The sequence below is a fragment of the Anabrus simplex genome, chromosome 3, assembly GCF_040414725.1.
Source record: "Anabrus simplex isolate iqAnaSimp1 chromosome 3, ASM4041472v1, whole genome shotgun sequence".
Taxonomy (NCBI): domain Eukaryota; kingdom Metazoa; phylum Arthropoda; class Insecta; order Orthoptera; family Tettigoniidae; genus Anabrus; species Anabrus simplex.
In genome coordinates, this window is record NC_090267.1 from 458,746,587 (window position 1) to 458,890,765 (window position 144,179).

The window sequence follows — 144,179 nt, forward strand, 5'->3', positions numbered from 1 at the left end:
CACGTGTATAGCTAAGAATGCCAGGCCGCCGTCAACGGAGGCATTTCCAGCAGACAGACGACTTTACGAGGGGTATGGTGATCGGGCTGAGAAGGGCAGTTTGGTCGCTTCGTCAAATCGCAGCCGATACCCATAGGGATGTGTCCACGGTGCAGCGCCTGTGGCGAAGATGGTTGGCGCAGGGACATGTGGCACGTGCGAGGGGTCCAGGCGCAGCCCGAGTGACGTCAGCACGCGAGGATCGGCGCATCCGCCGCCAAGCGGTGGCAGCCCCGCACGCCACGTCAACCGCCATTCTTCAGCATGTGCAAGACACCCTGGCTGTTCCAATATCGACCAGAACAATTTCCCGTCGATTGGTTGAAGGAGGCCTGCACTCCCGGCGTCCGCTCAGAAGACTACCATTGACTCCATAGCATAGACGTGCACGCCTGGCATGGTGCCGGGCTAGAGCGACTTGGATGAGGGAATGGCGGAACGTCGTGTTCTCCGATGAGTCACGCTTCTGATCTGTCAGTGATAGTCACCGCAGACGAGTGTGGCGTCGGCGTGGAGAAAGGTCAAATCCGGCGGTAACTATGGAGCGCCCTACCGCTAGACAACGCGGCATCATGGTTCGGGGCGCTATTGCGTATGATTCCACGTCACCTCTAGTGCGTATTCAAGGCACGTTAAATGCCCACCGCTACGTGCAGCATGTGCTGCGGCCGGTGGCACTCCCGTACCTTCAGGGGCTGCCCAATGCTCTGTTTCAGCAGGATAATGCCCGCCCACACACTGCTCGCATCTCCCAACAGGCTCTACGAGGTGTACAGATGCTTCCGTGGCCAGCGTACTCTCCAGATCTCTCACCAATCGAACACGTGTGGGATCTCATTTGGACGCCGTTTGCAAACTCTGCCCCAGCCTCGTACGGACGACCAACTGTGGCAAATGGTTGACAGAGAATGGAGAACCATCCCTCAGGACACCATCCGCACTCTTATTGACTCTGTACCTCGACGTGTTTCAGCGTGCATCGCCGCTCGCGGTGGTCCTACATCCTACTGAGTCGATGCCGTGCGCATTGTGTAACCTGCATATCGGTTTGAAATAAACATCAATTATTCGTCCGTGCCGTCTCTGTTTTTCCCCCAACTTTCATCCCTTTCGAACCACTCCTTCTTGGTGTTGCATTTGCTCTGTCAGTCAGTGTATATCAAGTTGCCTATTATGTTTAGAAATGAGCCTTACCCCTAGAATTTCATGTGTCTCATCTTTAACTTACAAATTCTTCTTTCACCAGAATGAACACTCCCCCTCCCACCATTCCTATCCTATCTCTACGATACACACTCCAGTGCATTGAGAAAATTTCTGCATCCATTATATCATTTCTCAGCCATGATTCAACTCCTATTACAATATCTGGTAAATATATATATATATATATATTAAATTACTTAATTCTATTCCTCTCTTTACAATACTTCTACAGTTCAACACTAACAATTTTATGTCATCCCTACTTGATTTCCAGTTCCCTGTTCCCTTATCACCGCTCCCTAGGCCATCCCGTTTCCCTGAATGTACCTCCTCATTACCCTTCCAAACATATTTCCTAACTTATACGTACCACTGCGGTTTAAATGAAGGCCATCCGAGCGCAGATCCCTATCTCCTACCCACCCATTAGGATCTAGAAATGTCACTCCCAGTTTCCCACATACCCACTCCATAGTCTCATTTAAATCCCCAATCACCCTCCAGTCAGTATCCCTCCTACACAGTATTCCACTAATAACAATCTCCGCTTTCTTAAACTTCACTCGTGCTGCATTTATCAGATCCCACACATCTCCAACAATGTTGGTACTTATATCAGCTTGCCTTACGTTGTTGGTACCAACGTGAAACACTACCACCTTCTTCTTCCCCTCCTCCCTCTTTTCTACTTTCCTCAACATCTGCCTCAACCTAATTCCTGGATAACATTCTACCCTGGTTCCCTTTCCTCCACACACTTTCCCCACGTGTCTAACGATGGAATCCCCGATGACCAGAGCCTCAACCCTACCCACCTCATTTGATCCCCTCCCCTCCTGGTCAGCCCTATCTTCTCTCACTGCTGCAGAAGCTACTTCCTCCTCCCTTTCCTCCTTATTTAAACACACGCAATTGTAACCAATTATGAGTGGCCACACTTACTAATTACAAGTCTATTCACAAGTCCCTCTTCCTTATGGCACCGCAGGTGGTCCGGCTCGTTGTTACTTGGGGACGGCTAATCCTTACTTTCACTTCCCCAAATCCAGTCAACTCATACAGCAGCTGTGTGTAGACCGCTGGATTTGAACACAGTGCCATTGGCTAATCAATGACTTACCTGAACGAATAAAATTCCCGGGCTCTCTCTTATACGCTGATGACTTTAAGGTATTGAAATCCATTGTCACCATTAACGACTGCGAAATTATCCAGGCTGACTTAAGTAATTTACTACAATGGATGACTGAAAATCAACTATATATTAATGTAGAGAAATGTGTATCGATATCGTTCACTCGAAATAAAACACGTATTTCCTTTACCTATAAACTAGGTTACGATGATCTGAAACCAGTAAATGAGGTTAAAGACATCGGGATATTATTAGACCGAGAACTCACCTTCACCCCACATTTACAGAAGGTAGTTGCTGAGTCATACAGGACATTAGGATTTGTGATGAGGTCAAACGCTTTAAACTCCTAAAAACCTAGATACACCTCTACAGCTCTCCCGTCAGGCTCAAAGTAGAATACGCAAGCGTTGTATGGAATCCAGTAAACAGAATATATATTGCAGAGATCGAAAAAATCCAAAAGAGATATATAAAATACATTTCAAAAACTGGTAATTATCCCCACATTTACAGAAAGTTGTTTCTGAGTCATACAGGACATTAGGATTTGTGATGAAGTCAAACCCTTTAAACTCCTAAAAACCTAGATACACCTCTACAGCTCTCTCGTCAGGCTCAAAGTAGAATACGCAAACGTTGTATGGAATCCAGTAAACAGAATATATATTGCAGAGATCGAAAAAATGCAAAAGAGATATATAAAATACTTACATTTCAAAAACTGGTAATTATCCACACATAGCATACAGCTAACTTATCCCAAATTTTGAAATAGAAAGCTTGGAACTGAGGAGGCAAAAGGATGATATGAACTTTCTGTACAAAACTGTGAATTCTATTATTGACAACCCTGACTTTTTATGCCTCTTGAGCTTCCACGTGCCCCGCTTCAATGCGAGGACAAATGTAAATTTTCATAATAAAAAAAGTCAGAACAACCGTTCACAAAAATTCCCCATTCTACAGGCTATGCAATGTCTACAACAGTACAGTTCAGAAAAATAGTTCTTTAGTCTTCTGTGTACCTCTAGACCTGTTTTTACAACAATCTACCATCTTCGTGAAAACTCTCTCATTTGTAATGCCATAAATGTAATTATAAGTGTTAGAACTGGAAGAAAATAACAGTTTAGATTTTTATTTTTTATTTTACTCTTTCTTGTAAAGATTAAATTAGATTAGATGTGAAATACTGTTCCTTTCTCATTGTAAATATAATATTAGAATAGATCAGATATTACGTTATTAGAGTAGTTTAGATACGAACTTATGTTTTATCTACTTGTTTCTTGTAAGGATTAGATATGTAATATTATTTATTTCTCAACGTAAATATAATATTAGAATAGTTTAGATATTAGGTTATTAGGCTGATTGAAACACTTAAAAAACACGCGTAAACTTTTGCCACTGTAATTGGGATTAGAAATCCTGTAGTGCGCAGTAAATCAATAAATAAATAAATAAATAAATAAATAAATAAATAAATAAATAAATAAATAAAAACACACGATAACTGTTCGTTGGTTCGACTCCACAGATAGTCCAGTAATTCACAGAGTCACATGCAGTGAACAACTAAACAGCTCAACAGTATTCAACAGCAGGACGATACTCACAACAGCGAACATTAACACAGGTCCATTTACCTTCACACTCACGATAGCGGCTTCCCTCGCTGAGCCTCACTTCACAGAAATACACGAACACACCATACAGTCTTCCGTTCTTTCGTCTCCACCTACTCACTGGTCTCTCCGACACCACAAGAACCGCTCGCTCGCAGAGGCTTTGTATTTATACCTCGATGTTGGGCAACTAGAATTTTCAGCTTTCTGCTGGAGATCGAACTCTCCCGTCGTATCTTCCAGAAATGGGAAATCGCATGGAGAAACTAGATGAAGGGAACAATGGAGGAAGGGCCGTGGCATATCCTCGGGCGGGCTCCGAAAGGGCTGCGACAAGGCTGACGGTCGCTTGAGTACGTAACAATAGTTTTGAACCTGTTCAGACTGTCATGTAATGGCTGTCCAATGTCCAGAGTTGAGGGGTGTCCAATGTACAGAGGATGTTTAACATGTAAATGTACAGGGAATTAAACTGTGCTTTCAATAAATGTCCAACCAAAAGGGGTGTCCAGGATATAGATGTGTCCAAAGTGAGGGGTTTCACTCTATATGTCTCTCATAAACGATTCTTTAGATGCAAATAAATGAATTGTTATCTATTTGTATTTCATTTGTTGAAAGATATATTTATGATCATTTGACTTCCCAAAGGAAAATTTGATACCATTTTATTACGACACACCGACACAAACAGAATTTCCATGCACAGTGGAAACAACTTCATTCAACAGATACAACATAAACTAAACAAACGATGTTCTAATAATCAAGCAGAACAGCTATCTTTTGTTAAGGCATTGCAATATTTAGAATCCATGGATACGAAGAAGAGAACTGTGTTGAAAATGAAATGGCGTATGGCTTTTAGTGCCAAGGACAAGTTCGGCAGCACGCAAACCATTTAGCCATTGAGCCAAACAGAGCTGCGTTAATTTGGACAGACAGCCGAATTGCAATTGACCGTCTTAAGGACTACATTCTATATAGGAAATTAGAAGGAAAGCCATTGCAATGAAGAAACAAAACTGGACAATTGTCTTCAATTGGGTTAATGCGCATGATGGAAATGAGGGGAATGTATTAGCGGACCAGCTGGCTAAGAAAAGAGCAACACAGAGTGGTTTAAGTGAGTGTTACGATAGAATTCTAAAAATTCTTTCTTTCTTAACCTGTTTACCCTCCAGGGTTGGTTTTTCCCTCGGACTCAGGGCCGGCTCTACCATCTGCTGGTAAAGTGGCTGGCAGCTGCCCAGGAGGTAAACTACCTGGGGGTGTAAATCAGCTGGTACTTTGCCTTGCGTGCAACCACCTCCGCGCAAGCGCTGGGTAGCTACCCGGAGCTAAACAGCGATAGACGGAGTTGGTTAGACTGATTTTCAGCTACTTCTCGCTTTCGAGTGTGGTGCTATCTATAGTCAGATGTATGAAGCTCATTTCGATTGTCTTATTTTCCTGTGCTTGCATCTGTTGATTATCAATAAAAAGCCTAATAAGGGGAGTCTTAAGAGTTATGGACAACGATTTATGTCAAGCTTTCGTGATTTTAATCTATGAGCTTCAAAATCGATACCTAATTGGATTGAAATCTCGAGATTACTTTTTTTTTACGCCAGTTATAACCTGTCATGCAAAGCAGTGGTTTTGGAAAGTATTCTCGTAGTAGATTGGTCAAGTCGCTCGCTCCGTAATAGAAGGCACGCAGGTTTTCATCGTCTTTCTAATTTACATTTAAAAATTTATTTTCGTTCCCTGCCGTTGTTCTTAACTCTTTTTTACGCGCTTCCATATACTTATATACACCCACATCTTCTTTACCGACTTATTGTCTTTGAGCATTCTATCTGCAGGCTTCTGTGAATTGATTATCTTCACGATGCTCTATTTGCAACTAGCTCTGTGACCTCGTTTAGTTCCACATGCTTCCATTTATATAAAATGCATTTCATTCTAATGTTTAACTTTTAGAAGATAAATTTGGAAGGTACTGTTAAAGAACTAATCGGGGTAAATATACATTCATAGGAAGAGGAATTCGGGAATGGAATAGTTTCCACTTTCTTCAAAATCATTTACAAGAAGACTATGTAAACAACTGATAGGGAATCTGCTACCTGGGCCACAGTCCTATATGCTATATTAATCATAACATCACTTCTATAAGTAGCACACATATAAAGTAATATTATGTCTATTTTTCCTAGTAGACATAACATTGTGATTAAACATTTCAATGAAATATATTATTAACAAAAGAACGTATGAAAAGAGGCATACGGATTAATACAACGCTAGTAATGAAAATAAAGAAGATTTGTCATAATGAAGACTCGAACCTGCAAACCTCGTGTAAGTTGTACCTGGCGTCAGTGGCGAAGCGTGAACTAAGTAAGGGGGTAGACAGATGTATTTTTTTATTTAAACTATTTTAATGATAAGTTATATATTGAATTTTTATTTCGACGCATACTGATCTGTATTCAGTAATGTATACATGACTCTGAAACTATGACAAACCGTATAACAACTTATAACCCTACGTGCACTCGTTTTATTTTTAAATATAGACTATACAGACAGCGGGGTGTTGTCAAGTAACAACGTACTTTTAGAATAAAAAGTAAATATGTAGATTTAATAAGAGAAATAGTAAATAGATTTTCGTACGTCACCTTAAACAATATTATTGTAAATGGGTTCAATTCGCATGTCTTTAATTTCAGCAAATGTTTCTATTACTCCAATCTTGAATTCAGGCGTCTTGCTAGAGTTCCCACGTTGGCCAGTTTCTAGTTGGTCATCCTTCGCACGTCTCATGTCCACACATTTTTTTCGGCTGGGTGGCGCTCTACTCTACTGCAGCTCAGTCGGCCCAAGAATAATCTAACGGGCAGATGCCTCGTTGGCTGTCGCCTTCCCTCACCATGCCATCTTACTCATGTCTCCTCAAGAATGTGGACACCTTCTTTTCTCCAACTGAAATTCGTGAGGACTTTCATATACGTGGACTCAAAGCTCAAACGGTTCTTCGCCTCCAAGATGCTTCATCTGGTCAACCCTCCACAGACATTGTGGTCTTCTTTCCTGATCCAGAGACACCGGAGCTGATCATCAAGTGGGGTTATTCCCTCTTTGGTAACGACTATATAGCGGTCCCTACTCCGGACCATATCTTGCACCAACTGGCCCCCGATCCTGACTTCCCTATTGCAGTCACGACCCCATCCATAGCTCCAATTACTACTACCATCCCTACTTCCGTCCATCATTCCTCGCCTATTATTACTACTACTGAAACCACCGTCACCACATCTGTCCATCTTTCTTCGTCTTCTTCTACCTCAACTCTTACGTATAGTCATCCCTCCCCATCATGTCTACACCCTCCACCACTATAACCAGTCCCCAGCTGCCCTCTGCCAACCTCATGGATACCACCGCTGCAGCTCTGCCAGTCTCCCATGGCAATGAAGACGCCTCTACTCCAGCTCGTCAACTGCTTCAACCTCCGAGCTGCGTCATTCGTGGAATTGACCCTACCATCGCCGAACGGGATCTACTTCATGAATTGCAACTGGCAGGAGTTCCAGCTCGTCGGGCGTTTCGCATCTTTAACAACGACGGTCCGACTTTTATGATTCGCCTCCAACTTACATCCGCTGCCGATGTAGACCATCTCATCGCTACCGGTGTCCGTTTCCGTAGGCGAACATATCGAGTGGAACCTTCTCGCTCCCCACCTCGTATCGACAACCCTCCCCATCGTAACCCTTCTCCAAGCTCTTCATCCGCCCCACCACCCACCCCACCGGCACACACCGTCAACCTACCCGCTCCACAACCAAATTTCCTATTACCCCCTCTCCAGATCTTGGACCTTCTTCGTCTATTTGCCACTTCCGTCGCCAATATAACCACCACCCTATACTACCTTCTCTTGCAACACTACCCTACTTCTTACTCCAACTTCCTTCCGGACCCCCACATTTTCCCACCTCAATAAATGTAATACGTCCATGTTATACTATGTAGTACTTGTCAGAATGCGCGCCCGAGATACGTGAATACAAATAAACGTGCCGCTCTCTCTCCTTCTGGTACTTGTAGGGGTTTACTTGTGCGGGATGCTTTGCGGTCCCTCCCTGGGTCTCGGCTTGTTGTGATGGTGCCCTTACGCCAATTTCAATAATTGTTTCCCCCCTCCGGTATGTACGATACATGCCTTCCCCAGTTTTATTTTTCACGTGTCTTGCTCTTTTTCTATGGCTGGAGAGCTCCTTAGTTGAGCTGATGGCCCCCTTTCTCCCATTTAGGTAAAGAATTGAAAACAACTACTTTCACTTCACTTTCACTAGTTGGTCATCGAATTTCTTAAATAGGTTTTGATTCGTTTCAAGGCACTCATAGCGCGTTCACTAGAAACTGATGTTTAACGGTATAGACAGCATCAAGTTAAGCGCTTTTGTCGTTTCCGTATGCACCTATCCTCTTTGGTATGTACACTCTGGAGTTCATTATTAAGAACGTAAACCAATGGTTGTTGGAGTTATAATACTGTAACTAATATTGGCGGGCAAGAAACTGCATGTACTTAAAGGGTTTTCATGCTATCATTCATTTATTAAGTGTAAGTTTGCTATACTTCGTATTTGAAAATTATTTTATTTTTAAACGTATCTTACAATAAAGTAAATTCAAATTAATTACATTAAAAGTATGCCTGAGATGGTAGCGAATAAGAGCACGTTTATAACCGAGATCCAAATACTAGCTAATGAGAGCAAGGAGAGACGCTGGTAAGTCTGTCTACTGGGCGGAGAAATCTCGCTATAGGAAAGTCATAGTTTCACAGTCAGCACCTACAGATAGCGTTAGGCCCCTTTCATACGAGGCAACTAGTGGCGGCGATCGGTGGTGGCAGCCGATCGCCTGAACGGAAAACAAGGTCTACTCCCCATTTTGAAAATGGTATCTATGAGTGAGGAACTACTTCTGCTTGCTTTGCTAATCCAAAAGAAGAAGATAAATAAAACGCAGGGCAAGAGCAATGAAGGTGCATCCTCCACCACAGAGGTCGTACACAGGATTTGATGAGTCAATGCCCTTTGTATTTGTAGCTGATGAGGGATTTGGTCTTTCCCGGCATATACAGCGACCATATGCGGCCACTTTTCTGAGTGTAAAGAAACGCGTCTTTTAATTACAGACTTTCAACGGCACGCAGGTACATTGAATGTACCTTTGGAATACTTGCAAACAAATGGCGTATTTTCCATAGACCAGTGAATGTTGACACCACACTAGCAGAGGACATAGTGAAAGTGTGTTGTGTTTTGCATAATTTTGTACGAGAGAGGGATGGTGTTCAAATCGAAGATACTTTGACAGTAGATGGATTGTTTGAAATGGGCCCTGCTTCAGGACCTACATCAAGGCTTGCCAGAAAATTATGAGACAAGTTTGCCAACTACTTTATCAGTGAGGAAGGTGCAGTTTCATGGCAAATGGATCGTATTTAGAGACATAAGTATTGTGTATAAGAGTACTATACAGATCGTAGATGGACACCATAAACACAATTGTACTTTACATTCGTTTAGTAATTTTTAATTTGCCAATGGGCTCTTTTTTTAATAACATTAGTGTCCGACTCGTTGGCTGAATGGTCAGCGTACTGGCCTTCAGTTCAGAGGGCCCCGGGTTCGATTCCCGGCCGGGTCGGGGATTATAATCTTCATTGGTTAATTCCATCGGCTCGGGGGCTGGATGTTTGTGCTGTCCCCAACATCCCTGCAACTCACTCACTGCACATAACACCATCTTCCACCACAATAACACGCAGTTACCTACAAATGGCAGAAGCCGCCCACCCTCATCGAAGGGTCTGCCTTACAAGGGCTGCACTCGGCTACAAATAGCCTCATGAAATTATTATTAATAACATTAGTTAAGTAGTGATGATCGTTTATCTTTCATTCTATTGCTATTTTGCTTACCATGTAAATCTCCTGCATGACTGAAACTTTTCACCACAATAAAAATAATTGAAGCAAATAATGAATGAAATACATTTTTCTGAATATACTCGGTAATTTACAGAATTTTTTGCTAAATTCAGCTTTCTTGTAACAAAGTAACAAAATGTGGTGTAAAATATAAGGAAAATGCTTACTTATCTCGTTTCTCTCTGCTGGTGTTTTGTCATCAAACTCGGGAAGAACCTTAATATAATGCTATGCCATGCGTTTCTTCGTTCACTTTTCCATACACATCGACTGAAGCGTTCCAAATCGTGGGATATTTTTCAACTCCATATATCAGGTCGTCCGTTTCACTTGTTCATCTGTTAATCTAATAAGGCTACTTCTTTCCACGTTTGCACTCATATCTGACGATGAACGCAGTACGCTTGTTATTCAGGATTTCCTAAATTACACGAACTGGATCAAACTGGAGTGGACAGTGAGAAGTAGCGGCTACTAGTGGCACCGTGTGAAAGCTCTCATTTAAAATAATGCTTTGCCTCGAGTGGCGGCGACTGCAAGTGTCGGCCGCTAGCTGCGCGAGTGAGCGTAGCGACTATGCTCTATCTGAAAGCCTTGAAAATCACAGGGAACATACACAGAATGGACAGCGTCTACTTTCACCTACGGTACGTGCTTCTTGCAACTGACCCGTACCCTAGCATTGCCGAAGTGAGACGAAAATAAGTAAAGCGGGAAATACAATAATGTCATGTACGTGGAAATAATTAATGTTCTAGAAGTAATTGAATTAACTAGACAATATTTCGTTCACAAAATGTTAAGGGTACACGCTGTCTACCCTGTCTCCCCTGACGCTTCGCCCCTGCCTGGCGTCTGAAAACTGAAAAAGTAGAAAATTAAAGCCCATTTGAAATGATTTCCAAATAGGTTTTGATTTTATATCCTTTTAGAGTTTCTTTGCGAAAGCTTGACGTATAAAATGTGTTTCCTACGTTACCAATGCGAGAGGCTGGTGTGACCGTTGCAACTCAAGGGAAGCATTAATGTTCAAAATCCTGCAATACAATATCGATCACTGTTACAGTATCATGCTTTTTTCAGTATACTAAGCTAACTTAGGTTGTATGCCACCAGAAATACAGCTAATAATGTTCAGCTCTCAGAACATGCCCGGCAGGTAAAGTCTTATCGGGCCCCCGAAGTGGCCGATAAATTACGCGCCGGGTAACTACGATTTATGCTGCCGATAGCGCTACCTGGGAGTGGTCGAACTGAAACATCCTTACGCGGAGGACAAGAGGACCTCTGCCGCCTCAAGGGTAGTGTCCTGGAGCGTGATACATTGGGTCGGGGGATACAAATGGGGAGGATAACCAATACCTCGCCCAGGCGGCCTCACTGCTATGTTGAACAGGGGCCTTGGTTGGGGATGGGAAGATTGGAAGGGATAGACAAGGAAGAGGGAAGGAAGCGGCCGTGGCCTTAAGTTAGGTACCATGACGGCATTTGCCTGGAGGACAAGTGGGAAACCACGGAAAACTACTTCCACGTTGGCTGAGGTGGGAATCGAACCCAACTCTATTCACTTTACCTCCTGAGGCTGAGTGGACCCGTTCCAGCCCTCGTACCACTTTTCAAATTTCGTGGCAGAGCCGGGAATCGAACCCAGGCCTCCGGGGGTGGCAGCTAATCACACTAACCACTGGTACTGTTCATCCTCCCCAGTTGTATCCCCCGACCCAGAGTATGAAGCTCCAGGACACTGCCCTTGAGGCGGTAGAGGTGGGGTCCCTCGCCGAATCCCAGGGAAAGGCCAACCCTGGAGATTAAGAAGAAGAAGAAGAAGAAGAAGAAGATAACTATCGTTAAGATTTTATTAATTGCAACTGTTGAAATGTACTATGACTGTGAATAAAAGAGTGGCATCGTAGTCCAGACTCTCGCAGGAGATCGGGCATGTGACCGAGCTCGATAGCTGTAGTCGCTTAAATGCGGTCAGTATCTAGTATTCGGGAAATAGTGGGCTCGAACCCCACTGTCGGCAGCCCACAAGATGTTTTTCCGTGGTTTCTCATTTTCACATCAGGAAAATGCTGAGCCTGTATCTTATTTAAGGCCACTGTCACTTCCTTCCCAGTCCTAGTCCTTTCCTGTCTCATCGTTGCCATAAAACCTATCTGTGTCGGTGTGACGAAAATAAACTTGTAAAAAATGTGATCGAGCATTCTCAAATAGGATATGGGAGTGGTCAGGTGAGGCTGTTGTAGATGTGTAGTGTGCATTTGATGGGCATCCAGTTGGGAGTTTTGTTACTGTGTGACGTTGAAGTAAAGAGTGCCGATTTCAAATCTCTAAAACATGTTTTCAAAACGTAATCTGCTTTCGTGGATTAAAATCGAGGTAGCCCGTGCAAATATGCATCGGAATGTTATCGAGGGTTACGTAAAGCCTGTGGCGAGAATGCATTACCGTATAGGACGGTTGCACGATGCGTCAAGGCGTTTCGTGCGGGTCGGAATAAGACTGCGGATTTCCATTGCGCAGGTCAGCCGTCCATTCCTCAAGATCAGACTGACATCGTGAGTGGTCTCGTTTCCGTAGACCATCGATGGACTGTCCAGGAATTATCCGTAGAGGTTGGTCTCAGGCATCAACTGGTGTGGCACATACGGACGAGATGCCGTAACATGAAGGAAACTGTGACCCGTTGGGGTCCACATCAACTCACCGACGTACAGAGATGACACCGGTATGCAGTGGCTGACACCGCAACGAAGGAGACGCATTTCTGCAGCGTATTGTAGCCATTGTTGAGCCGTGGGCACGATCCTACGAGCCTGAATTAAAGCGTCAATCGATTGAATGGCGTAACCAAGGTTCGCCACGTCCAGGCAGTCGGGTGAAGCTTATGCTGATTGTGGCATACGACTACGAACGTGTTATTGTTATGCATGCTGTGCGTGATAGACAAACCGTCAGCAGTGACTACTATTGCCGATTCCTGGAGGGACACCTGCGTCCGGCTATGCGGCGCAAACCTCCATGTTTATTGCGAGACAATCGCCCTATCGTGTTGCAAACCCTATCAAGCTCTTATTGCAACGGTGGCAATGAGAAGTCTTGAAAACGAAATGGAGTATGGCTTTTAGTGCTGGGAGTGTCCGAGGACATGTGACTCCCGTAGGTGACCTGCGCGTCGTGATGAGGATGAAATTATGATGAAGACGACACATACACCCAGTCCTACGGCCAGCGAAATTAACCAATGATTTTTAAAATTCCCGACCCTCTCGGGAATCGAAAGGCCAGCACGCTAACCATTTAGCCATGGAGCCAGACAGAGGTCTTGGAACACCCTCCGTACTCACCAGGCATGAGTCCTTGTGACTTCGACCTGTTTCTGAAGTTGAAGGAACACCACCGAGGTCGCCGTAGAGCGCTCCGTCGCTGTCATCAACAGAGAACGCCTTGCCAACGGTCCCCAACGGCTTTCCGACATTTGGCAAAAGGTATTACACTTTTCGGGTGCCTACAAGAAGGAATGTAATGCTGTTGTACTTTTCAGTTCATTAATTTTTGCGTTCTATCAATATTGCCACTACTGTATTTACAGCCTTCGTATTATTGTAAATGAAAATCCACAGCCTGTTTCCAGTCAGTAGACCGGATCAGGAATGGAATGAATGAAGCCCCATCTAGCGGCGAGGATAGGAAATGTTCCGGCTGCTGAAGCCTGTTGCACTCCTCTGGGGCAATGATTAATGAATGATTAATGAAATGAAATGCTATTGGAGAGTGTTGTTGGAATGAAAGATGACAGGGAAAACCGGAGTACCCGGAGAAAAACCTGTCCTGCCTCCGCTTTGTCCAGCACAAATCAAACATAGAGTGACCGGGATTTGAACCACGGTATCCAGCGGTAAGAGGCCGGTGCGCTGCCGCCTGAGCCACGGAGGCTTCTCGTATTATTCTAGTGATATGTGTGTATGTTGGGTATTCAGCCCGAAGGCTGGTTTGATCCTCTGCAGCTCCGTCAACATCTGTCATAAATAGCCTAGGAGTCACAGAAGAGTAGTACTAGGGAAATGAGGAGTGAGGTAGTTTCCCGTTGCTTTCCTCACCGAGCCAGCCGTTGCTATTACATAGTAGTCTGCCAAGCCCACTGAAATGCATGCACCAACCGACCCTATGAGCGATATTTTCACACCATTCATAACAGGGACTGGCTGCATAAGGAATGGCATTACTAGCATCACTCATACCTCAGTCACTTCCATATTGTCAAAGCCAAGGATGAGACTGAGACAGGTCAGTGAAAGTAACAAATTTGATATAGCCCATACCAGAAGACATAGTGCACTGTAAACATTACATCTCGCGAGCAAAGGCATTCTAGCGATATAAATTTTGTTTATTTGGCTGTTGATATAAAATATCTATATTGCCTATATAGTTTTAGTCTAAAATTAGTAAGTGATAACTGACTGAGCATGTAGTGTTACTATACTGTAATGAGACATGTTGTAAATAAATAAAGAGATAAAAAGAGAATGAATAGATTCGTACATAAATACAAAGTCGTCGGCATAAGCTCAGCTACTTACTACACCTTCTCTCAAATTAATCCCTTCCTGCCCTTTCATACCTTTCAATAAATGATCATTTATACCACGAACAACACCAGTAACTACTTTGAACCAATAGTTCTTGTTTTCTTAGTAATGAGTGTGATAAGAAAAGATTATACTGTAAACCTTGGTGTAGTGCACAGACAAGTATTAATGACAGACCACCTCCGACTCCTATGGTTCATTATTCAACTGATGGTGATATAACTACAACAGTACAAAAGTGACCTTACTCCATGTCCAAGTAGTGCCCTAAGATACAAGACTCAAATGTAAATCTAATCAGCTGCTTATCTGACAATTCTCCATTAACACTCTACTTAACTTATAGCCAAAACAGAACGGAAATTGTTTTCAAGAACAACAACTAGCGATAAGATTGACTTCAGGACTTCCCGAGTTCTTATCGCAAGGTTATGCTACTTGAGAAATATGAGTACGTCTTCCTTGAGTGGTGCGGTTCCTAAACAGATATATACTGGTGTTCCTCCTAATTATCAACAGTCTTGACAACAGGCTGTCCTAATTCGTTGAAGACCACAGGAATATCTGTAAGTATGAAGCCTATATTGGAGAGGATTGTGAAACATTTACATCCACTGGGAGTCTTTCTCTTCCCGTGACAAACACAACCGAAAATGGAGCAGAGGTACGCAACGCAGGTAGCTTAATGCAGTCATCGCTGATATCTAGTGCATTTTCTCTGACAGAGCCTTGTTTGTTAGTGTATTCGATAAAAGTTTGAATTTCGCTCTGTGAGAATACTGTAGCATTCTAGTGTTACGGCGGCGAGGCGTTTCTCTCACTATGACCAGAATGAGACACCCACCAATTTCTCCAGGTGCATTCTAAAATAATCTTAAGCAGCTTTTACAGTATAGTCTCCTTTCACAAGAAGATGCAGAAGTACCTTCGATTGCCATATTAAATAAATTTCATAATAAATCCGTATTGTCAGCCTCAACAAGAAATACGGTCTTCATGATTGAGTGGCTCCACCTTTACAATTATTTTTACTTTATTTTAAGAAAAGGGACATGTTTCGTCTCTTCTATTGTGAGACATCTTTATCCTAAGCTATTATGGTAAAAACACATGATAATATTATTACTAAAAAACAATGACATATAACAAAATGTTGAAGAGTCAAGGTGACTCAATCTGTCACATGTAAACACAGATTTTTTTTAACACAGTTCGTGTATGTCTTAAGACCAATTATTAATGAATGATACAAGTCCCATTGAGTTTTTCTGCTAGGGGCTTTACGTCGCACCGACACAGATAGGTCTTATGGCGACGATGGGATAGGAAAGGCCTAGGAGTTGGAAGGAAGCGGCCGTGGCATTGAGTTTTTAATGTACAAAATGAAATTAAAAAGATGATCATAGCGTGCTAAAATCGGAGTTCAAACTTGAAATACATCGATGTGGTCTCATGTTGGAAGCCTTGAATACGTGAATATCTGATCAATCAGGGCTTGTTTTTAAGTGGAATAACTCAATGTTGAATTATGTGGCCGGACAATTCGTGCAATTCACATATTATTTGGAAGATTTCTCTGCCCTGTTTCTCTCTTTCTCTCTTGTCCGGCCGGCTCGTGTGTAGCTCCGTGTGCGACTGTCCCTTTTCTTAAAATAAAGTAAAAAAAAATAATTTTGTACTATATTGTACTCAGTCATTAAGACCTTATTTCTTACCTAGGATTGATCAACTGTTACATGAAAACAAATCGCCTCGTGATATGAAGAATAGTGTTGTGTCTGGATAGGGTGACCAGGCGTCGTCTTCTATGCGGATATGTCCTCCTTTTTAGAACACTGCCCGGGGTCCGGGTGGATTATTAAAAAAAACCCGAAATGTTCTCCTTTTTAGTGAATCTGCTTATTTTTCGTTTTTACAAGTATTCTTCATTACGCGACGGCATCGTATCGATATATAGAAATGTGATAATGGATGCAGTTATTCTATGCATGACTTGTATTGTGATAACAGACGCTATTTACCACTCTGTATACTGCATGCTTCTCTCTCAGAAATACCCCGTCAGAGGACTGCTATGTTAATGTGACAAGCGACAGGAGATAACCGAGATTTGAAGAAAGTCTGTTCTAAATGGATAGCTCTGAAAAGTGATATTGATTATTCATATTGTGATGTTGAAAAATATATTCTGTATTTGAAAGCTAAGTCTAAATACTTCCACACTGATGATGTGAAATCTTATGATCAGTTGTGTAATTTCAAACAGTTCCTGAATGAGAGTAGTAATGGAATCATCCTGAATTTAACAAGTTACCTTGTAGTCAGAAATGGTCAAAGTATTTCAATTCACACTTGACTTTAGTTGACAGGTATTAAACCTTGCAGACTACATTTTTTCTTATACCTGGGACAACGCAAATCTAGAAAGACTATTTTCAGCACAATGGATTGGTAATAGGAACCGTTACAAAGGAGAATCTGTGAAAATCTTCTTAATGGTTCAATATAATCTAAAGGAATTTACATGTGTATGTTTTTATAAGTGTATATATTAGACATGCAAAAACTCGTGAAGGACACTGAATCTTCAGAAAGTACCAGAAAGGCGTGGAAATTTGTTTCAATTTGATAATAATTTACTGTATAATATGTAAATGGATACATTTTTTATGTACGTGAAAATCAGGATATAGGCTATGTCTAAATTCAGCCTCTCAGTAGAGGATTTTCGTGTCCCCTTTTTTCCGGCATTGTCCTCCTTTTTAAATCGTTTTGTTCTCTTTTTCATCTACTTTCATCTGGCCACCCTATGTTTGGAGAGGACCATTTTGGCTACCTACCCAAACGTTTTTTTTAGAGAGAATTATTGCAGTTTCCAGAAGAGTTGCTTGAAAGATAAGATGTGTACAGCTCATCATGAGCGACTGTAAACATGGACCAAACCAAACCAAACCCCATGGCGCAACAGCCCCGAAGTACCATGTCCTACCGCTGTTCAGCGCGAAGGCCTGCAGATTATGAGGTGTCGTGTGGTCAACACGACGAATCCTCTCGGCCGGTATTCATGGTCCCTAGACCGGGGCCCCCATCTAACCTTCAGATAGTTTCTCAAATTGTAATCATGTAGGCTGAGTGGACCTCGAACCAGCCCTCAGATCGAGGTAAAACTCTCTGACTTGGCCGGGAATCCAACCCGGGGCATCCGGGTAAGAGGCAGGCACGCTACCCCCAAACCTCTGGGCCGGCCTGCAGACATGGACAGCATGCAGCAGTATGAGGGTTAACGGGACAAAAAGTCAGGTAGTAAGTTTCAAAAAGAGGAGAAATCCTCTTAGTTTATATTACTGTGTTGATGGGATAACAGTAACTCATGGGAATCACTATAAGGACAACCTAAATCGGTTATAACGATTCCGAAGGGACCGCCAATCAACACTCGTTATAGTCGATAGTCTCACAAATCGGTTATAACGACACCGAAGGGACCGCCCATCAACACTCGTTATAGCCGATAATCAAACAAAACCGGTTTTATTTTTTGTTGCTAAAAATGTCATATATGTAACTTTTAAGCTGCACACTTAAATGGTTAATTAACATAATACTAGTGGACCTGTGCTGCTGCGCAGGATTTGCTATAAACAGGTCAGATAACTCGTCCTGATACGCCTGTTGTAGTCATATTGTTTTGCCTGCCATTTCCAATAGTTCTATGAACATTTAATACCGGTGTGTAATAATTGTTAAATGTAGTTTATAACACCTCTTTCCATACAATATTCATGTGCTTCGACCAATTCGAGCGTATCTGAATCTTAATCTTTCCAAACGATCTTGCCCGAGATAGTGCAACATATAATTGGCCGTAACTGAATTCTGGTTCGGGCTAGTAGACATCCACATATTCAAGCGTTCGTCCCTGAACTTTATTCATCGTCATGCAGAAGGCGCAACTTGATACCTTCCCGTCTGTGTGTACGTCGATGTTTTGTCCAGTCCATTTGACCTCCCGAATCCAAGATATCTGCTATATCTTGATGGAATCCTTCAAGTTGAGCTTCAGTGGAATAACCTTTCCTAAAACCGAACTGCCTTCTATCGAACCAGTTATTAATTTCATAAACATGTCTAATATAATCAGAAAGAATGCTTTCCCAAAGCTTACATACAATGCATGTCAAACTTACTGGCCTGTAATTTTCAGCTTTATGTCTATCACCCTTTCCTTTATACACAGGGGCTACTATAGCAACTCTCCATTCATCTGGTATAGCTCCTCCGACCAAACAATAATCAAATAAGTACTTCAGATATGGTACTCTATCCCAACCCATTGTCTTTAGTATATCCCCAGAAATCTTATCAATTCCAGCCGCTTTTCTAGTTTTCAACTTTTGTATCTTTTTGTAGATGTCATTGTTATCATATGTAAATTTTAATACTTCTTTAGCCTTAGTCTCCTCCTCTGGACATTATCCTTGTAACCAACAATCTTTACATACTGCTGACTGAATACTTGTGTTAGTAGCATGTAAGTTATTAGGAAAGTGCTTCCATCTGTTGAGTATATTTAAAAGCCGGGGAAGGTCAGAGAATCCAAGAGTATATAGCACAAAATAATATTCTTCCATGATCAGAGAAAGTGTATACTCTTTGGCTTGACAGGTAGTAATCAAACATGGCTGCACGCAATGACATTAAGTATGAAAATCTCATAGGCTATATCAGAATATTAATGAAAGTGTTAGTCGCTTAGCAACGTGCTAAGTACAGAATGTATTACGGGTTAGGTTAATCCTTCGCCTGTAGTTACTGGAGTGATCATTTAATGATTTGATTTTAAGATTACTCAAAGTTGGCTGAACTTCGAGACGTATAAATGTATCATGATTCACTGGCAGGTAACTCCTAAAAGAATAAAACAAAATGAAGCAAATCGGTCCGGTAGAACGGACGGACAGATTTGCCAAAGCTGTTTTTAGTAGGTAAGGGTTATTCTGCCCGAAGGCAGATCCGAACCTCCGCAGAGGTGTTCCTGAGCGCGCTAGGGTGGCCAGTTCCTTTCCGCTCCTCCATTCCTTCAAATGATAGAAATCGTTCAGTATGATACACCCAATTCCAACAGCGCGTGGCAACCCATCCAACTTCTGACCACGCCGAATGTTGCTTAACTTCGGAGATCCCACGGGATCCGGTGTTTCAACACGGCTACGGCCGTTGGCCTGTTTTTAGTAAACTCCTTTAATATATAAAGTTAAAACTATACAAAACGTAACTGAAATAAGTACTGTATTTACAGTAAAGTATTTATGGAGTGGGACTGAGAAGAATTTCATTGGCTTTCACTTGAAGAACAGGCCCATTGATCGGCAAATTATTTGTTCTTTGCTGCTTTAAACGATCTAAGTAAAGATCCTTCACTACCTTGGCCCACTTGATCTTTTAAAATTTTAGAAAAGAGACTGTATTTTCTCTCTGTTCCTTCAAATGATAGAAATCGTTCAGTATGATACACCCAATTCCCTCGCAATGTTGACGTTTGTTTCTCCATTTTCAAATTGCCAAATTAGGTGTGACTTTTCTCCAATATTAAAAACTTTCTTTTCTTTTGTGACATATTCACAGCGACGCTTGCCTTGACTATTTAACAGACTAAATTGAATTCTCCACTAATAAGCGTTACATTGTTTTTAGCAAACCACAAATACGTAATAAAAAATAACAAAATAATTGGACGTTATAGCCCAGGGGTTTCCAATTTGTAGGGATTCGAGGGCCATTTTGGAAACCTTAGTCATGTTCAAGGGCCGCACTTGAACAGGCAAATTTTCGTAAATTTCTGCAAATAGTACAGAAACACCATTATAAAATAATATGCATAGTTCAATTGAAATGAGGGTTTGATAATTGTAATTGCTTAAATCATTATTTTAAAATTGCGTAAAAGAGTAAAGTTCGGAGCCGGGCTGAGTGGCCGAGACGGTTGAGGGGCTGGGATTCTGGCTCAGTCCGGTGGTATTTGAAGGTGCTCAAATACGTCCGCCTCGTCTAGGTAGATTTACTGGAACGCAAAAAACTCCTGCGGGACAAAATTTCGACACCTCTATGTTTCCGGAAACCATCAAACGTAGTCAGTGGGACGCAAAAATAATAACATTATTACTTGAAATTTGGATTTTAAATTTTAAAAAATCAAAAATAATCTATTGAGAACAAGTGAACACTTGAAAAGAGGAACTAGAAGGCCTATTAAAGAATAATTAGTTCTGACTTGGGTCTATAAGATGTATACAAATTAATAGGTTTTTGAACGAATTATTTTTGTGACTTTTCTTCACATTACTTCTTACAATGCTCTCACGGGCCGCAAAAAAGGCTTCGCGGGCCGCCATTTGGAAACCCCTGTTATAAGTAAACTCTTTCAAGATTAAAAACATCGTGTCCACCTATTCAATACAAATATATATTTTTAGTAGTTAAATTCTACATGAATTAAGCACACCAGTTAGGGACATGTTTCGCCCTAGTTATGGGCATCTTCAGCCTACATTAAACTTAAGGTCAAGGATTAAAACTATAACATTGGAACTTATAGTAAACTAACTTAATCTAAAAACAATTGTCTTATGCTATTTATATAGTTTACAATAGTTTACATTATGTACAATATGTACAATATGTGCATTCACTTTGCCAGAATTTATGAACAATGAATTAACTTATTTTATTATGACTAGGCTTCCAATTGTGGATTGGATTGATCAAGGTGTGAATTGGAGTTTCTCAAATTGTATTGACTAGAATTGGGGTTTCTTCAACTGTTCGTAAGAACTTTTACAAAACCGGAATCTTGGTTAAAATCGTTAATATTCAATTTATAGTCCACATGTAGTTGCAATGAATTCATTTCCAACGGAGACAACATTTGGGCCAAAAATAAATGAACCTTATAAAATTGTAAATTTAGGAGGGTTTTTTTTTTTTTTTTTTTTTTTTTTTTTTGTACGTTGCTTTCATTTCATTTCTTGACTAGACTTCCAATTGTGGATTGGATTGGTCACAGCGTGAATTAGGGTTTCTCAAATTGTATTAGTTACTTGTAAAGCCCTGTTATAGCCGATACATTTCTCCGATATGTCTTTTTATACGATATCTCGTAATAAGCGATGTCGAACTAAGCTATTTTTTAAATACAGTGTTTATGTAGAATTCAGACTGGACCGTTAGATTTCGGCGTTATATCCAATACGTCGTTAAAAGCGATGTCGCTATAAACGGTTTGAACTGTACCTAGATGATAATATAAGGAAAGATCTTCATTGGGGTAGTCACATACACGGGATTATAAATAAGGGTTACAGATCTCTTCATATGGTAAGGATGTAAGGGGGAGGGTGTATTAAGCACTGGTAAGACCCCAGTTAGAGTACGGTTTTAGTGCACGGGGCCCTCATCAGGACTACTTGATACGAGAACTGGAAAAGAACTTAAAGAAAGAAGCACGATTTGTTCTGATTGATTTCCGACAAAAGAGCAGTGTTATGAAAATGATGCAAACATTGGATTGGGAAGACTTGGAATTAAGGAGACGTGCTCGACTAAACAGAATGTAGTGGTTAGTGTGATTAGCGGCCACCTACAGAGGCCCGAGTTCGATTCACGGCTCTGCCACGAAATTTGAAGAGAGTTTCGAGGGCTAGAACACGGTGCACTCAGCCTCAGGAGGTCAACTGAGTAGAGGGGGTTTCGATTACTCACTCAGCCATCCTCGAAGTGGTTTTCCGTTATTTCTCACTTCTCCTCCAGGCAAATGCCGGAATGCCACCTAACTTACGGCCACAGACGCTATCTTCCTTCTTCCTTGTCTATTCCTTCCAATCTTCCCATCCCCCACAAGGCCCCTGTTCACCATAGCAGCTGAGGCCGCCTGGATGAGGTACTGGTCGTCCTCCCCGGTTATCTCCCCGACCCAAAGTCCCAGGTTCCAGGACACTGCCCTTGAGGCTGTAGAGGTAGGATCCCTCGCTGAGTCCGAGGGAAAATCCAACCCTGCATGGTAAACGGATTAAGAAAATAAAGAAAGAACTGTAATTCAGCCCAACTAATTTATTCTTGTGCTCTTCCCATCGCTGGTTAATTCCAAGTTGATTGAAGCAGTCGTTTCTGAGATAATGTACCTTACTCCTTTGAAAATGAAAGTAGAGAGGGAAAGGTAGAAAAATAATAATATATCTTCAGCAATTTTCTTTAATATCTATTATGGATTTACAAGTAAATTGTATTGCTTAAAAGAAATCAGCCTTGGTGTGAATCTGTGGCATACAATGAATTGTGATTTTTCCACTTAATTATCAGTTAGTCCATGGTAACAGCGCCAACCTTTGTGCAAACTGGAACAAAATTCGATCCATTTCAACAAGTAAACCGTAAGCAATTACAAATTAGTTCAATTGCGGCTCATTAACAAACCGATATGCTCGAATACCTCGTTGATATAACCAATACTAGGAACATTACACAATGCAGCCAGGCTGAGTGGCTCAGAATGTAGAAGCGCTGGCCTTCTGAATCCTAGTTTGTGGGTTCGATCCAAGTTCAGTCCGATAGTATTTGAAGGTGTTCAAATACGCCAGCCAATTGTCGGTAGATTTACTCCTGAAATCCGCCTCTGTATTGTGGTGGTTAGTGTGATTTTCTGCCTCTCCCGGCTCTGCCACAAAATTTCAAAAATGGTACGAGGGCTGGAACAGGGTCTACTAAGTATCGGGAGGTCAATTCAGTAGAAGGCGTTCGATTCCTATCTCAGCCCTCCTCGAACTGGGTTTTTGTGGTATTCCAATTCTCCTCCAAGAAAAATGCCGGGATGGTACCTAACTTAAGGCCACCGCCACTTCCTTCCCTCTCCTTTGCCTATCCCTTCCAATCTTACCATTCCCTACAAGGTAGTGGCAGGTGAGGCCTCCTGGGTGATATATTGGTCCTCCTTCTCAGTTGTATTCCGACCAAATATCTCACACTCCAGGACACTGCCCTTGAGGCGGCTGAGGAGGGATCCCTCGCCGAGTCCCAGGGAAAAACCAATCCTGGACGGTAAACGGACTAAGGAAGAAAGAAAGAAAGAAAGAAAGAAAGAAAGAAAGAAAGAAAGAAAGAAAGAAAGAAAGAAAGAAAGTAAGAAGGAAGAAAAGAACTCCTGCGGGACAAATTCCAGACCCATCGGCGTTTCTATAAGTGGCAAAAGTGGTTTGTAGAACGTAAAACCAATAACATTATTTTTATCATTACACAATACACGATGAAAACAGATTTGAAACGAGTCACTTCATTCGGATGGCGTAGACCTACGACTCCATGGCTAAATGGTTAGCGTGCTGGCCTTTGGTCACAAGGGTCCCGGGTTCGATTCCCGGTAGGGTCGCGAAATTTAACCTTCATTGATTAATTTCGCTGGCACGGGGGCTGGGTTTATGTGTAGTCTTCATCATCATTTCATCCTCATCACAACGCGCAGGTCGCCTACGTGCGTCAAATCAGAAGACCTGCACCTGGCGAGCCGAACTTGTCCTCGGACACTCCCGGCACTAAAAGCCATACACCATTTCAGTTCATTCGGATGGAAAATTGTCATTTTCATTAACTATATTACTCTGATTCGTTGTCGAAACCAAATAAAATACTTTTAATATTGATTTAATATGGGGTCACGTAATCTGCAAGTACTCCCATTCTGCATTCTTTCGTAATATTAATATAAGATGCTATTTTTTAATTACTTCTGAATGACAATCAGTTTCTGTGTGTGTTATTATTATTACTATCGTGTTTCAGGAAATGACAGGAAAAGGCTTCCTATTATTTGTTCTGGGATTGTTGGCAGCTATTCTTGACCTTACAGGTAAGTCTGATACATCAGTAGATTGTGTTAACGTTATCAATAAAGACTGAGAAAAATGAGGGTTTGCTATATCGGAAATGTTGTTATTATTCGATTTTCAATTTGTAATTGTAACTTAATCCGCCTCTGCGATGTAATGGTTAGTGTGATTAGCTGCCACCCCCGGAGGTCCGGGTTCGATTTCCACCTCAACCATCTTCGAAGTGGTTTACCATGGTTTCCCACTTCTCCTCCAGGCAAATGCCGGGATGGTACCTAACTAAAGGCCACGGCCGCTTCCTTCCCTCTTCCTAGCGTATCGCTTCCAATCTTCCCATCCCTCCACAAGGTCCCTGTTCAGTATAGCAGGTGGGGTCCCCTGGACGAGGTACTGTTTCTCCTCTCCAGTTGTATCCCCTCAAGCTCCAGGACACTGACCTTGAGGCGGTAGAGGTGGGATCCTTCGCTGAGTCCAGGGGAAAATACTACCTTGGACGGTAAATAAATAAATAAATAAATAAATAAATAAATAAATAAATAAATAAATAAATAAATAAATATATTAACATCTCTTCAACACGTACTACATGTACGGAACAAATCCTAATAGGTTGAATGTTTATTTCGATTACAATGGGGTCGTGAAAATTCAATATTCGTTCATGCACCTAGTTTTCCTTTCTCCAAAGGTTTCCTTGATTTTCCTGTATGCAGCATCTAAACCTTTTATCGTTCACCCTTCCAGTGTCCTACGTGGCCTGTACAAAGGTGATGTATAAAATAGATCTAACTTGCATTGTAAGGATGAAAATATACGCACAGGCGAGCCTTCCAAATAATATTACCTGTTCTCTTTCAAAAATTAACTTTGCATCATATTTTGCCTTGCCATGTTTCCAGAGTGTCATGCGGGAGAGCGAGGTCGTGTGGTGTGCTACTACAACCCAGGAGGCCAGTACAGACCTGATGGCTTTGGGTATTCTATTGACAACATCCCTGGAAATTTGTGTACACACGCTGTCTACACGTTCATTGGCATAGATGTGAATAAATGGGAAGTGAAAGTCGTCCAGTCAGATGTGAGTATGTTTTGTGGGTTAATCCTACACCCTACTGGCCGATATTTCTACAGTATAATATTATTTCCTGTTATTCTCAGGCTCAATTCCACTTATCTGTTTATGTGTATGTGTCATAAGCTGACATGACCTTCACTATCTGAAGTTACCTTACGACCCAGGCGGTTTTTCTTCCTAGGGGTATTCCGGACGTATTACTTGTCACAAGACATGTGGAATCTATACAGGGTGAAGCGAGATTCGCGCACTCGGGCGTCGCAGCACGACTCCTCACATGCCAGCAATAAAAAAATGTATCTCACAAAAGTTCGTCCTGCGAGTATTTCCAGCAGATAAAGAACGTTGAAAAGTGGCAATCTGGCAACACTGTAACCACATGTAGGGTAACTATCTCTGCCAGCACGTACTAGTCGTGCTGTACAGTTGGTGCAGTGGATTAAATTTTGGGTTAGCATGCAGGAGGTCGAGGGTTCGATCCTGGATTGAGGCGCACTTTTTTACTTGCTAATTTACATCGGACATTACATACTGTTGTTCTTTTCAGACCCCGACGGTATTACGTATAGAGGCCTAGGGATTCTTTCATTTTCATGCCCTTCGTGGCCCTTGTCTTTCTTTGGCCGATACCTTCATTTTTCGAAGTGTCGGACCCCTTCCATGATTTCTCTCTGATTAGTGTTATATAGAGGATGGTTGCCTAGTTATACTTCCTTTTTAAACAATAATCACCACCACCACCATCACCTGTCATTACATTATGAGCTGATATAATGTTTTTAACTGTTAAAATTAACAATGGTCCGCCTCTGTGGTGTAGTGGTTAGCGTGATTAGCTGCCACCCCCGGAGGCCCGGGTTCGATTCCCGGCTCTGCCACAAAATTTGAAAAGTGGTATGAGGGCTGGAACGGGGTCCACTCAGCCTCGGGAGGTCAACTGAGTAGAGGTGAGTTCGATTCCCACCTCAGCCATCCTGGAAGTGGTTTTCCGTTGTTTCCCACTTCTCCTCCAGGCGAATGCCGGGATGGTACCTAACATAAGGCCTCTTCCTTGCCTATCCCTTCCACTCTTCCCATCCCTCCACAAGGCCCCTGTTCCGCATAGCAGGTGAGGCCGTCTGGGCGAGGTACTGGTCATTCACCCCAGCTGTATCCCCGACCAAGAGTCTGAAGCTCCGGGACACTGCGGTAGAGGTGGGATCCCTCGCTGAGTCCGAGGGAAAAGCCGACCCTGGAGGGTAAACAGATGATGATGATGATGATGATGATGATGATAAATGCTACTCTCTCAGTCTCATTATCTGTCGTCATTTGCTCACTAAGAGATAAGTAACCTTTCCCCACGCATTACACATTTATGATACCATGACCTCATAACATCAAATCCAAATAACATGTTTTCCTCATGTGACTGCTAGCTCCTGACAAGTTGGCAACACTGCTCTAAAGTTTCTGGCAAACCTGTAGAAGAAAATAGGCTACGTTATATGGACATGCTTTATTTCCATGTCGGATCTCATTTTCTACAACTCTATAAACTATGGTCGTTTGACGATAAGTCGCTCGGGTGAGAGGTAAACATGGCTGCCGCGCATGCGCGTCTCAAGTCTCAATGCCTGACAATAAACAATAACTGTCCGTCCACAGATACTCTTGCGAAATAAAATGCTATTCTGAAGCTTCAAAGTGGAAGTGCAATTATGCTTTACAGTAGTTGCACATTTAGCCTACTACAATTATAAGCAGGTACGGCATATGAACAAGTTAATAGTGAACATGCATCTGTTTCAGAGAGTTCGCATTGACTGTCACGACAAATGTTTGAGCTTAGAGGAGAGCCCCTCAGGGTGCATGCACCGGCGCATTGCGCGGCGCAAGGTGCAAAAGACTACTTCGCCAAGTTGACCAGAGTGCAGACCCCCCACTCCTCGAGTTTGAGCAATAGTGCTCTCTCTCTCTCTTTCCCTACGCCTGTCTCGCTCGCTCGGCCTGTCTCTCCCCTCCCCTTGCTCCTCAGCGTTCCACAATCCGAGCCGAATTGAGCCGAGCTTAGCCAAGTCCCCTCGAGTCAAAACGCTGGTCTGAACCGAGCCGAGTCGGACCGATGCACGGTGCACAGAATCTCTGCGCATGTCTGAGGTTTTGGGCGTTTGAGAGGCCCTGGTTTAGAGTGTAGTACCTGTTACTTGTGCCGTACATACAAGCTGCCGCGACTTCTCGTGAGACGCAGATAGTAGTCATGGGAAACACACGGGAACAGAACGTACCAGCATACCACACGAAACACTTTCTTCCGTGAAATGTTCAAATGCATCAATGCTAACGGAAGACATTATGCAGGCTACCACGCCACCGTGGAAGGAAACGAAATACCGCGCGCAAAAAAAAAGAACCATGCGAGAAGTAACTTTATACGCATATGACCTAGTGATTGTGATACGAGATAAGGTGATGAGTAGGGCTCGGATGTTTAGGAAAAGTCATATTTTTTCTTTGCCTCTATTTTCTTGCCTGATTGGATGTTGGTGCAAATCAGATGGTTATCGTCACAATTAAGTGATTTTTATTTGTCATTTAAGTGCATATTTTGGTTATTTTCGTCATTAGGTCATATTTTGAGCTATTTTCGTAGAAGCGTCATATTTCGGTCATATTTTGGCGGCTTGATGACAGCTGTAGCTGTGCAAAATCATCTTTAACTTACCGAATGCGAACTAGTGCTCACAAAACTGCTTCTTGGTATCACATCTGCAGTTAATACGAGTGGAATACTCTGCCTCTTCTATCAAGATTGGACAGGAATTGTTTTCCAACAGTTTGTTAGAAAGTCTGGCATATATACGGTATATAGTCGAACTTTGGAATTATATCCAGCGCAATTACTCGTTTAGAAATTGCTAGCTTAGAAATTCATGCAAGTATTGAAATCCAGTACAACAATCATATGGAATAGTTGCCGAGAATGTAAAACGTAATCTTCAAAACACTCTCGCCAACTATTTTCGAGTCATATTTTGTAATTTTTACGTCATATTTCATCACTTTTGAGGTCATATTAGGTCACTTTTGAGGTCATATTTGCTTGCTTATTTGGGCTATTTATAGGTCTTAATCATCCGAGCCCTAGTGATGAGTGTTAATGAGTGTTATCCAGGACCTCATGAAAAGATCACTCAACCTTGTGGAGAACTGGTGTCGGGAAGAACAACTATCAGTGAAACCGAACAAGATAACTCTGGTCCCTTTTACAAGAAGGAGAAAATTAGAGGAAAACGGATCACTGAAGCTCTTTGGGCAAGATATATTTATGGAAGAACAGGCACTGCACCTAGATGTAGTGTTAGATAAAAATCTAACGTGGAATCCACGTATAGAACGGAACATAACATGGGCCAAGAACTTGCTGTATACATGTAAAAGAGTCGTCGGGAAGACACGGGGCCTAAGAACCATCAATGGTAATGTGGACATACGCAATGATCATTAGATCGTTGATGGCCTATGCTGCAATCATCTGGTGGCAGAATGTAAGCCAAGGGAAAGTTGGCAGTAGATTGGATAGCCTACAGAGAATGGCATGCATATGAGGGGCTATGAGAACTACGCCGACAGAAGCCTTGAATACTTTACTAGACCTCCCATCACTATGCATTTTCATAAAAAGAACAGGCTAGAATGAGTTCATATAGATTGGCATAATCAGAGTGGTGGAATGCACAAAGACCCAATCTAGGACACTGTAAAATTAACAGAGTAATAACAGAGGAAGTTCTACACATTCCTTCTGATCATATGATACCAAAGTACAACTTTGAAAAACCGTTTGAGACCCAGATAATAAAAAAAAAGAAGACTGGGATATCAACAAATGGAATACTGAAAAAGAAGATATAATGTGGTGGACTGATGGCTCAAAGACTGTGGGTGGCACAGGAGGAGGGATCAACGGGGGAAGACCTGAGAGATCAATCCAGATGAGTCTGGGCAGACACACTAAAGTTTTTCAAGCTGAAGTGATAGCAATCACAACATGTCTTGAAGAAAATCTGAAAATGAACTATAAGAATAAGAACATTTTCATTTTCACAGACAGCCAAGCGGCCATTAAGGCAGTAGAAACAGTCCGAATAATATCCAGAATTGTCTGGTACTGCCACTCACTTCTCCTGAATCTCTCAAAAGTACAACATTGTCAAAATCATATGGGTACCAGGGCATGCAGGTATAGAAGGAAATGAAAAGGCAGATATACTGGCCAGGAAAGGGGCAGAAACACATCTTGTAGGCCCAGAACCTGTATACGAGATTTCCTATGGACAAGCCTGATACTACATAGGAAAATGGGTACAAAAGAAACAAATGGAATACTGGAAAATTACTCCAGGATGCAGGCTTGCAAAGGAACTGATAAAAAGACCAAACAAGAAGCATACTAAAGAACTGTTGAAACTCAGCAGAGAAAATATAAGATGGGTAGCAGGATTGTTGATAGGACACTGCCATCTGAAAAAACACCTACATAGAATTGGAGTAATAAGAGACAATATATGTAGGAAATGCAATGAAGCAGAGGAATCAGCTGAACACATACTTTTCGAATGCGAGGCGCTGGGTAGAATCAGACTCTCCACTCTAGGACTACCAAGTGAAGAGAGAGAGAGAGAAAAAATCCAGAAAGGACCCAATAAGAACAACCAGCAGCTTTGTGAAGGGAGCAGGTATATCTACTATCTGCGCTCTTTTTAGCGATAGATTTACACCCTAGTGCTGAAGCGGTCGACCTCGGCAATCTTCGAGATTCGTACTGGCAATCTTCGAAACACAAATTATGAATCGCTTATGCATCGCTGTACGACGTCTGGCGTACACTTTACGTACTAGTACTGTTGTTATTTACACAGTAAAGCCAAACTATAGAATTCACTCTAGGAATAAAATTCGCATCGAGAAATGTTATATAGTGTTATATAATATGTGTGTGGCACAGTTGTTGGCTTAAAATAACAAAGGTTTAGAAAATTCATATCGATCGATCGTATTATCGATTCAATTCAGATTTCATTTCCATTCAGTTGGCAGTACTAACGGAATCGGAAGGGCTCCCTCCTTACTTCTCAAACCCGTACACAAATCTATCGCTAAAAAGTGCGCAGATAGTAGGTGGGAATGAAGGAAAAACATGGTAGCAAAAGATCTTAGAGGTCGACGGTAATTAGAAACTAATATTTAGAGACCCCATGAAAAAAAGAAGAAGAAGAAGAAGAAGAAGAAGAAGAAGAAGAAGAAGAAGAAGAAGAAGAACTTCATAACCCCTAATTTTCAATCGCAGCTTTCTTGATTGGTATTAGGTAGCTGTTTCCGGCGAGGTTTAATACGGTGTTAGTTAACCCTCTACCGAAATAGTTCGGTGATTTGCAAGAACTAGTTAAACTATTAACTAATCCAGGGTGGGAGTATATTGAACCCTTGTTGATGAAACCGTGTTTAAGTCATTTGCAGTGTTGCCAGCTCTTTATTTCAACTGAACGTTCCCGTTGCACGGCTTGACACCAGCTCATCTGGGCTTCGTTGTCCTCGAATGTCTCTTTTTACTCTAATCAGGCGAATCCCCATGAAATTGACTATCCAAGGCCAGTAAAGAAAGCCTTCCTAACAATGCTGTGTATTGTTTCAGGATCCTCCTAAATTCAGACAATTTGTCAGCCTCAAGGAGAGATATCCGGATCTGAGAACACAAATTGCAATCGGAGGTTGGAGCGAAGGCGGGAAGTCATTCTCAGATATGGTTAGCAATCCAAATAGAAGAGCCAGTATGATCCGCAGTATAGTCGGTAAGTACAGCACCTCTTTATTGCCCTGAAGTGAACATAACCAACCCAGTAATGCCCAGACAAATCATATTGTGTTACACAAGTTTTGATATAATTTAAACTACTTCCTATAGCCTTAGTTTATTTTTATTTTTCAAATTATACACAATCAGTTCATTCGACCTTCTATCCGCCTCCTTGGGTGAATGGTCAGAAAAGAGTTCTTCCGTTCAGAGGGCCCCGGGTTTGTTACCCGACTGGACCAGGGATTTTAACCGCGTCAGGTTAATTCTTCTAGCTCGGGGACTTGACATTTGGTTAGTGGATACATGTTAAAACCGAACACAAACGTGGCAGTTGTCTGGACCATTCCAGGCAGATTCTTAGACGGTACCTGATGCAGACACTGTACCGAGAACAAATCACTTGAACATGTCTTAGTATTCTGTGATAGAGGAACATTACTACGTGATTCGCGCTATCACACGGTGAGGTCTAAAATCGCTAATGCTTTGCGACAGATAGGGTTGCACGTGCACGAATAAATCTAAAATGTTTCCTCAGATGGGTCTTCTGTACTAGGTACTCCGACCGGCCAAATGAGCAGAGAAGCGGTGGCCACGACGGCTCTACCGAGCCTTTACGCCTCTGTATTCGGGAGACGGAAAGGGGCTAGTCTCCACCGTCGGCTGTCCTGAGAATGGTTTTCCGTGGTTTTCCATTCTCCTGCACTAAGGCGAATGCCGGGACAGTTCCTAGTATAGGCCACGCCCGCCAACCCTCTCACCTTCTCCGCACATCTCCCCCTCCGAAACAAATCCCCTGGCCTGAGAGACGACGTCAGCGTCTAGGAGGCCCGCCTCCCCCTTCAGGGGATGAATGAAAACTTTTAGTAGCAGTAGTATGTAATAGATCTACTGATAGGAGCACGAGGTGCTATACCTTGTTCTTTTTTTTAGGAATTTCGAGAAAAGTATCACATTCAAACTTCCATACGAGATGAGATACGCTAGTCACCATAGTCTTAAAGAAGAAAAGACAAATTTCGAATCAACCCCTTAATGCACACAGGGGAAACCAGAGTACCCGGAGAAAAACCTCTGTCCCGCACAAATCTCACATGGAGATGCCGGGATTTTAACCACGGAACCCATCGGTGAGAGGCCGGCGCGCTGCTCCCTGAGCCACGGAGGTTCTCCAATTTTGTATTTTTAAAAATATTATATTCATATAATATTGTTATATTTGAAGTGTCCACCTCCATAGCGTAACGGTGTTAATAGCTGCCGTCCTTGGGGCCACGGGTTCGATTCCCGGTACTGTCAGAAATTCAAGAAAGGCAAGAGGGCTGGTATGTGGTTGGAATGGTACATGCAGCTCACCTCCATTGGGGGTGTGCCTGAAAAGAGCTGCACCACCTCGTGATGAGGACACGAGTTCACTTTGTCCGACTCGTTTGCTGAATGGTCAGCGTACTGGCCTTCGGCTCAGAGGGTCCCCAACATCCCTGCAACTCACACACCACACATAACACTATCTTCCACCCCAATAACATGCAGTTACCTACACATGGCAGATGCCTCCCACCTTCATCGAAGGGTCTGCCTTACAAGGGCTGCACTCACCTAGAAATAGCCACATTAAATTATTATTATTATTATCCCCCATGGTAAATTGTGTGAAGGCGTTGTTCACAGGATAATTCTGTACATTTATTTCAATGGACTCGGTAGACTGATATGTAACAGCCTGTTCTGACTCGGCGAGAAAAGCAACGGGGAACAATACTATTTTTTCCTTATTTCACTTCCTCAGTGACAGTTAGGTTATCTATAACAGTTGATGGTGGATTTGTTGAGGATCCAACCAGCTTTCAGTCTAAAACTTAACATGCACCTATATACAGTATTTTATGGGGCCAATATTATTGGCTCTTCACTACATTAAGAATTGTTCAGCTTCTTCTTCGTCTTCTTTTTCTACCGCTTTTCCCACATCTGTGGGGTTACGGGTGGTAACTGTGTCAAACATGTGGATTTAGCCCTGTTTTACGGCCGGATGCCCTTCCTGACGCCAAACCTATATGGAGGTATATAATCACTATTGCGTGTTTCTGTGGTGGTTGGTAGTGTAGTGTGTTGTGTGAATATGAAGAGGTAAGTGTTGGGACAAACACAAACAGTCAGTCCCCGAGCCAGAAGAATTAATCAGAGGTGATTAAAATCCTCGACCCGGCCGGGAACCGAACGCCTCAACGCTGGCCATTCAGCCAATGAGTCGGACATTATCTCAGCTATGATGAATAATTTATATATTTACATAAACTGCAACGCCGTAGGACTTTCGCAGGATCGAATTTAAAAAGCATTCAAATAGTTATTAACAATGTTGGAGGAACGCGGGGATCGGGGGTCCTCCACCTGTTGGAAAGTTTGATGACGAACACAAATAGTAAGGAGCGCCGGAGAGACAGATACACCCATCCGAACCGTGTATAAGCTTGTGGAAGCTTATGTACATTTGTGTAAGTTTTGCTTGTTGTTGTACATCTACAGAAAAATGAGAAAAGGTCTTATTTTGCAGTCTATTGTTACAAAATATAGAAACAAATTCATTTCAAAAGAATATAATATATAAGTTTAAATTAATCGAATATAAAAGGACTAGTTTATCAAGGAAAATCTGGTAAATGTAAAAATGCAGGTCATCATCATCATCATCTGTTTACCCTCCAGGTTCGGTTTTTCCCTCGGACTTAGCGAGGGATCCCACCTCTACCGCCTCAAGGGCAGTGTCCTGGAGCTTCAGACTCTTGGTCGGGGGATACAACTGGGGAGTATGACCAGTACCTCGCCCAGGCGGCCTCACCTGCTATGCTGAACAGGGGCCTTGTGGAGGGAGGGGAAGATTGGAAGGGATAGGCAAGGAAGAGGGAAGGAAGCGGCCGTGGCCTTAAGTTAGGTACCATCCCGGCATTCGCCTGGAGGGGAAGTGGGAAACCACGGAAAACCACTTCCAGGATGGCTGAGGTGGGAATCGAACCCACCTCTACTCAGTTGACCTCCCGAGGCTTAGTGGACCCCGTTCCAGCCCTCGTACCACTTTTCAAATTTCGTGGCAGAGCTGGAAATCGAACCCGGGCCTCCGGGGGTGGCAGCTAATCACGCTAACCACTACACCACAGAGGCGGACAAAAATGCAGGTACGGTACTAAATTAAATAGAATGCATTTGTCTATATCCATCTGCCTGTCTTGCAAGCTCTTTATTAAGGTTGGCTGCAGATGGGCATATTTGTCATTGTTATATTTTCTCGGGATGAGTTCCCCCGTCTTCTTGGCTACAAATTAACGGCTGGTTGTTTATGCAACTTGTTTTCAAAGCGGCCCTTCTTTTACACGGCTGGAAAGATGTAAGCTGGAGGCGTTAGTCAAGTGATTAAATTACACTAGTGTAAAAAGTTCACGGGTGATATTATCTATTGAAATGGAAATCTACAGCCTATTTACAGTCATTCCACCGGGTCAGGAATGGAATTAATGAAGCCCCCATCAAGCAGCGAGGATAGGAATTGTGCCGACTGCCGAAGCCTGTCACACTCCTCTAGGAACAATGATTAATGACTGACAGATGACATGAAATGATATTGGAGAGAGTTGCTGGAATGAAAGATGACAGGGGAAACCAGAGTACCCGGAGAAAAACCTCTGTCCGGCACAAATCTCACATGGAGATGCCGGGATTTTAACCACGGAACCCATCGGTGAGAGACCGGCGCGCTGCCCCCTGAGCCACGGAGATTCTCCAATTTTGTATTTTTAAAATCTATATTTATAAAACACATTTGAATGACTGAGATTTGTTTGTTTACATTGTTATCGTAAGTATATACTCTTTGAAATTATATATAATAAATGTGTGTCTGTTGAAGCACATTGAGAAGGCGATGAAATATACAGTTAATTTATTTTATCGCACATGTTCGCTCGTTCGTAATCTGTTTACCCTCCAGGGTCGGTTTTTCCCTCGGACTCAGCGAGGGATCCCACCTCTACCGCCTCAAGGGTAGTGTCCTGGAGATTCAGACTTTGGGTCGGGGGATACAACTGGGGAGAATGACCAGTAACTCGCCCAGGCGGCCTCACCTGCTATGCTGAACAGGGGCCTAGTGGAGGGATGGGCAGATTGGATGGGACAGGCAAGGAAGAGGGAAGGAAGCGGCCGTGGCCTTAAGTTAGGTACCATCCCGGCATTCGCCTGGAGGAGAAGTGGGAAACCACGGAAAACCACTTCGAGGATGACTGAGGTGGGAATCGAACCTACCTCTACTCAGTTGACCTCCCGAGGCTGAGTGGACCCCGTTCCAGCCCTCGTACCACTTTTCAAATTTCGTGGCAGAGCCGGGAATCGAACCCGGACCTCCGGGGGTGGCAGCTAATCACGCTAACCACTACACCACAGAGGCGGACTATCGCACATGTGCGGTAGCATAATTTTATTTAACAGTAACCAAAAGGAAGCGTACTTTTTACACACACAATTGTTTAGGAAACGCCTAGATTTTGGGGCCTATCCAGAGGCCGCAGGATAAGGTGTTAAAAACCCATCCTGTTGAGGCTACCTAAGGACAAGTTTGCATTAAAATTATGTTAGCGCCTATTCACCTTTAATAAAGATGATACCATTCAATGTCCCACAGGATTTATGAATCAGTATGGCTTCGACGGCTTCGACCTGGACTGGGAGACGCCGGGTGACGCAAGTCGCGATGGCGTTCCTGCTGACAAGGCGAACTTCCTGGCCTTCGTCATTGAGTTGCGGGAGGCTTTCAATAAGCAGCCCCGTTACTGGGAGATTACAATGGCTGTCCCCACCGCCAGCAAAGCAGTAGATGACGGCTTTGCTGTTCCCCAGCTCTGCGAGTAAGTATGACACACCACAACCAACAACACCTAGTGACTCGTGTCTGGTAATCAAAGGTCATGAGCTGAGTAAATTCTGTGTATATTGTCCTGACTCAATCGTCTTATTTTTCCTATCTGATGTTCCCTGATCAATTCACTTTCTTTTTCTTTGTTAATGACCGGCATTTGCGAGACCTAGGGGAGATCATTATTTCCTTACCTGGCATAGGTGCTTTCTCCACCCTCACTCCCACCCCCACAGTACCCCTCTTATAGCTGAACGCGAAATATTTCTCTTCCACCTACAGCAATAAAGCCATTTCGTACAGTACTCGAAGGAGTGGAAGGTAAGGCCTTCCACTTTACGTAACCTCGACACTATGTGAGATAGAGTGGTAAGCTATATGATCGGCCGCGTTTTCCCCCCAGAATTAACCTAGTACTCAATTCTGGTGCAGGCTGAGTGAACCTCAGGGTCGTGTGCCTCTACAGAAACGGAAAACGTTATTCTAAATTTTTCGAACCCGCGTCCTTCCCAGTTAACGAACTACTGAGATCTCGAAGCATTTCCCTTCCAAACAACCATCTCCTCTAACATCACCTAGACATTTAAAAAAAATGAAAACTTCCGAAAATGTTTAATGTTGCTAAGCACTTCACAGTTGTATCCCCCGACCCAATGTCTCACGCTCCAGGACACTGCCCTTGAGGCGGTGGAGGTGGGATCCCTCGCTGAGGTACTGGTCATCCTTCCCAGTTATACCCCCGACCCAAAGTCTCATGCTCCAGGACACTGCCCTTGAGGTGATAGAGGTGGGATCCCTCGCTGAGTCCGAGGGAAAAACCAACCCTGGAGTGTAAAAAGATTAAGAAGGATTAATTCCATCCTGGAGGTGGTTTTCCGTGGTTTCCCACTTCTCTTCCAGGCAAAAGCCGGGATGGTACATAACTTAAGGCCACGGCCGCTTCCTTCCCTCTTCCTTGTCTATCTTCTTACCCCCACAAGGCCCCTGTTCAGCATAGCAGGTGAGGCCGCCTGGATGAGGTACTGGTCCTCCTCCCCAGTTTTATCCCTGACCCAAACTCTCAAGCTCCAGGACACCGCCCTTGAAGGCGCTAGAGGTAAGATCCCTTGCTGAGTCCGAGGGAAAACCAATCCTGATGGGGAAACAGACTAAGAAAGGAAGAAAGAAAAGAAGAAAGAGAGAAAAACTGATTGACGCGACAAACTTATGCTATCGGATAAATATCAAACGTGATCTGGGTAGAACATCATTATATTACAAGTAATGAAAATAATTTTATTTTCCGTATTGAAAGAATCTTAATAATAATATAAGAGAATTTATTGGACTCCAACCTATTCAGTACATTACAGGATGTTAACATTTTTAGTTAAACATCGTTAAAATGGAGACATGCTTCGCCCCTCATGTGGGGCATCATCAGTCATATCAAAGCACCTCAAAATTAAACCAGACGTCTGGTTGGAAATTATGAACATAATATGTAAGAAAGAATACATTAAAAAACACGTACAAGGTCCTATCTTAAACGAAATAACAATAGACTAGTTACACATAGTAAAATACGCTAGTGGTTTCTTAATATTATATATATATATCATTATATATCTCTCAGGTATGTTTCACCTTGTGAAATATTGCAACCTGCAAAACTTTTGTAGCACTGTATGTGTGTCTACCGCTCAGTCCCATTTCTTGATGCGGGTTCGGAGATGACGTGAAATGGATTTATATGGCATGCTTTTTAACGGTAGGTTGCGCTTCCTGACGCCAACCTCAGCTGAGGAGCTAATGAAGATAAAATAATGGTGTATGAAATTGGGTAAGGAGATTGAAAGAATCAGCTTTGGCCTATGGACAGGAACTGCCCTAGCAATTGCATGTAAGTGAAAATGGAAAAGCACAGAAAACTATTCTCAGAACAGCCGACGGTGGGGTTCGAACCCACGCGTCTCCCGAATGCGAAGCTTGGCTCCATTGCTGTAGGGTGTTAACGTGAGTGGTTTTGTTTGAGTACTGTATCTATATAAATAAAATGATAACGACCGTGTGTCCCTACACTGACTATTTTGGCGAAGTTTTCATTCAGTTATCCGCTTCACGTGTAATGATGACAATCTGCATATTTTTTAGCTTTGGTGGTTCTTTGTAGACTATGTTTGTTTGTTCGTTTGTTTGTTTCTTTGTTTGTTTGTTTGTTTGAGTTCTTAGGCCTATAACTTGAAAGCTACTGGATATATTTCTACCAAACTTCATATTTAGAATCCACCTGTTCTTGGGTAGGTTTTAGAACCAATTTCTATTGTTTCTAAATCTCTGAATTGACAGAAAGTTTATACGAAACTGAAACCTAGACTGTGCACTCCCACAAAATATACACAACCAAACTTAATGGAAATCTACCTACCTTAACGGAAATCAATTTCTAAAACTTTTTTCTCATGTGCATCATTTCGATACGAGGATTAATAAGGGAGATATCATTAACGTACCGTTTTTAAGTCTAAATTCGAGCGGACTTCCTTTCTCGATTTGTCTGTTCGTCCGTTTGTTGAGTTCTTATAACTGGGAAACTGCTCTGTATATTCATTTCTACCATGCTTTATATCTGTTCTTGAGTAGGTATTCGGGTCAATATTATTTCTAAATCTTGGATTGCTTTGGGGGTTTATTGGAAGTTGAAACAGTGATTTTACCCTCCCACAAAATAAACATGACCAAACCTAATGGGAAACTACCAGCGTTAATGGAAATCAATTTCCAAAAAGGTCTTCATGTGTGCACCTTTTCGATAGGAGGATAATAAGGGGTCCGCCTTTGTGATGTAGTGGTTAGTGTCATTAGCTGCCACCCCCCGGAGGCCCGGGTTCGATTCCCGACTCTGGCACGAAATTTGAAAATTGGCACGAGGGCTGGAACGAGACCCACTCAGCCTCGGGAGGTCAACTGAGTAGAGATGGCTTCGATTCCCACCTCATCCATCCTCGAAGTGGTTTTCCGTGGTTTCCCACCACTCCTCCAGGCAAATGCCGGGATGGTACCTAACTTTTTTTTTTTTTTTTTTGTAGGGGCTTTACGTCGCTCCGACACAGATAGGTCTTATGGCGACGATGGGATAGGAAAGGCCTAGGAGTTGGAAGGAAGCGGCCGTGGCCTTAATTAAGGTACAGCCCCAGCATTTGCCTGGTGTGAAAATGGGAAACCACGGAAAACCATCTTCAGGGCTGCCGATAGTGGGATTCGAACCTACTATCTCCCGGATGCAAGCTCACAGCCGCGCGCCTCAACGTGCACGGCCAACTCGCCCGGTAGTACCTAACTTAAGGCCACGGCCGCTTCCTTCCCTCTTCCTAGTCTATCCCTTCTAATCTTCCCATCCCCCCCCCCCACAAGGCCCCTCTGCAGCATAGCAGGTGAGGCCGTCTAGGAGAGGTATTGGTCATCATCCCCAGTTGTATCCCCGACCCAATGTCTCACGCTCCAGGACACTGCCCTTGAAGGCGGTAGAGGTGGGATCGCTCGCTGTTTCCGAGGGAAGAAACAACCTTGGAAGGTAAAGAGATTAAGAAGGAGAATACGAAAAGGATAACAAGGGAGTTACCAGTAATGGACTGTTTTACAGGCTGTCATGACATTTCAATGTCATTCGATAGAATAGATAATATCGTCATGATTCTTCAGCCAGAGTGCCACTCCCGGTTTCAGATGAACAACGTGTAAGCGAGAAATAGGGAGAATTAGGAGAATTACGCACAACTTCGGACCAGGAACTGCATTTTTGAATAAACTCTGTGATCTACCCCAATCTCTCTCCACTTTGCTCAGCTTTATCGTACTTCACATTATTGCCACGTGCTTTCGTAGAAGGAGATCAGTTTAACATGCCGTATTAAACGTTTGAATACAGGCATGTAACTTCGCTAAAATTAATTAAGGAATCGTGAAATCGATTACCAATTGAAGACATGGATGGAAGAAGGGCGACGATGGGATAGGAAAGGCCTAGGAATGGGAAGGAATCGGCCGTGGCCTTAATTAAGGCACAGCCTCAGCATTTGCCTGGTGTGAAAATGGGAAACCACGGAAAACCATCTTCAGGGCTGCCGACAGTGGGGTTCCAACCCACTATCTCCCGATTACTGGATACTGGCCGCACTTAAGCGACTGCAGCTATCGAGCTCGGTGCGAAGAACGGGTACATATGCTATTTAGGAGTAAGTTCCAATCGATGTGCATTGACATTCATCTACCTACAATTAGGATACAAGTAGTGGTTCTTGCTTTGAGACAAACAACTGAACAACCATCCTCTCTTAACACTAATCAGAGGAAGAACATGAAAGAGTTCCAACCCTTCGAAGGATGTGCCGGCAAAGGGCTACAGACGACTTGAAAATGAAGGACTCCTTCGGCCTGGTTAAACTAATACCCTCTTGGTTGGGAGAGAACAAAAGTTGACCACGAGACGACACAAAAAAGATACAATTTTGGAATTTATTCTTCTTAATCTTTTTACACTCCAGGGTTGGTTTTTCCGTCGGACTCAGCGAGGGATCCCACCTCTACCGCATGAAGGGCAGTGTCCTGGAGCTTGAGACTTTGTGTCGGGGGTATAACTGGGAAGGATGACCAGTACCTCGTCCATGCGGCCTCACCTGCTATGCTGAACAGGAGCCTTGTGCGGGATGGGAAGTTTGGAAGGGAAACACAAGGATGAAGGGAGGAATCGGCCGTGGTCTTAAATTAGGTACCATCCCGGCATTTGCCTGGAGGAGAAGTGGGAAACCACGGAAATCCAGTTCCACGATGGCTGAGGTGGGAATCGAACCCCCTCTACTCAACTGACCTCCCGAAGCTGAGTGGACCCCGTTCCAGCCCTCGTAACACACTTCAAATTTCGTGGCAGAGCCGGGAATCGAACACCGACCTCCGGGAGTGGCAGCTAAACACACTGGCCACCACACCACAGAGGCGGACTACTGTGGAATTTGCTGTAAGTATAATGAATGCCACACTCAGCTAGGCAACCCATAGTCGTCAACCCATGTTCCAAATTTGAAAAGCCTGGGCGGGTGTTACTCTTTTTTGGTCGTCTTTTACTACAGGCTGGAACCAAGCAAGTTCATGTGACTCTTGACATCGTTATCATAGCCCCGTTATTACCTGGAATCCGAACCACAAGGACCTGATTCATTTAATTTAAAAAATCCCACGTATATTGGCCAGAATACGAACTGCGGCGCCGCAAAAATTGTGGCCAGTCGATTGCTATCGGCCTTGAGTCAAATCTTAATATTTTATTCCCTGACTTGCATTTTTTAATGGAGACTGGGATGTGTGAGTACCTGAGGTCAAGGCTGGCCAAAGTGTGGCTTAGCGCTAAGCGCGAAGTTACATAAGGATGACGTTTGGCTTCTCGTAGCTACCTACCTGGTTGATGAGCAGGTGGCCTATGTTGGGCAACTTCTTACCCATTCAATCACTCTTTTGTCTATTTTTTTAAAATTATTATTATCGTGTGGCTATTTCTAGCCGAGTGCAGTCCTTGTAAGGCAGACTCTCCGATGAGGGTGGGCGGCATCTGCCATGTGTAGGTAACTGCGTGTTATTGTGGTGTGTGAGTTGCAGGAATGTTGGGGACAGCACAAACGCCCAGCCCCCGGGCCATTGGAATTAACCAATGAAGGTTAAAATCCCCGACCCGGCCGGGAATCGAACCTGGGACCCTCTGAACCGAAGGCCAGTACGCTGACCATTCAGCCAACGAGTCGGACATTTAATTTTAAAGATAAGCATACAAGAACCTCAATGGCTCAGGCGCAGTGCGCTGGCCTCTCACCGCTGGGTTCCGTGGTTCAAATCCCGGTCACTCCATGTGAGATTTGTGCTGAACAAAGCAGTACTCCGTTCTTTCCTGCCATCTGTCATTCCAACAACACTCCCCAATATCATTTCATTTCATCAGTCAGTCATTAATCATTGCCACAGGAGAGTGCGGCAGGCTTCTGCAGCCTCGCGACTAGATTGGGGCTTTATTCATTTAATTCCTGACCCGTTCGAATGACTGGAAACAGGCTGTGGATTTTTATTTTCATAAAAGTTATACTTTTCAATAATTGCTTCTGTTTAAAATTTCGTTTCAGGCAATAGGCTATCGTTACTTCCCCCACAAAATTTGTTGATCGTGAATGCAAACTGTTGTCGTGTATACATTTCTGTCTTCTTCTTATCTTAATCTGTTTATCCTCCAGGTTCGGTTTTTCCCTCGGACTCAGCGAAGGATCCCACCTCTACCGCCTCAAGGGCAGTGTCCTGGAGCTTCAGACTTTGGGTCGCGGGATGACCAGTACATCGCCCAGGCGGCCTCACCTGCTGAAGGGATGGGAAGATTGGATGGGACAAGCAAGGAAGGGGGAAGGAAGCGGCCGTGGCCTTAAGTTAGGCACCATCCCTGCATTTGCCTGGAGAAAAAGTGGGAAACCACGGAAAACCACTTCCAGGATGGCTGAGGTGGGAATCGAACCCACCTCTACTCAGTTGACCTCCCGAGGCTGAGTGGACCCCTCGTACCACTTTTCAAATTTCGTGGCAGAGCCGGGAATCGAACCCGGACCTCCGGGGGTGGCAGCTAATCACGCTAACCACTACACCACAGAGGCGGACTATACATTTCTGTCACGTAGCCTAATTATGCTGGGTACTACGTGTGTACATGTTTACGTTGACGCCCACTGACTGTGTCTGAATACTGATGACACAACACGAACCAGGAAACCTTCGTACATACTGATTGTTATGTAACCTTTTGGACACAGGAAAATTATACTTCTAGCCCTTCAGGCTAACAACGGTTAGCAGAGGCGAGGGTGGGTAGAGCGTCGGAAGTTTCTCGGAGAGTGCTCGGAGATGTGTGTGTGTGTGTGTTTTTTTTTCAAATGTTTTCTTTACACCTAAAGGGAAGCGCCCTCTCTCTGTCCAAGAGATTAGACGGGGTTTGGAAAGATGTGAAAAAAATGAGGGAGACGGGTAAAAGGCGATTTAACTAAGATTGGATATTTGTAAGCGGGGTGTACTGTAGTTATATATAGTGCTTTATTGACAGAATTACAAATACAAGTGCTTTTAACTGAGATGAAAAGAAGGGAAGGTTTAAGTTAGGTTGTAAGGGATAAGATGAAGGACAAAGGAGGAAAAGTTGACAAGTGAAGTGAGGAAAAGGCGAAGGATGTCAAAGGTAGATGGTGGTGGTGAAAAGTAACTGGATTTGGGTGGGGGTGGGTAAGGTCGGAGATGTGGAATAGTTGGGTGGGAAGGTGGGGCAGGCCGGGGAACTAATATATTCGCAAGGCTGACCGCAGCATCATTTCGCCAACAAGGCAGCTATCTCCAATTGAATTGGTCATTTGGAAAAGGGCACATGTGCACGAAAGTAAATTTAACAGGAGAGATATAAAACTGAATAAATGGTGAATGAGTGAAACTATCAAAGCTGCATTTTGGCAATGCATGTGACTATTAAGCGGCCTTTTATTTCTGTAATAAGGATTTCAAATTCCACTCCTAAAGAGCAAAAATATCAAATTTTGTTTTCTGGAGTTGTACCCTTTTCCAAGTGAAATTAATTTTCTTAGAAATTAAATCGACATTTTTCATCCCTGTTTTTAAATTTTGTTTTCAATTATATGTTATCATTACAATGTCTCTATTCAGTCAATCTGTCGCATTTATAAACTGGAAAATTACGAAAGTCCCAAACAATGCACTAAATCGTTTTCTTTCTTCACTTCCTAATCCGTTTACCCTCCAGAGTTGGTTTTTCCCTCGGACTCAGCGAGGTATCCCACCTCTACCACTTCAGGGTCAGTGTCCTGGAGAGTGAGACTTTGGGTCGGGCTATAAAACTGGGTAGGAGGACCAGTACCTCGCCAAGGCGACCTCACCTGCTATGCTGAACAGAGGCCTTGTTAGGGGACGGGAAGATCTGAAGGGATAGATAAGGAAGAGGGGAGGAAGTGGCCATGGCCTTAAGTTAGGTACCATCCCGGCATTTGCTTGGAGGAAAAGTGGGAAACCACGGAAAACTACTTCGAGGATGGCTGAGGTGGGAATCTAACCCCCGCTACTAAACTGACCTCCAGAGGCTAAGTGGACCCCGTTCCAGCACTCGTACCGCTTTCCAAATTTTGTGGCAGAGCCAGGAATTGAACCGGGCCTCCAGGGGGTGGCTGCTAATCACACTAACAACTACACACTTGAGGCGGACATAATCATTTTGATAAACGAACTCAGTAATACTGTTCATTACATCTTATATGATAGGCCTAATATATTTTATGCTCGACGATACCGAAATATAAAGAGTATATGCCAGAAAATTGAATCTTAATGAGGCTCATTGTAGTCCAATCAGAGTTCAGATTTTAATTATGATACAGGTTCTCCACCAATCAGAGTTCAGATTTTCATTATGATACAGGTTCTCCACCAATCAGAGTTCAGATTTTCATTATGATACAACTGTTTGACCAGTTAGGTAAGGGTAGCATCGCACCTGTGCTCAACGCACTAGCCTCGCACTTGTTTCCAAGATAAAACATGTCGGACATACATATTAACATCAAAGCACCTGCTACTTCCAATATTCCACAACCACACGGCACATTCCCGCAAATTCACTTCACCAACTGTACAATAAAAAAAATTGTATTTGAAATAAACGTAGGTTATGATAACCTTCTATCAAAGCTTTGAAGACATATGACATTGTCAAAGTCTCCGATCCACTCACGGCAAATCAATAACCCAGCTCATGCGCTCTGTTCAGTAAACTCAACTGTCAAGCGACATCTCGACAGAAATATAAGAATATTTACAAAATAGAGTTATAGGCCTAATTATCGTCGAGCATAAACAGTCGTATGCAAATCGCCTGTAATGGTAATGGAAATTATAAAAAGAGCGAAGCGAAGCGAGTTTTATAAACATACTCGTATCTCAATTATTGCCATTATAGGCTTGTTTATAATGAACTGAAAACGAAAACCTGCAACCTGTTTTCTAGTCATTGACCGGGTCAGGGATGGAATGAATGAAGCATATATAGGCTGTTATTACAATGGGGTCGCCACTCCCAAGGTGATTTATTAATGAGTGATAAATGCTATGAAATGATAGTGGAGAGTGTTGCTGGAATGAAAGATTACAGGGAAAACCGGAGTACCCGGAGAAAAACCTGTCCCACCTCCACTTTGTCCAGCACAAATCTCACTTGGAGTGACCGGGATTTGAACCACGGTATCCAGCGGTGAGAGCCCGACGCGCTGCCGTCTGAGTCACGGAGGCTCTCATAATGTACTATTTCACTATAATTATTTTATAATACCTCTTTGAGAACTAGCTTTATAACCATTATAATGATCAGATTATAGTCACTGACTATACATTAAGAATTAAAAACGAGAACTTTTAGTAGTGTCTCTGTAAGAGGATCAGAATGCTTCTTCTTGCAGTGCTTCCTGCTCAGTAGTTGGTTAGTTGCTCCCAATGCCATGGTAGAAAATGACATGTTCATCGCCAATATACTGTATCATTTTCCTTACGTCGTTGAACTTTTAATATTAGTTGAAGTTTTCCATTAAAGGCTTGAAAGTCGAGCAGTGTCGATAAGGTGTGTCCAAGTCCAGTCGGTTTAGAGGAAACAAATATTTCTGATATGTCTGTGAGGCTGGAGATTCACTTAAACACTGTTAGAACTCCGGGTACTACACAATCATATTGATATTCATTGTGCACATAAATGAGGAAAAATATTTCGTCCTTTCTAGCTAAGTTTACTCAAAAAGAAGTAGTTGATAACATTGATTTTTTCGCGTGGATCAACGCGTCTACATTTAAACTACAGGAATATGAGAAAACATGCATTTGAAAAAAGAAAAAGAAGTGGACATGTGCCCTTTTCCAAATAACCGGTTCGGTTTAATTGCTGATTAGTGTAATAACTACAAGGCAACCGCATACAAATTCATAGTTAACGTACATATTTTTAATTTCTTATTGAGAGCCACAATTCACAATGTAGCAGTTTTAAATTTTCTCAGTGTATTTGAAACAATGTAATTATTGCAGGCAAATGGATGCGATCCACGTGATGTCCTACGATATGAGAGATACTTGGGTGGGATATGCCGATACTCATTCTCCGTTGTATCGGCGATCTTTCGATGAAGCTAGCGGCTATGCCAAGGACAATGTGGTAAGTAAATAAAACTATTGTTACGCCATGATGGATCATTTATTAATATGAAACTACAGTTTAGTGTTTCCATCTGAGGCATTCTCCAGCTATTTTTTAATTATTTAAGGCTAAAAGTCATATATTTTAACCATCAGCTGAAAATATAGTACATGATTTGAATTAATTAATTGAATTCAGTATTTTAAAACCAGGTCTCTTCTGTATTAAACGATTAAAACTACTAATTCGGCAGCAAATAAAATAACGAAGATTTACAGTTTGGAATCAAACTTCTGAAACTTCGTTTCATTGAATTTATTTTAGAGAAAGTGAAGAGTTTGGGTTTCAAAACAGAATTGATAACATAAAAGATTCAAGGCTGTTATGGATAGCTTCTACACGAACATATTTATGAATCTTTTCTATGATTATTAATATATTTTATGTTTAGAGCAACATAATATTGTGCTCTTGATTGTTGACTTACGAGGTAAGAGACAAGATCATCAACCCCAAAAATCCTAAGTAATGCTATAGTTCAGAAGGTATAACTTCGGGCGCTTCCCGTCGCTGCACTGTTTTGAACCTTGTTTTCTCACGCAGCAAAAACCCAAAAGTTTATTATAATGTCTGTAACACACGTGTTACTGGACAACCTCCAGTCAACAGGTAGAACGGCATGGAATTAAGTGTACATGTAGAAAACGTGCGTTTTTCGACGTTCTAGATATTAACCCAGTGCCGAAACTTCCTAGCATACGAGAGATTCACAACCAAAATGGACCAAGTCCGTTTGTAATAGTTTAGAGAAATTGAGTCCTAAAGGTTGTGGCTCATAATTAATTCCTGGAAAAGTAAGTTAACTTTAGAAAGCGCTCAATCGCTAGGGTATTTTCCTACTTAAATTTTGGCATTCATATGAAATGACAAATTAACCATAGTGAACAATTTTATTTAAAATCAAATGGACTTGGTTCACTCTGGTTGTGAATTTTAATTTATTGGCTGAAACAAAAATTACAATGAGCAATGTATTCAAATGCTCAATTTACTTTGTAATATACATCACAGTCAGACCATTATTTGTGCCTGTAACCTAATTTAATACAAAACTAACTATGTCAGCACAATTCAACTCAAACAGTATAAACAAATTCATCACTGTCATCTTCTGCGTTGCTTACAATATCAGTTGACCATGTAGTAATCTCAAGTGGGAGATTTTTGAAGAAGTGACAATGAATTGGAGGTACCGTATACAAGGCAAGAGACCCATAGTGTCCTTCTTCTTAGCTGCAGATATCCTTAGTTGAATTCCATATAGGGGCTCTTGGATGATAATAATTATCCCCCTGCACTCTTGCTTTGCGCAAGAATTACCTCAAGAAAGACACACCTTAATTCAGAGTTTCCTTGAAAAATATTTTCAAACGGGAACCTTCCACCTCTCTTAACCAGCTTATTTGTGGCCAATTGAAGGCTTGAGAAGAAAGAAGGCGCCTTAAAACAATCTGGCATTAACACTAAAGAAAAAAGAGAGCAAATGTTTGATCTTGATCGAAGGATTTACTCTTCTTTTAGAAGAGATAAGAATAATTTCCTTAGTAACATTTGTTCTGAGATTGAAGACCAAGCAAATCGAAACCACAAAAAGTATCTCTTTGACAAAATTAGAATAATCACTCGAGAATTCAAGCTATATTCCTGGATTGTACAGAACCCACAGGGTGATGATGTGGATGTAGAGAATGTTCTAGAAATATGGAGATTGTACTGCCAGGATCTGTACAGTAAACAATGCAATGCACAAAACCAAGTGAAGATAGACAAACAGTCAGATCCTGAACCTGACATCCTCCGAGATGAAGTATAAATGGCTTTGAAAATGCTGAGAACTGGAAAAGCGTGTGGACCTGATGGAATAAGTGCAGAGGTCTTAAAAGCTACAGGCAATGCTGGAATTGAAATGCTGTTGAAAATCTGCCAAGCAATATGGGATTCTAGAAGCTGGCCCGAGGAATGGGTACAGTCAATCTTTGTCCCAATCCACAAGAAAGGATCGAGGAAAAAATGTGGAAATTATCGTTTAAATGCTTTGATTTCACATGCCAGTAAAGTTATGCTTCATATCCTGCATAAGAGACTCCGGGCATTCCTAGAGTAACAAATTCCTGAAGTCCAGAAAGGAGAAGGCACTCGAGAACAGATCTTAAGCCTAAGAAAAATCATAGAAAAGGCTAGGGAATTCAATGTTCCGGTATACCTGTGCTTTATTGACTACCAAAAGGCCTTCAATGCCGTCAAATGGAACCTTCTTTGGAAAATTTTAGATGACATGGGTTTGCTACTCCATTTGATTGATCTCCTCAAGTCCTTGTGTAAGGAAAATACAGCCACTGTGAAAATTCAAAACTAACAGTCACAACAGTTTCGTACGAGGGCTGGAGTCCGTCAAGGATGTATCCTGTCACCGTTACTTTTCAATCTCTATGGTGAATATGCAATGAGAACTGCATTAGATGACTGAAACAAAGGATTTCCCATTGGGGGATGCAAGATCAACAACTTCAGATTTGCTGATGACACTACCTTGATAGCATCATCTGAAGGGGAGTTGACAGAGCTGATCAAGAGAATGGAGAAAGCAAGTCTGGAAATTGGATTATGCCTAAATCAACAGAAATCCAAAGCCATTATTGTTGATCGTAAGAACAACAACAGTCCACATATCCAACAGATTGGAGGTTGTGAAGTTGTACATCAGTATGTAAGGCTCCTTACTATCCGATTCTGGTGGTTCCAAAGATGAAATAAAGCGAAGAATTGGAATAGCAAATGTAGAAATGATCCGTCTGCGGAAGATCTGGAAAGATAATAACATCGCCATCAATACAAAAAAGAAGCTCGTTGAATCTCTAGTCTTCTCAGTCTTCTTGTACGGCGCAGAGACGTGGACCATCCTCAACCGTGATCGTGAACGGATAGAAAACTTTGAAATGTGGTGCTGGAGGAAAATATTGAGGATTCCTTGGATAGCTCATCGCACGAACACATCAATCCTGAACCAACTTCAGATAAAAGTTCGTCTAACGTGTAAGGTCTCCCAGCGGATCGCACGCTACTTTGGACATATAGGCATAATGCGCCGAGATGATAGTTGAGGGCAAAGTTCAGGGAAGTAGACAACGAGGACGAGTACCAATATGATGGACTGACATGGTGAACGCCCCCCTACAGTGTCCTCTCAGAGCAATCACATTGAAAGCTTTAGATAGGGAAGAATGGCGGAGTATGGTTCATCGGCTAGATGTCTGAATATTATGATAGTCACGACGCCTCAGTCATGAGGCAAAACGAAGAAGGAGGAAGGCTTGAGCATTAGCAGTACTTTTTCTATTGATGATTGCTTTCTCCAGTGCCTTTATGGATAGGAATTCCTGTCTCTTCATCTTGACCACTTAACATGAGGATTCTTCCACTTCGATGATTTGGTAATTTGCACCTAAACTTCTGGGGTGTAGATATGTGTCAGATGATGAGTTAGGAGGATGATCTTCACCACTGGACATGTTATTGACCAAACTAAACACATACATTCACAATGATGGTCTGTAGATTAATGAACTTGTTTCACTTGTAGTAAAAGAGTTATAGACTTACTTTGCTATATCAGTCCCCGTTACAGTAAGATTCAATGCTGTTATATAAGTACATATCTTCTACACGATCATATGTATGATCCTTTTCTATTATTATTAATATACAGTATTTTATGTTTAGAGCAAAATAATATTGTGCTCTGGATTGTTGACTTACGAGTTAAGAGGTAAGATCATCAAATCCAAAAATCTTAAGTAATGTTGTAGTTCAGAAGGCATAACTTTGGGCGCTTCCCGCCGCTGCTCTGGTTTGGACCCAGTTTAGTCCCAGATTGCATTAATCCCCAAAATGACCACTGGTGGACTTGATCCACTTTAGTTGTGAACCTCCCATATCTGTGTCTGCTAATTTGGTATGCAAAATGAGTTTCAAGTCCAGTTTTTATCGTGTAACTATTCGAGTGTACAGTTCCGAACTAAAACACACTCATATGGTACGATATTCTGTTATCTTTCCAGAATGATGCTCTGCAGGGATGGAAGGACAAGGGATGTCCAGCTGATAGACTCGTGGTGGGTGTTCCTTTCTACGGTCACAGTTTCACCCTGCGGGATGCAAACCAACATGGACTACAAGCCCCAATCACTGGAAAGGGCTCTCCAGGGCCTGTCACTAAAACTCCAGGGATTCTCGCCTATTACGAGGTAAGTTCAGGGTGTGTGCTGCAACTGAATAAAACTAACTTACAATGACCTGCAGACTAGATGTGACACTAATTCAATACTCAAATCTATAAAATACTCAAAATACTCAAATTTATAAATTTATGAATTTATAAAATCATACAAGGGATGAAAACAAATTAAAAGCCAGGGGGAAAAACTGGTAAGTCAACTCTTTTTGTCGTAATCGAGTTAGCAGTGTATATTTTTTTTTTGCTAGGGGCTTTACGTCGCGCCGACACAGATAGGTCTTATGGCGACGATGGGATAGGAAAGGCATAGGAGTTGGAAGGAAGCGGCCGTGGCCTTAATTAAGGTACAGCCCCAGCATTTGCCTGGTGTGAAAATGGGAAACCACGGAAAACCATTTTCAGGGCTGCCGATAGTGGGATTCGAACCTACTATCTCCCGGATGCAAGCTCACAGCCGCGCGCCTCTACGCGCACGGCCAACTCGCCCGGTGCAGTGTATATTGGGCATCGGACGAAAATAATTCAATTTAAGTTATTACATTTCGAAATTCAGTTATTCAAAGCATACGATTTTGTAACTTCTTATTTGTTTATCTAGTAACGTTTTAAAATTACTGTAAATGTTCATTTTTTCTGAGTTCCGAAGGAAGTTGTCTTACTTGTCTTCCCTCCGACCATTCAAATGTTTTATTTAAGTAATTATAAGTTTGAGGTGAATAATTGCGACGCTTTCTGACGTGATTAGAATTAAACTTTTACAGGATTACACTGAATGGCCTACTCGTTCCTCTGACCTAACACCACATGACATCCACCGCTGTAGTACCAGTATAACTGTTAATACTGCCCTCGGGGGCACGTGTTCCATTCCCGGTACTGTCTTAAATGCAAGATTGGCCCGAGGACTGGCATGTGGTTAGCTCACATTTACTGGAGTGTGCCTAAAGAAAGAGCCTCGCAACCTCGGGGCGAGGACACCAATTTGCTTTTATCTCACTTGACTTCCGCAGTCCCTCAGTATTTTGGACACAGTCCTAAATACGGGGTTTCATGAGTTAAGCAATCAATTCTCTTAAATACAGTCTTCGCTTATTAGGCTTTCGTTTGTTCCAGTTCGTGAAATTCAGCAAAAGTAGTGTGAAAACATTCAATGCCGCAATGTCTAAAAGAGTGTAAAAAGTTGATCGTGGCCATCTTTCTGGAATATTTCCACACCATCTTATCCACGTTGTCCACTCCACTCATTGTCTCATTGTAATCAGTGCTACCAACTAGTAATTTGTTTCCCCGTCATACCAACCCCCGAAAATCCATCAAAAAAAAAACGAATAAGGTTACCTACCCAGTATGTCTGTGCCTAAATAAAAAAGAAAAAGAAAATGTAAACATCTTTACTTACATAAATCGATTAAAACAGTAATCACACCTTACCAATAGTTAATATCAATTATTTGTTTCGCCCAACAGATTTGCCGTGATATACAGCAAGAGGGCTGGATTCGGCAACAAGACACTGAGGGAAGAGTACCTTACGCCTACAAAGGTAAGTTGTAAGTTATTTCTCTGAGGTGTTCTTCTACTTTATGGATCAGGCGTGAACAGACGGTTTCCTGTTCCCCAGATCGTGGATTATGTCCTTGTCATGATATTTTTGTAGAGTACTCAGCCTGAAAGCTAGTTAGATCCTCAGGTGCTCCGTCATCAGCGTCGCTTAAGAAGCGTACAACGGAAAAGAGGATCAAGGTGTTTCCCTTTGCTTTCCTCACTGATTCAGAAGGTGATATTACATATCCACTCATATACGTGCCGAGCCCAAGAAATTATTATTATTATTATTATTATTATTATTATTATTATTATTATTATTATTATTATATTTATTATTATTATTATTATTTTGCCTTTGCTGTTGGATCCTAGTGTTTACAGTGCACTATGTCTTCAGGTATAGGCTAGAGCAATTTTGTTACTTTCATTGGCCTGTCTCAGCCTTATCCTTGGCTCTAACAATATGAAAGTGACTGAGGTATGAGCGATGTTACATGCCATTCCTTATGTAGCCAGTCCCTGCTATGAATGGTGTGAAAATGTTGTTCATAGGGTCGGTTGATGCATGCATTTCAGTGGGCTTGGCAGACTGATATGTAATAGTAACTTCTGGCTCGGCGAGGAAAGCAACGGGAAACTACCTCACTCCTCATTTCCCTAATGCGCCTCTTCAGTGATGCCTAGGCATCTATGACAGCTGATAACAGAGCTGTTGAGGATCCAACCAGCCTTAGGGCTGAGGATTGAACATACGAGCATTATTATTATTATTGTTTGGGTCGTCAACCCATAGACTGCTTTGATGCAGTTCTCTATGGCACTCTATCCTGTGCTAAACTTTTCATTTCTACGTAACTAATATATCCTACATCTACATACCTTGGTCTCTGCCGATTTTACCGCCTATTTCTTCTTTCTCTTCTTCTTTTCCTTCTTTATCTGTTTACCCTCCAAGATCGGTTTTCCCTCGGTCTCAGCGAGGGATCCCACCTCTACAGCCTCAACGGCAGTGTCCCGGAGCTTCAGACTCTGGGTCGGGGGATACAACTGGGGAGGATCACCAATACCTCGCCCAGGCGGCCTCACCTGCTATGCTGAACAGGGGCCTTGCTGGGGAATGGGAAGATTGGAAGGGATGGACAAGGAAGAGGGAAGGAAGCGGCCGTGGCCTTAAGTTAGGTACCATCCCGGCATTTGCCTGGAGGAGAAGTAAGAAACCACGGAAAACCACTTCGGGGATGGCTGAGGTGGGAATCGAACCCACATCTACTCAGTTGACTTCCCGACGCTGAGTGGACCCCGTTCCAGCACTCGTACCACTTTTTTTCAAATTTCGTGACAGAGCCGAGAATCGAACCTGGGGCATCCGGAGTTGACAGCTAATCAGTAATCACACTAAGCACTACACCACAGAGGCGGACTTTTATCGCCTACACTTCCCTCAAAATCTGACTGAATAGGTTCTGCGTGTCTTAAGATGTGTCCTATCATTCTACTGCATCTCTTCTCACCAATTCGATTCAGTATCCCTTCATTCGTGATTCTGTCTGGGTAGATCTCACCTTCAACATTCTTCTGTAACACCCCATTTCATTCTCTTTCCTTCTGAGCTAGTTATCGCCCATGTTTGACTTTCATACAATGCCATGCTGCAGATGAAGGTCTTCTAAAACGTCTTTCTAATTCCTTTATCAAGGTTCGAAGTGAGCAAATTTCTTTTATTGTGCTATTCTGCATTTTATTATTATTATTGTTACGGGGATACCCGTAGAGCAGAAAGAGGTTAAAGAAGGTGCCGGAGTGAATGGGTCTATCTACAATATCAAAGTTGAGTTAAAACTTTAAAAGGTTATATTTCTTTTCCAAAAACAAACTTAATCATATTTTTTACTGAGTGAACATAACAATATATCAGGTACAAAAGCAATCGTAAAACGAGACTAGGAGAATCCAAGATTCAGAACGTACCAATTTTGGGCTTCAAGCCCCTATTTTACAATGTCAGAGATACCGGATTCAGTTTAATTCAAACTAAGGAATCATTTATCCAAGGGCAGAAATCTCCTTAATTCAAGAGCACTTGCTCCCTCAATTACAATGTCAAGCCTTCCAGAGGCACCCTTCACAATTACAAAACTTTGAAAAAGAGCTAACAGGCTCTCATTTCTTATGGCCCATTCAAGGCAATCATCAAAATTTTACACTCTCTAGCCTTCCATGGCCCAACTATAATTTGAAACAGTGGTATCTAGTACCCAACCTATAGGGCCTTTGTGAAAAAACAGGTTAAGTAAACGGCCCGAAACACAAAGTGAATGGAGGCGAACACTGCGCTCCAGATAATGAAATATTAAAACCTATAGGGCTCTCGGCCGATGAAGCTGGGGCTATTCCCAAACTACTGAGGTGGCTCGCATGGAAATCACTTTAACACATTACAGGAAGAAAACCGTTACAAAACGAAGTCACCTCAAACCAAGATGAAGGGGAGCTCGAGAGGGTAACTCACTCTCTATCCCCGATTTACAATTAAACATTTAATGAAGTTTTTACATTAGTCGAAATAAAGGTTACATTTTAGAAAAGTAGATTACATAGTTAAAGATTCGGACCTTCCCCTCGGAATGATTTGCGGCTACAGCAAGAAAGATGGAATTATGTGGCCATTACCTTGTAGATGTTCTAGCTGCCGACGAAAGAGGCCGCCCGCCTCCTGTTTAAACACACACACTCAGATAGACGACGTTCAATTGGCCAAGAAACGTGAAAATCCGCAGTTTATAAACCCTCAGGGAAGGTTCGAGAGTATTCAAGATTAAACAGGACACACCCCCTTAAATTTTAAGGGTTGAATTTAAAAGTAACACTCAAAATCGAACAAGAAGCCTATGATAGGTTGAAAATTAATTACAGAAATTTTTCATTGGCCAGATTCAAAACTGGCGGAAGAAAAAGGAAGTATTGCCAACCCAAAAATAAATGAACATAGATCAGTTATGGAAAACCTAGGTATATGAAACTTCTGTCAATTATAAGTTCTTTCACCTTGCACCAGGGTGCATGATCATAGTTTTTAGTAGGGTCATCTGTAGAAGAATGTCCAAACTTCTGATGAATGGCAAACAAAACAAGGAGAAATTCACTCAGTTTAGGAAACTTCACAACAAAACAATTACTTAATTTTTCAGTGGTGACATCTTCTGATTAAAGTTCTAAGTTCCTGTTGTAGTAGTTTCCACTTTTGTTCGATAGAGGAGTTCATTAAGGTGCTTATTTTGAATGCGCGGCGTTGAGGTGTACCTCCCAGTACAATTACTATTATTATTATTATTATTATTATTATTATTATTATTATTATTATTATTATTATTATTATTATTATTATTATTTGTTGTTGTTGTTGTTGTTGTTGTACGGTGCACCGACACAAATAAGTCTTATCGCGACGACGGAACAGAAAAGGGCTAGGAGTGGGAAGGAGGTGACCGTGGTCTAGATTAAGGAATAGCCACAGCATTTGACTGGTGTGAAAATGGGAAACCATGTAAAACTACCGTTAATGGGTTTCAAACCTACTATCTTCCGAATGCTGACTGATAGCTAAGTGACCCAAACCGCGCAGCCACTCGCTCGGTTTTATTATTATTATTATTGAAAGTGAAAACCTACAACCTGTTTTTCCAGTCATTGACCGGGTCAGGAATAAAATGAGTGAATCATATATAGGCTATTAGTACGATGGGGTCGCCATTCCCAAAGTGATTTTATTAATGACTGATAGATGCTATGAAATGAGAATGGAGACTGTTGCTGGAATGAAAGATGACAGGAAAAACCGGAGTACCCGGAGAAAAACCTGTCCCGCCTCCGCTTTGTCCAGCATAAATCTCACATGGAGTGACCGGGATTTGAACCACGGTATCCAACGGTGAGAGGCCGACGCGCTGCCGTCTGAGCCACGGAGGCTAACATTTTTGTTATTAATGTGAAATGATCGTTCTTCTTCAATTAAAAACACCCGTGAAAACCATCGTTCATTGCATGGGCTATAGGCAGCTCTTAGTATCAGTCAGTGGCGTGCACTGAACCCCATCTACCTCAGCGCTGCTGGGGTAAAGAACTTTGTATTAACATTTTCTAATTATTCCTTAGAACGCTTTTTATACTGTTTAAAAAATTACGAACATCTAAGCCAAGTACAGCTGTCTCGACAATCCGCTCGCAATACCGCAGTTCAGCTTCTCCCGCGAGCTGTGTTTCCTTGCCGGCCCGATAGAGAGCTACCCCCGGCGAAATTTAAGGTCGCTTGGGTGACGCATGCACTTGAAGCTTCCTCGAGGTGGAACTGTGGTCCCTCCCCCGAGAGCAATTTACGGCGACTGGCCAGCTAGCTTAGGTAAATTTTAATACTTGGCACTCGAAGACTTAGCGCCATACGCTAGACTAGCTTAAGGCCACGGCCGCTTCCTTCCCTCTTCCTTGTCTATCCCTTCCACTCTTCCCATCCCACACCAAGACCCCTGTTCAGCATAGCAGGTGAGGCCGCCTGGGCGAGCTACTGGTCATTCTCCCCAGTTATATCCCCCGACTCAATGTCTCACGTTCCAGGACACTGCCCTTGAGGCGGTAGAGGTGGGATCTCTCGCTGAGTCCGAGGGAAAAACCAACCCTGGAGGTTAAGCAGATTAAGAAGAAGAAAGAGTGAGACGTACACACACACAACTGTCAATGACAAAGGCCGAGCTCGATAGCTGCAGTCGCTTAAGTGCGGCCAGTATCCAGTAATCGGGAGATCGTGGGTTCGAACCCCACTGTCGGCAGCCCTGAAGATGGTTTTCCATGGTTTCCTATTTTCACAACAGGCAAATGCTGGGGCCGTACCTTAATTAAGGCCATGGCCGCTTCCTTCCCACTCCTAGCCCCTTCCTGCCTCATCGTCGCCATAAGACCTATCTATGTCGGTGCGACGTAAAGCAAATAACAAAAAATGACAAAGAGAATACCATTCTTTCATATGAGTGTAACATAGAGTTGCTACCCGCATTGTTCTGTGCTGTCAGGGTTGCCGCTCTTAACAATATTGAACAGCCTTGAAATTGACGGCATGACCTTGCCCACATGTCCCCACCGATCTGATCCTTTTTTTTCTTTTTTAAAAATATATATGCAAGCCATGGCGCAGAACTTTCACCAATTTAAATTCTAAGGTACAACTCTCATCCATTTCTCAGAAAATGGAATTTGAATACGAAAGTGATTCATAAGGCATGGCCGCGACACATTCCCACAACGAATGCGTCACAAGCTCGTAATCTACAGTTCGAATCTCCTCTCCCCTGCAGTGCTTTTGTTAGTTGCTATTTTGCATATGCCCGAGGCATTCTTCACTATACGAATATATTAAATTATTATTGCTCACCATCAGCTGTCTGTAACAATATTTTGTATAGGCCAATGCTACGTTGCCCGTAATTTATATTTGTATTTATGTGTGCTAGACACCATATAAAGTACTGCTTCACTTCGGTATGATCAGTACCACGCTGGTTCGTGGAGCTACTCATGGTCACAAATCTTACAACGTGAAATAGGTACCTCGAAATCTACTATTACTTGCATTAGCACTACACTGGGCGTTACGTGAAACATCTCGACATCAACTCACTCATCCCAGAGTAAAACCAGGTAAGTCCATTTTTTCGTTTTTTTTAATTTTTGCAGTAACCTACTAAGGTCAATGCTCTCTATCCTTTGACACTAACAAAACGAGACATTTCATCATATTATTAAAAAATAGGTCCACCTCTGTGGTGTAGTGGTTAGTGTGATTAACTGCCACCCCCGGAGGTCCGGGTTCGATTCCCGGCTCTGCCACGAAATTTAAAAAGTGGTACGAGGGCTGGAACGGGGTTCACTCAGCCTCGGGAGCTCAACTGAGTAGAGGTGGGTTCGATTCCCACCTCAGCCATCCAGGAAGTGGTTTTCCGTGGTTTCCCACTTCTCCTCCAGGCAAATGCCGGGATGGTACCTAGCTTAAGGCCACGGCCGCTTCCTTCCCTCTTCCTTGTGTATGCCTTCCAAACTTCCCATCCCTCCACAAGTCCCCTGTTCAGCATAGCAGGTGAGGCCACCTGGGCGAGGTACTGGTCACCCTCCCAAGTTGTATGCCAGACCCAGAGTCTGAAGCTCCAGGACACTGCCCTTGAGGCGGTAGAGGTGGGATCCCTCGCTGAGTCCGAGAGAAAAACCGACCCTGGAGGGTAAACAGATTAAGACGAAGTAGAAGAAGAAGAAGAAGAAGAAGAAGAAGAAGATTAAAAAATAGCCAAATTTTATTTCCGGATTATATATATAAATAAAATCGTAGTGACCGTGTGTCTGTACATTGACTATTTTGGCTTTGGTGTCTGTTTGATTGTCTGAGTTCTTATAACTTGAAAACTACCTGATATATTTCTACCAAACTTCATATTCAGAACCCACCTGTCCTTGGGGAGGTTTTAGGGCCAATATTGTTTCTAAATCCCTGAACTACGTGGGGGTTTATACGAAACCGAAACGGTGAATTTGCACTCCCACAAAATATACACAACCAAACTTAATGAAATTTCGATAGAACAGATAATAAAAGAAGTTTTCGTCAACGATTGGTTCCATGAGTGTTCAGCCACTGCGCCACTCTCGGTTTCAGATGAACAACAATATGTAACCGAGAAGTAGGGAGAATTACGCACAACTTCAGACCAGGAACTGTACCTTTCATTAAACTCTGTGATTATCCTCATTCTGCCTCCACTTTGTTCAGTTTTATCGTACCTCACGTTAGACTACTGCCACTTGCCTTTGTAGAAGAATGTCAGTTTAACATGCCTTATTTAAACGTTTCAATACAGGGATGTAACTTCGCATAATCAATTAATCACTACTGATCTGCATTTAGAGCAGTCGCCCAGGCGGCAGATTCCCTATCTGTTGTTTCCCTAGCCTTTTCTTAAATGATTGCAAATAAATTGGAAATTGATTGAACATTTCCCTTGGTAAGTTATTCGAAGTCCGCCTCTGTGGTGTAGTGGTTGGTGTGATTAGCTGCCACCCCCGGAGGCCCGGGTTCGATTCCCGGCTCTGCCATGCAATTTGAAAAAGTGGTACGAGGGCTAGAACGGGGTCCACTCATTCTCGGGAGGTCAACTGAGTAGAGATGCGTTCGATTCCCACCTCGACCATCCTCGAAATGGTTTTCCGTGGGCTCCCACTTCTCCTCCAGGCAAATGCTGGGATGGTATCTAACTTAAGGCCACGGCCCCTTCCTTCCCTCTTCCTTGTCTATCCCCTCTAATCTTCCCATCCCCCCTGCTGTTCATCATAGCAGGTGAAGCCGCCTGGGCGAGGTACTGGTCATTCTCACCAGTTGTATCCCCCGACCGAATGTCTCGCGCTCCAGGACACTGCCCTAGAGGCGGACGAGGTGGAATCACTCGCTGAGGCCGAGGGAGAAACCAACCCTGAACGGCAAGCAAATTAAGAAAAAAAGAAAGTTATTCCAATCCCTAACTCCCCTTCTTATAAACGAATATTTGCTCCAATTTGTTCTCTTGAATAACAACTTTATCTTCTTATTGTGATATTTCCTACTTTTAAAGACACCACTCAAACTTATTCGTCTACTGATATCATTCCACGCCATCTTTCCACTGACAGCTCGGAACATACCACTCCCAAGTCTTCCCAGCCCAAACTTCGCAACATTTTTGTAACGCTACTCTTTTGTCGGAAATCACCCATTCATTCATGAAGGAATCATAAAATCTATTACCAATTCCTGTGCGAAGAACGGGTACGTATGCTAGTTAAAGAATATAAAACTGTCCCTGGTAAGAACCAGGTAAGTTATCTTGTTTATATCCGGCTTCGTGGCTAAATGGTTAGCGTGCTGGCCTTTGGTCCAGAGCGTCTCGGGTTCGATTCCCGACCGGGTCGGGGATTTTAACCTTAATTGGTTAATTCCAAGGTCTCGGGGGCTAGGTGTGTGTGGCTTATTAAGCATTACAAATCATCCTACGTAGGGACCTCACCTTCACAGACATGCAGGTCGCATAATAGGGCGTCTACGAGAAAAAGACCCGCACAGGCCTCTCCTGAGGCCATACGCCATTATTTATTATCTTGTTAATATTCTGAATATTGTTAATAAAAGCGGCTTCAGTCAAATAAAACAGTTTGTCTTATGTGTAATACAATTTCTCTTGTTACTATGACCTATGGGGGGAAGCATCCGTGCTCAGGCGGCAGCGCGTCGGCCTCTCACCGCTTGGTTCCGTGGTTCAAATACCGGTCCCTCCATGTGCGATTTGTGCTGGACAAAGCGGAGGCGGGACAGGTTTTTTTTCTCCCGGTGCCCCGGTTTTTCCTGTCATCTTTCATTCCAGCAAAACTCTCCAATATTATTTCATCTGTCAGTCATTTACTATTGCCCCAGAGGAGTGCGACAGGCTTCGGCAGCCGGCACAGTTTCTATCCTTGCCGCTAGATGGGGGCTTCATTCATTCCATTCCTGACCCGATTAAATGACTGGAAACAGGCTGTGGATTTTCACTGTGACCTATGGACAATATTATCATGCAAATGGATTACTGGCAGTAAATTTACAGAGCTGCCTCTGTTAAACAGAACTATTAAATCTTACTAGCTAACACTGCACAAATGTGACTTACACGCTTTGGATTTTACCGGTGCACAGAACAAAAAAAATGCCTGGTCAACATAAATTTTTCATTAATATTTTGAATTAAGTCCGCCTCTGTGGTGTAGTGGTTAGCGTGATTAGCTGCCACCGCCGGAGGCCCAGGTTCGATTCCCGGCTCTGCCACGAAAATTTGAAAAGTGGTATGAGGGCTGGAACGGGGTCCACTCAGCCTCGGGAGGTCAACTGAGTAGAGGTGGGTTCGATTCCCACCTCAGCCATCCTGGAAGTGGTTTCCCACTTCTCCTCTAGGCGAATGCCGGGATGGTACCTAATACAAGGCCACGGCCGCTTCCTTGCCTATCCCTTCCAATCTTCCCATCTCTCCACAAGGCCCCTGTTCAGCATAGCAGGTGAGCCCGCCTGGGCGAGGTACTGGTCATTCTCCCCAGTTGTATCCCCGACCAAGAGTCTGAAGCTTCAGGACACTGCCCTTGAGGCAGATGATGATGATGATGATTTTGAATTAAACAAATCTAAGCAATTCCATTTCTTAAAAAGCTGCTCCATATAACGCAGAATGGTTTGATAACATTTGGAGAATCGGTGATTTCGTATTGTTTAAAAACAAAAAATGCTCCCTCTGAAAACTTTCGTTTTTGACTTATCAATCAGTCACTACTGATCTGCATTTAGGGCAGTCGCCCAGGTGGCAGATTCCCTATCTGTTGTTTTCCTAGCCTTTTCTTAAATGATCGCAAAGAAATTGGAAAATTATTGAACATCTCCCTTGGTAAGTTATTCCAATCCCTAACTCCCCTTCCTATAAACGAATATTTGCCCCAATTTATCCTCTTGAATTCCAACTTCATCTTCATATTGTGATCTTTCCTACTTTTAAAGACACCAATCAAACTTACTCGTCTACTGGTGTCCTCCCACGCCATCTCTCCACTGACAGCTCGGAACATACCACTTAATCGAGCAGCTCATCTCCTTTCTTATTCCCTGGGATGAGTGAACTACTACTACTACTACTACTACTACTACTACTACTACTACTACTACTACTAGTACTAGTACTAATAATAATAATAATAATAATAATAATAATAATAATAATAATAATAATAATAATAATAATAATCGAGCGAGTTAGGCCATGTCCGCGTCAGTCGTGTAGTGGTTAGTGTGATAAGCTGCCACCCCCGGAGGCCCGGGTTCGAATCCCGGCTCTGCCACGAAATTTGAAAAGTGGTACGAGGGCTGGAACGAGGTCCACTCAGCCTCGGGAGGTCAATTGAGTAGAGGTGGGTTCGATTCCCACCTCAGCCATCCTGGAAGTGATTTTTCGTGGTTTCCCATTTCTCCTCCAGGCAAATGTCGGGATGGTACCTAACTTAAGGCCACGGCCACTTCCTTCCCTCTTCCTTGTCTATCCCTTCCAATCTTCCCATCCCCTCACAAGGTCCCTGTTCAGCATAGCAGGTGAGGCCGGCTGGGTGAAGTACTGGTCATCCTGCCCAGTTGTATCCCCCGACCCAATGTCTCACGCTCCAGGACACTGCCCTTGAGGCGGTAGAGGTGGGATCCCTTGCTGAGTCCGTGGGAAAAGCCAACCCTGGAGGGTAAACAGGTTAAGAGAGAAAACAAACTCATTGTCATTAACAGTTAGAGTAAATAGCCTTGAAAGAACACACTCACGTTGGAGATAGCACTCTGGTAAATATAGAAATAGGTCTCGCATTCCCCAGTGGCGCAATTGGTTAGCGCACGGTACTTATACGACAGTAACTGAGCGATGCCGGGGTTGTGAGTTCGAGCCTCACCTGGGGAAATTTTTGAAAATAGGTAATAGTTGTTCTGGAGGATTCAGATCAATTGCACTCGATAGCCATGAATAATACATTCATCTTTAATATCTATAATTCAGTTTCCTCAACGAGGAGTGGTAGCTTGTTTACAATTTATTAACAGTGTACTGGAAAGGAAAGTATATTTTGACCCTCGGGAATTGAGGGAGACCAAGTCTTATTAATAATTTGGTATTAACCTCCGTGTACTTGTATGTGTAAGAAATATAGAAGATAACAGAAACAGGGGTGGAACGTTAACAAATATTTTCTATTTCACATAAAGGATTTAAAATATATACAGCTATTTGGAATATTGTCTTCGTACGTTAAACCGTGTCCGCCTCTGTGGTGTAGTGGTTAGTGTGATTAGCTGCCACCCCCGGAGGCCCGGGTTCGATTCCCAGCTCTGCCACGAAATTTGAAAAGTGGTACGAGGGCTGGAACGGGGTCCGTTAAGCCTCGGGAGTCAACTGAGTAGAGTTGGGTTCGATTCCAACCTCAGCCATGCTGGAAGTGGTTTTCCGCGGTTTCCCACTTCTCCTTCAGGCGAATGCCGGGATTGTACCTAACTTAAGGCCACGGCCGGCTCCTTCCCTCTTCCTTGTCTATCCCTTCCAATCTTCCCATTTCCCACAAGGCCCCATGTTCAGCATAGCAGACCCAATGTCTCGTGCTCCAGGACACTGACCTTGAGGCGGTAGAGGTAGGATCCCTCGCTGAGTCCGAGGGAAAAACCGACCGTGGAGGGTAAACAGATAAATAAGAAGGAGAAGAAGAAGAGAAAACAGATTAGTACAGGATAGGGTGGCATGTAGGGCTGGTATGTGGTTGAAATGTTACATGCATCCCACCTCCATTGGGGTTGTGCCTGAAAAGGGTTGCACCACCTCGGGATGAGCTTACTTTTACTTTTTTCTTTTTCCTCTACGGACCCGAGACTTAAACTCTTTGTGCTACGGATCTGAAGAAATCTTTAATGTTATCTTACGTATACTTTGAACAGCATTTCTTACCAGTGATTCAGTTATAAACCAGCTCAACCCCAGAATCAGATTGACATGAATATAAGCAAACAGTTTTTTCCTCCCTCTTTACAGTGTGCTTTTCGTCGCACCGACATAGATAGGTCTTATGGCAACGATGTGATAGGAAAGGGCTGGAAGCGGTAAGAAAACGACCGTGGCCTTAAAATTATCTTCTCAGCTGCCGACGCACTATTCCCGGAATGAAAGCTGCAGACAAAGAGTTTGACCATTCTTTGGACACATTATGCAACATTGTCAAGGATACAAGTGCGCTGAACCTTTTTGGTGCAGCACGTCTGGCCAGGGACCGCTGGAGACAACTGATTAATAGCCTACTCAGAGATCACAATCCTCAGAACTGAGGGAACGATAAAGAGAGAGAGAGAGGTAGAGCAAATGAAAGTCTCATCCCAAGTCACGTGCCTGAACTGCAAATGTGGTATTCTCTTGAGCGTTACGTAATACCCTCTGAAATTATAAAATTGAGGAACATGTCACAAGGATATCTGCACGAAGAGTCGACAAACAAACAAAGAAACTTGAAAAAATTAGTGGGCTATATTCATATAAACATTTTAAAACAACATACAAACAATAACCAACAGAGTGCGATAACATTTGTTTTTACAATTTATACACTTCTCCCCTACTTCTTTAAATTTATTTGCACTTTCTACAATAGGCTGCCTAAATCTGGCAAAGTAAGTTTTCTGGAGTTAATCCTTCTCTTATGCAGTCCTATAGTGGTGATTTCTAACAATTTAGGCGGAGCCTTTAACTGCTAAGTACCGAGCTCGATAGCTGCAGTCGCTTAAGTTCGGCCAGTATCCAGTATTCGGGAGATAGTAGGTTCGAACCCCACTGTCGGCAGCCCTGAAAATGGTTTTCCGTGGTTTTCCATTTTCACACCAGGCAAATGCTGGGGCTGTGCCTTAATTAGGGCCACGGCCGCTTCCTTCCCACTCATAGCCCTTTCCTGTCCCATCGTTGCCATAAGACCTATCTGTGTCGGTGCGACGTAAAGCAACTAACAAAAAAAAAAAAAATTGCTAAGTCGGCTAAATCACAGTACAGATTCTCGGGAATGCCAACACTTTTGAAAAACTCAACTAAGTATTTTGATAAGATTCCTCTTGCTCCGATGAAAAGTCCTACAACCCTTATATAGGAGATGGTGTATGATTCTTTGAAGTACCTGATGATTGGTTCATAGATGGCTCGCTTCTCCACGTCTACCTCTGCTGGCTGACTTCAGTCGACTTCACATCTAATGGTGGGGTCCAGAATATATGCAAGGTCCTTTTCTTGGTCAGTTACGATTATATCTATTCGCCGGTTGCTTCCACCGTCAGCAACACATGGCACCTCTTCACGTACCTCGTAACCTTTCTGGGAGAATGCTGCTGCAACTTAAGATCTTATTGTATTGTACCTAACATTCCTAAACAAGTCCCCTCGTGCACATGAACCAAAAACATGAGGTAGGATTTCAGGCTCACTTAATTACTTCCGTCGTAAATAAACCAAACCAAACCCCACGGCGCAACCGCCCCGAATAGCCAAGACCTACCAAACGACCTCTGCTTAGCCCGAAGGCCTGCAGATTACGAGGTGTCGTGTGGTCAGCACGACGAATCCTCATGACCGTTATTCTTGGCTTTCCAGACCGGGGCCGCTATCTCACCGTCAGACAGCCCCTCAATTGTAATCACGTAGTGGACCTCGAAGTAATCCAGGTAAAAATCCCTGTCCTGGACGGGAATCGAACCCGCGGCCTCCGGGTAAGATTCAGGCACGCTTCGCCTACACCGAGAGGTCAGCTTCCGTCGTAAATACCTCGATATATTTTAATACGACGATTTAACAGGCCTATATTCATTCTCCCACATTTCTCACGTCCTGGGCCTCGCAAACATTCCGTCGGGTTTGGAAGATATCCAGTCCGGTTCCATGGCTAAATGGTTAGTGTGCTGGCCTTTGGTCAGAGGGGTCCCGGGTTAGATTCCCGGCAGGGTCGGGAATTTTAACCATCAATGGTTAATTTCGCTCGCACGGAGGTTGGGTATATGTGTCGTCCTCATCGTCATTTCATCTTCATCACGACGCGCAGGTCGCCTATGAGTGTCAAATCAAAAGATCTGTACCTGGCGAGCGGAACATGTCCTCGGACACTCCCGGCACTAAAAGCCATACGCCATTTAATCTATTCTATATAAATAAAATTGTTTCTGTTTGTCTGTTTGTCTGTCTGTTTGTCTGTTCCACCATCACGTCGAAACGGCTGGATAGATCTCAACCAAACTTCATATTTAGAGTATACTGACCCCGGGGAAGGTTTCGATATGCATATCATTTTAAAATCTTTGAAAAGACGGGGGTTTTATAGGAAAAACGGTTTTCCTCCATTTTCTCTTATACTATTATAGGCAAAATATCGAATTTGTCGTATAAGGACGAGACAAAGCTCAATTTAATCCTCTTGACGCAAAGAACAAAACTCGGTAAGCCCTACGGGCCCGAAAACCATGTTTTAAGGCCCTAAAACCAACCGTTACGGAGATATTGGCACCACACTACCCCTGCTCTAGGAATCGGATAAAGAAATGAACTGCCGTAACCATGGCAACGTCAGCTCCAGGATTCTAGAGCAGTGAGATTATGCATGTACGTTTGGGCATAGCTGTCAACCAAAATAGGTACAAATAAGACTTAATATCTGGGAAAAAAAATACTGTTGTGTAAGGGACTCATAGGACTCCTTTGGGCGGGGATGGAAAGGGGGTGAAGAACGAGTGTAAAAATCTATCTATATAAATAAAATTGTTTCTGTTTGTCTGTCTGTTTGTCTGTTCCACCATCACGTCGAAACGGCTGGATAGATCTCAACCAAACTTCATATTTAGGGTATACTCATCCCGGAGAAGGTTTTGATATGCATATCATTTTAAAATCCTTGAATAGACAGGGGGTTTATAGGAAAACCAGAATGGTTTTTCCACCATCACGTCGAAACGGCTGGATAGATCTCAACCAAACTTCATATTTAGAGGATACTCATCGCGGGGAAGTTTTCCATATGCATATCATTTTAAAATATTTGAATATATGGGGGGTTTATAGGAAAATCAGAATGGTTTTTCCACCATCACGTCGAAACGGCTGGATGGATCTCAACCAAACATTGTATTTAGAGTATACTAATCCCGGGGAAGGTTTAGATATGCATATCATTTTAAAATCCTTGAATAGACGGGGGGTTTATAGGAAAACCAGAGTGGTTTTCCCACCATCACGTCGAAACGGCTGGATAGATCTCAGCCAAACTTCATATTTAGAGTATACTCATCCCAGGAAAGGTTCCGATATGCATATAATTTTAAAATCTTTGAATAGACGGGGTGTTTATAGGAAAACCACAGTGGTTTTCCTCTATTTTCTCTTATACTATTGATTTTCTGTAAACTTCGTTTACCGTACGTGAAACGTCTCTTCATTATAAACAACTTTCGTTATGTTCATAATTTACCTTACTCTTCACATGACGGAGAAATTTACAATTTTCTGCTGGTATCATGCTCTGCATTTAGTGACCGACAGACCGACAACGAACCTACAGGTTACCATGGCAACGTCTCTGACTGCATGCCAGTAGGGAAGTAACGTATTGCCATTTTCCTCATCATGCTTTTAAATTCGTGGTTGTTCCTTGGGTAGATGGCAAGAGAGGCATCAATCGGCTCATCTGCGGGATATTGGCGGAATATCGTTGGAGGTTATAACCGCCCTCGAATAGATTAAGTAATAACACCATTAGTCATCTTCATATTTGTTTACCTAAGAATCACTGAACCTAAATTTCTCCTCTGTTAGCGCTTTATTATATCCATAACTCACGGCATTTATTTATTTGTCGTTATCCGGCTGTCCTCAGTTATAATCCATTTTCTATTAGTTTCAACATTCTTAACTGTATTATTTTCTTCCTTAATTACGCCGTATGTACGTGAATGCTAGAAACTACTGGATGCATTTCCACCAAGATTCGTATTTAGAATACACCTGTCCTTGATAGGTTTCAGGGCAAATATTGTTTCTAAATCCCTGAACTAACTGGGGGTTTATACGAAACCGAAACAGTGATTTTGCACTTCCAAAAAATATACACAACAAAAGTTTATGGAAGTCTACCTACCTTGGTAGAAATTAATGTCTAAATCTTTTTTTCTCATGTGCATCATTTCGATACGAGGATCAATAAGGGAGATATCATTAAAGGACCGTTTTTCTGTACAAGTCCCATCGGACTTAACTCACGAGCGGGTGCGTGTAAAGCGTATTCCTTACAACTTGAAAACTACTGAAGACATTCGAAACAAAATTTATATTTAGCATCCACCTGTCCAAAGGTAGGTTTTAAACGTAAATAACATTTCATGTTCCGGAATGGACTGGCGGTTTATAAGGAACCGAAATGGTGATTTTACTCTTCCACAATATATACAGAACAAGACCAACCTGACTGGAAATCGACCAAACCTGATGGAATTCCACCTCTAAACCTTTTTTTTCATGTGCATTTTTTCGTCAGGAGGATTAATAAGGGAGATATCATGAATGGTCACTTTTGCAGGTTAAGTCCAGCGGACATAGCCCAAAAGGTGTTTTACATGGAGCAGATTCCTTATCTATATAAATCAAATCGTAACGACTGTGTACCTCTACACTGACTATTTTGGCGAAATTTTCGTACAGCTTTCCGTTTAAGGGGTAATAATAACAATCTCCATAATTTTTGATTTCCTGAAAGTCCTAATTTTTACCCGCCTCGCCCAAAATCCACATTGTGGCATAATCTGCCAGAAGAATAAGAAGATAATTGAAATTTGACAAAATTATACGTTTTAGCCTGTAACGAATGAAAAATCCTATATCATTAAATTTTTCATTTTTTATCCCCGAAGAATATCGAAATATGCAGGCAATTTTAATGATGGTGCAGACCTTCGGAAATTCCTATCACGTAACGGATTGCACAATCTCCGTTCAATTTGGAATGATCTACAACCTTGGTCTTATGACTTTATGCCGTATCTGTATCCCTTTTACGTTTGATTTTTCTCTATTAATCGATGTTAAGTCAATTTGGAATTTTCACATGCATTATTCATACTTTCAATTACTTATATGAAATACAGAATCATCAAACTCTTCACGAAAATTGGCCCACTCAGTAGCCATATGTGAGCCAAATGCTACGTATGTAGCTGTCACATTATTATCCGAAAAGTAATGTAATGTGAGATGATCTTACAAAACCTTTACCCTGTTCCACGTTTCTAAATCTGACCCAAGAATAGATGACATATCATTGGACCAGCCATTTAGGCCACTAAATCCGGCGTGTCGTTTGGTATAATCCTTTGTCGATATGACGTACGTTTAGTAGCAGTTAATCTGTAAATGAAGGTCTTCAATATTGTAAACACGCATATACTTTCGTATGTCGATCTATATATATTCACTGATGTCGATTTAGCGATCGAGAAAGGGTCGGTCTGCTATTGTAATCAGTACTCCCCACACCGACTTTGACTGGCAGTAGGAAAGGGTTCCTTCTCCAACTCCTGTGTAACTGTCATTAGTAAGGAAGGCCTACAATTGTAATGAATAGTTCCCTTCTCGATTTGACTTGCAGAAGGTAAGTGAGCATGCAGTTTTGTTTAAAACTCCCCTACCCGATTGTGTTTGGCAGTAGGCAAGGGTGCCCGCCATTATAAAGAAATGTACTCATCTAAAATGTGACTGGCATTAGGCATAGTGGCCTGCTATTTTGATGGAAACTCACCAACTTGGTGTGACTGGCAGTACGCTGGCTGGCAGTAGGAAAAGGGGCCTGTCATTATAATGATAACTGCACAACTCAATTTCGAGTGATAGTAGGGTAATTGCCTGCTATTATAATAAAAACTGTAATCTGTCTGGAGGTAGGAAAGGGGGGCTGCCATTTTAACGAAAACTCCCCAAATCGATTCTGTCCGCATAGTAGGCAATGGGGCCTGCAATTATAATGTAAACTTCCCAACCTGATTGTGAATGCCAGTAGGCAAGTGAGCCTGCCGTTATATCACAAATCCGTAACAAACACTTTACATTGGAAACGTACGGGGACCTCCCCATGCTCTTTCTCGGATAACGCTAAGAGACATGCAATTTTAAAACTATCTTATTTACTGCATGTACACTATTTACTTCGATATTCGAATACAATGTAGAATACCGTAGCGAAGCACGGGTACATTCGCTAGTTTGGAATATATCCAGAGTTGACCACCGAAGGTGAAACTGAGGAGACTGACATGAGTGAAGACAACGCCATACTCAGCTAGGAGCCCCGTGGTCGTCAAATGACGGTCTACTAAGAGGTTCCCCTTTCAATCGCCTCTTACGACAGGCGAAGAATACCATGGATAGATTATTTCCCTCCCATCTACAGGGAGATCTTCTTAGGCCATTTCCATAACTTCACCTATCGATGAATTATAATTTAGGCTCGTATTCAAGAACAAGACTTTGAGCGGATACTTTACAAAGTCTACTTCGATAGGAAAGTCTAACTTTTTTTTTTACGTCACTCCAACACAGATAGGTAGGATGGCGACGATGGGACAGGAAAAGGCTAGGCGTGGGAAGGAAGTGGCCTTGACCTTAATTAAGGTACAGCTCCAGCATTTGCCTGGTATGAACATGGGAAACCACACAAAAGCATTTTCGGTGCTGCCGACAGTGGGGTTTAAACCCACTACCTCCCGAATGCAAGCTCACAGCTGCGTGATCCTAATCGCACTGCCAACTCGCTCGGTAAAGTCTTTGCTTTAAGTCTGTTTCATAGGCGTTACTTTCTCAAACGTCGACTTCGGCTGGAGTAGATTTTGCAAAGTCGAGATTGTGTGAACTGTATTTGAGATTAACGATGATAAGTCTGTAAAAATAATAGAAAACAAGAGAAGGGCGACTTCCGTCAAGCATTTTTTACTCCTTTCTGATCAGGCCTAACATTTCGTAGTCCGACTACTTGGCTGAATGGTCAGCGTTGAGGCCTTAGGCTCAGAGGGTTCTGGTTCGATTCCCGGCCGGGTCGGAGATTTTAATTGCATTTGATTAATCTTTCTGGCCCGGAGACTTGGTGTTTGTGTTGGTCCCAACACGCTCCTCTTCATATTCAGACAACACACTACACTTCCAACCACTACAGAAATACGCAGTAGTGATTACACCCCTCCATATTGGGTTGGCGTCAGGAAGGGCATCCTGCCGTAAAAGACGCCAAATCTACATGTGTGACACAGTTCGCACCCGCGAACCCACAGGTGTAGGAAAAGCGGTAGACAAAGAAAAAGAAGAGGCCCAGCGCATCGTAACTTTTCGTGTTTTCCTTTTCTCAACCATAGAAGAAAATAAAAAGATTTTCAGCTTGTGAAAACTTGAAAAACTGAGTCAGTACATATACCTTTCCAATCATTCTGCTGAGAGGTGGCTGGCTTACACTTCCTAATTCATCAGCAACTAGTTGAAAATTGCCTTTAACAAAGGCCTATTTTTCTTTTCTTTTTTTTTCTTTTTTTACGTCGCACCGACACAGATAGATCTTATGGCGACGTTATCAATATAATAAATTAGGCCTATAACTAGAACATTGCTCTTATTCATTTAACATAACCTCAATAAGACGTGTAAAACATTACAATAAATTATAAATTAATAAATCTAGTAATACAAATCAAAATCCGCCTCTGTGGTGTAGTGGTTAGCGTGATTAGCTGCCAACCCCCGGAGGACCAGGTTCAATTCCCGGCTCTGCCACGAAATTTGAAAAGTGGTACGAGGGCAGGAATGGGGTCCACTCAGCCTTGGGAGATCAACTGAGTAGAGGTGGGTTCGATTCCCAACTCAGCCATCCTCGAAGTGGTTTTCCGTGGTTTCCCACTTCTCCTCCAGGCAAATGCCGGGATGGTATCTAACTTAAGGCCACGGCCACTTCATTCCCTCTTCCTTGCCTGTCCCATCCCTCCACAAGGCCCCTGTTTAACATAGCAGGTGAGGCCGTCTGGGCGAGGTACTGGTCATTCTCCCCAGTTGTATCCTCTGTCCCAAAGTCTGAAGCTCCAGGACACAGTCCTTGAGGCGGTAGAGGTGGGATCCCTCGCCGAGTCCGAGGGAAAAACCGACCCTGGAGGGTTAACAGATTTAATAAGAAGAAGAATACACATTAAAAAATGAAAGTAGTGAGAATGATTGCTGGTACAAACAGGTGGAACCTCCCCCCGCCCCACAAGGCCGCTGTTCAGAATAGCATGTGAGGCTGCCTGGGCGAAGTACTGGCCCTCCTTCACAGTTGTATCCCTAACCCAAAATCTCACCCTCAAAGACGCTGCCCTTGAGGTGGTAGATCTGGGATCCCTCGCTGAATTCGAGGGGAAAACCAGCCGTGGAGGGAAAACAGATTAAGAAAGAAAGAAAGAAAGAACGATCGAAAGAAAGAAAGAAAGAAAGAAAGGAAGAAAGAAAGAAAGAAAGAAAGAAAGAAAGAAAGAACACAGTAAATTTGCTTGTGTGTGTGGTGCGCGCATGTAAGGCTTGTCGCTATAAGGACACAGATACAATTGAATTATGTTGATATTGAACTGCAAGCCTCCGTGGCTCAGGCGGCGGCCTCTCACCGCTGAGCTCCGTGGTTCAAATCACGGTCGCTCCATATGACATTTGTGCTGGGCAAAGCGGAGGCGGGACATGCTTTTCTACGAGTACTCGGGTTTTCCATGTCATATTTCATTCCAGCAACACTCTCCAATATCATTCCGTATGTCATTTATTAATCATTGCCCCGGAGGAGTGGGACAGGCTTCGGTAGCCGGCACAATTTTTATCCTCGCCGCTGGATGGGGGCTGTATTCATTCCATCCCTGACTCGGTCGAATGACTAGAAACAGGCTGTGGATTTTCATTTCATTGAGACTGCAGTCCTCTACAAAATCTTACATTTAAAATGCAGAACAAGAACAACACTATCAAGCTCAACAGTTTTACAACGAATAGTATGTTCATTTTACAATCTAAAATCCAACTTCCGAGGCTTCTTAGAAAATAGATTCACCAGATCTTTTGGTTCTACAATTATGTCTCTGAATGTTTATTTAGTTTATTGTTAGTTTATCTTTATTTTCTTTTAGCAAAATATCCATGGAGCGTTTCTAACCCCCAGTAACCCTTCCTTGGCTACGCCCCTGTCCTCTACAGTCGACTTTGTGAAGTCGAAGTGCGGGCCATTGGCGCCTAAAAGCAAAGTCTCAACTATGAATGCGAAAATGATGACTTTGTTGGGTACAAAGTCGACTTTGCCTCAAAGTATTGTTCTTGAATACGACCCTTAGTGAGGATTGAGTTACAGTCAAACCTCGATATCTCGAACCTAGATAACTTGCAGTATTTCGATATCTCTGCATTAATCGAATTTTCAGTATCTCGAAGTAACTTCAATTTCCCGCCCGTTTGTTCTATTCTTCACGTGTATTTATTTCTCTGTTACTCGAAATTCGGTTACACGAATTTCTCGATTTCTCTAAGCAAACGTTTCCTCCCTTGAAGCAAAAAATACTTTGTAACTCGAATTTTGTACATTGACTGTAGCATTTGTAGTTTGTGAGGAACATTTTTTTTTTTTTTTTTTTTTGCTAGTTGTTTTACGTCGCACCGACACAGATAGGTCTTACGGCGACGATGGGACAGGAAAGGGCTAGGAGTCGGAAGGAAGCGGCCGTGGCCTTAATTAAGGTACAGCCCCAGCATTTGCCTGGTGTGAAAATGGGAAACCACGGAAAACCATTTTCAGGGCTGCCGACAGTGGGATTCGAACCTACTATCTCCCGAATACTGGATACTGGCCGCACTTAAGCGACTGCAGCTATGGAGCTCGGTGAGGAACAATTAACAAGTAAAGAAAGGGTTACAGTGATGCTGAGAGCTAATATGACGGGAACTGAAAAACAAACTTGTAGTGATCGGAAAATCGGCAAAGCCTCGTTGTTTTCGGGTGTGAATTAATTACCGGCCACGTACGAAAGCAACCCCGAAAGTCGTGGATGACAAGCTCCATTGACAAATCTTGGCTGGTTTCGATCTACTGTACATACAGATTCAATCAAATATAAATGACAGTGATTCTCACGGCAATAAATATTGTTGAAAAGTATGTGGAAGGAAAGAAGGTTAACAGTATAAAACAGAAGAGACTAACGAATTTTTACCAAAGGTGATCATGGAGGTATTTTTCTTGTTTCATCACTGTATACGCTGTAGTCTATCTTCTAAAAACTTGTTTTAATAAGGGCCATAATTAAAGCGGTGCCGTAAATTACGAATTTGTTAGTATATTTTTAAATAGAAGAGACTAACGGATTTTTTCCAAAGGTGTTCACCGGGGTATGTTTCTTGTTTCACCACTGCATACACTGTAGTATGTCTATCTTGTAAAAACTTATTTTAACAAGGGCCATAATTAAAGCGGTGCCGTAAGTTACGAGTTTGTTAGTATATTTTTAAATACTGTAAAAAATACTGTTTCAGTATAAGCACGAAGATACATATGATTCAGTTGTCTGTCTGTTAGGTCATCAGCCCGGAGGCTGGTTGGATCCTCAAATAGCACCACCAAAGGTTATGCGGTTATAAGGAAACCCCAAAAACTAATGGTAGCACCAAAATGAGGCGTACTAGGCAAGATGAGGAGTGAGATGGTTCGCCATTGCTTTCCTCACTGGGTCAGAAAGTACTATTGCAGCACGACTGACCCTATGAGCAGCACATTTCATAACACTCAGATGCACTAGTCATGCTCTGAATGTCATTACTCAGCACTACCCATACCCCAGCATCTTCCATATTGTCACAGCCATGGATGTTGACTGGGACTTCGGTGGAAGCTACACTTTACTCTGGCCTGTGCCAAGAGATGGATTCAAAAGTACTGTATCCATCAAGAAATGACAGCAGGCAGATGATTCAGTTATAAGCTATATATGCTCAAAAACGGTATTCTCCATATCTGGAAATTTCGATAACTCGAAATAAAATTTAGCTCCCGACGTGATTCGAGATATCGAGGTGCTTCTGTAATTGTAAAATTTTCTGGTTCTTATGAATTGTTGTAGGAAAGACTTTTCATATTATCCCGTGTGATTGAATGATTTGCTCCTCTTCAATATAAGAATACAGCTGCATGGACAGGTGCCTCCCTATTTTAACATGTCGTCAGGTGTGTTCTGCTTCTAACAGCTGTCAAGCAGGCCGTGACCTCAACTGCAGTGATTCAGAACACCTGGTCTGTGGCACACGCATGTTACCCTCAAGGCCGTATTGACCTCCACAGCTAGCTTCTCTCGTTACAGGCTTAAAATCATCCAATGCTTTCATTTCTAAATCTCAAATGTTTCACAGAGTAAATCAGACCCTAAACAGTTAGCAGTACTGATCATCAGTGACGCAGTAGTAAGTAATATGTTTTAATATAATGGTATTATTTTTACGTCCCACTAACTACACTTTTGATGGTTTTCGGAGACGCCGAGGTGCCAGAATTTTGTCGTGCAAGAGTTCTTTTACGACCAGTAAATCTACCGACACGAAGCTGACATATTTGAGCCCCTTCCAACACCACCGGACTGAGCCAGAATCGAACTTGCCAAGCACGCATTAAAAGGCCAGTGCCGACAACCGTTTGAACCACGCAGCCAGGCAGTAGAAGATTAAGTTAGGCTGAAATGCTGCATGACAGTTGGAACTTCGTGTTACTTAGTTGTTGAGAGGTGACAAGTGAACGTCGTAATTTAATTTTAAACAATGCAGACGGACCTCAGTTATGTGTTTTTCAAGGCATTGGAATAAAATCCATATATATGAAATAAGAATTTTGTGTGTACGTTGCTCAGAATTATAAAATAATGGTATTTCTGTATCCGTCGTGACCATAGTAACAAGGAAAAGCACTTTTCAATTTTCCCTCATCTCTGTCTGTCTCTCTGTCTGCCTTTCCGATGTATGTATGTACGCGCATCACAAAAACATGTCTGAAGATAATTTAATGAAAATCGGTATACTGTATAAAGTCGGAGAACGATGCACTATAATTTCGGCTACAAATAATTTTATTAACACTGAGTGAAATGGTAGTTTAGGGGAAGGCGTAAAATTTAATTCTCATATATCTATGTTATTTGTGGACCTATCGATAAAAACATTAAATCCGAACTTCGGTGGAATATGAGTCTTAGCCATTATAAAAATGGCTATAGAATCCATACCAAATCTTGGACTACATATCAACCTCACTGTGGACGTTTTATGCAACATAGCATGCAATGAATTTCAAAGAAATACTTTAATTGCCATTGGTGTAAGAAATGGTTTAATTTCTCCGTTCTTCTCTCATTCGACGTGCTGGCTGGTACAGATGTGCACATTAATGGTGTCCCGACATAAACAATCAATACTGCCCCACTCCAGTACTGAAAGAAGGGGAGACAGTGAAGGGGCAGTGTTGAAGGCCAATCCAGTACAAAACATGGGGGAAGGGAGTGAAGAGGTAGTGTCGAAGGCACAATGACTCACCTTTTCGCTTAACGCATTGCTGCATGGACTGCATGCAGACAGCCCGCTACAAGACTTCGTTGTGATCGAATGGCGGATATATTGAAGTACAGCATTAGGTTACCTACTCGTCCGGCCCCGCGGTGTACGGGGCACCGCGTCTGGCAGCCCCGGGTTCGATTCCCGGCAGGGTCAGGGGGTTTTAATTGTAAATGATTATATCGCTGGCCTGGGGACTGCGTGTTTGTGTCGTCCTTAACGTTTCTCACATTCAACACTCAACAATTCTGCAATTCCAATTACTTGCAGGTTCATATATTGTGCAAGTAGGGGCAAAAGAACTCTATAGGTCGACGCCCCGAACAGATAGCATTTTAACATAAAAAATAAAAAGTAACCTACTCTGATAATTACAGTATTAAGAGGTAAAGGAGGTTTTTTTTTTTTTTTTTTTTTTTTGCTAGGGGCTTTACGTCGCACCGACACAGATAGGTCTTATGGCGACGATGGGATAGGAAAGGCCTAGGAGTTGGAAGGAAGCGGCCGTGGCCTTAATTAAGGTACAGCCCCAGCATTTGCCTGGTGTGAAAATGGAAAACCACGGAAAACCATCTTCAGGGCTGCCGATAGTGGGATTCGAACCTACTATCTCCCGGATGCAAGCTCACAGCCGCGCGCCTCTACGCGCACGGCCAACTCGCCCGGTAAGGAGGTTTTTAACCGGAAAGTATTTTATACTAGTTAGGAATATTTTGTAGCTGCGTTATATCGGGTCTACCAATCCTTCTTCACCTCGTTCTTGCCATATTTATATCCATCTCCAAACTGTCTTAAGACTGCATGGTATTGCTTGTGCTATTGCTTGGGGGACCATGTGAGCCTCCCACATGCCAATAATACGTCCTTGATTTACCTGTGATAGGATATGAGCCATCTTATTACAACGTTACAATATAACGCCGGAATACATACACTGTGTATTCAGCACTACCTGTTCACCCCCTTCCCCTCCTTTTCAGTACTGGAGTGGCCTTCAGCACTATCCCTTTACTCTCTCTCCTCCTTTTCAGTACTGGAGTGGGGCAGTGTTAATTGTTTATGTCGGGACACCATTAATGTCCGTGCGCGTACACAGAGCTGCACACTCAAAAGAATGTTCAGGGAAGTACTCCTGGAAGTACATTGCTGGAATTCTAGGCCCTTACAACTGCATATCATTGTTCACTTCACACTACTCCCACTAAAAAAGAATTATAGGTTAGGTAGTGTACACGTTGTGAGCAAGATTGTACTAAATTGCATAGCACTTAACGTTACCCTAGAAACTCGATGGGGATGTCACCAAATGTCTTCTCATATGAAGACTGGGTTAGGGAAATTTCATTGTAAAGGTAGGCCCCCTTTCCTACCATCAGTTACAATCAGGTTGGGGAGTATTCATTATAATGGCAGACACTCACTCTCCACCTGCCTTTTTACATCCTCAGAAAGACCGTCTTAGTAGTCTTCCCAACTGAAATGAACATAGGTCATTACAATGACGTCAGTAGGAATGGCGCGATTAAAGCAATGTTTTCATATGATATACTCGATCAAGTAAAAAATCCATACATTTTCTTACTTTTAACGAACAATAATACGCTGCCGATCTAACAGTCCAAAGTTTCAGAGCTGTAATGACCAAGCCGCAGATAGCCGTGATCCATGAACACACTTCGTCTTATTTCGGCCGGGTGGGTGTGTCGAATAGTGGAGACTCCCAGGGCAAAAGCTATGTCCTTTTACTAATCTGTATCCTAGCAGTACCCGATGAGTCGGAAAATCTATCTGACTTGGAGGTAAATTTTTCCTCCAAGCCAGAGGAGAAACCCCCTCTTCACTGCTAATTTTAAATAAAATGAATGTAGAATTTAAGAAAAGTGAAGAGGAAGAAGCTTTTCTTAAGAAACGGCTCTTTTCAGGGTTGAATTTTGAGTTAGTGAATTGTGGGGCTATAATTTGGAATATGCCTAAATTGTAATTCTAGACCAGGTCATAATATTACTACTACTACTAAGTGAGCTTCTGCCTTAAGTATGTACACTGCTCGTTCAAACCAGCGCGTCAGAGTAGGGATCGAATAGCTAGACTATTATGATGAACCAGTCTGTTTCGTACCAGCAGTACGGTATCAGAAAATGTATGATCCAGAGGAATGGCGTGCTAAAGAAGAATGTTTTCCAACTCCCCAGCTATTACCCACCAATATTCAGTCAGGCTGTTATATTCGGTACGCAGCAGTAATTCCATCTATCCGAGTTGAGCGGCAGCATAAGAGACAACAAACAATGGTCAATGTAATGTTATTGTTGATCAATGTAATACGCTTTCAGTATGGTAGGCCTTCACATTTAGTTTCCTCCCGACTCTGAAATACCACTCTTATCATAGTCGGTACGGTAAAACTGAATAAAACATAAATGGTCGGAAATTGTATTCTCTATAACATTTGTTGTGTAGTACTTTTCGATAGGACCAATAACATAGGTATTTAAAAATTACATTTTAGGCGCCTTCCCCTAAACTACAATTTCATCCAGGATGAATAAAGTTGTTTATAACGTAGACTGTAGTTTCTTACTCGCCGACTCTATACACCGACTTTCATTAAATTCTGTTTACCCATTTTCTCGTGGCTCGGCGTTGATATGGACTTGGCAACAAAAATACAAATTCATGAATATCTGTGTTATCAAAGCCAGTACGGTAACAACGTATGACATAAATGATAGGAAATTTAATTCTATATAACTTTAGTTATGTAGTATTTATCGATAGGACCACTAATAATATAAATATTTGAGAATTAAATTTTAGGCCTTCCCCTAAACTACCATTTCACTCAGTGAGAGTAAAATGATTTATAGCCTAGATTGTAGTGGCTCATCTCCTTACTTCACATACCGATTTTCATTAAATTCTCTTCAGCCGTTTTCTCGTGATGCGTGTACATACATACATACATACATACATACATACTTACTGAACCCTTTAGGTCCATATTGAGGGATACCTACCTTTCTTACCTATCAGCAAAGCTCATGAGATCTGTCTCTTGGGTCGTATCGGGTTCTTCGTCACTTGCTGAGGTAAAGGTAGGGTTCAGTAATTCTAATCTATCTACTGGAATGAAAGGTCTGTTTAAAAGATTCCTATTTATTCAGGAAAATTCTGAAGCATTCTGATATGTCAATGGTATCATAGAAGTCAATTGTGTCCACTGGACACCACAATCATTTTTACATAAACGTCAGAACACTGGTGTGAGACTTTAACGTAACTGCCTGACGGGCATTCATACTAGAAACCATTGTCTCAATTATTAATCATTTAAGAAAGGAAAGTCTGGAAATCCTTAAATTCGGCTTCCATGTGAGACCACATGTACCATCATAGTGATTCGTTATGGTCCAGCCCTCGTAACACGAACTCTGGACTCTGGGAATAATTAAGGCAGTCCAATTGGTGTGTGCCACACAGTGGTTCTACGGCATGGACCCTTAATTGAATCGATGTGACCTGCGTCTATGTCATGGACCGACATCTCATCTTCTAAGTTACTTTAAAGTCATTGTGGATGATGACCGCAAGGAAATGATGCTACAATGGCATATGGCCCTAATCTAAGTCACTGAGGTTGATGACCCCCTGACCATCCAAGTTTCTAGGCTGAAGGTTAAACACAATTAAGTTACATCGGTTGACGACCAAAGTTTCCACTTTACTATCCCCAGCACATTCACTGCTCAATCAATCAAAGTTCAATAATTACAACAATAGCAATGCTCACAAACTTTGTGGCAGTAAAATCCATTTCCTTCGGATATGTCCCTTTAATCGTTACTTTATTTTTTAATATTCCCCAGAAAACAAACTAAAATTTCCAGAATGCATCTCCAAGTTATTCGCTTGATTAAAGTTATTTCAAAATGCGGTTTCACTGAATTTAATAATTAAATAAATTTAAATGATTTGACGAAATGTTAACGAACAACAAATTTTATCTCCGCGGACTCTGGTTTCTTCACAAATTTCTACGCAGCTGTGATGTGAATTCAATATTGTGATGTTTGTCTGGCTGGAAAAGAATTGTTACATAATTCATGTCCAGTCATATACACTGACTGACAGAGCAAATGCAACACCAAGAAGGAGTGGTCAGAATTTTATGCCAATTGCAGGGTAGACTGACGTCACTGAGGTATGCTCATGATGTGAAATGCGCCGCTGTGCTGCGCACGTAGCGAACGATAAATGGGACACGGCGTTGGCGAATGGCCTACTTCGTACCGTGATTTCTCAGCCGACAGTCATTGTAGAACGTGTTGTCGTGTGCCACAGGACACGTGTATAGCTAAGAATGCCAGGCCACCGTCAGCGGAGGCATTTCCAGCAGACAGACGACTTTACGAGGGGTATGGTGATCGGGCTGAGAAGGGCAGTTGGTCGCTTCGTCAAATCGCAGCCGATACCCATAGGGATGTGTCCACGGTGCAGCGCCTGTGGCGAAGATGGTTGGCGCAGGGACACGTGGCACGTGCGAGGGGTCCAGGCGCAGCCCGAGTGACGTCAGCACGCGAGGATCGGCGCATCCGCCGCCAAGCGGTGGCAGCCCCGCACGCCACGTCAACCGCCATTCTTCAGCATGTGCAAGACACCCTGGCTGTTCCAATATCGACCAGAACAATTTCCCGTCGATTGGTTGAAGGAGGCCTGCACTCCCGGCGTCCGCTCAGAAGACTACCATTGACTCCACAGCATAGACGTGCACGCCTGGCATGGTGCCGGGCTAGAGCGACTTGGATGAGGGAATGGCGGAACGTCGTGTTCTCCGATGAGTCACGCTTCTGTTCTGTCAGTGATAGTCACCGCAGACGAGTGTGGCGTCGGCGTGGAGAAAGGTCAAATCCGGCAGTAACTGTGGAGTGCCCTACCGCTAGACAACGCGGCATCATGGTTTAGGGCGCTATTGCGTATGATTCCACGTCACCTCTAGTGCGTATTCAAGGCACGTTAAATGCCCACCGCTACGTGCAGCATGTGCTGCGGCCGGTGGCACTCCCGTACCTTCAGGGGCTGCCCAATGCTCTGTTTTAGCAGAATAATGCCCGCCCACACACTGCTCGCATCTCCCAACAGGCTCTACGAGGTGTACAGATGCTTCCGTGGCCAGCGTACTCTCTGGATCTCTCACCAATCGAACACGTGTGGGATCTCATTGGACGCCGTTTGCAAACTCTGCCCCAGCCTCGTACGGACGACCAACTGTGGCAAATGGTTGACAGAGAATGGAGAACCATCCCTCAGGACACCATCCGCACTCTTATTGACTCTGTACCTCGACGTGTTTCTGCGTGCATCGCCGCTCGCGGTGGTCCTGCATCCTACTGAGTCGATGCCCTGCGCATTGTGTAACCTGCATATCAGTTTGAAATAAACATCAATTATTCGTCCGTGCCGTCTCCGTTTTTCCCCAACTTTCATCCCTTTCGAACCACTCCTTCTGGGTGTTGCATTTGCTCTGTCAGTCAGTGTATATTGTCTCGTGATCTCACACTTTTAAAATCTAATCTAGTCTTAACCATTATTAACACTTGGATATCCTAATAATCTTCGTACAAACCAAACAACTCGCCATATAATTACGATGTCGTATCTCGTCATTACCATTTATGAATTTTGCACACCCCTCACAGACAAACCGATCATCACAACCATCGCTCTATATTTTGGACAACCCTCACTTTGGTTACTCTGTTCCTTATAAGTACTCAAAGTTCGTGATTTCAAATGTTCATTACGTCCACAAATTACAGTATTTCACAATACTCAGATCATTACCGGCTATGAATTTCAACTAAATCCAGCATTTTAACATTTTCCCTGGCCGAGAATACAGTACAATCTCAATTCCATGCCTGTCCCGTTATCACAGCTGAGGCCTCTTGTCCCCCAAGTTCGCTTGGCAGTTACATGAAACACCTGGTTTGTTCACAGTTGACTGGCTTCTCAAAATGCTCTCTTTAAACTCTGCCGACAAAATTAAACAAATACGATATTCTAACCAACAAAATGCACAGATTAAGCTTCAAGATGCCCACACTAATTATACGCGTCGCCAATTGATACCGCTATGGATTTCTATGAATTTCTTTCCATTCCCAACATTATAAAATACCTCGCTCTATCGTGTCCCGGCTTCAATGACAGGACTCTAACCTGATTCGCACATCTCATCTCAACTCATATAAAATATTCCTCGGGCTTCCATGTCCCGGCTTCAATGACAGGTCCAACCTGATTCACAAATCTCATATCAACAAACTAACCTCTGTTTCACAGCTCCACAATTATCATCGACACAGAACTGGAATAAAATCCTCACTAGAAATCTCGACGTCTAATATCGCACAATGCATTAATCATGAATAACTTCGCATAAATGATATCGTATTCAATAACTTGATTTTTACGAGAAATGACTGAAACATTCTACTAGATCTTTTTATTGTCAGTCAGACACAGTTTAAAATGGGCATAGAAAAACGTTTCTCTCCGTGACCAAATTCATCACCCTAGGTTCTCACCCGACAGCGCGCTTCCACTCGATTGAAAATGAGTGACCATGGATTATTATTATTAACGTCAAATTGCAGACAGAAAAATTTTACGTCGACTGAACATCTTCATTTGGCATCACAAAATATAGGCAGTACACTTCACACGGATGACGATCTACATTGGACGTGATATCACTTCCGAACCCTATTCAATAACTTCTTACAACATCATACGGCACTCCCAAGACTTCAAAAATTTATCCAAGTGGAAAATAAAACAAATGACTCTTTTAGTCGTATTCTCACATTTACAAAACTTAGTAGGGTGACCACTGCGTCGTATATCCCCATTCAAATACACTTTTTGAGATCATGAGACAAGATATAAGAGGTAGTAAGATGGAAAGTCACCTACCTCATGTAGTCACGCCAGTGTTCGTCATAGGGCTCACCTGCGACCCGGGCATTTTATTTAGCCATTTTTACATTCATGGCTTTACAAACCATTTTTTTATATCTTCAGGTTTCCTGGAATAAAGCATAAAAAAAAGAAAATACCCTTCACTTGTTTGCTGAGTGCACACGATGGATTATAATTATTTCCGCACACGAATTACTTAATCACATTAGAATTTATTCAGTACTTTGACCGTCCTATCTGGTACAATTATTTCACTCGAGAAAACTATCTCCTCACGGAGTCAAGACCTAGCCGCAATGGCTAAAATCTGCAGTTGAACTCAGTCTACTTTCGTTGTTTTATTTCGCAGAGCAGCTCAACAATTTTTCGTCCGCTTTATATCACAAATGCCGGAGAAGGAGACTTCGTCATGGCGTCCCTTCGTATTTATAGCAGTTACCCCCTCTCTTCGGATATCTCCCTTTGCCGCCAAGAAAATTTCTATAAATTTTCTGACTTACCTAAACTGTAATTTCAAGAGTTTTGAAAGTGACTACATGCTTGCTACATTTCTGGCGGTAGTGTTCATGGCCTCCTCTGCGAACCATGTGACCTTGCCGCGGTGGGGAGGCTTGCGTGTCCCAATGATGCAGATAGCCGAGCCGCAGGTGCAACCATATCGGATGGGTATCTGTTGAGAGACCAGACTAACGAATGGTTCATCGAAAGGGGGGTAGCAGCCTTTCGCTAGTTGCAAGGGCGGCAGTCTAGATGATTGACTGATACGGCCTTGTAATAATACTCAACATGGCTTAGCTGTGTTGATACTGCTACCCGGCTGAAAGCAACGGGAAACTACAGCCGTAACCACCTCCCGAGGACATGCAGCTCTCTCTGTATGAATGATGGACTGATGATGGCTTCCTCCCGGGTAAAATATTCCGGAGGTAAACTAGTCCCCCAGTCGGATCTCCGGGTGGGGACTACACGAGAGGGGGCGATCATCAGGAAGATGGATACTGACATTCTGCGAGTCGGAGCGTGGAATGTTAGAAGTTTGAATCGTTGTGGTAGGTTAGAGAATCTGAAAAGGGAGATGGATAGGCTAAAGTTAGATGTAGTTGGTATAAGTGAAGTACGTTGGCAGGAAGAACAGGATTTTTGGTCAGGCGACTACCGAATTATCAACACGAAATCAAACAGTGGTAATGCAGGAGTTGGTTTAATAATGAATAAGAAAATAGGGCAGCGGATAAGCTACTACGACCAGCATAGTGAAAGAATTATTATCGCCAAGATAGACACCAAACCAATGCCCACCACAATAGTGCAGGTCTATATGCCTACTAGTTCAGCGGATGATGAAGAAATTGAAAGAATATATGAGGAGATAGAAGATTTAATACAATATGTCAAAGGTGACGAGAATCTAATTGTGATGGGAGACTGGAACGCAGTGGTAGGCCAAGGAAGAGAAGGTAGCACAGTAGGAGAATTTGGATTGGGACAAAGGAACGAAAGAGGAAGTCGGCTGGTTGAATTCTGCACTGACCATAATTTAGTCCTCGCCAATACTTGGTTCAAACACCATAAACGACGGCTGTATACGTGGACGAGACCTGGAGACACTGGAAGGTATCAAATAGACTTCATTATGATTAGGCAGAGATTCAGAAACCAGGTGTTGGATTGCAAAACTTTCCCAGGAGCAGACGTGGACTCTGACCACAACTTGTTGGTCATGAAATGCCGTCTGAAGTTGAAGAAATTGAAGAAAGGAAAGAATGCAAAAAGATGGGATCTAGACAAGTTGAAAGAAAAGAGTGTGAGGGATTGTTTCAAGGAACATGTTGCACAAGGACTAAATGAAAAGGCCGAAGGAAACACAGTAGAGGAAGAGTGGAGAGTCATGAAAAATGAAGTCAGTAGGGCTGCTGAAGAAATGTTAGGAAGGAAGAAAAGATCAACTAAGAATCAGTGGATAACTCAGGAGATACTAGACCTGATTGATGAACGACGAAAATACAAGAATGCTAGAAATGAAGAGGGCAGAAAAGAATACAGGCGATTAAAGAATGAAGTGGATAGAAAGTGCAAGGTAGCTAAGGAAGAATGGCTGAAGGAGAAGTGCAAGGATGTCGAAGGCTGTATGGTCCTGGGAAAGGTAGATGCTGCATACAGGAAAATCAAGGAAACCTTTGGAGAAAGGAAATCTAGGTGCATGAATATTAAGAGCTCAGATGGAAAGCCACTTCTAGGGAATGAAGACAAAGCAGAAAGATGGCAGGAGCATATCCAACAATTGTATCAAGGTAAAGATGTAGATAATTTCGTTCTGGAACATGAAGAGGCTGTTGATGCTGATGAAATGGGAGACCCAATTTTGAGGTCAGAGTTTGACAGAGCTGTGAGTGACCTAAATAGGAACAAGGCACCTGGAATTGATGATATTCCCTCTGAATTACTGACTGCCTTAGGAGAAACCAGCATGGTAAGGTTATTTCATTTAGTGTGCAAGATGTATGAGACAGGAGAAGTCCCATCTGATTTTCGGCAGAATGTTGTTATACCTATTCCCAAGAAAGCCGGTGCTGGCAGGTGTGAAAACTACCGCACTATTAGTTTATTATCTCATGCCTGCAAAATTTTAACACGTATTATTTACAGAAGAATGGAAAAACAAGTTGAAGCTGAGTTGGGGGAAGATCAATTTGGCTTCAGAAGAAATGTAGGAACACGTGAAGCAATCCTGACTTTACGTCTGATCTTAGAGGATCGAATCAAGAAGGACAAGCCCACGTACATGGCATTCGTAGATCTAGAAAAGGCATTCGATAATGTTGATTGGACCAGGCTATTTATGATTCTGAAGATGATAGGGATCAGATACCGTGACCGAAGAATTATCTACAACCTGTATAAAAATCAGTCTGCAGTGATAAGAATCGAGGGCTTTGAAAAAGAAGCAGCAATCCCGAAAGGAGTGAGGCAAGGCTGCAGTTTGTCTCCTCTCCTTTTCAATGTTTACATAGAACAGGCAGTAAAGGAAATCAAAGAGAAATTTGGAAAGGGAATCACAGTCCAAGGAGAGGAAATCAAAACCTTGAGATTTGCCGATGATATTGTTATTTTATCTGAGACTGCAGAAGATCTTGAGAAGTTGCTGAATGGTATGGATGAAGTCTTAGGTAAGGAGTACAAGATGAAAATAAATAAGTCCAAAACAAAAGTAATGGAGTGCAGTCGAACGAAGGCAGGTGATGTAGGAAATATTAGATTAGGAAACAAAGTCTTAAAGGAAGTAGATGAATACTGTTACTTGGGTAGTAAAATAACCAACGATGGCAGAAGTAAGGAGGACATAAAATGCAGACTAGCACAAGCAAGGAAGAGCTTTCTTAAGAAAAGAAATTTGCTCATTTCAAACATTGATATCGGAATTAGAAAGATGTTTTTGAAGACTTTCGTGTGGAGCGTGGCATTGTATGGAAGTGAAACATGGACGATAACTAGCTCAGAAAGAAAGAGAATAGAAGCTTTTGAAATGTGGTGTTACAGAAGAATGCTGAAGGTGAGATGGATAGATCGAATCACGAATGAAGAGATACTGAATCGAATTGGTGAGAGGAGATCGATTTGGCTAAATTTGACGAGAAGAAGAGATAGATTGATAGGACACATCTTAAGACACCCAGGACTTGTTCAGTTGGTTTTTGAAGGAAGTGTAGGTGGCAAGAACGGTAGGGGTAGACCAAGGTATGAATATGACAAACAGATTAGAGCAGATGTAGGATGCAATAGTTACGTAGAAATGAAAAGGTTAGCACAGGATAGGGTGGCATGGAGGGCTGCATCAAACCAGTCTATGGACTGATGACTCAAACAACAACAAGAACAGTGTTCATGGACATTTAAAATTTTTACGGGTTCGATTTGCGAGATGATTGACCCCTTTGATAGGCACTATATTTTTTTGACTTGGCTTGGGTCACGCCATGTACACGCGCTTTGAAATAGTTCACAAAAATGACTTGAGATTCTTCCGCCGTTGACACGTGTGGCTGACGTCACGTACCCCAGAGCGTGGGACCGAAGGTAATCACCCCCTCGTCACGTGTCAAATCCATGCTATCAAAAATCCAACTTTTAAATGATTGTCGATTTATGCATAATGTTCTTAGGGCACAAAGGTCATGGGTTCAATACATACATACATACATACATACATACATACATACATACATACAGACAGACAGACAGACAGTCAGACAGACAGACAGACAGAAATTACGGAAAAGTAAAAATTGCATTTCCTTGTTACTATGGACATGGCCGATACAGAAATACCATTCTTTTCAAATTCTGAGCAATGTACAGATACAACTCTTATTTTATATATATATATAGATATCTTTTTAACCGGGCGAGTTGGCTGTGCGGTTAGGGGCGCGTAGCTGTGAGCTTGCATCAGGGAGATAGTGGGTTCGAGCTCGACTGTCGGCAGCCTTGAAAATGGTTTACCGTGGTTTCCCATTTTCATACCAGGCATGTGCTGGGGATGTACCTTAATTAACACCACGGCCGCTTCAGCCCACTCCTAGCCCTTTCCTATCTCATCGTCGCCATAAGACCTATATGTGTCGGTGCGACGTGAAACAAATTGTAAGAAAAGAGATTATTTTTCCTTTTTGTCATGTGTCAAGTATTAATACAAACGAACTGACATCGATTTGTTGTGGGTGATTTCCGACAAAAGAGTAGCGTTACAAAAATGTTGCAAAGTTTGGGCTGGGAAGAGTTAGGAGAAAGGAGACGTGCTGCTCGACTAAGTGGTATGTTCCGAGCTGTCAGCGGAGAGATGGCGTGGAATGACATTAGTAGACGGATAAGTTTGAGTGGTGTCCTTAAAAGTAGGAAAGATCAGAATATGAAGATGAAGTTGGAATTCAAGAAGACAAATTGGGGCAAATAATTCATAGGAAGGGGGGTCCGGCTCGGCTGAATGGTCAACGTACTGGCCTTCGGTTCAGAGGGTCCCGAATTTGATTACAGGCCTGGTCGGGGATTTTAATCGTTTCTGATTAATTCTTCTGGCTCGGGGACTGGGTGTATGTGTCCGTCCCAACACTCTCCTCATCATATACCACACTACCAACCTTTCGGAACCTTTCCTTCACTATGAAAATTAGCCAATGTTATCCCTATGCCTAAGAAACCCGACCCCTCCCTACCATCCGACTACAGACTAATTTCTGTCCTCTTACCGGGCGAGTTGGCCGTGCGCGTAGAGGCGCGCGGCTGTGAGCTTGCATCCGGGAGATAGTAGGTTCGAATCCCACTGTCGGCAGCCCTGAAAATGGTTTTCCGTGGTTTCCCATTTTCACACCAGGCAAATGCTGGGACTGTACCTTAATTAAGGCCACGGCTGCTTCCTTCCAACTCCTAGGCCTTTCCTATCCCATCGTCGCCATAAGACCTATCTGTGTCGGTGCGACGTAAAGCCCATAGCAAAAAAAAAATTCTATCTTACTTGCGATTTGCAGAGCACTCGAGCGTCTGGTTCATGAGCAGGTGTTGGAATACTTAAACAACAATTCTCTCCAATAGACCAATTGCAATCTGGCTTCAAGAAGGGACACAGCACAGCAACTGCCCTGCTCAAAGTGACTGATGACATACGACACGCAATGGGCCAAAGACTGGTGACAGTACTTACTCTCCTCGATTTCAGTAGCGCATTTGACACTATAAATATCCAGACTCTACTAAACAAGATGCAATTTTACTACTTCGAACAACGAACTATTACCAAATACTTTAATACACCAATACCGGACAGCTCTATATCAACAGCATTGAGTCGAGTGCGAACAGCGATGGTGGTGACATCTAGCGTGTTGGTGTGAACTGCATACTCGTCTATGCTACAGTTGAGAGGAATGCACTACACTCATTGGAAATATTTGTTAAAATATTTTAATAATCATAATAAGTAAGAATGAAATTTTAAAATATGAAATGCCTCTTTCAAAAACCTCCAAACGAGCATTATGTTAGCCGTGCCTTTCGCTATGTCTTGAAAATTAAAAGCAGCATTTGTTTGAGGATCCACCCATCCTCTGGGGGAAATATTTAACAACTACCTACTCTCTCCAGTTTTTTCTAGCCTGGCGAAGGAGTTTGTATGGACTTAGCCTAGTTTTGCGGCCTTTCCTACCACCAATCGTATATGGAGGGATATATATTCACTACCTCGTGTTTCTGTAGTTGTTTCTCGTGTGACATGTTGTATACATTTGCAGATGCGTATGAATACGAACACAAACCCGTAGCCCCCGATCTACAGGAATTAACAGACGCGAATAAAATCTCCGACTTAGTCGGGAATCGCACCTGGGTCTTCTGAACCGAAGGCCAGTACGCTGACCTTTCCGTGGTGGTGATTACTTTTTAAGAGGAAGTACAACTGGCCAGCCATCCTCTATTAACACTAATCAGAAGGGAAATGGAAGAGATCCAACACTCCGAAGAATGAAGGTATCATAAAAACGGGGGGCACGAAGCGCTAACCATTCAGCCAAAGCGCCAGAGCGGGCAGATAACTTAACAACATCCATGATTTATTACAATTTTGGGAAAGAGAAGCTGTAATTAAGGAACAGGAGTTCTGATCCATTATTTTGACTTCTTTTTCTTCCTTTTCTGCTTAGATATGGCCGATCTTCCCGAAGGCTACAGGAGAACTCAGCTCACGCTGCTCTCTCGTTTTCGCTGTACTTTGAATTTTCTGTTGTACCTCTGAAGACAGAAATACATAATATGTTTAACACTTTGGGGTTACGGTGAGTGAACTAGGATGTTCTTGACAAGGAAGAAGTGTTCAGAATTTCCTAAAGCCTCTTTCACAAATTTATGCATGAAGAATTACCATACACACGTATTAAATTAGTTGGACTGGTGCTCAAGCCTATGCCTGTAATACACTGAAATAATTGTCTTGCCCGCTTCTGTGGTGTAGTGGTTCATGTCATTAGCTAATACCCCCGAAGGCCCGGGTTCGATTCCCGGCTCTGCCACGAAAATGAAAAGTGGTACGAGGGCTGGAACGGGGTCCTCTCAGCCTCGGGAGGTCAACTGAATAGAGGTGGGTTCGATTCCCACCTCAGCCATCCTGGAAGTGGTCATCCTTCTCCAGGCAAATGCCGGGATGGTAGCTAACTTAAGGCCACGGCCGCTTCCTTGTCTATCCCTTCCAATCTCCCTATGCCCCCGCAAAGCCCCTGTTCAGCATAGCAGGTGAGACCGCCTGGGCGAGGTACTGGTCATCCTCCCCAGTTGTATCCCCTGACCCAGAGTCTGAAGCTCCAGGACACTGCTCTTGAGGCGGTAGAGGTGGGATCCATGGCTGAGTCCGAGGGAAAAACTGACCCTGGAGGGTAAACAGATAAAGAAGAAGAATTTTCTTACGCCGGGCTGAGTGGCTCAGACAGTTGATGCGATGGCCTTCTGATCCAAATTTGGCAGGTTCGATCCTGGCTCAGTCCGGTGGTATTTGAAGGTGTTCAAATACGTCAGCCTCGTGTTGGTAGATTTACTGGCATGTAAACGAATTTCTGCGGGACTATATTCCGGCACCTCTGCGTCTCCGAAAACCGTAAAAGTACTTACTGGGACGTAAAGAAAATTATTATTATTATTATTATTATTATTATTATTATTATTATTATTATTATTATTATTATTTTCTTAAAGTAAAAAAATGACTGGATTCGAAACTCATGGCCTTCAATTTTCAATTTCAAGACTACCGCGATAACCATTATGCTACAGGCCCACAAGTTTTCGATTGTGTAATTTATGGTACTGTTTAACAATGTGGACCCTCAAGTTTGAGTATACTAGAGTTCCATATATGTTAATATTATTGCTTTTACGTCCCACTAACATTTCAGTAGAGTATTTGATTGATTTTCTTAATATAAGGGTCATAGAATGAAACCTCAACACAGATGCGAGGTCATTACTTTTTTAATACTTTCTGTCCTTATCAGTTCCCATGCCCATTAGCTTGTGGGTAATTTGTTCAGCGCATAACACTTTTCTTGGAATATAACTGCAATGTAAGATTATTTAGTGACAAACACTGATACATTATAAACAACACAGCAGTGCGCCAAGAATCATACAGATGACAATATGTTATTGAAGAGTTGGTCACACCAAGCCATGTAGGTAGCAGCACTATCGACTTTCTCACTGAAAACAGCAAGCTGTCCGGTATTATCATATTAAAGTATTTGCTATTACTTTCTTTTCATCGTACCTCAAAAATCGCGCTCAACGAATTATAACCCTTGATCAAACCTCTCACTGGCTGACCAGGAAGGAAGGCACGCCGCAGTTTAGTGTTTTGGGCTCATTGCTCTTTATTTTGTAGATAAACGAAATTTCATCTAATTTAAAGAATTGTAGCTACCAATCTTTATGCGGACGACTTACAAATTTACTGTCACTGTAAGACATCTGATTTGCCTCATGCCCTAACAGTCATCAACGCTGACCTTCAACGAATTAATGCATACTCCTTGAAAAATGCCCTCCTTCTTAACCCCTCCAAGACACAAGCAATCATTATTGGCTCTCAAAAATTGTTCACACTACGATACGAAACTATTCCTCCAATTATACTGAATGGTAGAGTTATTCCATTCAGCCAAACTGTGAGAAATCTTGGAGTGACAATGAACGAAACTTTAAATTGGTCTGAATATATTAAGAATGTGTGTAAAAAGATATGTTCGATACTTCATTCGGTTAAAAGAAACAGCGATATTTTACCTTGTAATGTGAGAGTCAAACTCACATACGCTAGTGCTTCCCGTCCTCGATTACTGTGACGTCATTCTGCTAGACGCAACAAAAGAGCAGACTTCAAAACTTCAGCGAGCGCTTAATTGTTGCCTTAGATATACAGTATATATACAGTCTGTGTTATGATACACATGTCACCCCATACTATCACACTATTCCATGGCTGAAACCTAACAAACGAAGAACCTATCACATACTGATACAGATATACAGACTGCTCTCTGAAGACAGACCACTATACATTTCATCCCAGCTTAAGTATTTTTCCTCCTTTCACAGCAGTAATACCCGCTCTGGTTCCTCCCTTTCTATTCCTGTTCACCGATCATCTATGCACATCAATTCCTTTGTTGTGGCGGGTTCTAGACTTTGGAATTCCCTGCCTGTCAGTGTCAGAAATTCCACCTCATTTCAGTTTAAGACTGCTTGCCGAGACTACCTACTGAATGCAGCTCACTAACTTGTATGACTGGAAGATCGAATGAATGTGAGTTAGAAAAGACATTACACTTTTCTGTAGGTCATTATTTACTATATATTTAACCAGACCAAACCAAACCCCATGGCACTACAGCCCTTGAAGGGCCTTGGCCTACCAAACGACCGCTGCTCAGCCCGAAGGCTTGCAGATTACGAGGTATCGTGTGGTCAGCACGACGAATCCTCTCGGCCGTTATTCTTGGCTTTCTAGACTGGGGCCGCTATATCACCGTCAGATAGCTCCTCAATTCTAATCACGTAGGCTGAGTGGACCTCGAACCAGCCCTCAGGTCCAGGTAAAAATCCCTGGCCTGGCCGGGAATCGAACCCGGGGCCTCCGGGTAAGAGGCAGGCACGCTACCCCTACACCACGGGACCGGCTTATTTACTATATATTATGTACTCAAACTCTGCTCCCAATGATGTGTCACTACAGTGGTTAAGTGTAAGAGAGGGCCAAGAGCCCTAACTTCGCCACCTACAAAGGCACAATAAATAAACTACAGAAACACGCAATAGTGATTACATCCCTCCACATAGGATTTGCGTCAGGAAGGGCATCCGGCCGTAAAACAGGGCCAAATCCACATGTTCGCACCCGCGAACCTACAGGTGTGGGAAAAGCCGTAGGAAAAGAAGAAGAAGAAACGTATAGGAAGGCAGTTAGGGATTGGAATGACTTACCAAGGGAGATGTTCAATACATTTCCAATTTCTTTGCATTCATTTAAGAAAAGGCTAGGAATACAACAGATAGGGAATCTGGAGATCTCAAGCACATTTTGTTTAAGTGTGGCCTTTATGAAGCTTCTCGGAGCCGCTTTCTATCTGAAGTATGTTATCTACAAGTGCCGTTCCCGACCAGCGCTGCATTGGTGTTGCAAGGTGAAAACAATTCAGTTCTCAATGCTGTGATGCGCTTTTTGAGAACCGCGGATATAAGAATTTGACTTTGTGCTCGTCTCATTGTTGCCAGTGTTTAGTTTGTTCTCCCGGAAGAGAGATTCAGTGTAGTGTTATGTACTTGAAGAATGTGGTCGATCGTGCCGCAGTGATCGAGAGTGACTGGAAGAACTTCGCCCAGTCTTCACGGCCTGTGACGTAGCCAGGTCACTGTGGTTGAAGAGCATATGCCTGTCAGCCCGCCCATTTGCAGTGCTGGGCGCCCGCGGGACGGAATGCCCAGCGTGAGCACCTCTGCTGTACACGGGCGGCGTATACAGAGTAGGTTTTGGCCTACAAGTGGCCACGGCTGGTCCATGGTTCGACAGCTCTGCATTCCGACCGACCAACCGAGCAGAGGATGGATGGCCATGGTCCTACACCTCTGCATTCGGGATACGGGGACTGGTCCCCACTGTTTTTCGTGGTTTTCCATTCTCTTGCACGAAGGCGAATGCCGGGACAGTTCCTATTATAGACCACGGCCGCCAAACCCCTCACTTTCTCCGCACATCTTCTCCACCTTTACAAATCTCCTGGCCTGAGAGACGGCGTCACTGTCTAGGACGCCCGCCGTCCCCTACTTACACGACCACTCAGATACTGGTGTATAGTCACCACGCCATGTGTTCCCCTGCTGGCAGCCTTTGAGCTGTAGCGAAACACTTGATTTAGTCCTTTAACGCCCTTTAAAGCCATTGTTATATTAATTTTTGGTTTGTGTCATATGCAGCGGTTCTCAATTATGTTTTTGCTTTGGTTAATATATTTTTATATTATAGGGCATACTGCTGCTTTACATTGAATATATTTGCTTCAGCATATAATTGACCACTTGGCGTAATCTTTCTTTCTGTTATATTATCTGTAGTGTATGGTTTTGATTAACTTGTATTTTATTGTATTTTATTAATATACTTTTTCCGGTCTTAAAAAGTATAATTTACATCCCTGTTGCACTATTGTGAGCGGTTTGCCCTGGGTAGAGAAATGTTTAAAGAAGTGTGTATTGTTCTCAGTAAGCCTAAGTAATACTGAGCTGTGAAATAGACAAAAATGCTGTATCTTGAGGTCGGATTTCACGGCCGTCATCTAGCGAGGAAATGTTGTTTCCAGTCTAGTAAGTCGTAGTCACTCTTTGACAAGTATCAACGTTTCAAATACCCTTCAGCGGGTCTTGTCAAGGAAGTCTGGTGGTCCAGCGTACTAGAATCTGTAGGTTCATATTAAAGTACTTATAGGTCTTATTATTATTATTTTTATTTTTATTATTATTATTATTATTATTATTATTATTCTGCCTCCAGTTTTTCGTGTCAGTATAGAACGTCGCTGTGTTCGATGAGCTCCATTTCTTTCTTCCCACTTCTCACCGCTCACGTACTTTCTTCTCCTTCACGTCTTCTTCTGGTTTTCCCTCATAGTCATAAAATACAGCAAAGTAGTATCAAAACTCAGAAAATATGCCTTAAGTACCTCCACCTTTCCACTTATTAAGCCATGTAAGTGAATTCTCACAAAATTAATTAAATATTAAGAAATATCGTATTCCCCTAGATATATTTTAGATGTTTTGTTTTAATCGTAATTAATCTTCGGCATTAAGTTTTATCTCTGGTTTTTCTTATGTGTTCTCTTCCTTGTTAATATAGTGTATGTTTCTGAAATGTTAAAAGAAATATTATACTCTCCCAGATGTTAATCTTTATTTATCCTCAGTATGAAAATCTATCTTACGCTCTTTTATTCATTCTTGTTATTAGATTTTGTATATTAATTTATATATTTAAGTTACAGTGGCAGTTAGTTACAGCCAAAGGGACCTCTGGTCCTACTGTACTTGTAATTAACTTTAAATAAATACATTTTCTACATTTCTTCTATTTACGCCCAATGTCCTTCTCCATCACATTTTTTTTTTTTTTTTGCATAAATAATTCTAATGTCTTCTCGCAACATGGCCAAACCGGCGTAATTCTCCCGCTAGTTCTACAACCTTCATTGTCCCTCTGATGTGTTCGTTACGGGCTCAGACGAGTCTGGTGACTTCATACACCCATCTTAACATCTTAATTTTGTCTCTCATTTTATTGATCTTGCCATTTATTCAAAGACCAGGTTTAGATGCCATAAATCATTAATTGATCATTGTCATGTACACTTTTTCTTTAACCCTGACTTGTACTCTGTCACACAGTACCCCAATTGCCTTCTTCCTGTTCTTCCAGCCTGTCTGAATTCTGCTTGTGAGCCCCAATTCCACATTTCTCGTTTCTTCTAAAACTATTCCAAGCATTTGAAGCAGCCCACTCTCTTGATGATTTCATCGTTCAATTGCATATTATCTTAGACTTACAGTAGTACTCATACATGTACACGCATACACAGAAATGGTGTCTCGATATAAACAAATTATGGCGTCCTCCCATTTCCTCGCTTAACACATTGCTTCAGGTAAACAGCCCGCTCCAAGACTTTGTTGTGATTTAATTGTGCACAGTGGCGGATGAATAGTAATACACACACTGTGCCTTTAGAACTACCTGTTCACTCCCTTCCTCTCCTTTTCGGCACTGGAGTGGTCTTCAAGACCATCCCTTCACTGCCGCCCCTCCTTTTCATTACTGGAGTGGGGCAGTGTTTATTGTTTATGTCAGAACACCATTTATGTGCATGCGTGTACCATAATTTTAGAAACAGTGGTCTAATAGTGCTGAAATTCTTTCAGGAAACCAGTGGGTGGGATATGATGATCCAACCAGTCTGACCACCAAGATGAACTTCATTAAGCAGAAAGGTTACGGTGGTGCCATGGTGTGGTCCATTGACATGGATGACTTCGTTGGAGTTTGTGGCTCCAGAAATGCACTTCTTAATATTTTAAATAGCCAAATGTCAAGTTACATCGTCCCTAAACCTGCTAGAAAGGGATAATACATATCACGCCCTAAATGAGTAGAAAGTTTCAGAAGTTCTGGATGACCAAGTTCCAAACCCCGATGTTGACAGCGACCAACCTGAGTGTGAATATACCTGAATTCCCTACCTCTTTCCCATATGCTCATTCACTCCAGGAAAATGTTACTATGTTCCTTGATATGAAGATTTACAGACTCACATCTGTCCAAACAGAACAATACCTCAGGACAACGGTTAGACGAAACTAAAAACCCAGAAGATATTGATCAAGAGGTTTTCAGTATTCAATATACAGTAAGCCTTCAATAGCTCAGATGAATTGTAAGAGAAAATATCATATCTGATGGTTATTCCTCAGAGCTATTGGAAGGATGAATATACAGTACAAGGTGGTCGGAAGAAACGTGATTCGGGTATATGAGCGTTAGAGGGTTGCTCACTTTGATAAATAATTGGAGAACAAATTTCGGTAACTCTCACCGTTGTCATTTTATCAGTTACTGAAGTTAGCCAATCAGATCACTTCGCGGGTGAATTCAAATAGGCTATGCGAGGCTGTGTTGCTAAATCTGCAGGTGGCTTATTACCGGCTTGAGAGCCATGCCGAGAAATCAGCATCAAACACAAACAGACCGTGGTGAGGTGTGACAAACAGTTATATTTGTGTAACTGCTATATCTGTCACTGCTACAATAAAGTAACTGTAAAAAGTAACAGTTGAAAATAACGTCCAACTTTACTCACCTTTTATTGGTCACGGCTTCAAGCTTGTCTCCTTACCGCTTTGTTGCGAAGTCGCATTCATTCACTCTCACATGCGCGCACGCACCACTGCACTGTTGAAAGTCGCTGCAGCAAAACACGCATTCCTATTTGCTATAAAGAGGCAGACAACGGACGAAATGAGAAGCGTCTGTTCTGAAATCTAGACGAGTGAGTTTGACAATGCCCCGATCAAGAATAGAAGGCAAGAAAACAAGATGATCTATCTGCCAAACGTCGACACAGACCAGTACAAGAGGATCGATTAAATCAAATGAAGTAATGTTATCTATAATATCAATATGGAAAGTTAGGATACTAATTTATTTGTCGTACAAGAAAAAATGATACGGGTGAAACTCATAATAATACATTGCTGTTTGTAGAAAGTGAAACACCAAGACCGAGAGCTGTGATCACAATGTAATTTATTCCACATATTAGGGACATGACAAGACACAAATTATTACAAATACAGAACTGTACATGCACGGTGACCGTGGAAATTCAGTACGGCGTAGCGCTACCACGTCGTGGCATAGAATCAAAGAGCGCCTGAATATGCTGCTGGGGAATACTCTGCCACGTGGTTTGTAGGCGCGTCCATAAATCATCAACAGTGGCTGCAGGAGGACCTGAACGAACAATATACAATAAGCCAGACCATATCGTAGACATGTTCAGTGGGTGACATATCCGGCGAACGGGAAGGCCGGGGAAGCAGTGGTATCCGTCGTTCTTCGAAGAAGGCTTGCATATTCCTCGCCACATGCGGCCGGGCATTGTCCTGCTGGAATATGGCGTCTGGAACGACCTGCAGGCGGGGCAGTGCTTCGGGCTGTAAAACCTCCCTGATGTATCGGTAGCTGCTCAGATTGCCCTCAAGACGTAGGAGGCGAGATCGCATGTTATAGGCAATTGCGCCCCAAACCATCACACTTGGCGCTTGTCCACTATGCCGCTCAGCAATACAGTCTGCCCGATGGCGTTCACCACGGCGGCGTCTAACGTGTATGCGGCCATCACTGTACGACAAGTTGAAGCGGGACTCGTCCGAAAACATTACATTTTGCCACTCAGCACGCCAGTGTCGGTGTTCACGTACCCATTGCATTCTACGGCGTTGGTGGTTGCTGGTCAATGGAAGCCGGCGCTATGGCATGCATGCCACAAGTCCGGCCCTCAGAAGATGGCGTCGAACCGTTGATGCAGACATCTCCACACCCGTTGCAGTGCTCCAACGTCGAGCCAACACCGTGGACGAAGCTGTTCTGTCCGTTACGGCCAAGCGGACAAGATGGCGGTCATCTCGCGCTGTGGTCACATTGCGTCTTCCAGTACCCTGTCGGCGCTGTGTACGGCCCTCTTCTCTCCACTGGTTCCACATACGCCTCACTGTTGAAGCAGCGTGCCCTGTACGAGCTGCAATGTCACGGAAAGACAGACCCATCTCCGGGAGCCCTATCATTCTTCCCCATTCGAACGCGCTCATATGCTGATATTCGCTCCTGTGATGTCGGCGAGGCATAGTGGGACTTAAGTACGCGTTTCCACTTCGTATGACGGCTCCGCACTGACTGAGCGTTGCGTAACACTGCTCTGGCCGGTCACACACAGAAGGACACTGCTGGGCCTACGTGCACGCCATCTCTCTGCAATTTAAAACACTTGTTATGGTTTCACTGTTCTACACGCCCTCTGATCTTGGCGTGTTTCACACATTGCTTCTGAGTGTTTCACTTTCTACAAACAGTAGTGTGTTATAATGCGCGATGTCTGAGTCAACAATTACCCGTGAGCAGTTGAAAATATCATAACAGTTTACACTTTAGTTACCAGATGACAGCAGCAACTTAAACAAATACACTGTAGAGTATGTTATACACTATAGTGTATTTGACTTAAAGCAATCTCCTACGAAAGCGCTCTCACTTGGACGACATGCTTACTATCTGAACTCTAAGCTGCTACTGTGACAGTTCCCACTTCCCATTTACTGTTTTCATTACTGCGTTATTCTGTTGTCGTTACTCGGTAACCTGTTATTTTTGTCCTCGTTACATTTGTAACAGTTACACACATGAAACTGTGACAAAGTAACTGCTACGTTATTTTTCAGTCGTCTCTACACCGTGAGTTTCAAGTGGTGTACAAGGGCGATGAAACCCTCAAACATTTCGCTATCCATTCTATAAAATGAAGTGTATTTCATTTACCAGCCTGATAAGGCCATAAAAGAACTGTTTTTTACTTGATCTGCGGGGAACAGTCACTGAAATATGACAAGGAAAAATCCCACTTTTCGTGAACTTGCAATAGAGCCGTTAGTTCCATTCTTAGCCTACTTGCTATGGTGTAATCATGTCAGCTGTCACCTGGGAGACGCGTGTTAAATTCCTCCCCTAGCAAAGTTGTTGCTTTGAATGCTGCCCTCAAGCCGGTCTTAAGCCATGCACAGATTTAGCAACACCGACCCATAAAGCCCATTTGAATTCCCCCGTGAAGCGATCTGATTGGCTAACTTCAGCAGCTAACAAAATGACAACGGCGCGAGATATCGAATTATATTTTTTCAAATTATTCGTCAGTATGACCAACTCTCTAACGCTGACATACCTGGTTCACGATGTTTTCGATACTGATTCAAAATGTAGAGATAATAATTATGCAATAAATAAAATACATAAAATGATAAATAAAATAAAATGTATTCATGATTGTACAATTTATTTCCTATAAGCACTTTTGCAGAATGTGTTTCATAAATTAATCATATTGAATTAGCAGGTGAATGGCCACCCTTCTTGCTTCCCTTTTGAGAAAATCCTACATCTATTTACTGATAAATTCGTCGTCAAGTCTTATCTAATTGTCAGTACGTTCGGGGAGGTGGTAGGAACATATGTCAGGAGGGAATTCATGGTGGATTCCAGCACTTTGTAAGAAAACCCAAACTTAGTGGAATCCCCAGTCATTTCCCTTTTCATTCTACGGAATGAAGTGTCTTTCATTTACTTGCTTCGTAAGATCAAAAAGGAATTGTTTTGTAATCGCTCTACAGAACACCGGTAACTGTGAGTTATTACGCTCAAATTAACGCTGGAAAGACATTTGTTTGCGTACACTTACTACAAAAATCTCACTGCGGATTTTGGTGCGGAACAAAGCGAGTATGCGTATAAAACTTCAAAATTGTTCCAGAAGTCTTAGAAATTGGTTTCTTACCATGAAATGGTTGAACTAATTTGTAAGTAAGTGAAATACATAATTTGTCTTCGTATTCGTCTGTTTGCTACGAGGCGTCGTTTCTGAAGTGATAGTATACCGCTTAGATATATTGGCACCGTCACCTTATGTTCGAACCGAGTTCATGCAGGCCTCTAGATTGAACGTCACAAGTACACGCGTGCACATAAATGGTATCCCGATATAAATAAAGCATGGTGTAACACCCCCCCCCCCAGCAACCTCGTTGCATAACGCACTGCTTCAGGTAGACAGCCCATTACGATATGGTTGTGATTGAAATCAAAGTGGCGGGTGTATAGCAATACACACACTGTGCCTTCAGTTCTATTATACCCGTTCAATCCCTTCCCCTCCTTTTCGGTACGGGAGTGGACTTCGACACTACCGCTTCACTCCCTCTCCTTCTTTTCAATACTGGAGTGGGGCAGAGTTGATTGTTTATGTCGGGACACCATTTCTGTGCATAGTGTACACCTGACCACCAGAGATCCTTAACAAGGACTGCTGAAGAGTAGGTGGAACGTCGACTCTGGTCAAAATGTGACCGCGACCTGACTACAACACTTTTCCATTACATGAAGGCCATGAAATCCTACATAAAGACTTAGCATTGTTTTTTTTTTTTTTTTGCTATTTTGTTTTATGTCGCACCGACACAGATGTGTCTTATGGCGACGATGGGAGAGGAAAGGCCTAGGAAGTGGAAGGAAGCGGCCGTGGCCTTAATTAAGGTACAGCCCCGGCATTTGCCTGGTGTGAAAATGGGAAACCACGGAAAACCATCTTCAGGGCTGCCGACAGTGTGGCTCGAACCCACTATCTCCCGATTACTGGATACTGGCCGCACTTAAGCGACGGCAGCTATCGAGCTCGGTTTACCATTGTTCAGTATTTAACTGTTCAATATTACATGTACCTACTAAGAAGAATATGTGTCATACTCGTGTAATACACACCTCCTCACACCTTCACGTAAGCATAAGGCATTCGCATGGAGCAACACGCATAAAAATTCCTTCTTTGAAAGACTGGAAGAAGGCATAAATCTACTAGGCTCTTCAACGCTATTCTACTCCAATACCTGCACGATCGTCTAGGTCTGGATTTAACAACGAAAGACTGTGGATTCGTCAGCAGACTGGCAGAACTCAAGACTGGATAGCAGAAAATGGTGTTGAAACAAAATACATCGATTGTTATTTTCTCAAGGCAGTGTATTCTTAGGATCAGCACTTGGTATGGATTTGGCCCGGATTTACGACTTGATGCCCTTGCTGATCCCAATCCTATCGCGAGGGATGTACCCACTATTGCATGTTTCTATCGTGGTTGGTAGGGTGATGTGTTGACTGCAAATAATGAGATGTGTTTTAAGACGACTACAAAAACGCAGTCTCCTTACTGTATTAAAATCCCCGAGACGACCGCCTCCGCGTAAGAGGCAGGCACTCTACTTCTACACCGCGGACAGAAGTATGTTAGACCGGCACTGACAGGTGTAATCACTGACTTCTCACTAAGAGGGTTGCGATTGTAGTTTCAATCAAAGTGAAGTACTGAACCAGTAAAAGAGCCCGACTCTCAGATTATATTTTAAAGTAGGAAAGAATATAGTTCTCAGGGCTAAAACTGGGCGACTAGTAGCTAGGGCTCGGTACAGGAGGTAGGGTCCTATCTACAAGAAAACTTTGACTCTGACTGAACATGAGTTTATTCATATAAGACATGAAACTGCACATCACCTCCAGGTAGATATACGTTGTCTTCCACATAGTCCTATAATATGGCTCGGATTCTCCAGTTCACCAAGCCGAGCAGGTTGGAACAGTTCCAGAAGATTCCAGGGACTCCGTACAGAAGCGGCTGGACTATCTGGGTTGGTAGAAGGTAGAGATGCCTCGAACTTTCGAGGCCCAGGTTGAACCCCGATGATCCTGGTGATGTTGCAGATAATCATTTGCTACCTCAGTCCAATGTGACTGAGAGGGTTGATGTCTCCAAGGTCACTCGCAGTACTGATAAATCTGAGTTCATAAAAACCTTGGGTGATTAACCTATTAGCGAAGTCACTGGTTATTATTCGTCAAGACTTTCAAAATTTAACACTCGTAAAATGATATGTCTCTGTATACGAGGATTATGAGTACTTTCAAAGTTCACCACTAGCAAAGTCCTCATCTCTGAATAAATACTGGCAAAAAAACACAAGTCCCTCCTCATGAAACTATAACCAAATTTAAAGTTCACCACTGGCGAAGGTACAAGTCTTTGAATGAACACGGACGAAAAACATAAATCCATCCACATGAAAATCTGAATAGATTTAAAGTTCATCACTGGCGAAATTTATAAAGTTTTGAATCAACACTGGCGAATGTACAAGTCTTTGAGTGAACATGTACGAAAAACACAAGTCCATCCACATGAATAAATTTACATTCTATCATTGGCAAAATTTATAAGTCTTTGAATCAACACTGGTGAATGTACAAGTCTTTGAGCGAACATGGACGAAAAACACAAGTCCATCCACATGAATAAATTTATGGTATATCACTGGCAAGGTATCCAAGTCTTTGAATAAACACAGGTGAAATCCTAACTTTATGTTTTAAAGACGTTGAATGAAGTTAGAGTTCATCACCGGCAAAGTTTATAAGTCTTTGAACCAGTACCGGCAAAATCACAAATGTATGCTTACGGGAACTTTGAGCACATTCAGAGATCATCACTAGTAAAGTTTATAAATCACTGTTTATTAGAGGAATGAGTCTCTTAACACTCGCAAACATTGCAGGTTCAATTTATGAAGAATTCACACGTAAATAATACAAGTAAATTATGAATTTAACACACGTAAATGTTACAAGTCCATTTCATGAATAATTGGAAAAATTCCAGTCTTAAACACCCGTAATTATTGTAAGTTCAATTATGAAGACTTAGAAAATGTTCCTTAACATTCGAAATATTGCAAGTCCACTTAAGAATTCTTGGAAGAATTCGTTCTCCCACATTCGAAGAAAATACAAGTTCACTTTATGAATACTTAGAAAATTACAGAGTTCCTCGTCGGGACTGTCACTACACGACGAAAGTAGCAGCGAGAGTGTCCACGCTGACTACTCAGCTGTAACTGAATGAACAGCCTACAGTGGGCCCTCCTTTTATTCGATCCAGGGCGTCTACGTCACAATACGGCTTGACTGAATATCTCCTGAACCCTTCAATGGATTTACTTGAAACTCGAGCATTGCGACGTTCAGGTGATCCCAAACAAGATGACATATCGCTGAAGCCGCTAGCATAATTATTACGGGAGTTACAAAATTTTCCCCGTCGAACAATCCAGAAGATGTGACGTGGAATCTAGAATATACGAGTCCAGGCTGGGAACACGTGGTGTGACGGGCGGGCGATCTAGCTAGCCCCTGTGGCTACGTCACAGCTCACAGCTGTCCTTCACTCGCTTGCTTGCCCCGCTGACGGTAAACAAACCAGGCGTGCTCAGAACATCACGCGTGATAATTAAATGTCATTTATACTCAAAAAAATACTCATGTACAGGTCGTAACCGGTACAGTACATAGGATTTTAAACGAAATGTCACTTCCTTGTGCTTCGAACAGCGAATAGGCTTAATAGCCACTAGTTTTACAGACTTGCAGCTCTACATTCGGGAGATAGTGGCTTCGAACCCCACTATCGGCAGCCCCGAAGATGGCTTTCCGTGGTTACCCATTTTCACACCAGGCTCTACCTTAATCAAGGCCACGGTCGATTTCTTACCACTACTAGCAATCCCCTGCCCTATCGTCACGTAAAGGAAATTGAAAAGAAATACGTACAAATGGGTTTACGTTACGATTTTTATGTCCTCCTTTCCTGAACGAATTACAAATCTCTTAGTCTACCTCGAAAATTACTTTTAAGGTACGTGCACTTCAATGGACTTGGCAGGTTGATATGTAATAACACCTTCCGGTTCAGTGAACAACAGTGAGCACCGGGAAACCACCTCATTTCCTTTGATAGCCTCTTCAGTGACGGCGAGGCTGTATATTTACCTGATGGTGGAGCTGGTGAGGATCCAACCAGCCTTCGGGCTCAGGACTCACCATTATACCATTGCTCTGAAGTAACTACTACAGGGAAAAATATAATTCAAATTCGTAAAATGTCCATCTTATCATTACAACAAATACATTCAGAAGAAAGGGATATGAAGTTAAGTGATGATTGTTAGGTAGATAAATGGCAAATTAGCCATTGCAATATAAATAATCTGACAAAGTTAGGGACATTTGTCCCTACCAGCGTCTTCATATATGTGACCCGTTGAGCAGAAACTGACCTAACGCCGGTTCTAAAATTGGCATAAGATACGGAGCATTTTAAAAACAGAGTTCATGCTTCTAGATGCAATACTTCAGAAGATATTTATTATTCACTGTTGCTATTAAGAAAACTGTATTTCGAGAAAACTCAATTCCAGCTTTCACTAGTTTTCTTACGAATTATATAAAGTACAATACTGCCTCTGTGGTGTAGTGGTTGGTGTGATTAACTGCCACCCTCGGAGGGGCAGGCCCGATTCGCGCCTCTGCCACGAAATTTCAAAAGTGGTCAACTGAGTAGTGGTAGTGGTGGGTGGCGGGGTGAGGTAGGGGTTCTATTACCTCCTCAGCAATCCTCGAAGTGGATTTTCCATGGTTTCCCACTTGTCCTCCAGGCAAATGCCGGGATGGTACCTAATTTAAGGCCACGGCCGCTTCCTTCCCTCTTCCTTGTCTATCCCTTCCAAACTTCCCATCTCCCCACAAGGCTCCTGTTCAGCATAGCCGGTGAAGCCGCCTGGGCGAGTTACTGGTCCTTCTCTCCAGTTGTATCTCCCGACTCAAAGTCTCACGCTCCAGGACACTCCCCAAGAGGCGGTAGAGGGAAAAACCAACCCTAGGGGGTAAACGGATTAAGAAAGAAGTACAAAGTATGAAGTTTTCATGACATCGAGCTGCATGTACCATTTCAACCACATACCAGCCGTCCTGCTATTCTTAAATTTCTGGCAGTACCGGGAATCGAACCCGGGCCCCCATGGGAGGCAGCTAATAACACTAACCGTTACGCTACGGAGATGGGCTATATTTATTATTAACAATTCTGCAAAAATAATATTCCATAATACATTAATAAAATGGCAAAACCAGGAGATTTGCCTATGATATTGCTATTTTATCTGAGACTGCATAAGATCTGGAGAAATTGCTGAATGGTATGGGCAGAGTCTTGGGGGAGGAGTACAAGATGAAAATATGTCCGAAACAAAAGTAATGGGGTGCACTTGAGCGAAGTCAGTTGATACAAGAAGTATTAGTTTACGAAATGAAGTCTTAAAGGAACTAGATGAATATTGTTACTAGGGTACTAAAATAACTAACGATGAAGAAGTAAGGAGGACATAAAATTCAGACTAGCTCAAGCAAGGAAGGCCTTTGTTTAACAAAAGAAATTTGCTCATTTCGAACATTGTTTAGGAATTATAAATATGTTTCTGGAGACTTTCGTCTGGAGCGTGGAAGTGAAACATGGACGATAATTAGCTCAGAAAGAGAAGAAGCTGTGGTGTTACAGAACAATGCTAAAGGTGAGATGGGTAGATCAAATCACGAATGAAGAGATAGTGAATCGAATTGGTGAGAGGAAATCAATTTGGCTAAATTTGACGAGGAGAAGAGATAGAATGATAGGACAAATATGAAGACACCCAGGACTTGTTCAATTGGTTTTTGAGGGAAGTATAGACGGTAAGAACGGTAGGGGTGGACCAAGGTATGAATATAACGATCAGATTAGAGGAGATATAGGATGCAATAGTTACATAGAAATGAAACTGTTAGCACAGGATAGGGCGCCATGGAAAGCTGCATCATCCAGTCTACGAATTGATGACTTATACACCATATGAACGATGTAAAGCAGGGAGTGAAGGATACATTTTTGTAGTAGAGGAATCAGTCATAGATGAAGGAGAAGAGGGAGAAGAAGTTAAGAGACGTGGTATGTAAGGAACAACGTAAGGATTTACCCTAAAGTCTCACGTCTCGTAATCACAAAGTAATTAAAGAGTTAAAGTATGAAGGGAAGCCACTATATTTATGTGGTTTTTAACTTTGCTGGTTCACCAGCGCAGTTGATGCGCCGATATTCAGCGAGTAGAAGGGTAGCATTGACGTAATTTAACTAAGTTAGGATTTTTCTCCACCGCAGCTGACGGGCATTCATCCTCCTCACCTACGTTCAGGCCGACCCTGTTAATTTTATTTATTTATTTATTTATTTATTTATTTATTTATTTATTTATTTATTTATTTATTTATTTATTTATTTATTTGTGGCGAAGTTAGGGCTCTTGGCCCTCTCTTACACTTAACCACATTATGCGGCTTAATACTGAATCCAAACTTAATACTCAAACTTAACACAGTGTATATAATATAATAGTAATATAACTTACTATAGTCTAAAACTAAAAGATTACATCCTGAGTCTAAAATCAGAAAAATAAATTCAATATTAACTACTCTAGGTGGAAATAATAAAAAATAACAGTAATTTATGTAAACTTTTGGGAACTATTTACTCCAGACATTCACTCACACATTCACACGTAACTACATGATATAGCCTACGTATTCAAGAGGAAATCTTTAGACTGTCTTTTGAAGGTAATTAATGAGGAACAATTTCTAATTTCAGGGGGTAAAGCATTCCATATTCTAGCGCCCGACACAAGGAAAGAATTACTGAAGGCAGATGTATGATGTGGAGGTATTGCAATTGTTGACCCAGATCGCGTGTCACGGTCATTTTAGTTCCTGCTGCTAGCAGAAGCCAAAGAAATATTTTATCCAGCATTCTTCATCACTGGCAGTAGTTTACAACGCTGAGATGTTTTCACACCGTGTAGTACACTGTCTCACAAAACAAGGACCTATGCTCTGTAGCGCAGCATAAAGTAGACCCGTGCACCCTAACATTGTTATCTACACTACTTAGAAAAGGTCATGTGCACTGACCCGGCTCGTTTACGAGTGAGTTGGCTGTGTGGTACGGACTGTGTAGATGCGAGTTTACATTCAGAAGATGTTGGGTTCGAGACTCACCATTGGCAGCCCTGAAAATGGTTTTCAGTCGTTTCCCTATTTTTACCCCAGCCATCATCTATCACATCGCCGCTGAAAACGTAAGTACTGTGCCCTACTGCACTATTAAGTTCCGTCCAGGCGAAGGCCGGTCTCGAACCTAGAGTACAGTAGTGAACGAACTCTCACAGACGTGAGCTGGTGCACATAGTCTTACCTGAACACTGTCCTCTTCAATCAGCCGGTAGAGCGCTCTTCTCAGGATAACATGGGTATAATGGGGCAACATAAAGATAAAACACTAGGACATGTGCCTCCACAGGTAAGAATTCGACTAAATAAAAATTTAAAATAAAATATCTAACAGAAAACACCGCTGCATTCCAAGTTTAACAAATAGGGATTTATTACATAAAATTGAATTATTTACAAATAAAAGATCATTTCAATATGAGATGGAAAAATGACGCTGAGCCGATGACTATCATTTCACTGCCTTCACAAAAACACGTGAATCTGCAACAAGCATGTAACCATAGTGTAAGTAACGAAGTTTAGAAAGATGGATATCTGCTTAATGACCCCAAAACAATGATTCCCATAAAGAAATTTACAAAGCCTCGCGCCGTCGAACCCCGGTGCAAACAAAAATCACTACAAAATTTACAATGACCTGACACGGTCACGAACCCTAGTCCTATGACAGGTAAGGTGTCCAAGATACCTAAGCAAAACAATATCAAAGATCCAATCAACACATACAAGGGTGTCAGTATAAAATGGGCCAGTGTTAAAATCTTACGTAAAACACGTAGGACATAAAACAAATCTCTCTCTCTCTGCTTTCAAAACAAGAAGGTCGTTTCTTCCCCTTCTGGCATACTTGAAATACTGCAGACGACCAACACACCCGCCTGTGACGTCAAGCTCAATGACCTCCATTCTCACCCCACCCCTTGCGGCAGCCCCTAATTTACGAGCTCAAACGGGAAGACTGGCTAAAGTCTTGCCTTTCAAAGAACACATCACGTCGTCAGCTGTTAAAGCCTTCATTTAAATATACCTGGGCTATCTGCCCTTGTCTCCATACTTCAGCAATCTCGCTCATCTTACTTATGCCTCTCATGGGCTAAATCCTGGTGCTACAAAACACTAATCATTAGGCGCTCGTCACATTGCCATACTTGGCATTTCCAAAATATACTCAATAAACTCTCAATGGTTGGGCTCTCTCAGGCCAACTGCAAATCTTACTTTTGCCTCTTATGGGCTCCAATCTCTTAATACCTGGGCTCGCTCGCTCTATCAATGAATCTGGGTGAATTACTGGTCACGACTTGGTCATAATTTGGTCATAATTATACACTTCTACGTCTGCAGAAATAAATGCCTGAATGTGATCTAATAAAAGTACCTATCTGTAGACTAACCTCCTATGCCCAACGGAGTTCGATCAGACCCTTACACAAACATGTACTTCAAAATAACGCAATCAAAATGAACAATAAATTCGCTAACAAGGACTCTACAAATAACATCTACCTTAAAGTACGGGGTTCGAGTTTGAGGCCTAGCTCTACATTACAAGGGAAACTCTCCTAACAAATATGCTGACTGATGGTTCCCATATTCCTATCTAAATTTAAATGACATGCTTGAAACAGAATTGGAAAGCTCTGACCTTAAAATAGAAGACATAGCGGAGCGGCCATCCCTGTGGACCACTGGATCTACCACATTCTGATAGACTGCCGGGCTTGCATCAGATACTGTTGACCATTTGGAGACATTCTTGCTGGTGTGGCGTCTTCGTACAGCTCCCTCTGGAGTCGGAAGGTGTCCTCTTCGATGTTGTGCTGGTCAGGTGCTCCCAATGTTCCTGGCTCGATGCCCGTTGTTGTGTTGGCTTCAGCTCCTGGTTGTGGCTTCTTTGGAATGATGCTGTCAAACACTCGTTCTGACTTGTTGCTGGGGTAACTGAAAATAAATTCATATATTACAGACTGTCCAAACTCGATGCCTGTCTTCACTGTTAGCGTGTCTCACACGTCACACTGACCAAGTCTCGTTCAGAGTTTTAACCTGGTACACAATAGTTTCTTCACTACTCTCCGTCACTGTTCTATCATCCTATCACATGGACAACATATAGTTTTAGAATTCCTAACCTGAGCCAATATTAATACTAGCCTTTCGTCCGTCATGCTTTGACCTCTCAGAAATATGAAGCTCCTAGTTCATTAGTCTCTTATAAGCAGTACCTCATCTCCCCATAGCATAATCTCACAGGTAAAATCTTCAATTCATCTGGATATTCAAGTTGATTACTTACATCTTTGCAGAAATAGCAGTACAGGTCGTCGTTGTAGCTTGAAGACAAAGCGTTGTTCTCAGTACCAACACGCAGTATGACGATACGTTCCTGCAGCCTCTCGTTCCAAGAATGACTCTGATATGCCCTGGAGGCCTTAATTTATAATTCCGGGTCGCGTCATCAAGCCGCTTGGCTGCGTGCAATCTTAGCGTGCCCGGGAAAATTTTCCCGCATTAATTATCATGAGCGCAACTTAGCGAATGCATTAATTAATGCAGCCCTAATGCCTATCAAAATAAAGCAGATATAATACAGGTTGCAATTTTTGTCTCAAATCCAATGCAACACTTCTGTAACCAAAGATATTAATTTATTTCATTCTTCCCTCCTAGAATAAGTTTAGCCGGGAACTGGAACGCGTCCCCAAGCTTCATCAAGAGGCTTCGCTTGGGACATAACTTCTATTAATGGGTTCTGGAGATTTCTCATAATGAGGCTCGCGCTCACTTCACATAAGAACGCTTCTTCTGGACCCCTTTATGACATATACTGTAAGACATCGGCTTCGTGGGTGGCCTAGTATTATTCCAATATCCAATACTCAAATTGATATAATTGCACCAATGAACAGAATGGTTCATAGCCCCCCGTGAACGACAAAATAAAATTTTGTGAAGAATTTTATTTTCCCAAATTCCAAGATCAATTTCTCATTGCAATTATATCTGCTGTCAATATTCCAAACTTCAGGGCATGGGACTATCTTCAGCTACAGAAATGATAGCCTCCCTATCCTTCCTAACTTGGTAATAGGCATCCAGCAGAGCTAGAAATCTCCGGTGGTTACTCTCGCAGTCTTGACACTCCGTTTCTTTGCGCTGCACAGCTCGCTGTTTCTGGTCGCCTGGAGAAATCATATTCACTTCTCCTTCTTCTTCTTCTTCTTCACCATTGGGTATCTCTGGTTGTTCTTCTTCGCTGTCATTTCCATCTTCTTCCGGAATGATCACCTCCTCTCTGGCAATATTTTCGGTCTCTTCGTCCTCAGGTTCTTCTTCCTCTTCTTCGCCTCCTTCTTCTTCTTCTTCCTGATTATCTAATTGATATTGGCCGGGTTGGAAAAAGGGCTTAAGGTTTGATGAGTTAAAGACCTTAGTCACTGTAGCGTCCAAGCTTTGGACCTTGTATGAGTTATTTTCATAACTATGAATTATTCTATACGGTCCCGTGTATAGCTCCGCGAACTTATGGTAGTATCTCTCTGTAGGGTTAGAGACAGTGGGTGTCTTAACTAACACTAACTCGCCCACTTGTAAAGGTCTCTGAAATTTTTTATTCCTAGTTCTTCGCAGCCGCTTCTCAGCCTGTGCTTTCAAGTGTTCTGCCACGTTATTAACACATATCTCTGGAGCTAGTTGAGGATCCCTAGGGCACGGAATTACATTTTCCCAAGGACGTTTAGGCAGCTCATTATTGTGAATCCATGCTGGAATCATCCCGGTCGATTCGTGTCTAGTTGTGTTAATGCACTCTGTAATAATGGGCACTACAGTGTTCCACTTATAATGTTCTCTTGGGCAGTATATCCTGCAATACTTGGATATCTCCCTCATGATACGTTCACTCGGGTTAGCTTGCGGATGTCTGATGCTGGATAAGACATGCTTGATCCCTAGTCTTTCTAGTTCACGCTTAAACCCTGCAGCAGTGAATTGGCTCCCATGATCACTTAAGATGCTCTCAGGCTTACCCATAATGGGTATTATCTTTCTTTTGATCTGCGATAGCGTTGAACGAGTATTCGCCTTTTGAATAGGGCATAATGTAACAAATTTACTGAAGACGTCCATACAGACAAGGATGTACTTTAAGCCCCTAGTAGCAGAGGGTAAGGGACCGAAGAAGTCTATTGCGAATAATTTACGGGGTCCCGTAGGTATCAGTGGTCGTGGCGGTTGCTTCAGAAGGTACGGATTTGGTTTCACCCTCTGACAAATGTCACAGGTACGCAGGATTTTCTGTACCATCGACCTCATTTTAGGCCACACGAAAGTTTCCTGCAGTGTTGCTACCACTTTATCAATTCCTGAATGTCCTGTAGAGTGATGGGCTATCCATATTAAGTCAATCTGTAATCGCGGAGGTACCACAATTCTAAATTTCGTATGATTCTCATCCACAAATTTATGCAAAATGTTGTTAAAATAGTGGTAATTTACCGCTTTGTGCTCCGCTTCAGCGTACTGTGGAGTCCCGGGTTGGAGTTCTTTCCGAAAGTACTGGATTAGCCGTCCGGTCTCTGGGTAATTTTCCTGTTCCTCATGAATATTCCGCAGTCTCTCCAGTATATTTTGATCCTCTTGGTCTAACAGAGTTAAGTGTATTGTAAGTTCCTCCGGATTAGGATTTCTGCTCAACGCGTCAGCTAGTATATTCAGTTTCCCTGGACAATGTTCTACCGTGAGGTCGAACTGCTGGACGTAAAGTGCCCATCTACTGACCCGTGCATTAGCCATGTCCGTCTTAAGAATGAAGGTAAGTGCTTTGTGATCTGTTCTAATCACTACTGGGAATCCGTACACATACTTTCTCCAGTGAGCTAAGGCAGTAACTATGGCTAACATCTCCAACTCGGTGGTCGTGTATTTCAACTCGTGTCCTCGTAATTTTCTACTCATGAAAGCCAAATATGATATTTTATGCTCCCTCTCGGGTGTTTCCTGGTACAGCACTGCTCCGACTCCAACTGCAGAAGCGTCCGTCTGTATGATGAACTTCCTATCGAAGCTAGGGTATCCCAATTTTACAGAATTTTCTAAAAGTACCTTAGTGTTTACAAAAGCTTTTTCTTGCTCTTCTCCCCATTTCCATCTATTATTGGTCTTCAACAAATCTTGAAGAGGCGCCACTGTATCCGTGTAACCGGGACAATGATTGGAGAAAAAGTTCGTTAAGCCCAAGAACTGCCTAACATGTTTAATCTTGATCGGCCTAGGAAAATTTTGTATCGCCGCAATTTTAGCTGGGTTGGGTCGAATGCCTTGGCCGTCGACAACATGCCCCAGGAACAATACCCTGCGCTGACAGAAGTGTGATTTTTCAAAATTAACCTTGAAATTGCATCTCTCGAGGTCCTGAAATAGTAAATTCAATTTTTCCATGTGATCTTCTAGGGTTTTAGTGCAGATTAAAATATCGTCGATATACCGAATCGTAAACTCTTTTACCTCGGGACTGAGGTTCGATTCCAGTGCCCGTATCAAAGCAGCACAACTTGAGACTAGGCCAAATGGAAGACGTAGGAAAATATACGTCTGGTTATCAAATAAAAATCCAGTTAGCATATTTGTACTTGGATCTAAGACGATATGGTGAAAGCTTGAAGTTATGTCTACCGTACTGAAAAATTCCATATCCCCGAACTTCTTGAGAATATCCTTAAGGTTTGGAGGTCTCTCATACTCGGGGACTAGGCGTTGGTTCAAAGATCGTGCGTCAAGGCACACGCGCACAGTTCCATTCGCCTTGGGCACGGCACATAATGGATTTAAAAACGGACTCGGGGACTTGGCGATTATCCCGTTCCTCTCCATGTCTTCGATTACCTCCCGGACCTGGGGTAACATCTTCCCTGGAATTGGATATGGTCGCTGTTTGAAAGGCTCCCAGTTATTTACACATAATTTGTATTGGTAATTCGGGATCTTTCCAGGCTTCGAACCAAAGACCGTCTCATGCCTCATCAATAACTCCTGCAGCCGTCCCTTGTCTTCCGGACTAATCTTTGCTTCTTCGATTTTACTCGGCAATAGTTCTAGAAATTTTTCTTTCTCTCGCTGTTCTTCCAATTTGGATACCATAATCTCGAACTCAGGAATAATTTCCTCGTGATCCTGTAGCCACCTTTCTGAATGAAGTTCTTCCGTCTGCATGTCCATTGTCCAAATACGTTCCCCGGGTTGGTAATCCTGGTTCTGGTTTAATTCTACTCGTTCCTGGTTACCATTTAATTTTAACAGGATAGAGTTCGTACCCATGTCAATTACAGCTTCATATTCTCTTAAGAAATCGGCTCCTAATATAAGATTGTATTCCATTTTAGGCAGCACAATACATGGATGGGACACCAGTAAATCTCCAATCTGGATGTCAAGTAATACCTGCTCCTTACAGGACGTTACTTTGTCAGGTATAATCCCTTTAATTTTGACCTTTGAAATTGGTATAGACGGGATACGAACTCTACTTTGAATGTCCGAAACTAAGGCCTGTGATACTACACTGACCGTGGCTCCAGTGTCAGCCAGACAGCGTACGTTTAAACCGTGAATTCTGGTATAAATTACAGGTAATTCTTTCGGTCGGGGCAAATTACTTTTATTAGGATCCTCTAATAGATCATCAGGAGTGATAACCCAATTATGAATAGCGATAGTCATCCACCCGGCATCCTCGCGAAATATTCTATCTCCTGGCACTAAATTTCTCGTTTTTTTTTATCCTCTCTCTCGATCTCGGCAAAGCTAGGTGCATTTGGGTTGAGACCCCTCGGCCTGGCGCCATTATGAAATTCTTGGTATGCCAAGCTCGCAGCTCCAGGAGAGTTAGCAGCACTGTGATTCCGAATCGCTTCTTGCCATGTGTCGCGTGTAGACATCTCCCCCGACTCTCTCCCTCTTGAGTGGTAGGCGCCGTCTTGTCTCTCACCATTTCTCGGGCGCAGTGGACTCTCCCTTTGCCTGTCGTATCTCGCTCGGTTTCCATTCCATCGCTGGCGGTTGCTTCTAGAGTTGTAACGTTCACCGTCTCGTCTCCAGTACGGCCGGTCATTCCGCCGCTGTTCGAATGAATTTCTTCGGTGTTCTGGCCCTTTCCATCGTTCCGGTTCCTCCTGCCATGTGCTCCATCTTCGAGGTCGCCAGTTCGCATCTCCTCTGGGTTTAGGATTTTCGTCATCTCGCTCCCTCCGGGTCGGTGTTTGAGTGCCGGAATTTTGACATTCCTTGTGGCTTCTTTCTTCCATCTGCGCTTCTGCCTGTATGTTCACATTATGGACCGTCTCTATGGCCCGTATCCGTGGTTGATGTAGTGCAGACGTTTGGTCCCAGAGCCTCAGCATTTCTTCCGCGGCTACCGCCGTCGTAACATTAGCCGCGATAAGAGCCCTCTGTACCTCTACTGGCAGCTGTCTGATGATGGTTGTGACGATTTCCAGCTCTTCGGGCTGATGATCTAGCTCTTGCAAGCGTAAATATTGGGAAATGAAGAACTCGCTTAGTCTAGTGGGTGTACTATTCGCATATCTTCGTGCGTATAGCTCCATTCTGAGCGCCAGCTGATGTCCCTGATTCCAGAATTTATTCAGGAATGCTCGTTTAAACTCATCATAATTCCTAAATGATTGCCCAAACGCTTTAAACCAAGCTCCAGCAATCCCTCCAAGATACTTTTCTGCCGTGCGTAGTCTGCGCTCAGGTGGTATCTGTCCTTCTTCCATGTAGGTCTCTAACTCTTTCAAGAATGAACGGGGTGTGACCTCTCCATTCCCCTCAAATTTCTTCGGTTTCTCCTCGGGTGCCCTAATCCAATGGTAACCCGGGAATACACTGTCTTGACTGAATAGGGTTGAATTTCCTATTCTTGGTTTAGCCCTAAATGATTCTCCTAGTATCTCATGTCCCTCTTCCTGACTTTCATTCAGGCTGTCATCTCCATATTGGCGTTCCATCGGGCTATGAGTCCTACTCAGTTTTCGCTTCTTTACTCCGTTGTCTTCCTCAATTTTTAACTGGTCCAACTTGTCACGTATATTCTCCATTTCATTTTCTAACCCTAGTATACGTTTCTCAGTTGACCGTTGTTCCTGCTCACGGCACTTCTTCAAACCCTGGACCTCCGCGCTGATTTCCTTCCTAGTGCGTTGCAGATCCAATTCTAGCCCAGCAATTTTAGCCTTATTTTTCTCGGTCGTCCTTTCATATTTGTCTACCACTTCTTGAGTCCTAGCCTCTAGTTTTTCTTCTATTCTGACTAGTTCTTCCTGAGTATGATCCATGCGGACTACGACTGCCACCAAGTTTTCTCTGAATGTTCCTAATTCGGACTGGGTCTCCTTATCTTTTTCTTCCATACGCTGTTCTATTCCCTCGATACTATTCTTTACTTCCTGAATTTGCTTCTCTACCGTTTTGTGCGATTCTTCCATCTGTTGACTTAACTTCTCGGTCGTGGTAACACAGCACAGCCGTACACTCTCTATTTTAGTATCTAATTCTGCTATGGTTTCCCTAGTTGCTTCATTCTCAGAGGCCAATTGCTCCAAACGAATGCTAGTGTGTTCCCTTAGCTCAGTTATTTGGTTAGCTACCCGGGTTTCGGCGCGTACTACTTGTTCGGTCACCTTTTCTTCACACTCCGCGATTTTCTCCGTAAGTTGCTCGGTTACGTGTACTTTAAGTTCTTTTATCTGATCCGAGTTCCTAATTTCTTGTTCTTTAAATTGTGCACTGACTTGGTCGTTCAAACGTTCACCAAGCGCCACAAACTGTACCTCGCTTTTGGCACACTGTTCCGTCAATAGCTCACGATTCCTAATTTCCTGTTCTTTAAAATTTGTACTAACTTGGTCGTTCAAACGCTCACCAAGCGCCACAAATTGTTCTTTCATCTGCTCACTGAGTTGCCTCAGCACCTCCCCCATGTCTACCGACATTCAACTCACTTATTATGAAGTCCGGCGGGAAAAGCCGCTCCGTATGTCCTCGATTAAATTTCAAATACTATAAATTTCCTACTCTTTCTAATTTATCAAAATGTTCCTACTGCTAAACTCTCGAACTTTCTAAGCCTAAATTGGCTACCTCAATCTAATATCATGTCATTCAAACATAGGGTAACCGTCAGTACAACACTATGATACAAAAATATATACACAACACAAACATAAAATTCTCCCACAAAATGTCATAAACCAGCAAAAACTACCACATGCACAAATCCAAGCTATCCGATTATACACCTGTAAAACACAACACCTTGCAGGTCAAATCCCCGCACGAATATCATCCATCACTACAAGAAAACCACAAAATCAGCACTTCCTCGCTAAACACCACCAACAGCAATATCCATAAACTAATGGTAAGATCCAAGACAGAACATCACCAAATATCTCTCTGAACTGGCAGTCATTCAACCTCACAAGTTTAACAACATACTCCAAATATATCACCAAGCTAACAGTACAGATCACAGACCAATCTTGGTGTACCTGCACCACACGTAATTGAATGCAGCTGTCCTAACATATGCCTGAAATCAAGTCTTGCACGACTTTTATTTACCAAATATCAGGTCCTGCCTTTATAGACACACATTATGACCTATAGCCCTATTTTATGGGGAAAATCAACAAAATACCACTTGGTTGTGTGAGCTCGTTTACACAAATATCAAGCATCACCTGACGGTATAATAAAATAAGCTGTATGACCCTCCTTACTGCAATATCGGGTCCTCAGTTAGCCACACCAAGTTCACAATGTAGACAAAGGCGCTCTGGTCCCTATTACAGACATATCGGGCCATTCGTTACTCGTCGTCATAAACTATGGCGCTATGGTTAGCCCTTTACGGAATTTCGGCCACCACGTTGCTCGGCAATTAAACTATGGCGCTATGTTTCCACTATCTGGGCAGCCCTCATTACAGCAATATCGAGGCCCCACGATTGGCTTGCGCCATAAATACTATGTGCCCTACTGCACTATTAAGTTCCGTCCAGGCGAAGGCCGGTCTCGAACCTAGAGTACAGTAGTGAACGAACTCTCACAGACGTGAGCTGGTGCACATAGTCTTACCTGAACACTGTCCTCTTCAATCAGCCGGTAGAGCGCTCTTCTCAGGATAACATGGGTATAATGGGGCAACATAAAGATAAAACACTAGGACATGTGCCTCCACAGGTAAGAATTCGACTAAATAAAAATTTAAAATAAAATATCTAACAGAAAACACCGCTGCATTCCAAGTTTAACAAATAGGGATTTATTACATAAAATTGAATTATTTACAAATAAAAGATCATTTCAATATGAGATGGAAAAATGACGCTGAGCCGATGACTATCATTTCACTGCCTTCACAAAAACACGTGAATCTGCAACAAGCATGTAACCATAGTGTAAGTAACGAAGTTTAGAAAGATGGATATCTGCTTAATGACCCCAAAACAATGATTCCCATAAAGAAATTTACAAAGCCTCGCGCCGTCGAACCCCGGTGCAAACAAAAATCACTACAAAATTTACAATGACCTGACACGGTCACGAACCCTAGTCCTATGACAGGTAAGGTGTCCAAGATACCTAAGCAAAACAATATCAAAGATCCAATCAACACATACAAGGGTGTCAGTATAAAATGGGCCAGTGTTAAAATCTTACGTAAAACACGTAGGACATAAAACAAATCTCTCTCTCTCTGCTTTCAAAACAAGAAGGTCGTTTCTTCCCCTTCTGGCATACTTGAAATACTGCAGACGACCAACACACCCGCCTGTGACGTCAAGCTCAATGACCTCCATTCTCACCCCACCCCTTGCGGCAGCCCCTAATTTACGAGCTCAAACGGGAAGACTGGCTAAAGTCTTGCCTTTCAAAGAACACATCACGTCGTCAGCTGTTAAAGCCTTCATTTAAATATACCTGGGCTATCTGCCCTTGTCTCCATACTTCAGCAATCTCGCTCATCTTACTTATGCCTCTCATGGGCTAAATCCTGGTGCTACAAAACACTAATCATTAGGCGCTCGTCACATTGCCATACTTGGCATTTCCAAAATATACTCAATAAACTCTCAATGGTTGGGCTCTCTCAGGCCAACTGCAAATCTTACTTTTGCCTCTTATGGGCTCCAATCTCTTAATACCTGGGCTCGCTCGCTCTATCAATGAATCTGGGTGAATTACTGGTCACGACTTGGTCATAATTTGGTCATAATTATACACTTCTACGTCTGCAGAAATAAATGCCTGAATGTGATCTAATAAAAGTACCTATCTGTAGACTAACCTCCTATGCCCAACGGAGTTCGATCAGACCCTTACACAAACATGTACTTCAAAATAACGCAATCAAAATGAACAATAAATTCGCTAACAAGGACTCTACAAATAACATCTACCTTAAAGTACGGGGTTCGAGTTTGAGGCCTAGCTCTACATTACAAGGGAAACTCTCCTAACAAATATGCTGACTGATGGTTCCCATATTCCTATCTAAATTTAAATGACATGCTTGAAACAGAATTGGAAAGCTCTGACCTTAAAATAGAAGACATAGCGGAGCGGCCATCCCTGTGGACCACTGGATCTACCACATTCTGATAGACTGCCGGGCTTGCATCAGATACTGTTGACCATTTGGAGACATTCTTGCTGGTGTGGCGTCTTCGTACAGCTCCCTCTGGAGTCGGAAGGTGTCCTCTTCGATGTTGTGCTGGTCAGGTGCTCCCAATGTTCCTGGCTCGATGCCCGTTGTTGTGTTGGCTTCAGCTCCTGGTTGTGGCTTCTTTGGAATGATGCTGTCAAACACTCGTTCTGACTTGTTGCTGGGGTAACTGAAAATAAATTCATATATTACAGACTGTCCAAACTCGATGCCTGTCTTCACTGTTAGCGTGTCTCACACGTCACACTGACCAAGTCTCGTTCAGAGTTTTAACCTGGTACACAATAGTTTCTTCACTACTCTCCGTCACTGTTCTATCATCCTATCACATGGACAACATATAGTTTTAGAATTCCTAACCTGAGCCAATATTAATACTAGCCTTTCGTCCGTCATGCTTTGACCTCTCAGAAATATGAAGCTCCTAGTTCATTAGTCTCTTATAAGCAGTACCTCATCTCCCCATAGCATAATCTCACAGGTAAAATCTTCAATTCATCTGGATATTCAAGTTGATTACTTACATCTTTGCAGAAATAGCAGTACAGGTCGTCGTTGTAGCTTGAAGACAAAGCGTTGTTCTCAGTACCAACACGCAGTATGACGATACGTTCCTGCAGCCTCTCGTTCCAAGAATGACTCTGATATGCCCTGGAGGCCTTAATTTATAATTCCGGGTCGCGTCATCAAGCCGCTTGGCTGCGTGCAATCTTAGCGTGCCCGGGAAAATTTTCCCGCATTAATTATCATGAGCGCAACTTAGCGAATGCATTAATTAATGCAGCCCTAATGCCTATCAAAATAAAGCAGATATAATACAGGTTGCAATTTTTGTCTCAAATCCAATGCAACACTTCTGTAACCAAAGATATTAATTTATTTCATTCTTCCCTCCTAGAATAAGTTTAGCCGGGAACTGGAACGCGTCCCCAAGCTTCATCAAGAGGCTTCGCTTGGGACATAACTTCTATTAATGGGTTCTGGAGATTTCTCATAATGAGGCTCGCGCTCACTTCACATAAGAACGCTTCTTCTGGACCCCTTTATGACATATACTGTAAGACATCGGCTTCGTGGGTGGCCTAGTATTATTCCAATATCCAATACTCAAATTGATATAATTGCACCAATGAACAGAATGGTTCAGTACGATAGTAAAACAAAAACAATAGCACCTTATAGAATATAAAACTCCCATCCCCTAGTTTCGGATCGCCCAGAAGCGCGGAAAGAATAATAATTTATTGCAATGCAAATCATGTTTTATACATGCTTGATTTTCTTCTTCTTCTCCTACTTCTTCTTCTTCTTTATCTGTTTACCCTCCAGGGTCGGTTTTCTCCCTCGGACTCAGCGAGGAATCCCACCTCTACCGCCTCAAGGGCAGTGTCCTGGAGCTTCAGACTCTCGGGGGATACAACTGGGGAGGATGACCAGTTCCTCGCCCAGGCGGCCTCGCCTGCTATGCTGAACAGGGGTCTTGCGGGGGGATGGGAAGATTGGAAGAGATAGACAAGGAAGAGGGAAGGAAGCGGCCGTGGTCTTAAGTTAGGTACCATCCAGGCATTTTCCTGGAGGAGAAGTGGGAAACCACGGAAAATCACTTCTAGGATGGCTGAGGTGGGAATCGAACCCACCTCTACTCAGTTGACCTCCCGAGGCTGAGTGGACCCCGTTCCAACCCTCGTACCACTTTTCAAATTTCGTGGCAGAGCCGAGAATCGAACCCGGGCCTCCGGAAGGGGCAGCTAATCGCGCTAACCACTACACCACAGAGGCGGACGCATGATTTTATTTTTAGAATTAATTTATCTCTTTCTTTCTTTCTTTCTTTCTTTCTTTCTTTCTTTCTTTCTTTCTTTCTTTCTTTCTTTCTTTCTTTCTTAATCCGTTTACCTCCAGGGTTGAACGGACGCAGCGAGGGATCCCACCTCTACCGTCTCAAGGGCAGTGTCCTGGAGGTTGAGACTTAGGGGCGGGGGGATACAACTAGGGAAGGAGTACCAGTACCTCCCCCAGGCGACCTCACCTGCTATGCTGAACAGGGGAATTGGGGGGGGGGGGTTGGATAAGGAAGAGGGAGGAGGCGACCGTTAGGTACCATCGCAGTATTTTCCTGGAGGAGAAATAAGAAATCACGGAAAACCACTTCGAGGATGACTGAGGTGGGATCGAACCTGCTCTAGTCATTTGACCTGCTGTGGCTGAGTGGACCCCGTTCCAGCCCTCGTACCACTTTTCAAATTTCGTGACAGAGCTGAGAATCGAACCCGACCCTCCAGGGATGGCAGCTAATCACACTGAACACAACAACACATCCCCGTACATTAGGCTGTTATTCATAAAAGGCTGACCACTGTGAAGAGGTTATGATAAAGGAACTTCTAATTTCTCACAAGAAACGATTAAAATGCGATACAGTTTAAAATTACATTACGAACTGTTTGGTTTGAGAGCCACCAGACGCACAAAGTCACACAAGTAAAGTAGCTAGTATCAATCAGTTCACTACATCACGGTTTTGAGTCACGCTTTAAGTGCTTGTTTACCAGTTGTTTATTACAATTCTTAATAATGCAACGTCAGCACTGAACATAGCTATACCGTAATACAATCAGTGGTAGCCATCAGTGTGCATTGTATTGTTCGAGAATATTGTACCGTATGTAGGTCACAATGTTTCTGTATTTCAGGCTGACCACAAATTGAGCGCATCTTCCTCTCCTATTTTGACACTACGATTGTTTTAATAACAATGCTACTTGCTTTACGTCACACTAACTACTTTTACGGTTTTCGGAGACACCGAGGTGCCGGAATTTAATCCCGCAAGAGTTCTTTTACGTGCCAGTAAATCTATCGACACGGGGCTGACGTATTTGAGCACCTTCAAATACCACCGGACTGAGCCAGGATCGAACCTGCCAATTTGGGGTCAGAAGGCCAGCGCCTCAACCAGCTCAGACCAGCACGGTTGTTTTGACTGAATGACTTTTTTTTTGTTTTTTGCTAGTTGCTTTACGTCGCACCGACACAGATAGGTCTTATGGCGACGATGGAACAAGGAAGGGCTAGGAGTGGGAAGGAAGCTGCCGTGGCCTTAATTAAGGTACAGCCCCAGCATTTGCCTGGTGTGAAAATGGGAAACCACGGAAAACCATTTTCAGGGCTGCCGATAGTGGGGTTCGAACCTACTATCTCCCGAATACTGGATTCTGGCCGCACTTAAGCGACTGCAGCTATCGAGCTCGGTGACTGAATGACTAACAAGGATTTCAGAGTCCAAAACAATCCGAATTTTGTACCATGTCCTTGCAGATATTTTGCTGGGATTATCTGAAATCACATTCGTGAAGGCATCTTCCACGGTTGCTCGGAATTCTTGCGTTGTGCGATACCGCTCTTTTTCGGACTCTCTCCATGATAAACCACAGGTAGTATTTTCAGGTATGAGATCGGAATTTATTGGAGGCTAGCTTAAAGGAGCTAAATAAGAGTCCCTTCAAATCCATTGGCCGGGTAAGATTATGTTCAGATTGTGTCGCACTTGGAACGCGAAGTTTGATAGTACTTCATCTAATTTGTCGAACAAAAGTGCCTTTGATATCAGTTTGTTGCAATTTTGGCACTAACCATTCACCAAGCAAGTCTTGGTAGACAGGTCCAGTAATGGAGTTTGAGAAAAAGAAAGTATCAAATAATATCTGGTTCACCAATTCCAGCCTATGCTATGACCTCTGATGAGGTTCTCTCCTATTCTTCCAAAGAATGTGGGTTTTTTCTTAGCCATGAAAGATAGCACACTCGTCTGTGAAGAAAGCATTGTCACTGAAACTTTAACAACGGAGCGCTGCAAGAAGTGCCCTGGCCTGGCTGGCGCTTTACGCATGTCCATGTAAGCACTCACTTAGTACACTGTAAGGCTTGATGTTTAAATCGCTTTTCATGTGTTTCGTGATGGCCGAACGAAGAATCTGCGGATCTCTTCCGAGTAGATTTGTGACGAGAGTTCTGCTCTGACACCTCAACAAGTGGCATGCTTCCATCCTCGTTGTCAACTTACTACTTCGAGAACGGTCTCTCACATTTCCCACTGCGAATAAGCGTTTTTCCCACCCCGATATTGTTACATTCCTTGGCAATTAAATACTGAATCTTTCTTTCTTTCTTTCTTTCTTTCTTTGTTAATCTATTTACTCTCCAAGGTTGGTTTTTCTCTCGGACTCAGCGAGTGATTCCACCTCTACCGCCTATAGGGGAGTGTTCTGGAGCATGAGACTTTGGGTCGGGTGATACAACTGGAAAGAATGACCAGAACCTCGCCCAGGCGGCCTCACCTGCTATGCTGAACAGGGGCCTTGTAGCATGGATGGGAAGATTGGAAGGGATAGACAAGGAAGAGGGAAAGAAGCGGCCGTGGCCTTATGTTAGGTATCATCCGGCATTTCCCTGGAGGAGGAGAAGATGGAAACCACGGGATACCACTAAACAGGATGGCTGAGGTGGGAATAGAAACCCCTCTACTCATTTGAACTCCCGAGGCTGAGTGGACCCCACTTCGGGGGGTGGCAGCTAATCACACTAACCACTATACCACAGAGGCAGACTAAATACTAAATCTGGCACGAAATTTCATTTTTACGGTACTCACCGTGTCTCGGATAAGAGGTCTTTCATGAAATCAAATCGCTGTCATTAATCTTTGCTCGGTGGTAAGTGGTCTCTGACCAGCATATTTGTTTACTAGTTCATAGGTCTGTCTTCGACATTCAAAATTACTATCTGTAAATTAAATATAAATTCTAAATGAACTATTAATATAACTTAAGGAAAAGAGCCACGCATTTCTGGTTCTATACGGTGCAAAGCAAACTCATGTCCTGATAACGAGGTGGTGCAGCCCTTTTCAGACACACGCCAAATGGAGGTGAGCTGCATGTACCATTTAACCCCTCCTGCCATTCTTAAATTTGTGACAGTACCGGGAATCGAACCCGGGCCCCCGAGGACGGCAGCTAATAACACTAACCGTTACGCTACGGAGGTGGACGGTTCTATACGGTAATCGTGCGGAATAAAAACAGGTATTGTAGTATTCCATCACAAACCATATTTAGTGCAGTTGTAGCCCGGAGTTTTACTTTGACATCTAAGGTCGTGCGTACTCTTGAGAAAGCTGCATACAACTGTCCAAAAGGAATCACCATCAACAGCGTCATATGCTCTCACTCCATAGGAGCACTGTGGAGAGGTTTGGAATTTAATCCAGGCTTGTGGTACGCATTCTAGTGATTAGAAATTCTGTAACTCCACCTCACCTTCCATGTCGGCTAAGATTCTGATGGTAAAAATATTTTCAACGAACGGGACAAAAACAGGCTAACCACAGTGTCAGACAATATAAATTCGACGCGTTTACGACCATAGCCACCACATACGGATTTATCGATAGGCATACTCCCATAACAAAAAAAAAAAAATCCACTGAAATATGGTATTTTTTACTGAACAGTTCAAGTACGGTGGTGATCATTGCATGGTTCTTGTGAGTGGTGTTGGTGGTGGTGGTGGTGATTATTGTTTTAAGAGGAAGTACAACTGGGCAAACATCCTCTACATATACACTAATCAGAGAGAAAAATGGAAGGAATCCGACACTCCGAAAAATGAAAGTATCAGCCAAAAGGAAGACAAGGGCCACGAAGGGCGTGAAAATTAAAGACTCCCTAGGCTTCGAGTGCTTTAATACCGTTGGGGTCGGAAAAGAACAAGAGTTGACCAAGGGAGGTCGGATATGATATATAAAAGTGAGGAGCCTGGCGCAAGTAAGTGGAAGCAATGCCAGGACTCAGCTAAGAGCCCCGTGGTCGCCAACCCACGCTCCAAAGTTCAGAGCCCCTGCGGTCCCTTTTAGTCGCCTCTTACGGCAGCCAGGGGATACCTTGAGTGTTATTCTACCCCCCCCCCCACCTTCACCCACAGGGGGATTGTTCTTGTGACCCATAACTAGTACCAGTTTAAGTCTCTCAGATGCACTGTATCTGTGGAAGGCAACAGAAGTCAGGATGTACCTAGTTCTTAACTCATGCCGATAGATATAACTGTGTACTTACGTCATCATGGCGATGAGACAGTAACTTCGCTGTGAGAAACGTATTTTCCTTTAAAAAGTACAAATGTCATGGTCGTGAGAGGTTCATTGTAATTTTCTTGCAAGGAAGACACAACAATATACAATTGCTACCAATTTCAGCCCTTGAAAAATTCTTGTTTCCTTAATAGCACTGTGAATGATAGATAGAATAGGGTTTTTTTTTACCGGACGAGTTGACCGTGCGGTTAGGGGCGCGCAGGTGTGAGCTTGCATCCGGGTGATGGTGCGTTCGAACCCCACTCTTGGCAGCCCTGAAGATGGTTTTCCGTGGTTTCCCATTTTCACACCAGGCAAATGCTGGGGCTGTTCGTTAATTAAGGCCACAGCTGCTTCGTTCCCACTCCTAGACCTTTCCTATCCCATCGTTGCCATAAGACCTATCTGTGTCGATGCGACGTAAACCATTTTGCAGAAAAGGGATTTTTTTTTTTTTTTGTATAGCGCAGTGCAAGATTATCATGGTTACCAAGGTTAAGAACATGACAACTAACACGGTGACTGATACTTCAACACTAAATATAATGAAATAGAAGGGTGTATGCCAACTTTACGCCCATCCCGTTCAAGCAGTCGGCAAAAAACGCGGCACTGGGTGAGAGAGATTTCAAACACCGATGAAATTCTGCAGAGAATTGTTTCCGGGGAAAGATACTATCAAGGGATGATTTTCCTTCAAATTCTTCTTTAGTACAGGACACGCAGTACAATATTTTCTACCACCCTTCCTTGTTGTACGGTTTGATTGCTCGACGCCTTGAGGCCTTCTGGCAACTCTAACTTCAACAATGTAACATAATGTTAGGCTCACAGGTTCCAGCAATGTATCAAATAGTCTGAATGGATATCGAATTTCGATAACATTGTGTTTACAAGAAATCATGCTTCAGGTTAGATTATAAGTTTGAACGCATCCTGTGGATTGCATTTCAAACCTACTTCCCGTAAAATTACATAGACCTGACTTACGATTTACGATCCGATTACTGGTGTTAGTGATATCACCTGTTATATTAATACAACATGTGTGAATATTTCATAATTACATGGTACAGACGTATCATGTCCTTGATTGCACGGGTTGGACGGAGGAAACAGTTCGCCTCTTTGCGTGACGTCATCGGAGCTACAGTACGGCCTGTACATCACGAAAGCAGTGATTCTACATATCTAAAAAGGAAGCAAGTCTGGCCAGATTCGTCCTTCTAGGGAATGGAGTAGACCGTGCAGCCAGCGACTCAGTGCCGAATGTTGGGTGGCGGATAATAACCTGACTTCACTACAAGGGCCAACGCCTTCGGGCAGATAATAGGCCCTCAATAGAAGAAACTGTACTGAAATCCGTTAAGTGAACGGTCGGTCCTCCCGAGGTATAACTACAAAAAGTGTATTCTCCATATCAGAAGCGGTCTAATGTATAACAGAAGTCTGGCTCGGGTGCAAGCCCGTCGGTCAATATCTGCCACAGCAAAATGGATCGATTTGTCAAGAGGGGAGGTAGAAATGCTACGGCGTACCCTGGAAGCTACGCGTGTCGACCTCGCATGACTGCCATGGCACGTGGGCAAGAGATACCAATTCATGGACGAAACCGGCTGAAGAAGCTAGTCCAAACAGCTTAACTTCGGGTTGCTTCAGCGAATACCTGTCTGGGTGCAGACGTGAACTGACAGATTTTGTGAAGTGGATATAGCCTGCATACAAGAAATATGATGGAAGGGACTATTGTTTGGTGACATTGGAGATGGGTATAAACTCATTTATAATGGGACATCTAGCAGCAGTGGTGTAGTTCTTCTTCTTATTCTTAATCTGTTTACCCTCCAGGGTCAGTTTTTCCCTCGGACTCAGCGAGGGATCCCACCTCTACCGCCTCAAGGGCAGTGTCCTGGAGCTTCAGACTCTGGGTCGGGGGACACAACTGGGGAGGATGACCAGTACCTCGCCCAGGCGGCCTCACCTGCTATGCTGAACAGGGGCCTTGTGGAGGGATGGGAAGATTGGATGGAACACGCATGGAAGAGGGAGGGAAGCGGCCGTGGCCTTAAGTTAGGTACTATCCCGGCATTGTCCGGCTCCATGGCTAATTGGTTAGCGTGCTGGCCTTTGGTCTCAGGGGTACCGGTTTCGATTCCCGGCAGGGTCGGGAATTTTAACCATCATTGGTTAATTTCGCTGGCACGGGGGCTAGGTGTATGTGTCATCTTCATCATCATTTCATCCTGATCACGACGCGCAGGTCGCCTACGGAAGTTAAATCGAAAGACCTGCATCTGGCGAGACAAACATGTCCTCGGACACTCCCGGCACTAAAAGCCATACGCCATTTCATTTCTTCCCGGCATTTGCCTGGAAGAGAAGTGGGAAACCACGGGAAACAACTTCCCGGATGGCTGAGGTGGAAATCGAACTCACCTCTACTCAGTTGACCTCCCGAGGCTGAGTGGACCCAATTCCAGCCCTCGTACCACTTTTCAAATTTCGTGGCAGAGCCGGGAATCGAACCCGGGCCTCAGGGGGGGGGGGGCAGCTAATCATACTAACCACTACAGCACAGCGTCCGGGCCCGCGGTGTAGGGGCAACGCGTCCGCATGTCACCCGGCGGCCCCGGGTTCGATTCCCGGTCGGGTCAAGGGTTTTTAATTGTATTGATTAATATCTCTGGCCTGGGGACTGGGTGTTGGTGACGTCCTTAACGTTCCTTTCCTCACACACAACATTCCACACAACCGCCATTCCAATAACACGCAGGTTCATACAACATGGTGCCAGTAGAGACAAAAGATCCACACGGGTCGACGCCCCGAATGAATAAAATTTAAAAAAATGGTGGGACCACTAGGACAAATTCCCCAGTAGCTGTATGATACACATCACCAGATAAAGCGTAGGTGCAGAAAATAGTGGATTTAGAAAACACAAGCATTGTGACGAAAGTGCTGAATAGGTATTTGAAGGAGCCATAAATGAAAATATTCAGAAGATCAATAGTGTTTCATTAGGCTTCGATAGTAATCCCGCCTAGAGCTAATGAACGCCGGCAAACCCGAGAAAACCTGCATAATAATAATAATAATAATAATAATAATAATAATAATAATAATAATAAGTCTAGGAAGCCAAGGACAACGGCCGAGAGGATTCGTCGTGCTTATCATACGATACCTGCAGGCCTTCGGGCTGAACAGCGGTTGCTTGTTAGGCAATGGCCCTTCGGGGCTGTTGCGCCATGGTTTTTTAAATAATACAGTAATAACGCCAGCGTCCGCCTCCGTGGTGTAGTGGTTAGTGTGATTAGCTGCCACCCCCCGGAGGCCCGGGTTCGATTCCCGGCTCTGCCACGAAATTTGAAAAGTGGTACGAGGGCTGGAACGGGGTCCACTCAGCCTCGGGAGGTCATCTGAGTAGAGGTGGGTTCGATTCCCACCTCAGCCATCCTGGAAGTGGTTTCCCGTGGTTTACCACTTCTCCTCCAGGTAAATGCCTGGATGGTACCTAACTTAAGGCCACGGCTGCTTCCTTCCCACCCCCCGGCAAGGCCCCTGTTCAGCATTGCAGGTGAGGCCGCCTGGGCGAGGCACTGGTCATCCTCCCCAGTTGTATCCCCGACCCAGGGTCTGAAGCTCCAGGACACTGCCCTTGAGGCGGCAGAGGTGGGATCCCTCGCCGAATCCGATGGAAAAGCCGAACCAGATTAAGAAGAAGAAGAAGAAGAAGAAGAAGAAGAAGAACAGCAGCAATACTTCATGTACTAACCGAAGAAAATTCGATCAGTCTGTTACTAATAAAATGTTCAGATATTCAAGCGTCCTTTTTTTCCTGTTGTCTCTCTGTTGAATTTTATGTGCTTCTCATTAGGCACTATCTACAATTCATTTCTTACATAGTTTCCACTGAACAGAAATGATTCTTGGGAGCTCATTACTGACACGGTACAAGAACTGTTTCTCTAAGCGAATATCTATTTGGAAAAATTAAATTATTGTCTTTATCTAGAACGTGCAAGTAGTATAATTGGATGGTTCTGGCGCCACCTCCACCTCAGGCTCCCAGTGGCCACCTCCACCTCCACCTCAGCCAGAGGCCTCCCAGTGGCCACCTCCACCTCCACCTCAGCCAGAGGCCTCCCAGTGGCCACCTCCACCTCCACCTCAGCCAGAGGCCTCCCAGATGCCTCCTCCACCTCCCGCGGGAAATTTGAATTTGTAAACAAAGCCACGTGCTTTTTGACAGCTGTCATCGACAACAACGCATCGCAAACCTCAGTACTGCCATCTTGACGGGCCTAAACCTCAGTAGTGCCAACTTAACCTAACTAGCGCGAGGTAAACAAAGCCACGTGCTTTTTGACAACCACGTGCTTTTTGACAGATTTGTAAACAAAGCCACGTGCTTTTTGACAGACAACAACGCATCGCAAACCTCAGTACTACCATCTTGACGGGCCTAAACCTCAGTAGTGCCAACTTAACCTCACTAGCGCGAGGTAAACAAAGCCACGTGCTTTTTGACAGCCACGTGCTTTTCAACAGATTTGTAAACAAAGCCACGTGCTTTTTGACAGACAACAACGCATCGCTAACCTCAGTACTGCCATCTTGACGGGCCTAAACCTTAGTGGTACCAACTTAACCTCACTAGCGCGAGGTAAACAAAGCCACGTGCTTTTTGACAGCCACGTGCTTTTTGACAGATTTGTAAACAAAGCCACGTGCTTTTTGACAGACAACAACGCATCGCTAACCTCAGTACTGCCATCTTGACGGGCCTAAACCTCAGTAGTGCCAACTTAACCTAACTAGCGCGAGGTAAACAAAGCCACGTGCTTTTTGACAGCCACGTGCTTTTCGACAGATTTGTAAACAAAGCCACGTGCTTTTTGACAGCTTTCATCGACAACAACGCATCGCTAACCTCAGTACTGCCATCTTGACGGACCTAAACCTTAGTGGTACCAACTTAACCTAACTAGCGCGAGGTAAACAAAGCCACGTGCTTTTTGACAGCCACGTGCTTTTTTGACAGCTGTCATCCGCCATCTTTAAACTACAGAGCACCGTGCTGCCCTCTTTCGTCACCTGTCATCGGCAGTGCTGCCATCTTGACGGGTCTAAACCTTAGTGCTACCAACTTAACCTCACTAGCTCGAGATAAACAAATCCACGTGCTTTTGACAGCCACGTGCTTTTCTGATAGCTGTCATCCGCCATCTTTAATCTATAGAGCACAGTGCTGCCCTCTTTAGCTACTTACCTTTGAAATGTGGTGGCGGATAATTTGAAAAATGCTTTTCGACAAGCAGCCATCTTTAATCCAGAGAGAACAGTGCTGCCCTCTATGTGTGGGCGGCAAATTGAAAAATTCTACGTGCTCTTGTTTGAAAACAAACTCACGTGCTTTTTTGACAGCTGTCATCCGCCATCTTTAATCACAGTGCTGCCCTCTTTAGCTACTTACCTTTGAAATGTGGTGGCGGATAATTTGAAAAATGCTTTTTGACAGCAGCCATCTTTGTGCACCGTGCTGCCCTCTTTAGCTAGATACCTTTGAAATGTCGTGGCAGACAATTCCACGTGACAGCAGCCATCTTTAATCAAGAGAGCACCGTGCTGCCCTCTATGTGGTGGTGGTAATTTGAAAAATTGTACATTCTCTTGTTTGGAAACAAACCCATGCGCTTTTTTTGACAGCTGTCATCCGCCATCTTTAATCCAGAGAGCACCGTGCTGCCCTCTTTAGCTACTTACCTTTGAAATGTGGTGGCGACAAATTCCACGTGCTCTTGTTTGGAAACAAAGCCATGTGCTTTCTTGACAGCTGACATCCGCCATCTTTAATCTATAGAGCACAGTGCTGCCCTCTTTATCGTAGTAGATGTAAATTCGTCGCAGCTGTCATCCGCAGTGCTGCCATCTTAACGGGCTTAAACCTTAGTGCTACCAACTTAACCTTACTAGCGCGAGATAAACAAATCCACGTGCTTTTTGACAGCTGTCATCCACCATCTTTAATCCATAGAGCACAGTGGTGCCCTCTTTAGCTACTTACCTTTGAAATGTGGTGGCGGATAATTTGAAAAATGCTTTTTGATAGCAGCCATCTTTGAGCACCGTGCTGCCATCTATGTGGTGGCGGCAAATTCTACGTGCTCTTGTTTAGTAAACAAACTCACGTGCTTTTTGTCAGCTGTCATCCGCCATCTTTAATCTATAGAGCTCAGTGCTACACTCTTTAGTTGAAATATGGTGGCGGATAATTTAAAAAGAAAAATTCTACATCAGTCCTCTCTCGACGCTAATTGCACAAGATGGTGGCTATACATGACTCCTTAAAGGTGCTTATGCAAGATGGCCGCTATACATAGACTCCCTTGGGATGCTTGCGTAAGATGGCGGTTATACATGGCTCCTTATGAGACACCCTAGAGATGCTTGCGCAAGATGGCGGTTGCTCTTATGAGGCGGCTTAAGGGTCCTTGCACAAGATAGCTTGAGACACCCTAAGGATGCTTGCGCAAGATGGCGGACGCAAGATGGCGGCTATACACGACTCCTTATGAGACGCCTTAAGGGTGCTTGCGCAAGATAGCTGCTGCTCTTAGCTTAGAGGCTAACGTGTCGTGCTAGTTCGATTCATTAAATTTGGGGCTTAAATGCAAAATGTTAAATATATCGAAAACGGTGCACCGTAGAGCAAAACGGACAAAATTTTTCTGCCTAATACCTAGGTTCGCAGTACGAGGAACATGATAGCATAAGTCTAATGATGAGATCGACGGTTCGGTTCCTACTTAGGCCCTTTGGCATTCACTCTGTTTTAGCTTGTATTGAAGTAAGTCTTCGTAACATGATCAGGTCTAGCTATGGTAGAGAGTATAACGTGCCGTGCAGGTTCGATTAATTAAATTTAGGGCTTAAATGCAAAATGTTAAATATCTCGAAAACGGATAAAAATTTTCTACCTGATACCTAGGTTTGCAGTATCAGGAACATGAAAAAAACATAGTCTAATGATGAGATCAACGGTTCGATCCTTACTTAGGCCCTTTGGCATTGGCAGCTATCTAATTCTACAAGATGGCGGCTATACATAGCTTCTTATGAGACAGCTTAAGAGCGCTTGCACAAGATGGCTGCTGCTCTTATGAGACGCCCTAGGGGTGCTTGCGCAAGGTAGCAGCGACAAGACGGTGACTATACGCAGCTGCTTATGATACGGCCTAGAGGTGCTCACACAAGATGGTGGCTGCTCTGATGAAGAAAGCTAGCTTTGCATCGCGCAGGTATTTTTACAGCATTAAACCTCATACCTTTGAAATTTGGTGGCGAGTAATTTGAAAAATTCGACGTGCTTTTTCTTCACAGCAGCTATCTTTAGACAATAGCGACTATACATAAGCTGTTAAGGCCTCCTCTTATGTCAAGGCATAGCTCTATCGAACAAGTTTAAACCTGCATCGGAATAGCTAGAGTAAGCACGTGCTGCAGTGATGACGTCATTATGCATGTTTAGACTTGCAAATCACTAAAGAAACATAACAAGACTAGAATCGAACACTGCACTCTATACCGTGATCATGTGATCGGAACATTGATTGAAGTGTTTAGAACACTCAATAAGTGATCAAGACTATAATAGAACACTGTACTCGATACAACATGTGTTTAGAACATGTCAGGGGATACCTTTGTTCTAAGAAGATTAGATTACCGCACATTCCTTGTAGGGCTAATAGGCTAAAGGGCTAATGGGCTAATGGGCTAATGGGCTAAAGGGCTAATGGGCTAAAGGGCTAAAGGGCTAAAGGTGCAACAACCACATCGATCGCTATCAGCAAGAACGCTTGTACTTTGTTAAGTGTAGAAAATTAATCTTTATTTGTAAATGGTTTCATGTTCAGAACAAGGAATGGAAGGCAAAAGGGCTAATGGGCAAAAGGGCTAAAGGGCTAAAGGGCTAATGGGCTAAAGGGCTAAAGGAGCAACAACCTCATCGATCGCTATCAGCAAGAACGCTTGTACTTTGTTAAGTGTAGAAAATTAATCTTTATTGGTAAATGGCTTTATGTTCAGAACAAGGAATGGAACCTAGGGGTTACGTCTTACCTAATAAAATCCCCGAGGTGCGATGAGTTACGTTTTTCGAACTAGTGTTTGGAACACTGAACTTTTCAAGATGGCAAGAGTGAGGTTAGCAATGTTCTGTTGTTGGATTTTAAATTCTACGCTATAACATGCATAAGGTGGCAGCCTTGAGGTTTACCGCCGTAAAGATGGCAAGAGTGAGGTTAGCAATGTTCTGTTGTTGGATTTTAAATTCCCCGCTATAACATGCATAAGGTGGCAGCCTTGAGGTTTACCGCTGTAAAGATGGCAGCAGTGAGGTTAGCGACGCTCTATTGTCCTCCAAAGTGAGGTTAGGGTTCGTCAAGGAGACAGCTGTCAATAAAGCACGTGGCTATGTTTACCAAACAAGAGCACGTGGTCGTGACGTCACGGTCACGTAGTATGCTGCTTCAGCATGCAAAGTTCAATGTCTACACCTACGTAGTTAACACTCTGCTATGTTCACAAGATTTTTACACATTACTATTCTTTATGTTTTAAGTTCGTGCACATAGGTTATGTTAAGGTAGCAGCATACGTACAAGCGATGGTCGAACGCTCGTGTAGAAGTTGTTTAGTACGATAGTTGATGTATGCATTATCAAAAGGTGATATGTACACGCCTTTAAACCTTGCTATTCTTACTGCTACTATGTTCGCAAGATTTTTAAACATCGCTATTCGTTGTGCTTTAAGTTCGTGTGCATAGGTCATGCTAAGGTAGCAGTGCAAACACATGTGAACGTTGTACATTCTAGCGGAATGTGTTTAGTATAATAGTTGATGCATGCAAAATCGATAGGTGTTGTGTATACACTTTGAAACTTAACTATTCTTCGTGCTTTATGTTCGTGCACATAGGTTATGCTATGATAGTAGCACACTCTAGCGGGAGAAGTTTAGTACTCTAGTTGATGCATGTATAATCGATAGGCAATGCGTTCACGCTTTAAAAACATTGCTATTCTTACTGCTGCTGCTATGTTCACAAGATTTTTATACATCGCTATTCTTTATGCTTTAAGTTCATGCGTATCAGTTATACTAAGTTAGCGGCATAGTTATAAGGTTGACGCACGCTCTAGTGGAAAAAGTTTAATACGAAAGACGGTGCATGCAAAATCGATAGGTGATGTGTACACGCTTTGAACTTGGCTATTCTTTGTTCTTTAAGTTCGCGCACATAGGTTATGTTAAGATTGCAGCATGCACAAGCAATTATCGCACGCTCTAGTAGAAGAAGTTTAGAACAAGAGTTAATGCGTGCAAAATTGACAGGTGTTGTGTACACGCTATTCTTTGTGCTTTAAGTTCACGCACATAGGTAGCAGCACACAATTGCGAACGTTGTACACTCTAGCGGTAGAAGTTTAGTACGATAGTCGATGCATGCAAAATCGATAGGTGATGTGTACACGCTTTGAACTTGGCTACTCTTTGTGCTTTAACTTTATACACATACGTTGGCAATACACATATGCGATCGTTGTACACTCTAGCGGGAGAAGTTTAACTTTATACACATACGTTAGCAATACACATATGCGATCGTTATACGAAAGTCGATGCATGCAAAATCGATAGGTGATGTGTACACGCTTTGCACTTAGCTATTCTTTGTAGTTTAAGTTCATGCGTATAAGTTATGCCAAGATAGCAGTACAATCTAGCGGAAGAAGTTTAGTATTAGAGTCGATGAATGCAAAATCGATAGGTAATGTGTGCACGCTTTGAAACATAGGTATTCCTTGTACTTTAAGTTCATACGTATATGTTATGCTAAGAGAGCAGCAGAATCTAGTGGAAGAAGTTTAGTATGATATTCGATGCATGCAAAATCGATAGGTAATGTGTACACGCTGTGAAACATGACTATTCTTTGTACTTTAAGTTCATGCGTATAGGTTATGCTGAGATAGCAGTACAATCTAGTGAAAAAAGTTTACTATGATAGTCGATTCATGTAAAATCAATAGGTAATGTGTGCATGCTTGATAGTTGATTCATGTAAAATCAATAGGTAATGTGTGCACGCTTTGAAACATGGCTATTCTCTGTACCTTAATTTCATACGTATAGGTTATGCTAAGATAGCAGTACAATCTAGTGAAAAAAGTTTAGTATGATATTCGATTCTTGCAAAATCAATAGATAATGCGTACACGCTTTGAGACATGGCTATTCTTTGTACTTTAAGTTCATGCGTATAGGTTATACTAAGATAGTAGTACAATCTAGCGGAAGAAGTTTGATACGAGAGTCGGTGTATACAAAATCGATCGGTAATGTGTACACGCTTTGAAACATGGCTATTCTTTGTACTTTAAATTTATGGGTATAGGTTATGCTAAGATTGCAGCACAATCTAGCGGAAGAAGTTTAGTACGATAGTCGATGCATGTAAAATCGATAGGTGATGTGTACACGCTTTAAAACATGACTATTCATACTGCTGCTCTGTTCCCAAGTTTTATAAACATAGCTAATCCTAATGCTGCTCTTAACGACGTAGAGCTAAGGATTGATTACGTGACCGTGACGTCACGACCACGTGCTCTTGTTTGGTAAACATAGCCACGTGCTTTATTGACAGCTGTCTCCTTGACGAACCCTAACCTCACTTTGGAGGACAATAGAGCGTCGCTAACCTCACTGCTGCCATCTTTACAGCGGTAAACCTCAAGGCTGCCACCTTATGCATGTTATAGCGGGGAATTTAAAATCCAACAACAGAACATTGCTAACCTCACTCTTGCCATCTTTACGGCGGTAAACCTCAAGGCTGCCACCTTATGCATGTTATAGCGTAGAATTTAAAATCCAACAACAGAACATTGCTAACCTCACTCTTGCCATCTTGAAAAGTTCAGTGTTCCAAACACTAGTTCGAAAAACGTAACTCATCGCACCTCGGGGATTTTATTAGGTAAGACGTAACCCCTAGGTTCCATTCCTTGTTCTGAACATAAAGCCATTTACCAATAAAGATTAATTTTCTACACTTAACAAAGTACAAGCGTTCTTGCTGATAGCGATCGATGAGGTTGTTGCTCCTTTAGCCCTTTAGCCCATTAGCCCTTTAGCCCTTTAGCCCTTTTGCCCATTAGCCCTTTTGCCTTCCATTCCTTGTTCTGAACATGAAACCATTTACAAATAAAGATTAATTTTCTACACTTAACAAAGTACAAGCGTTCTTGCTGATAGCGATCGATGTGGTTGTTGCACCTTTAGCCCTTTAGCCCTTTAGCCCATTAGCCCTTTAGCCCATTAGCCCATTAGCCCATTAGCCCTTTAGCCTATTAGCCCTACAAGGAATGTGCGGTAATCTAATCTTCTTAGAACAAAGGTATCCCCTGACATGTTCTAAACACATGTTGTATCGAGTACAGTGTTCTATTATAGTCTTGATCACTTATTGAGTGTTCTAAACACTTCAATCAATGTTCCGATCACATGATCACGGTATAGAGTGCAGTGTTCGATTCTAGTCTTGTTATGTTTCTTTAGTGATTTGCAAGTCTAAACATGCATAATGACGTCATCACTGCAGCACGTGCTTACTCTAGCTATTCCGATGCAGGTTTAAACTTGTTCGATAGAGCTATGCCTTGACATAAGAGGAGGCCTTAACAGCTTATGTATAGTCGCTATTGTCTAAAGATAGCTGCTGTGAAGAAAAAGCACGTCGAATTTTTCAAATTACTCGCCACCAAATTTCAAAGGTATGAGGTTTAATGCTGTAAAAATACCTGCGCGATGCAAAGCTAGCTTTCTTCATCAGAGCAGCCACCATCTTGTGTGAGCACCTCTAGGCCGTATCATAAGCAGCTGCGTATAGTCACCGTCTTGTCGCTGCTACCTTGCGCAAGCACCCCTAGGGCGTCTCATAAGAGCAGCAGCCATCTTGTGCAAGCGCTCTTAAGCTGTCTCATAAGAAGCTATGTATAGCCGCCATCTTGTAGAATTAGATAGCTGCCAATGCCAAAGGGCCTAAGTAAGGATCGAACCGTTGATCTCATCATTAGACTATGTTTTTTTCATGTTCCTGATACTGCAAACCTAGGTATCAGGTAGAAAATTTTTATCCGTTTTCGAGATATTTAACATTTTGCATTTAAGCCCTAAATTTAATTAATCGAACCTGCACGGCACGTTATACTCTCTACCATAGCTAGACCTGATCATGTTACGAAGACTTACTTCAATACAAGCTAAAACAGAGTGAATGCCAAAGGGCCTAAGTAGGAACCGAACCGTCGATCTCATCATTAGACTTATGCTATCATGTTCCTCGTACTGCGAACCTAGGTATTAGGCAGAAAAATTTTGTCCGTTTTGCTCTACGGTGCACCGTTTTCGATATATTTAACATTTTGCATTTAAGCCCCAAATTTAATGAATCGAACTAGCACGACACGTTAGCCTCTAAGCTAAGAGCAGCAGCTATCTTGCGCAAGCACCCTTAAGGCGTCTCATAAGGAGTCGTGTATAGCCGCCATCTTGCGTCCGCCATCTTGCGCAAGCATCCTTAGGGTGTCTCAAGCTATCTTGTGCAAGGACCCTTAAGCCGCCTCATAAGAGCAACCGCCATCTTGCGCAAGCATCTCTAGGGTGTCTCATAAGGAGCCATGTATAACCGCCATCTTACGCAAGCATCCCAAGGGAGTCTATGTATAGCGGCCATCTTGCATAAGCACCTTTAAGGAGTCATGTATAGCCACCATCTTGTGCAATTAGCGTCGAGAGAGGACTGATGTAGAATTTTTCTTTTTAAATTATCCGCCACCATATTTCAACTAAAGAGTGTAGCACTGAGCTCTATAGATTAAAGATGGCGGATGACAGCTGACAAAAAGCACGTGAGTTTGTTTACTAAACAAGAGCACGTAGAATTTGCCGCCACCACATAGATGGCAGCACGGTGCTCAAAGATGGCTGCTATCAAAAAGCATTTTTCAAATTATCCGCCACCACATTTCAAAGGTAAGTAGCTAAAGAGGGCACCACTGTGCTCTATGGATTAAAGATGGTGGATGACAGCTGTCAAAAAGCACGTGGATTTGTTTATCTCGCGCTAGTAAGGTTAAGTTGGTAGCACTAAGGTTTAAGCCCGTTAAGATGGCAGCACTGCGGATGACAGCTGCGACGAATTTACATCTACTACGATAAAGAGGGCAGCACTGTGCTCTATAGATTAAAGATGGCGGATGTCAGCTGTCAAGAAAGCACATGGCTTTGTTTCCAAACAAGAGCACGTGGAATTTGTCGCCACCACATTTCAAAGGTAAGTAGCTAAAGAGGGCAGCACGGTGCTCTCTGGATTAAAGATGGCGGATGACAGCTGTCAAAAAAAGCGCATGGGTTTGTTTCCAAACAAGAGAATGTACAATTTTTCAAATTACCACCACCACATAGAGGGCAGCACGGTGCTCTCTTGATTAAAGATGGCTGCTGTCACGTGGAATTGTCTGCCACGACATTTCAAAGGTATCTAGCTAAAGAGGGCAGCACGGTGCACAAAGATGGCTGCTGTCAAAAAGCATTTTTCAAATTATCCGCCACCACATTTCAAAGGTAAGTAGCTAAAGAGGGCAGCACTGTGATTAAAGATGGCGGATGACAGCTGTCAAAAAAGCACGTGAGTTTGTTTTCAAACAAGAGCACGTAGAATTTTTCAATTTGCCGCCCACACATAGAGGGCAGCACTGTTCTCTCTGGATTAAAGATGGCTGCTTGTCGAAAAGCATTTTTCAAATTATCCGCCACCACATTTCAAAGGTAAGTAGCTAAAGAGGGCAGCACTGTGCTCTATAGATTAAAGATGGCGGATGACAGCTATCAGAAAAGCACGTGGCTGTCAAAAGCACGTGGATTTGTTTATCTCGAGCTAGTGAGGTTAAGTTGGTAGCACTAAGGTTTAGACCCGTCAAGATGGCAGCACTGCCGATGACAGGTGACGAAAGAGGGCAGCACGGTGCTCTGTAGTTTAAAGATGGCGGATGACAGCTGTCAAAAAAGCACGTGGCTGTCAAAAAGCACGTGGCTTTGTTTACCTCGCGCTAGTTAGGTTAAGTTGGTACCACTAAGGTTTAGGTCCGTCAAGATGGCAGTACTGAGGTTAGCGATGCGTTGTTGTCGATGACAGCTGTCAAAAAGCACGTGGCTTTGTTTACAAATCTGTCGAAAAGCACGTGGCTGTCAAAAAGCACGTGGCTTTGTTTACCTCGCGCTAGTTAGGTTAAGTTGGCACTACTGAGGTTTAGGCCCGTCAAGATGGCAGTACTGAGGTTAGCGATGCGTTGTTGTCTGTCAAAAAGCACGTGGCTTTGTTTACAAATCTGTCAAAAAGCACGTGGCTGTCAAAAAGCACGTGGCTTTGTTTACCTCGCGCTAGTTAGGTTAAGTTGGTACCACTAAGGTTTAGGCCCGTCAAGATGGCAGTACTGAGGTTTGCGATGCGTTGTTGTCTGTCAAAAAGCACGTGGCTTTGTTTACAAATCTGTCAAAAAGCACGTGGCTGTCAAAAAGCACGTGGCTTTGTTTACCTCGCGCTAGTGAGGTTAAGTTGGTACCACTAAGGTTTAGGCCCGTCAAGATGGCAGTACTGAGGTTAGCGATGCGTTGTTGTCTGTCAAAAAGCACGTGGCTTTGTTTACAAATCTGTTGAAAAGCACGTGGCTGTCAAAAAGCACGTGGCTTTGTTTACCTCGCGCTAGTGAGGTTAAGTTGGCACTACTGAGGTTTAGGCCCGTCAAGATGGTAGTACTGAGGTTTGCGATGCGTTGTTGTCTGTCAAAAAGCACGTGGCTTTGTTTACAAATCTGTCAAAAAGCACGTGGTTGTCAAAAAGCACGTGGCTTTGTTTACCTCGCGCTAGTTAGGTTAAGTTGGCACTACTGAGGTTTAGGCCCGTCAAGATGGCAGTACTGAGGTTTGCGATGCGTTGTTGTCGATGACAGCTGTCAAAAAGCACGTGGCTTTGTTTACAAATTCAAATTTCCCGCGGGAGGTGGAGGAGGCATCTGGGAGGCCTCTGGCTGAGGTGGAGGTGGAGGTGGCCACTGGGAGGCCTCTGGCTGAGGTGGAGGTGGAGGTGGCCACTGGGAGGCCTCTGGCTGAGGTGGAGGTGGAGGTGGCCACTGGGAGCCTGAGGTGGAGGTGGCGCCAGAACCATCCAATTATACTACTCGTGCAAACAATAGAAGTCACTTTCTTATTTTTATGTGATTTAGTTTCACACCTTGTAGTGGTGTATTTTGTTGGATTCACTATAAATCTTCGTTGCCAGTCGGAGTGTAATGAAAACAGCGATTACAAACTGTTTGATCGAGTCTCATTTTTAAGGCTTTCAACCTGCGAGACAAGAGGTAATAATGCTCTCCAGTTTCATCTCTCTGCGACACTCATTGGTGACTGGAGAGTTACAGCAGTGACATAAAGCTAATTTAGCTCAACCGACAGGCGTAACTCTGGTCGTTAAAGCACAAGTGATGTGTGAAGTCTAGACGCTTTCCTCGTTCTCAACCGGCGACATATCAAACGTGTCTATAACTACAATTCCCCACCGCGTAAGCGTGGTAACTTCTTCTTCTTTATCTGTTTACCCTCCAGGGTCGATTTTTCCCCTCGGACTCAGCGAGATATCCCACCTCTACGGCCTCAAGGAGAGTGTCCTGGAGCTTCAGACTCTGGGTCGTGGGATACAACTGGGGAGGATGACCAGTACCTCGCCGAGGCGGCCTCGCCTGCTATGCTGAACAGGGGCCTTGCGGGGGGATGGGAAGATTGGAAGGGATAGATAAGGAAGAGGGAAGGAAGCGGCCGTGGCCTTAAGTTAGGTACCATATGGCATTTGCCTGGAGGAGAAGTGGGAAACCACGCAAAACCACTTCCAGGATGGCTGAGGTGGGAATCGAACCCACCTCTACTCATTTGACCTCCCGAGGCTGAGTGGACCCCGTTCCAGCCCTCGCACCACTTTTCGAATTTCGTGGCAGAGCTGGGAATCGAACTCGGGCCTCCGGGGGTGGCAGCTAATCACATTAACCACTACACCACACAGGCGGACCTCGAAGGTTTCCAACGTGCTTTACTGCACATATATGAATGGCTTGATTAAGGTAATTTAGATATGTTAAATGGTGTTCCTAACAGAAGTAGGCCTATAAAAAGGGCACGACTTTCAAAATCTACCTGAGGAACAATTTCTGAAGAGATATGGACTGTCAGAAATCATCCTGAGAGAGATCATCGATGCAATTCGCGAGAGACAGAAGCAAGACTCTCTCCTATACCTTATTGCAGATTTTGATTGAATTAAACGTTGTTGATTCCACAGGAACGTCTCATATTATAATGGTCGTAGAAAACGTAGGGGTATCAAAAGCTACGGTCAGCAGAATAGCCTCTAAAGTGTCTGCAGCTATAGCATTATTATTTTTGGAAAACTATTTAAATAGCATGCTAGTTCGCACTGACACGTGGGCAAAACTATGAAATTTTTGCTGTGTGTCCTCTTTTCACTCTATAACGCTTTGATAATAACTCAGTGAGTAATGTTTCTCCTCAAGTAAAAAACATTGTGCCCCTGTTTCTCTTCTGAGTTTCTTCCATTTTTTCGACTACTAACACGCCTATTGCGAAAGAATATCGGTAATACAGGCTACCACGAAACTGTGGAATAAAAAAAACTTCCGCGCAAAAAAAGTAACAAAGGAATCAAGCAAGAAGTGTGTTCATAACCTTTAATTTTCAGCCACTGCCTCCTTGATCACTACGGTTACTGTTTCCGGCGAGGGTTGATACGGCGTGACTCGCAAGAGCGAGTTAAAATCTTAAACCGAAGTCATCAAACCCTTCATATTAATTCTCTAGGTCATAACGATTTGGGCTCTAATTTATTACTGAAGTATATCAATTTAGATATTATTCCTTTTATCTTTTTTTACAATTAGCTTAACGTCGCACCGACACGTCTTATGGCGACGATGGGACAGGAAAAGGCTAGCGGTGGAAAGGAAGTGGTCGTGGCCTTAATTAAGGTACATCCCCAGCATTTTCCTGGTGTGAAAATAGGAAACCAGTGAGGTTCGAACCCACTATCTGCCGAATGCAAGCTCACAGCTGCGCGCCCTTAACCGCACGGCCAACTCGCTTGGTCAGATTTATATCGAAAGTAATCTGCATATACAAAAATGAAATAACATCTCTCTGCCTTCTAAAACATCACGCCTAAACCGCTAGTGGTAATTTAATGTGAAAATGTGCGCAAATATTTTCGAAGAAAGCTGTCATATGACTAACTACGTTTTATTTTAAAGTATTGAACGAAAACGTATTATTAACGATATGACTGACAAACACTCGCGTATTAGCTTAAGAAGGAGATGCTGTCTGTTTCTTTCTCGTTCAATCCCGCCAGAATTACAGGACCAATTTAAGCAAACATTTGATATGTTACTCATACATTTACCTATTTCAAACAGTGTCCGGCCTTTGGCTGAGAGGTGAGCGTACTGGTCTTCGGTATTTACTGAATTTAAGCATATGTAAACACGCTAAGACTACGGAACCAATCACGTATTGAAAGCGCGCAGGATCCGCAACTGTAATTAGTGACCTCGAGGCTGTGCCTTGCGTTGAAACCATTGTAGCGACGGGAAACGCCCAAAGTTTTATCTTCTGAACTATAGTTACAAATAACTTCAACTAAACTTGTTTTTTTTTCAGTTATTCGTAAAAAACTGGAGGTGAAATATTCTGTAAACTGGCTTAGGGATCTCTTTATATACCCATATTTTCGTCTGACTTACGGGTTCTGGAGACTTTCATATCTTCACCTATGTTCTATCATTGAGAGACCGCTGTGTCTGACGTCCTTCATAGTTTGTTCTTGATGGGGAGAATCGTCTGGTTTCAGCTCAACGGAAATGAGTGGCAGACATTTAATAAAGCCCATCAAGGAAGCTGAACAAATTCCTCTATTACTATAATGGCATGCTGCGCACGAACCAGTCACGGGGAATTTAATTTACAGAGCTCCCGGATGAATGGGTACTGACGATGGTCTCGCAGTCTCGCTGAATACCAAGTCTCATGTTTTGCTGAAAGAGAGAGAGAGAGAGAGAGATTCTCTAGACTTTTTCTGTTCCGATAATAGTAAAATATTTTCCATCTAAGTATTTAAAGACATCTTTGTAAGAAATCGTTTGTATCCTCTGTA

At 43.0% G+C, this 144,179-nt stretch overlaps 1 protein-coding gene and 1 non-coding gene across 2 annotated transcripts; both read left to right on the plus strand.

The window, feature by feature from the left end:
- Positions 1–24,439: 24,439 nt before the first annotated feature.
- On the plus strand, positions 24,440–97,494 carry LOC136866859 (endochitinase). The gene is made up of 8 exons (XM_067143954.2): positions 24,440–24,503; positions 25,383–25,561; positions 31,233–31,389; positions 36,067–36,289; positions 46,423–46,549; positions 50,650–50,835; positions 52,293–52,368; positions 96,593–97,494. The coding sequence occupies exons 1-8, from the start codon at positions 24,440–24,442 to the stop codon at positions 96,796–96,798; spliced, it is 1,218 nt and encodes a 405-aa protein (XP_067000055.1). The 3' UTR covers positions 96,799–97,494.
- On the plus strand, positions 62,801–62,890 carry TRNAI-UAU (transfer RNA isoleucine (anticodon UAU)). Its single transcript is given in 2 exon segments — positions 62,801–62,838; positions 62,855–62,890. It is a non-coding gene; the product is annotated as a tRNA-Ile (tRNA).
- Positions 97,495–144,179: the final 46,685 nt, after the last annotated feature.

Excerpts from the sequence above, each read along its gene's own strand:
- LOC136866859 (XM_067143954.2), top strand. The coding sequence starts at position 24,440 with ATGACAGGAAAAGGCTTCCTATTATTTGTTCTGGGATTGTTGGCAGCT. Across the intron at positions 31,390-36,066 it reads TATGATCCGCAGTATAGTCG|GATTTATGAATCAGTATGGC; the intron begins GTAAGTACAGCA and ends AATGTCCCACAG. Across the intron at positions 50,836-52,292 it reads GGATTCTCGCCTATTACGAG|ATTTGCCGTGATATACAGCA; the intron begins GTAAGTTCAGGG and ends TTCGCCCAACAG.